A 144,179-nucleotide genomic window follows, 5' to 3' on the forward strand; every position below is an offset into this window, starting at 1 on the left:
AACTTAATTGGGTCTCCTCGAACACAAAAGTGTTCGGCAAAATTGACAGGAACTAAAACGATTGTGACTTGCCATATTACTACCTCTCCTTTCTGCAAAACGATAGAACCCGAGTTGGTAATGAAGGAAAGGACAGGTAAGACGACGGATGTCCCCTAATCTGGCCTTTTATAAGGGGACTATAACGTCAATGGCCTTCTGTTTTTCGGTTCGCTAAAAATGCAATTCCCAATGCACAGATTACTTCGCTCCTCTGCACTTAAGTGCGGATGTCCAGAGTACCCCACTTCTCCCGATCGACCCCAGCTCCCTGTCCAAAGTGTCCCCGTTTCCCCCGATCAACCCCAGCTTCATGTCAGCTACCCTCGAAGCGTAATTGATGACCTTGATTAACGGTCGCTCCCCAAGAAAAGCATGTTTTACATCTGCCCCCTCCCCCTTCTTCATGACGATAACGCCCCTGCTTACAAGAGTTAGCCGACCCCGGAGGGAAATGTAAGATTGTCGATACTTGGGTTAAAGGGAAGGACGAGTCTCTACATAAGGACTCGATTTTGAGTTTGATATAATACACTGTGTATAAAGGTCCAATTTCTCTCCACATACGTCACGAATGAACGCCAAACAGGTTTATGAATTCAATGGTAATGCCCTCCTACATACTCCATAAATAATGACTTCTGACTGTGACCGATGAACTTATCCCCCACCTATATAGGATTGGGGACGGAATTGAGATGTATAAATGTCTTCTCCTGCCAGTCTTTCTAAAACTTATTTTTTACCCATTCAAAGATACAATCACCGGAGGAGAGGAGCTGGACGTGACGCACAGCCTGGCCACAGATCATGAAGCACGTGTGACCGCGACCAAAGATGGAGCCACCGAGCAACGGGACGAGGCACCACTCTCAAACTCGGCAGATTAAGGAATAAAGGGCTGCCTTGAAGCCCTCGATTTGCTGCCCCACTCGTGCCTGAAGTCCCCGTCCCTTTTTTGAGCCCGACTAATGGGCCTGCCTGCTCGTCATCCTTTGCTCCTTTTGGTCCCTTGATGTGCTCAAAGATCTGATCCCACTCCGCCCTCTCTTCCCTTGATTATTCAACAACATCACCCTTTTCGCATAAACTTTTGACTATGGAATAAGGTTTTGCCACGGAAAAAGAAAGACACGCAGGTGCCCAGCATGAGGCACCCCTAAGACAATGAGTTAAGAAACAGGACTGTGATCTAACAGCAGAGGACTGATCGCACCCTGCAACGTGTAAGGATGAATCCGAGCTGGACCTATAGCTCCACCGCCGGTGCTCAACAGCGCCAACAAAAGAAGACGGACTCCGTTAAAAAGACATTGAGACGAAACCCCCCTTCCTGAACTTTCTACTCACCCCCTTGACCAAATTGCTTGTATCAACTCGAACTCCTCCCTCAGCCATTTTGTATTGCTTTCTAAAATGTTTCATCGGTCACCCATGTATCTAGTTTTCCAAAGCACTGATAAGACCCGAAGGTATCAGATTACTCTTACTGTATGTTGATGTCACCGAAGAGAAAGTCTGAACTTGATTCTAAAATGTTTCGAAACCTCTTTTCTTGATTGACTCCGACTAAGTATTATGCCGATCTCTAGACTTGTATGAAGAACCCAACAAATGTAAATTAACATGTATTGCATTCTGCCTATCGCATCGACTATGTAGAAATTGAACTTGCTTATGTAAAAAAGCGGCGACTGTTGAAAATGGCAATGTATGTGTACATAAGCGGCGTTCATTTGTGTTCACTGTACCCCTTGTTGTAAGCAGAACAAATAATTACGAAACACTGACTGTGTTATCCCGCCAGCATAAGACCCATGCACACATGTACACGACAGCTATTTTAGGCACCGTGGCCTCTCTGACCGTTTGCTAAACCCCCGACACCCCTCCCCGCGCGCACTGCTCATGCATCGACCACAAGACCCTCTCCCTCTGCGTGGCCCTTCTCTAAAAGTAGCACTCCTGCTTGACCCACACCCCCCATTTTCCTCCCAAAGAACACCCTTCCCCTCAGCTGACAAACCCCCCCCCCCGGCTGCACTTGACCTATCACCCGGTCCCAAGTCCTAAGACCAAGCCTCGTGGATATACATCCCTCTTTTCCCTGCCCAGCATAACAAAACCCGTGATACACCAACCGAAGTGTCCGACCTTACCACCTGACCAACCTTTGACCTGATCATCCCCTCCTGCCCTCGTGTCCTGTAGGAATGTCCAGCTGAGAGATCACATTCTCTTGTTACATTCAGGAGGGGAGGATGACATCTGAGCGATTGGTATGGGAATAGGCCTGAAGCAGGGATTCCAAGCATGTTTTTCCTACTTCAAAGCGTCTTTAATATAATAAGGAATGTTTGTGAATCGTAAACCTGTGTATAAAAGACGAAGCCTCAGAGAAACTTGGAGAGCACCTCCTGAAGACACTATGCGAGTGTCCGAAATGACAGGCTCTCCTCATGAGAAATAAAACTCTATTCTTGTATTCCTGCTTCCAGCGCCCGTCTCTTTATTTGGTAATCGTTCAAGATGGGAACCAAGAGGCGTCCTGCGCCAGCAGCCTGGGCATCAGGTGTGATATGGGCTGACTTTTCCACAAGCCCACCCTCCATGGTCAACTTGCTACCACACCTTCCCACCCATCTGCCTGCACTCTGTTCTCCATCTGCATGCCCCTGCCACCTCCCTCCTGCTCTCTGTTGTCGGTTTGCTGCCCCTGTCTATGCCTGCCTACCCTTGATAGTAACCTTGCTGCCACTGTCCCTGATCATCCCGCCTGCCTTCTGTTCTTCATCTATGTGCCCCTCCCCCTTCTGTTAGACCGATGTGGTCAGCTTGCCAGCTTGCTGACCTTGTCCACCCCCACCATCCCTATGTTCTCTTTGTGTGCCTGTCCCCTCCCTTCTGCCTTCCATGATCAGTTGTGCTGGCACTACCCATGCTGGCTTGCCCTGCATGTTTACCTTGCTGCCACTGCCCTCCTCCTGCTTGTCCACCATTTTCGATCTCCATTCCCCTGCCCCTTCACCTGTTGTCTGTGGTCAACTTGCTGCCCCTGGCTTTGATGGCCTCCCCTACTGGGCTCCATGCTGCTCCTACCCCTTACCCTTGTCCTCCGTTATCTGTGTGTGTGTGTGTGTGTACCTCTCCCCTCAGTGGTGCATTTTGCTGCCATTGTCACTGCAGCCTGCCCTACCTGGTCAGCTTGCAGCCCCTGCCCCACTCTCTATTGTCCATGAGTGTTTCCCTGCCCCTTCCCTGACCTCTGTAGTCTCTTGAGCTGCCACTGTCCCTGCTGTCTGTCCTGCCTAATCAGCTTGCCGACTCTGCTCCTACTCCTGCCCTTCATTGTCTGAGTGTGTGCTCCTGCCTTCTCTCTCCTGCACTCTGCGGTGCATTGTGCTGCCACTGCCCCTTTCACCTGCTTGTCCTCATTTTAGCTTTCTAATGCGCTAACCATAATAACCCCTTGTTTTATTAATGTCTTAGGTTTTACAGCTTTGATTCAGTCACAATTGTTTTAGGTGTGCCACACTATTGTCATAAATAAAACTGTTAGTGCTCAAGGGTTTTATTAGAATACTGTAGGAAGCTGCAATAGAACACTGGGGAGTGAACTGGCAGACAACTTCTGGTCTTGAAAGTACATGTTTTACTCTGTTTGTCAAACTTTTTACTGACATGGATAAGAAATATTTTTAAGCATTCATAGCAAACGTCCTCATTTCAGTTTGTTATAGTACTAACCATACTTTCTATGACAAAACAGAAGCACTTGGTTTGTTCATTTCTTAAGAAAATACTTTAAGTTTTATAGTTTTGATTCCATCAAGATGGCTTCTGGTGTGCCACACTTTGTCAAAAACACAAATGTTAGTGCCCTGTTTAATAAAGCAGTGTGGAAAGCTACGGGAGTACACTTGGGAGTTAATAGACAGACTGCTACTTGTGTTGATAGCACATGTTTCAGTCTGCATGTTAGAATTCTAACTTGTGACCCTACTATACACAGTGTTGATGTCAATGATGTCAGTGATGTAATTTCAGATTGCAGTGATGTTTTCAGTGAGGTCATCGAACATGAAATGAGTGATGCAATATGGGAGATAATTAGCAGTGCTCGACCCGCTGAAGGACATGCACAGCTTGGGCCCCTGTGGCCATGCCCTGCACCCACCCCCTTGCAGGCAACACACAGTGTAATTTTATGTATGACAGGCCTACAGTTTTGTCAAAGTTTCAAAACACCAAAATGTAAAAAACAGGGGGCCTATTGGCTTTATCAGGAGGTCAGCACATCAACATGTATAGTGCAAACATATTGGCTTTGACAAAAAGTAAGTCACCACTGACTATAATCAAATGTGTGTGTTTTTTTAAATTCACAAATTGGATGTTTAATAATAGTGAATGTCACAACATGTTTTTTAATAAAGCATTTTAAAATAAAAACATTAAACTTGCCTTTGAGTCTTTTTCTAATATTTTTCAGGCCATAAAGTACAGCCATAGAACCAACCACAAGGGGGCCCTGGACTCCAGCTGAAGATAGTACAGCTCCAGCTTAAAGTGCTGTGTTCCCTGCAGTTCTCCAGAACATTAAAACAAATATTTATTGGGCCCCCTGCCCCTTCTAGGGACAGCATTGGGAACACACAAATATGACTTAAAAGTCCTTGCAGGGCATTCTGAGGCCCTTTTTGCCGAAGCAGTAAACTATAAATGAGCACCTCCTGTCGCTAATTTGTTCTTCTTTTCCATTTTTTGAAAAGTTTTGGGTGGGCCAGAGAGCCTTTCCCCTGAATTCTGTTAGAATCTTGATCCTCTGTTCTGTGTGGTTACGGACGTGCTCTTGGAACCGCCCACCTCCCACTTCTCACGCTGCACTCCTGACTGCCGACCTCCGCTCCTGACCTCCGTTTCTGACGCCGCCATCGAGACTCGCTCCTGGTGCCACCATCGAGACCCGCGGGACCCGCGGCAGGGAGGATTCTTGACCGCCGACCATCGCTTGTGATGCCGCCATTGAGACCCGCTCCTGATGCCGCCATTGAGACCTGCGGGACCCGCAGCGGGGAGAGCGAGTGTCTCGTGTCGAGGCCCGTAGAGTGTGGGTTTTTTCACCGCCGCCGGCGAGGGCTGACAACAGGGTGGCAGTCGCTCCATGACCGTGAGCCCGGTAACGGGAGGCACGGGAGGCACGAGTCGCGATCCCTGTGCACATTGGCTGGCAGTAAATGCTTGTGTGGAGTTGGAGGACATTAAAATCCAACCGGCACAAGTGAAGGCAGAAAATTGTGGCTAAAAACCACGAAGGAGGGATAGGACTAAGAATTGAAGTCGTGAAAGGGTAAATGATATGCACTGAACACCCCATGGAAGGTTAATCTAGCAGTGTGCCTGAGCAATTGGAGTAAAAGCAGATTGATAAAGAAAGCAAGTTGTTATCGAGAAGTGGTGGAGGCAAGAGTGTGGGCCGACAGAACAGAGGTAAGTGGAGAGACATTTTATTCCCTCTTATATAATATTAATTAGGGGAATTATAAAGCGCACAGAGTGGTAAGTTGTAGTGTTCCAAAGTGCAGCGTGAACCTGAAGAAAGTGAAGGAAAATTCCATCATAAAACGACGTACTTCGGAAGGAAGGAGCCAAGAGAAGCAGAAGTAATGGCCCCAGGGAAAACTAAATCCTGGAAAGCCCTGAAATGCCTTAAGAAATTAGGAAATAAAAGCATTGGGATGAAGGATACTTCTGACTTACCAAAAGGCTCGAATGACATGAATGTTGATATGGTGACACCCACTGGAAGTAAAACACCAGTGAGGGAGTCTACCCCCTCCTTGGACTCAAGTTTACAGAAAATGTCGACAACTTTCAAGATTGCAGGCGCAAAAGGTGGTTCAGCAGTTTCAAAATCCATCAAAGACTTTATTGGCAAACTTTTTAAATCGAAGGAGATGCCAGATAAGGAGATGAGTGAGATAGTGACACCACAAATTATAGAGGACGATGCAGCTATAAGTGTGGAGTATTTGAACCAGACTAATTTTAATATTGCTGAGATCCCGATGGAAACACGTTTGTCTTCCTCGCCATGGTTATTCCAGTCGCTATTTACTCAGGTCAGGGATGTAGAAGTGGTGGAGGAAGAAAGAGCAAAACAGAGTAAATCCCAGTGTGAGGAAGACTTTGTCCAGAGGGTATTTAGTCTGAATTGGAAGTAAGATTGGAAAACTCCTATGCTGCTCAAACTGATTCATCAGGCCTCCCCCCACACAGCCTCGAGGTGACAGGTTCCTCCAGTTTATCTATGCTCAAAGTTATGCTGATGTTGCAGAAAACCTTGTAGGGCATTCTAGAGGTTTCAGTTTTAAATAATGAAATTCTAAAAACCAGAGTCATCAGTTTAGGAATATAACTGGAGGGTTGACACAGATTAAAAGCCTAATGCCCTCCCTAGTAGGATCAGTAGAAATACAGGACGGTATTAATGCAGATATGGGAATAGAAGTGAAAAGAGTGAGTCGCCCTAAGGAGGACGAACCTTCAGTATATATATATCCCGCTGGCCTATGATTATAAAGAGATATGGGGAAAGGAGGGGCATAAAACCAAATACCCGGTGGCGTAGTAGGGGGAAAAGGCCCCATCTAAAAACCAACAGGAGAAAGGGATCAAAGGTTAAGCAACAAGGTTGTAAGGCCAGAAATAAAGAAGCTATCATTTGCAGATACAGGGGTGAGCACCTGCAGACCTGAGGGACAAAGAAGGGGGGAATCAGGAAAAATTATGGTAAAGAGTTCTGATGGAATCTTGAGGAAACACCTCGGGGAAAAGGAGGACGTTCTGTTAGAAGGGGGTAGGGAGATGTCTGTAGTTGCAGGGCCTAGCAACCCAATTTTGGGGATGAGCCGTAGGAACAGAGGCAAAGAAGAAGTAACTTGCCAAAGGAGGGAAGAAACACCAGATTAAAGATCGCCAGATATGCAGTTAGATAGGCCCCTCGATACTTGGTTATTAGTAGAACCAACAGGACAGCGAAAGGGAGGGAAAAGAGTTAAGAAACTAAACCCCCTAAATCGTTCACAGCTTCCCTCTTTATTCGCAAAATGTCCTAGTTTAAGTTATGTTAGTTCAGAAGATCTAAAGGAAGTGGGGTTCCTGATGACCACCAAAGGGAAAGAAATAACAAAGATCTTACTCCACTCAGCACTAATAAAAGTCGTGATGGAAAAGGCAGAAGCCGAGATGCTAAGGGAAGAAATTAGATTAATAAAAAGAGAGGATGTGCAGATGGATAAAAAAGGGAAACCATTCCTTAGGAACCATGCGCGGTTGGGGAAAATGATTAGTTCGGGACGAGGTATGAAGGGAGCCCTTGAAATCACTATAACCCCTACAAACCCAGGGTGGGATGATGTAGATGTACTAGCCGGGAATAGATATAGAGAATTGGCATATATGGATGGTGAGGAAGACGGGTATCTGAGTAATGTGGATTAGGATCTAGGGTCGTCGCGCAGCCTGGCCATTCTGTCTTGGAATGTCAATGGATATAAAAGAATAATGGTTCTTGAAAGCTTCAAAGATATTCTTAGGTAGACCGATATTGTTTGCCTACAGGAGACTTGGCTGTGCGATGAAACCCCTGTTACGGAAGGCTTTACGCACCATGTAAAACCCACAAGAAAGATATCATTAGGTAGGCCATCAGGCGGGCAGATGACACTAGTTTCAACAAGGATAGCGAGAGACATAAAATCCTTAGAACTTAAAGTGTAACTGGGCGTTAGATAGTAGAGTGTTGACAACAAATAATAATGCAGGTGGGGAAGGTCTATGCATTATAAATGTGTATACACGCAAAGGAAGAATAAATGAGTATAAAGCGGAGTTGGAGCGACTAAAAAAGGACCTGGAGGGTTTACAAGATATATACCTTAGAGATGTGTTATTGTTATTGGGCGAGTTTAATCATAGACTAAACCCCCAAAAAAGAGACTCTTGGCAGCGGGAGCTGCTAAGAGTATTTAATATAGAGTTTGCCAAGTTCCCAAGGTGTGGTAGTTCAACCCAAGACGTGGAGCATGGCAAGATGTTGGGGGCCATGGGCATGCTTTGTGCTAATGGTAGAAAGGAATCGGATCGGCCCGCAAAGCGTACTTTTAAAATAGGGCAGCAAAAGTGCCCCATAGACTATGCATTCATTCAGTCATGGAGTTTCCATTTAATTAAGCACTTTGAAATAGGTAGGGTAGAGGGCAGTGATCACTACCCACTACTGATAGAATTAATTAAAGGTAAATAGGGTACCGCAGAAACAAAAAGCGCTACAAGTAGAGGTTGAATATCCTAAGCGTCTCACAACTAGGATTAGTGAGGAATATATAAAGAAATTGAGTGCACTCCAGTTAACAGTGGGGGTAGAAAGGAGAGGATATATCCTGGTATGAGGATATAATAAAACAGCTGGTAGAATGCCACAGGATAAAAATTAAACGGGGTAATCATGGGACACAAAGTAAGGTTATAGTATTCCCCAATAATAAACCATGGTTTGACTACGATTGCCGGAAGGCAAAGGTCACTATTAGGCGGCATGAAAGATGCCTCAGAGGTAGTTACAATGAGGTATATTCACTTGAACTTAAGAAATTAAGGATAAAATATAAAGCAACTATCAGAGATAAAAAGAGATCCTATAAAGATAAATGCTGGGTGAATTTACTAGAGGCAATAGAAGGCAAAAACGCCAAATGTTTTTGGAAAATGATACAAGAATGTATGGGGAAAGTTGTAGGGACATTGCAGTGCTCCGTTGTGGAAGACAAGTGGGTGGCTTATCTTGAGGAAATCTATGGCAAATGGCCAAGGAGAGGGAAATTAGTATCAAAGAACTGGCCGGTGGTCAGGGAAGATGTGAAAATGTATTTCTCCCCAGGTCATAATAAAAGCATACTATTTGGGTTAAATTTAACATGAGCTGCATGACCAGATAATTTACCAGCAGTCGTCATAAAAATAAATTCAGACTGGTGGGCCGAGTTTTTCTCGAATATGTTCCAGAGGATAGTAAGTACAGGAACTTTGCCAGATAGTTGGAAAGGGCGATTGCCAGGCCAATACATAAAAAAGGCAATGTAAACTCCCCTAAAAGCTATTGTCTAATAAATCTCCTGGACATAGGCAAAAAAGTGTTCTCCAAGGTAATCCTGGGGTTGTTAAAGGAGTGGGCATATGATGAGCAAATAGTACCCCCAGAACAGGGTGGGTTCAAAGAAGGACATTTAACGGTGCACCACTGTTTTGCTCTCTGGTCCATCGCTAGGAAGTCAATGGAACAGAGGGGTAATTTATACTGCTGTTTTGTGGAATTCCGTGCAGCATTTGATCTTGTGGACAGAGAACAGCTGTGGGCAACCCTGGTAGGGTATAAAATACAGGATGACCTTTTGGCCCTGATCCAGGCCTTACACACTGAAAACTGGGCCCAAACAATTTTGGATGGAAGGTTTGTCAGGGAAGATCCAGATTGGAAACGGCTTGAGGCAGGGGTGCATACTTGATCCTTTACTCTTTTCCCTGTTCATAGCCGATTTACCCCGAAAACTAAGTGGGGTTAGAGGGGCTTGCCCGAAACTGGGAGGAAACCATGTATCCTGCTTATTATATGCAGACGACTTGGTGATTATGGACCAGACGGAGATAGGTCTTCAGAGAAAACTAAACATGATTAAAGATTACTGTTTAGTTAAAAAAACTAGTAGTGAACATGGAGAAGACCAAAATTTCATGTTTCGGGAGGAAGAAAACAAAGTTCACATGGTATCTTGGTACAGAACTTCTCGAGAGGGTAAATGATTATAGATATTTAGGAATGTGCTTCACGGATAACCTAAAATGGTATACCCATCTGGAAACCTTAAAAATGAGGGCAGTGGCTTCGCTGAAGGGCCGAAAAAGGTTTAATAGTGTATACGGAGAAATGTCGGACAGGCCGGTTATAAAGGCCTATCTAGCAATGGTCCCTCCACAATTCCTGTATGGGGCAGAAGTACTTTACTTAAGTGGCAAAATCAGCTGGGATAAAGAAGAGGGAAATACTCTAAAAAGCTTGTTCTCATTGCCAAAATTATCTATGGTACAAGCTGCAAGACTAGAGCTGGGAATTACCTCCTGGACCATAACAGCCTGTATGGCCCTAAAACGTTTTGGGGAGCGATTAGGCGCAGAGTACTCCCATAAAATTTCCCAGTGGTGTAAAGCTAAAATTCCCATTAGTGAGCTGTCATGGGCGATAAAGACAAGAGCTTCACTAAGGGAAGCGTATGGAGTGTTAGGTTTAAAGCCTTGCCCGCAGCTAGGGCATCCACTAATAGATAAGAAAGAACTTAGGACATGGGATTTGATACCTCCTGTATACATGATTGGGAGTATCTTTTGCAGAAAACTTCAGTGTCCCACATGATCTTGGCTTGGGAAATGGATCAAATTAACCTTATGTAGATAGGTTACCCAGCTACCACTTAAGACGGGAGGTGTTAAAAGCGCAAATTGGCATAAACCCCTGTTACGCAAACAATGGGGTTAAAAAAATCATGTTAGATTACAATGGGAAATGCACTTGCACTTTGGGTACCCGCTGCGATATTTTACATGTTTTATTTGACTGTATGACATTTTTAGATATACGAAAAGAGTTCTTATGCCCAATATTCAGAAAAGATAGGATTACGAATAGGGTGCAAGCTGTTAACCTTGTAATGGGTTTGATGAACTTAGACATAGCCCGTGACATGGGGAAGTTTATGTGTAAAGTTAAAGTGTTCCTCAAGTGTACAGAGTAATAAACGTATGTGTTCCCTGAAGATAATAGGAGATGGTGTAATTGAAAGATAACAGTACTGTACATATTCTATTGGAAGTATTGGGCGTATGGGGATGAACTGTTGGTTTTAACTATTTTATAATAATATGTCTAACTTCTATTTTTATGGTCATGGGTCAATTTATGTGTGATGAACATGTGCATACTTTTATGGTTGTAACAAAGTAAATAAAGTTTTATTGATTGATTGGGCGGGCCAGTGGCCACCCAGGATACCCACACTTTTTTTATATTTCTAAGTTGGGAGCCGCAGCATGAGCCCCAAGGCCCCATGGTACCTGCAGCTCCCACCCAGCCATACCAGGTGCCGGAGGGAGTTGGCATTTTTTTTTAAGTGGGTGCCCTGGTACCCATCCAGGGCACACCAAAACAACATCTTCAAGATGCTGCGGGCTTCAGGGGAGACACAAAGCCATGTGGGCTCAGAGTCAGCATCTATACTGGGTGCCAGCATTTCATTTTTTAAGTGGGCAGACCGGTGTCTACCTGGGGTACCCACAACAATATGTCCAAGTCATCGGGGGCTGAAGGGGAGCCCAGTGGCCGCTATCACCCTTGACGGCTCCCCAACCAGCTACCTTCCTCGGAGCCAGTTCTATTACTTTGCTCCTGTCCGGACAGGCGCAGCTTTTCAGTACTCACAACCAGACAGGAGCAACATTCTGTTTCTTGCCTTGGAGAGCGCGGGCAGGCAATGCCTGCACTCTTCTGGGCAGGAAATACCCGTGTCCTGGGGGATGGGGTTCCCGAGACACTGCTCTCATCAGGCCCCTGGGATGGGGTTCTGGGGACCAAAGTGGGACACGGGGAAGGGGTGCATGCTCCCTCCCCTAACTAACAATATTGGCCCCATGGGATGGGGTCCAAGGGGTTTCAATGAGATTGGGGGAGAAGGCCACACAACTCCCTCACCTAATTATTTTTATCAGCCCCAAGGATGGTATCCACAAGCATTCTATAGGGCTTGGGGAGGAGGGGTGCACTCTCCCTCCCCATTAAAATATATTTCAAACTACCCCCAGGACCTGGACCACCCCAGGAGGCTCATATTAAAAGAGTGAAGTAGGCAGCTTTCTTTTTATTTTCTGTGCCATGGATTTGCGGATCTGCTGTGTCAATGAAAAAAAATACGTTTGTCCCTCGGGGGAGGGTGGGAGTCTCTCAGACCACCTCACCCAGCTATGTTTTTTAAATATTTTTCCAGGACAGGGCACTGAGTACCTCAGTCTTAAAATATCTGCTGTCACATCTTTGTTGATGTAGTGGCAGCTAATCAGATAATATCTTCTGTGTGCAGTGTGAAAAATACATACCTTTTTTTTTATGTCTCAAAAACTACTGCACTGATGTCCACCAAATCACAAAAAAACACAGTTTCTGGACCAAGATCTAGCTTTCTGACAAATTTTAAGTAATTCAGTTTCAAAATTTCATATGGAAAACTGCATGAGGAAAATGAATATTAGTACCCTCCCTCTTTCTCAGGACACCTTAAAGGATCACCTCAAAATCAAAAATAAGTTTGCAATGGAAACTGGGTCCTAACTATACCTAACCTTGAACAACAGCCACTAGGGTAATGGGTATGTAAATATATATATTGTGTGCGTGTGTGTATGTGTGTGTACATAAATATAAAAAAAACTCCTAAATACAATGCAGGACTCATTATTTTAATGAAATTCTTCCTCCACGTTGAGGGTTTGAAACCAAGGTTGCTCTTCTTGTAAATGTGCAAACATACAACCTTGAACAACACGGTTTTGAGCTTACTTGAACCATGAAAATTAGCAAGTATATTGATAGCTACTGTATTTTCCAAACCACTGCAAAATGGCATCAATATTTAATTATAAACCATCAATACATTCTTGGTTATACTTATAAGAACAATCATAATGTAATGCACATGAATATATGACTATGATACAATTAGGAATACCTGTTTAGGAGGGGGCGTGGCTTCCGCACCGAAGGAATATGTCGGATCCAGCGTGAGCTCTGCAGTGACGCGGGACTTTGGTCAAGATTTGGTGCCTCATCTGCCAGTTTTTCCAACCACGGATCATTGCAATGGCTTAATGAGGGTGCCGTGTGCCTTTTGGCCGAACTTGACGCTCCTGACACCGGTTTTGAACTCCCTTTGCAGCGGCGGTGAGTTTCTCTTCACAAAATCGCGGGCGCCCGCCATTTTGTTTTTGGAGTCGGCGCTCGCGTTTTCTCTCAGCGGCCGATTCCTCTTCATGGAATACCTCGCATTACCATATTTGTGAACCGTTCTTGCTATAAAATGTCTGCTACAAGTTCAATTAGCTTTTTAATGCCCAGCCTGACCAATTGAATTTTCTTTAATGTGCCACACCTAACAAACTGCCAGAATATACTTAATTGCAAAATATGTTATATTCTAATGACTTTTTCTGGCAAGATTATGGCTGCACCATTATCAACCTGGGATTGATGCACCCATTACCAAAAGGAGCTTGGCTGTAAAGTCACTATCACTTCAGAGAGACTAACATCACCCAACACTCCCGCCTTTTTATATTGAGCCACTCATATTTTTCTTTTTATGCCTGTTTCCAGATGTATATGTGCTCTTTTCCTTCCTTCATCTGAAACAATAATTGGGCATTGACTGTCTGACTTCTAACAGTGCTCCCATTACCAATATCTCAATATCTTATGTGGCAGGGAGACAAGTATGCATCTCTAAATGGGGTCCTACATTTGATATACCTTTCCTCAGGTTCTCCTGATTTTACTGCTCAATAGTCTCATTATAAGGTGTGGCACATGTTGGGATCTTTGATATTATAACTTCCTCATCTTCACAGGATCTACTCCTTTTCTAATATATTTTTTCTGAGGCGTACCCATCCAGCGCTGTGCTTTATAAATCGCTCTTTTCAGTGTTCCACAATGGCTAGCGATCTTCATACTGTCAGATCTTCTTCCTCTGGCACTAAACCGAAAAGACATAGAATTGATGTACCTTCTCCTATTCTATCTTCACAAAATCCAGTCTTGGACTATATTAGACAAAGTACGTGACCTTCAACCTTTCATGTCCACTACCTATGAAAAGCTAAAATAGATTGAAGAGAGATGGATTGTCATGGAGGGAAAGGTTTTGGAACTAGAACAGCGAGTAAGCGACTTCCAAGATGTTTCCTCAAGGATTCCAACATTAGAACAAAAAATTCACAAGTTAAAAATGCACACGGAGGATCTTGAAAATCGTAATCGAAGGAATAATCTACGCCTTTATGGACTTCCGGAAAATATTGAAGGCTCTGATATGGTTTCCTTCCTACAGAAGCTTTTGCCTGAACTTTTGGATCGTCAGCCATCTGCAACTCCCCTCAACATACAGAGAGCACATCGTCTTGGTCGTCTCCATACTTCTTCAAATAAACCATGTGGAATCATAATGCTTTTCCTGGAATTTACTGAACTCATGCATGTCCTGAAGGCAGTAAGACTTAAACGCCGGCTCATCTGGTCAGGTCATAATATCTTTATATCCCAGGATGTATCCAACTCAACAAATGCCCGTCATAAAGAATTTCTTGCCCTATGTCCCCAAATAAGACAGCTTAATATTCAATATGGAATACTTCATCCAGGCCTTTGCAAAATCACACATGAAGGACGGTCATGTTCATTTGATGATCCTGACAAACTTAAGCTTTTTCTACATGATCTGTTTACTTCTTTCTTGATCTGTCTTCCTATTTTTTCTTCTTTCTGTCTTTTTCTTAGTTTCCTTCTTTCTTTTTGTATGTCCATTTTGTTTTATGGTACATGTTTTGCCTTTATTTACATATTTTAATCATCACATGTTAAGAATGCTATTTTCTTCTTTCTCCTTGTTATTAATGCAGTTTCTTGTTCCTGTTCCCTCATGTTTCCCCTAATCCAACATCACGGTTAATGTGGTCTCGTGGAATGTACATGGTCTAGGTCATCCTATCAAGCGTCAAAAGGTATTGTCTCATTTAGCTAAACTTAAAACCCAAGTTGCTTTTTTTACAGGAAACCCATTGCAATGATCTAGAGCAGGGGGTACTCATAGTACGGCCCGCGGGCCGCTGGCGGCCCGTCCGGACTTAATTGGCGGCCCGCGGACCCTGCTGCCGTGCATGTCCTTCATGGATAAAGTTGAAAGTTAAACAGAGAAGATGGCCGCAGGCGAATTCGTTGTGAATACGTATTGAATACGTATTCACAACGTTTGCTCCTGCGGCCATCTTCTTTGCTTTTGGTTGCCTTTGATTGGACTGCGCCCTTGTGACGTCACCCTTGGCGCGAAGCACAGGCCCTTTAAAAGTCAGCTGTAACTAGCGCTGTTACAGCTGACTTTTAAAGGACCTGTTAAGGAGCTTCCTGTGTCCGTGGTGACGTCGATGTCCCTCTCTGCAGCAGCCCCTGAGAATCTTCATCGCATTGGAGCAGCCCCGCAGAATCGTCACCTTCGTCGCGTTCCTTGCAGCAGCCCGGGAGAATCTTCACTGAAGTCCTCGCTGCCCCCAGCCATGGAGATCTTCACTACCACCGTAAAGACTTCAGCCTCGATAGGTAAGTGAACCATGGTCATATTGTGTGAGGGGTGGGGCTCATTAGAGGGGCACCTCAAGATACGAGGCCCGTGCATGAAGGAGTGTGTTGTCGAGGGTGGGGGGGGCACTCCTCAGCTTTATTTATTTATTTATTTATGCATTGTTCTATAGCGTGGACTTTACCCGAAGGTGTCAGAGGCCTCACAATAGGAACAGAACTGATACATGAGAACAATTACGTGTGAACAAATTACAAAAGCAAACGTTATATTACATGAGGCAAAAGTGACAATCGTGAGCAAACAAAATACAAAAGGTAGGAAACGGTGCAATACAGGAGGAAAAAGTGACATGTGTGCAGGTTACAAAAGCGTACAAAGTACACATCATGGTATAATACTGCAATAAATGGAGGACTTTCAAACACAAGAACAAAGAACAAACGTTACTTAGGCAATGGTGGCACTTGTGCAAGTATGGAAAGCAAACAAAATGAGAGAGGTAGCAAACAGTGTGTTACAAGAGAAAAGTGGCGTGTGCATGTTAGTGGGGCTCTGGGGGGAGATGCACATTTTGGAAGCATCCTTTGTCCTGTGGCCTGCAGTTTAGCTAGTGGGGGTGGGCGTGGGCGTGGGCTACACCTGAGCTCGGGGGACTGAAAGCAAACGTGCTTAATTTGTGCCAGCACAGCAATGAAGCACGCTGAACAGGGGTCCGAGAAGCAAATCGAAAGTGAGTGGGAGACAAGGGGGGAAGCGAAAGAGATAAGGGGAGAGGCGATGGAAAGGGAGGGGAGGTGACTGGGGAGGGATGGAAAGAGAGGTGAGGGAACGGAATGGAAGTGAAGATGGGGCAGTGAAATGAAGATGGGGCAGGGACGTGAAGATGAGGCAGGGAAGATGGGGCAGGGAAATGAAGATGGGGAAGGGAACCTTAAACTGCAATCCACCTTGGGTGCCCTGATACCTCCAACTCCCGCCGAACCACCTGAACATGTTTCCATGAAGGTGGATTCACCTAAGTGGCAGGGTAGAATGGGTGACATAACTGACATTGACCTCACTTAATTGACATGGATGCAAAAGGGGTGAACACCTGTTTTGCAGTATGTATTGATTTGTTCTTGGGGAAGGACTGGCTTTTGCAGCAGGGACTTACGTTGAAGGTGTTTGACAATTGCAAGGTTCTGTACTTAAAAACACTGTCATTCAGGCCGCCTTACGTCCTTTCCGCATTCCCACAGCCCACGATGTCCCAGACATACTGCCATGATGTGCTCCTCTCCCACCTGCCCTACCCAAAATTCTTTTAATTAAAATGCCCAGTGTAAAAGAAAACTATGTTTCTTTTTTTTAAAGATTTGCATTTCAAATAATACTAGCCAAAAACTGAAAACTTGTTTCAGGGTTTCTGATGGGAAGTTTTTCTTTTGTCAAATTGTATTTAATTAAAAAAATAGAGATGCAGTAGCATTTGCTTCATTCTAGGGGAGGAATAATACGGAGTGGATCACAATAAGGAACTGTAAAAGGGGATTGTTTTATTGTCAAGTTTAGTGCTAAACCAGGCAGCTCTGCCATTTTAGCTGACATCATCTTGCATTCTACCACGCCTAATTTTGGGATCATTTAAACTAAAAGCCCCTTAATGCAGATGAACATATCCCAAACAGGCAGGGATTCGTGAATAGGAGATCATGTAAAAACAGTGCTGTTTTTGAGTATTCCCTCTGGAACTACACTGGTACAGAGGGTGGTAGTGGCATGGTCTGTAAGGAAGCAAACAGACACTTGGACTCTTTCCGCCATCTAGTGCCGTGAGCTGTGAAACAGTGAGCTCCTAGGCAGGTTAATTTAAAAGTGGGTGATACTACCAATGACCTGGAGATTACTGAATCTTCTTAAAAATATTTTTGATAAGACCCATACATGAAACATTATCAATGGCCTTCTTCAACCCACTGCATGACCACCAATGGAAAATGTACTTCTCTGTATGAAATATGTATTCTAAAAATACTTCCTTTAGGATTAGTAAAACAAACAAGGTTTTCAGCTTCAGTAATTCATCTTAAATAGGGCAAGACAAAGACATGTATGCCCTGTCAGTGCCACAGCCGAATAATTCTTTCTCTCCGTTTACCTTTGCATGCCTGGGGCCTATAGACTGACTTATTGAGGTTCCTGCTTGCACTGCCTTGTAAGACATTTAGCTACATTTTCCTTGAACTGTCCCTAGGATACTAAAAAACATGTATAAGTGCATTTATAGTCTGTAAAGAGAAAACTGCAGTGTTGTTTACTCCAGGAGAATGCATCTATGTACAAACATGTAGGAAATGTGCATTATTCATTTCACTTCTAAAAGTTTGCAAGCAAAAGTAATGGACATAAGGTGATGGCATCAAATGGGTGGCCACAGCTTGTGATTCACACTTGGGAATCTTGCACTGCTGTCACTGCTTCCTCTTTGTTCTTTGTGTTTTCTCTTGTTGCTATACCTGTGTTATATGCTTCTGAAGCCAAAGAGATTGACTTTGTGAGGGAGAGGGGTGCAAAAAGGTGGATCACGTGTACAAAGATGGGCAGGTTTCAGGCTCCCACACACAGCGGTGCGTTCAGGTGTCTTTCCCACACAGCTAACCCGCTCCCCTTCCCCCCAACCACTTGGGCCTAGGCTTCATCCTGACCAGCTGTTCAACAACACGACTGGTATCTACAAGTCGTGCGTTAGGAAGGGTGGTAGGAATGCTGGCTGTGAGGATCCTCTCTCTTTCTCCCCACCTGTCTCACATGCCATTGTAATAATGTTAGATCAAAACAGGTACTCACATATGAGAATTGGGAGTGGAGTCACAGACATTACTTGCAGTAATATTAGTGAGCTACTGCTGTGTTACAATATTGAAAACACTGTTACTAGCCATGATTATAAAACGTAAACACATTGAGAATTTAGGCGAGTGCACCTGTGCACTTTCAGTGACTGGGCCAAAGACGGCATCAAGCTCTCAATTCATTGCAATCTTGCCAAGGCTAGACCTTTTGGCTTTGCTAATGCTTGCTTCCTTGTTTGTACTTTCAGCTAGATGGAGATATTTAAGAAGCTGCATTGTTGAATTATATAACGTAATAAGCTGTAACTGGGCAATGAAATGCCAAACAAATACTAACAATTGGGATGTTTTGCTCTTTCTGGCCACACCTGACTCTGCCCACTGGCCCAATCTTCTGGTTATTCCTGACCTCTGATTCTCCGCCTGCTCTACTAACCCCCACCTGAAACCTGTCCCCTCCCCTCGCCCATCCCCTCTCTACAGACCTGACCATTGTATCTGAGCCTTTCAGATTCCTTTCATTTGGCAGGTGCTTCACACCAAATAGCGCTGTCCAGATTAGCTCCTTCCATATGTTTTCTACTCTGTATCCTTGTACTGTGTGCATGCCGGGCCTTTGTTCTACCTCATTCTGACAGGTGCAAATCCTGATGGGTCGTGCCTTTCTTCCATCTGAGGTTGATAAAACTAGTTGGGTAGCAATAAACATCTGTTATTGTGCTTGTATATACGTGTGTGTATGCCATTTATTTGAAATCCCTATTGAGTAACACATTTAATGCATAAACTTCAGGCTTTAGGAAAGCCTCCTGTTTTTTCATGTACAGATATACCCATTACTTTGTATGTTTAAACAAACCATTACTTTGGTGTTGCTCACAGATCTGTTGCGAGAAGTGGTGTTGGTCCATCGGTAGTGACGTGGTGTCTGTCCAGCGGTCATGACGCAGTGTCGGTCAGTCGGTCGTGGGACGTGGTGGTCCATTGGTCATGTCGGTCCATCGGTCATGGGGCGGTGTCGATCCATTGGTCATCCGGTGGAAAATCAGATTCCTGGTCCTTGTTACTTGTTGCAAAGTAACAAACTAGCTGGAGAGCTCCGCAATGGCCTACAGTCCAGTTTCCAAGCCTTGCAAATGACCCAGATCAATACAGAGCGCAGGACCTTCCAGGAAGCATGGGAAGAAGAGTACTTGTTTGTTGAATGTCCAAAAGAAAAAGCCACCTGTTTGCTATGCAAAGAAAAAGTGAATGTCCTTAAGAGGTATAACCTGGAACGGCACTACAAAACGCGGCACTCTGAATACACTGCAAACTTCCCACTGAACTCAAAACTGCGTTCTGCAAAAGTGGCATCGTTGAAGCAAGCTCTTCCATCCCAGCAGAAGATCTTCCATTGCCAGATGAAGGAATCTGAGGCTGTAACCGAAGCGTCTTTCAAAATATGCTACTTGCTTGCCAAACATAAAAAAACATTCTCAGATGCAGAGCTGGTGAAGCAATATTTCCTTTCAGCAGCCAAAATTTTATTTGATAACTACACTAATAAAGCCAGCCTTTTAAAGGAAATTGGTGCATTGCAGCTATCGGATTCCACATGTGCACGCAGAATAGAGGCAATGGGACAAAACGTCCAGGAACAGGTGATCAAAGCAGTGAGAGAGTCACCATTCTTCAGCATTGCCATGGATGAGTCCACAGACATAGGTGATGTGGCCCAGTTATTACTTTGGGTGAGGTATCTGGACCAATCGCTTCATCCCAAAGAAGAGCTCTGGTGCCTTCTACCACTGCAAGGGCACACAAGAGGAGAAGATGTACTGGACAGTATGTGCAACTACTTTAAAACAAATGACATACCACTGAACACTCTTGTCAGCATAACAACGGATGGGGCTCCTACCATGGTAGGCCATGACAGAGGCTTTGTATCTATGCATAAAAAGAAGCTCATAGGACAGACTGTGATAGACTACCACTGCATTATTCACCAGGAAGTGTTGTGTGCAAAATTAAAGCATGGAGAACTGAATAATGTCCTAAGAGGTGCAGTGAAAATTGTTAATTTTATCCGTGCCAAATCTCTGAACCATAGACTTTTTAAAGCAATGCTGCAGGAATCTGAAGAGGAACAAACCGACGTCTTGATGCACACTGACATGCGTTGGCTAAGCAAAGGGAAGGTTCTGGAGCGGTTCATTGCATTGCTTCCTGAAATTGAACTCTTTGTGAACAGTAGAGGCCAATCATTCCCAGAACGGCTTGTTATGTTCCATTTTCTTTCTTTAAAATCTCTTCACACATTTTAATTCTCTCAATTTGACCCTGCAAGGTAAACAACAGCTTGTGTGCTCCCTCATAAATGGTATTTATGCTTTTGAAAGTAAGCTTGTGCTATTCAAGGAACAACTGGATGATAGTGACTTCACCCACTTTCCAAAACTGTTGGCTGTGATGCAGAGGTTTCCAGATGCACAAGAAATTCTGGCAAACCTTGACCCTGGTGCATGTCTTGAGGAAATTTCTGGGGAGATCAAACGACGATTTTCGCAATTCAGAGCCCTCACCCCTCTTTTCAGGCCGGTTGAAAACCCCTGGATGGTGAGTGCACGGAATCTTGATGTTGTTACCCTTATTGGCATGGAAAGGGCTCAATCAGAACTAGAGCTCATTGACATGCAGCACAATTCAGCCCTCGAAGCATCTTTTTTGGGGCAAGCACCAGAAGAATTCTGTAAAATGGTGCCCCCTGACAAGTTTCCTCTTCTTTTAACAGTGGCCCAGAAGGTACTTTGTATCTTTGGGTCAACATATGCTTGCGAATGTTCATTTTCCACAATGGGACTGTTGAAGAGCAAACTTAGAAATAAGCTTACAGACATACATCTGGAGCAGCTCTTAAGGCTTGCCGTTTCCAACTTGGTACCAGATTACAGAAAACGAATTGGTGACATGAAATGTAAAATAAGTTCGTAGTGTTTGTCTTTAACATATCTATTTCTGAAGCCTTTGCTGCACTGGGCATGTGCTGAATATACGGTTGCTGCAAATTGCCATTCAATCCCACTTAAGGTTGCTCTTGTCTGCTAATAAAAAAATACTATAAACATGTGCTGCATGTAGTCTAGTAATGTTTTGAAACGGCAGTGGTCTTTTTTTACCCCCTCTAGCCCGCCCCCAAATGACCCCATCCCCAAATGACCCCGCCCCCACCGATGCGGCCCTCGGCCACAAACCACACTGTAAATTTGTGAGTACCCATGATCTAGAGTCTCTTAAACTCAAATGTCAATGGGTTAATCAAATTTTCTTTTCTCCCGTTACGGATCGTCATGGTGGTGTTGCTATACTATTTCATAAATCAATTAATGAACAAATATTATCATCAGAATGTGATACTTATGGTCGTTGGGTGTTAGTTGCTACTATCATCAACAAAATGCAAATTACTTTATTTAATATTTATGGGCCTGTTAAATCAGATCCGGAATTTTGGCAATCTATAAAAATGAAACTACTAACTGTATCTAATCCTAATGTAGTGGTTGGTGGTGACTTTAATAATTGGTTGGACCCTTTTTCGGATAGAAAATCCAAGTGTAAATTCAAACCAGACAAAACTCACAATTCTTTCCAATCTGCCATTTCATCACGTCCTTTATTTGATTCATGGAAGACATGTAATCCTGATTCCTCAGAATTCACTTTCTTTTCTCCTGTTCACAACACAAGGTCTCGTATTGATTATATTTTAGTCTCCAAGCCATTAATACCTTGTCTTCACTCATCAGAAATTGGTTCTATTTTTATTTCTGACCATGCTCCCGTATCTTCTTCCATCAATGTATCTATCACCTCATGCAAACAATGCCGATGGCGTTTAACAACCACCTTTTATCAGACCGTTCTTTTATATCAGAAGCGACCTCCTTCATTAATGAATTTTTTGTAATGAATAATTCTTTAGACACCTCAATTCATAATAATTGGGATGCTTTTAAAGCATCCTTTAGAGCTTTCACTATTGCATATTCTACAAAGAAAAGAAAATTAATGAATGCCAAATATAAAGACACCCTGACACTAATCAAAACTCTGGAACACAAGTATTTTTCTTCTAAATCCCCATCATCACTACAAGAGCTAATTAAAGCTAAATCAACATTAAATAAAATTGCTTATGTAGATGCCCGTAACATCCTTCTTAAGGTTAAATCAAAATTTCACGGAAGCCAAAACAAAGCAGGGAAAATGTTAGCGAATTAATAAAAAATCAAATCAGAACGTAATACTATTGGCCCTATTCATGCAGAATCAAACGATGAACTCCTCTCATCTGATTCTGATATTATCAATACCTTTCAATCATATTACAATGTCCTATACACAGAAACTACTAATCCCTCTAAAGAAGATTTCGCCTCTCTTCTTCAAAATATTCCTAACTCTACATCTCTCCCAGATATATTTTTGCCATTGGAGAAAGATATTTCTCTTCAAGAAATATTTGAGGCCCTCAAATGCTTGAAGAAAGCAAAAGCTCCAGGCCCAGATGGCTTTTCAGTCGAAATATTTTTAGCCTATTCCTCAATTTTTGCACCTAAATTATTAGAGCTTTTTAATTAATGCATATCCAATTCTAAGGCCTGTGGTTCTTTTTTAGAAGCCCTTATTATTGTTATCCCTAAACCAGATAAAGACCCCTCCTTCTGCAAAAATGTTCATCCTATATCACTAATAAATTATGATTGTAAAATTTTTGCAAAGATTCTGGCCGCCAGTTTGGAAAACGTTATTCCTCTTCTCATCAACCCTGATCAGGCTGGCTTTGTCAAAGGACCTTTAGCCTCTGATAATGCCAGAATGTTTTCTAATATTCTCACTCTTAGTCCAAAATATCCCTCTCCCCTAGCTGCATTATCTCGTGATGCAGAAAAAGCCTTTGACCGCATTAATTGGAATTGCATGTTACACACCCTACAATGGTTTGGCTTTGGACCAAAGTTTATTTCATATATCAAATTATTATACAGATCCAAAAGCATGTGCTTTTGTTAATGGTCTTTTTTCCCCATATTTTACTTTGCAAAGAGGTACACGTCAAGGGTGCCTCCTTTCACCATTACTTTTCTTGTTATGTTTGGAACCCTTTCTTGAACGTATTAGGAATAACCCTCTTATTACTAGTTTTACTTTGAAATCCCACCAAATAAAACTTTCTGCATATGCTGATGATGTTCTTATGTATATGTCCAATCCAGTTACATCCCTTCCCCCATTCTTACATGAAATCTCATCATTTTCTAATGTTTCAGGATATAAACTTAATTTCTCCAAGACCGAGATTTTACCTTTAAACTCTTCATGCTACAGACGTATGTTTGATTCTACTAATTTTACATGGTGTCCGCAAAAAATTAATTATTTGGGCATATGGTTCTCCTCTAATATTCGTGATACTCTATCCCACAATTTTAATGGTCTAGAACTTAAGATTACCAATTTGTTGTCCTCTTGGTCTCCTTTATTTCTATCTTGGTGGGTCAGACTTGATACAATTAAAATGATGATTGTTCCACAGATACTTCTCACATTGTCAATGTTACCATTCAAAATTCCCAATTATTATTTTACACAGATTAATTCTATATGTACTAAGTTTGTTTGGAATAATAAACATGCACGCATCGCCTTATCCAAGCTACGGCGTCCCAAAACTGAGGGAGGTGTCAGATTCCCTGATTTTAAATTATATCACACTCCTTTTTTGATCCTTCAATCCTATGCTATGTCTAAAGATTATCAAGATTTACTTAAACCTTCTTGGGTTACTGTTGAATGTTCATTGCTAAATGATTTTACATTACAGGATATTGCTTTCATAACTAATTGTACTTTTATTTCCAAATATCCAATTTTAAATATTCCAAATGTCTTCAAAAACACTTTTCTTTAAGAATTTTGATAAATATCAATTTTTCCTTGCCTACTTATTATGGTATAATAAACATATCAAATTTCGTCACAAATCATTTTACTACAAGCATTGGAAAGAAAAGGTTATTTTTTATGTGAATTAAATGGTTCTCAATAATATGATTTAACCTTTTCATCAATTGCAAGAGACCTAATTCATACATTCCGCAATATAACATTCTAGCTTCAACACTCCAGAGCTATTTACAGACTTTTACTTTCAACTTCATTCATACCTGATACACCCTTATACCAAGTTTCTTCTGATACTATTCCCAGTGCCTCATTTATATATAAACCTTTATCTACAACTCAATGTACACGGAATAAATCAAATATTGAGCTAGATTGGGAGCAGGGCCTTTCCCAAACACTGTCTATTTCCCAATGGGACAAGTTTTGGCAAAAAACTCTTCAAGACATCCAAAGCTGCAAATATCACACAATCCTTAAATTTTATTTACAATAGAGTTGTTATTACTCCCCTAAATGTACATAAGTTTAACCAATCAGTCTCTTCATCCTGCTGGTCTTGTCTTAATGCTGAAGGTTTTTTAATACATTTACTCTACCATTGTCCTATAGTTTATGCTTTTTGGGAAGCTGTTTGGTCAAAATGCAGATTGATTTTTTCTTATAATATTCCATTTAATATCCATAATGTATTTTTAGGTACTATGTCACCTGATTTTGATCAAACATCCGATAAATAACTTCTATTTGATGTACTTATTGCTGTAGCTTTTAAGGTTATATTAACATGTTGGAAAGACAACTCTAAGTTATCTTTTTTACTCTGGTGGAATTTAATATGTGATAAACATAGAATTGCTTCAGTACCTCACACATCAATTCATTTACAAATTAGATCTGATTTATTATGGCTACCATTTACTTCTTATCTCTTAACGACTTTACCTTCTTCTTAACTTCTCTCTCTATCCAATAGGGTCTCTTTCTTTTCTTTTCTCTCCTTTCCTTCTCTTTATCCTCTTCTTCTCCTATCTCTCTCTATCTTCCTTATCTTATCTTTCCCTCTCTCTTGCTTATAAAAATATTTTTCCTATATTTTATGCCCTCTCATATTTTCACAGGTTCTCAATATACCAATACTAAGTTCAGTTCTGTTTTTTAGTTTATGTTATTTATAAGTTCATTTTTTGGAATGGTAAAAACAAGTGTTATACAAATGTATTAATCTTATATTTTTAACTAACTTATTTTCAGATACTATTAATGTATAATTGCTTACTTGTTTGTGCACCTGAACGGAATATTATATCTGTATTCCTGTGAATTTTATCTATAATAAAAATTATTCAACTAAAAGGAATACCTGATTAGGTTTTCACAATATTGCATGGAGATGAAGAGGTAAAAATCATGTGTCTTCTAGAAAGTATTATAAAGTAGCATAATATCCTTTCTAGCACACTCCAACCTCAATCCATACTACCTAATTCTTGTTAATCCATGTATCCATCCGTCTATCCATGCACCCATCTGTCTGTCTTCATCCATTCATCATCCATCCTACATCAAAATTGTAAGCTTTAAACTTGCATAATATCGACCTCCAGATTGTGACATGAAACATAGATTTTCCACATTCTCTGTAAGCTGAACATTTGGATTTTATTAAAGAGATGGAGGCTAATATTAATCAGAATGAGGCATAGGTATCAAGCCCTTTTCCCGTTTCCAAACGGGACAATTCTCAGAATCGGCCCGTTTGCAAACGGGAAAAGGCCTTTTGGGATGTATCATCCCAAAAGGGCATCGCAAATTAGAAAATCGCAAAAATTGTATTTCTCTATTTTGCAATTGCATTTAATGAATCGCAAATTGAGATTTCTTAAATGCAATGTAGGAAGCACAGAAAAATTGCGATTGGTGGTAATTTGTGATTTCTTTGAAAAATTCACTTTTTTGCATTTTTCAAAGTGCCATGGGGCGCACATACATGCCCTTAGGGCATGTATGTGAGCCTCATGTGCAGATATACATATTTCAGGGGTGCAACAGGGTGTCCTTTTGGCACCCTTGCAATATGAAATTGCATTCTCAATTTGCGATTCTCTAATTGGTAATCGCAAATAAATTGAGAATGTCTCCCCATTCATTCCTATGTACCTTCTAGCCCATGGGAATGAATGGGAAGGTATTCCTTATTTGCGAATCTCAATTTGCAATTTGCACATAAGGAATATGTAGGATTCGCAAAATAATTAGCAAATCCGACATACATTGCATTTTGTGATTCTCTAATTGTGATTCTCTAAAAATCGCAATTTGAGAAACGCAAAAGATTTTTTTGTTACATATGCCTCTAAATCCTATACTGCCACCACTCAGAAGCATCTTAAAAGTTTCTAGAACTTAGAACATTAAAACATTCCAAACATAATAAACCCTCCAGCAACCAGTCCTCTTCCTTCTTTTATGAACTGCGAATTTGGAAGTAAATATGCTTCCTTAGGGTGAAAAAATGATCCTTCTTTGAAAACAAATTCTTCTTCCGATAAACTCCATAGATATTGAATCACTCCAAGGAAATCCAGAAATTATTAAGCTTGTCCTGTAGTGAAAAAATAAATACCATCAGGGACCGGTGAGAAATATCTGGGAGTGATAATATTAGCCTCTGTGTCTTTAATAAAATCCAGAGTTTTAGCCCACCAATGCTGTAGAAAATCAACAATTTATAACATGACCTGGAGGTTGATATTATGCAAGTCTAAAGCTTATCAACCAAACATCTAGCTGTACTCTCAATCGGTTTAAAGTAAAAACATCAGAATCAGAGGACCAGTCAGTCCAATGTAAAATGTCTTGCAGACTACTGTCTACCATACAAGCTTTGGAAGTAGCTGCACCTCTCATTGAGTGTGCACCAAACATACTCACATCAACGCCACATTTCTGCATCATATCTTTCACCAATCTTGCCAAAGTAGGTCATGAAACAACCTTATGAGGATGTCTGAAAGAAATAAGTAATTGATCCACACGAGACGGCTTTAACAACATCATTCTCCGTTCATATTCCTTTGCACATCAAACCGCACACAACTTTTTCCTCTCATCAACGTAAACATAAGAAAATGTTGAAGAGTTTGTATTAGGTCTCTGTCTAAGGTGGAAACATATTCCTTCAGGAGCAAAAGACCTCAAAAGAACATCTGAAACCCTACAGAATGAAAACAAACACAACAACATTGTAAACTCGAAAAATAAATCCCTACGATTCAAATCACCATAATCACTCCATGATTCCAGAAAAATAAGAACCTTCGAGACATCCCAGAGGGCTGAATATCCAGTGCCTGGTGGTTTAGCAATCCTAATGCTTCTTAGCATACTTTTACCCTGATGTCCCGTCCTACTAAAAAACCATTCACCAAAGTGTGACCAACCGAAACAGCTGATCTATTTAATCTAAGTTCATTGACCTCTATGCCAAACCTTTAGCAAATAATTCTGACAAGAAATTTTAAACTTGTACTATATCTGCTGAAACGGCACACCAGCTACTCCATTTTCCCCAGGCCAATTTTTATGTGTTTCTGGTCCCCGGCATCCATGACTCGTCAATGAGTTTTGAAGCTTTTAGAGAAAATCCTGGCTTTTTCAAAACTCTTCAGAAAGTTTCCAAACCCCCAATTGAAGCTGACCTGCTTCTACTAGTCTAGGAACCTTCTCCTGAGAACCTTGCAGCATTCCCTGAAACGGTAACAACACTGGAAGATCTACACTCATTTCCAACAGAATTGGGTACCCCGCTTTTGAGCTCTAAAAGGGAGTGATCACCACCACTGTTTCTTCAATTTGCGAAACAACCCTGTCACTCTGCGGACCAAGGCAACAGGTGGGAATGCATAAGGCTAAAATCCTCTCCAATCTGACAGAAAAGCATCTATCCTGACTGCTTCCGGGTCTGGACTCCAACTGCGAAGTCTCTCCACCTGAGCATTGAGTCTGTTTGCAAACAGATCTACTTGAAATGGCCTCCACAATTGGTCCACGCTCCTGAACACACATTTGTCCAGCATCCAGTCACTGTTGTCATGGAAAATCTTTGAAAACCAATTCTTTGCTGAATTTGAAATTCCTGGAATGTGTTCCGCTTCAACCTACAGACCTCTCTCCATGCAATATCCCAAAAACGTTGCCTTACCTGCTAGAACCTTTAAACGTGGACCTCCCAACCTGTTGATATGTCTCAATGCAGAAACATTGTCCATTTAAAAAAACACGGAACATTTGACAGTCCGCAAAACAGCTGATTGCAAAAGAACCTGCTATTATAAGCAAATTATTTTTCTGTCCAACGACCACCATTTCTTAGCAATCGACAACTTGAACCCCAACTTTCCAAGCCTGCATCTGACTCTACAATCAAGTCTGCACTTTCTCCAAAAATTGCATGCCCGTTCCAAGCATCCATATTCTTCAACCACCAAATGAACTCCTGCCTTGCTTCCTGAGAAAGACAAACCTTCTTTGAGTACCTCAAACCACCCCTCTAATGGCATGCTTTCAATCTCGGTAAGGCCTTATAATGCAAGGGCCCCAGGAAAATAGCCTGAGTATTAGACGATAAAAGACCTATAATATGGGCTAACATTCTCAGAAAAACACAAGTTGAGTTTAGAGTATTCTTTATCTCTTTCCTTCCCCTCTTTGACATCTCTTTCAAAGTCTGCTGACTTGGGACAAATTGCGATTTTTTTCTGTTCACCACAAAGCCCATACTCTCCATCAGTCTCACTGCTATGTTTGTATGGGAGATAGACTGCCTCCTGTCCTGATCCATTATTAAGATGTCTTCCAAATAATTTATCAGGCAAACTCTTTCTCTCAAATAAACCACTACCAGTTGAAGGATCTTTGTAAAACACCCGGTGCAGAGGAGAGACAGAAAGGCAGACACACAAGCTTCCTCAACTTCTTCCACAACTGGAATCTCGAAAACCTCTGATGGTTCTCCCAAATTGGTACTGTTAGATAGGCATCCTTCAGATCCAATTGTGTCATCCAAACCCCTTTTTTGCAACACATCCTTCAACAAATGTATCCCTTCCACCTTGAAATGACAACCCAATCGTTCAACTTTTGCAAATGTATTACTGGATGCACACCCTTGTCTTTCTTCTCTACAAGGCAGATATTGCTCACAAACTGTCCACTCGATCTTCCACCCTTACTACTGCTCCTTCATGATCAATTCCTGAATCTCCAAATCTATCAACTTCATTGATCCCTCGAAAAAACAATCCCTTTTGGAATACAATTTTACACCAGTCTTCCTGCAAATTCTATTAAAAAACCCAGAACAGTCTCTAACACCCAATGATCCCTTGTTATCAACAACCAATTTTGATGAAACAGGGCAAGTCTGCAGCCCAATTTTAAGGGGATAACAGAAAGGCCTTCACTTACAGGGGGAGGCTCTGTGCCTTCTATCCTGATGATTGTATGATCCCTGAGCTCTCTGCCGCAGGGGAAAAAATCCACCTCCACAATAGGATTGCGGACCCTGAAATCTTCTAAATCCTCACATAAAGGAGCCTCTCATGATGCCTTGACCACGGCCGAGGTACTAACTCATTGTTCTCCCGGCCATGCCAAAAACACGCTCCTGAAACACTTTCTTAATCTCTTTTTTAGATTTTTAAAGGGAGTTAGAAGCACCCTCATACCTGGAAAGGTCTATAACAAATGTATCGCCAAATAAAAGACCACTAGCGGAATGGCTCTTTTCTTTCCCTGCTAGGTCTGCTAATTTAGGATCTATTTTCAACAGAAAGTTTTTCCTTCTTTCAACTGATAATGCCGTATTACCTAAAAGGCAAATTGCCCTCTGGACTCACTGACAAAGCTCTTCAACATCAATATGGTTTTTGTACATATAAGCTTTCTCAGCCATTTCAAAAACATTTGCCAATGGGCCCATGCTAACTAAGTGCCTATCTTGGCATGATCTCAAATCCTTATCAAGTCCTTTCCTGAGGTCGCTACCCTCTTTAGCAATAAATGCTATTATTTACATATCAAGCTCAGGTGTCGCCAAAGCTTTTCTATCTACAGAGGGCCTCAGGCACTCTGACCTCAATCTGACGTGCACCTCTTTGAGTATCTCCCTTCTAATCCAATACTCAATATATTGTGCCAAATATTTAGAGGGGGACCATTCAGGAGATAATGAGTGATTAATTAAAAAAAGTTTAAACATTCCCTGACCAAAATGGTTCCAAAATAGAACCATCTTCTATTTTTAGTTTGCCCTCCTTAGGTAAGCTATTCTTCACAGAGCCATAATCCTCAGAGTCAAAATCTAATGCACAACTGAGTTCCACCTCCGCACTAACGGAGATCTCATCACATCTAACCACGTTGGGGTCGATTCACAGAACTAATCTGAGATAAAATCCTAAGCTTACTACTTTTGGTATTCACAGAAGGCATTTAGTAGTAGTAAAGTTAGGACTCCTTACTTTACTACTACTAAACTGAGACAAAATCCTAACTTCACAACTTTCGGTATTCAAAAAAGGCATTTAGTAGTAGTAAAGTTAGGATTCCTAACTTTACAACTGCTAAATGCCTTTTGTGATTGCACTTCTACAGTTACTACAGCCAAAAAGTACCTAAAGCAATCATAAACATCCTCCAGCTTAGAGTCCAGCATCACCCACATTCACTCGCAGGCACGGTACCATCCTACCATTGAAAATAATGGAGGTAGGTACTTATAATAAAAACCCAAAGGAAATAATGGGAAAATAAATTAACAATTTAATTGTTTACATAAATATATGAAATTATCTTAACATTAAAAAATGTAACTTAAAGTACACATAATAATTTTTTTACCGATTTCAATTTAAAAATAAATGTAACTTTATTTTTGGTACAAATAATTTAATTGAACTAAATTAATTTATACAGAAATTGTAGTAACTTTGAACACAATACATACATATCAACATTATATTTTAGGTGGGATTCAATTGAAAAATGTTTACAATAATTTTCATTTAATTTAATTTACTTACATTTATTTAGAAACTATTTTAAAATGTATCTAATGCAGTTGCATTTTTTTAACACATTTCTCTACATTTAAACAACATATATAAAATGTATTAACATTAAAATCTAACATACAAAATCTTTCATTCTTATACTTTACCATGGAGATATCTCAGACCTGATTGCAGAGGTCTCTGCCAAATGTGCAGAACATTAAATCTGGTCTTTAAGTCACTACTAGTAGTAACTTTACAGTCGTATTTTTTTTATTTATATAGCGCAAACTTGTCCTGAAGATATCGGGTATCAAAGCCTTTTACATGAGCATCAGTTTAGTTACAGATGGACACATTCATTTTTGTTAGGCAAGGGAGATTAAGTGATTTGCCCACAATCACAGGATGTTGAGCATCATCGCCGTAAGGCTACATCCTCTCCCTATTTGAGATTTTTTCTTACTCTCTCTCATATTTCAAGCGGAAGGGATATGGAAGTCAAACTTCAGGATACTTTACACTTGTAAATGGTGAATAGCCAAAAATAGTAAAGGTACTCAGAAGTGGTAGAGTAACTTTACATTTGCAGATTAACTCATATAAATGTACCATTGTAAACAGTCTCCTTCCTGCCGGAACATGTGACTAATGCTGATTTGCATATTGTTGAATCACTTCTATAATGGCAAACACAAGTACAAATACAATGCTACACAAGTAAGTTGGCCTAGATTTTGTGAGGACACCCAGGCATGAATACCTTGCCTGCTTGCCATAATGACCCAAGCTGCACCACCCTGTTTCTTGTGCCTGCTCTGTAAAGTAGGTTGTTAACCAGAAGCAAATCCCTGAAGTGTAGGGTTTGTTGCCTGAAAAAAAAAGAATTATTGGCCGTGGCACCCAGCAAATCTTTTACCTACGTGTCAGGGCCAATATTGATTTCCCTGATTGGAATGCAAATACCTGGGACCTTGCATGGTGGTCTTGGGCTAGGAAATCTACTGATGGAAGGGTGGCATCACTGTCAGCTCGATGATTCCTCAGGAACGGTTCAATGCTAAAAAGGGTCCACTTCTCGACACTCCCACCCCTGAGTTCTATAATAGCACAGGCGAATGGGATGATCAAGCGGGGGAAGGGAAAGAAGGGGTCAGCCGGGTGGGTAGATCTGAAAATCAAAATACTGATCATAAGCATGAATAGGATTTCTGTTTCTCTTACAACTATTTATATGAGCGGCTAATACCAGTAAAACAAATAATAGCTCTCTATCCATTATAGATAGGAAAAGAATCAGTATTCCTATAACTAACTCAGCAAGGGTAGGTATTGCACTAAGAAAGGGATAGAGGTACAAAGGGAACATGAATTCTGTATTCCACAGATACAATCACATTTATATGTACCAAAGATCCATACACACCAGCATACATAAAAGGTACCACATCACAGGGGAAGAGCAGAAGGCTGCCTCTTGAACCCTCTGTTAGAGATAAACCAAATAATAGTCATAGAAATACTTCTTTTGATTCCTTTACAATGTATGCATTTATCATTGTCCATAATATACATATGCGCATCCACCTGCTTATCCAAGGTGCCTAAATACTTAAAACATGTGGTATGAATCCTGAAGGAACTTAGGGGATATTCTCAAGAACGTGTGATTACCATTGCCAAATTAACTTAACGCCACTCTTCGAATCGCAGTCTATCACGACAAAATAACACTGTGTTAACGCTGTATTCCCAGGATAACGCACCAAATGACCCCCCAGAAAGTAACGTGACCACGGAAAAATGTGAAACACAAACGCAAAAAAAGATGCGATGTCCCAAATTGCAATACAAAAATCAGCGACAACCACCGACAGGCCTGCAATTCTCACGCTAATGTGGGAAAATGCACTATAAAAGCAACAAAAAAAAACACACCAAAGCTAACTGTGTAGCACCTTGGATGCACCCGGAACAAGTGCAGAGGGCAACCCGAACCCCACAAGCCCCACAAAGGACCAGCCAGGAACCACGTGTAAGTGGAAGGGCAAGCAGAAGAGGAAGAGGAAGACGGGTTCAGTCCGCAGGAAGACCGGATCATCGTCACGGAGGTGATAGAACACTACCAACAACTGTTTGTCACCTCCACTGAGTCATTGGCACCACAAACGGAAATATGGCAGCCCATCGTCAACAATGTTAATGCACTCGGAGTGTCGAGGAGGTCAATGGAGGAGGTCAAGAGGAGCTGGCATGATGTGCAAAGGCAGACCAAACAGAAACTTGCAGCCAACAGGAAGGCAGCAAAGGCGACTGGAGGTGGGAGTCCTGCGCCACAGGAGGAGCTGGATGAGCTGGAGGAAATGGTGGCCACAGTCATCAGTGTGGAGATGGTGCAAGGAGTTGGGGGCCTGGACACAGCTTGAAATGATCTGACCCAACAGCAACAGTGTGAGTAACCACCAGGGACTGGGTGGTCGGAGGGAGATGGGCACAATGGCACACATGCACAATCATGTGTGGCACACTACACACGCACAATGATAGTGGAACATGGCCCTGATACCCTTGGCACACTGCAGCACACATAGAAACACCAAGTAGGCCCACATTCACAATGTGCACAAATGGGTCCCCTCCATATCACCAATGCCACAACCTACCCATGAACATGTGCAGAACCCAGAAAAGCAGCGGCTCCATGAGCCACACTGACAATGTAAGTGACACTGCATGAACGATATCATGGCTGCAGTCAAAATAATTGACATGGTGCGCGAGTCGACATTGCGGGGGCCAATTGTGGAACACATCCATAAAGGAGCAGGTCACACTCTGACACATCCACCTGCATCTACAACCCATGACGTCAATAACACATCTGCGGACAAACAATAATACACAATCTGTCCAAGAGCACAAATGACACAAGTCGCAAACATCCCAGCACCCGAAAAGTACACAAGCCAAAGACATACCGCCTCAAAGGGATAAGGGGAAGCTTAATGAGAGCTGCAGGGGCGTAGGCCTGGGCGGTAATTTCCATTCCGCTCACGGAATTTGGGTAATTTCACATTCCGTGAAGAATGCGAAATGTCCAAAAATTCCGCTATCCGCGGCTTCTCAAACATTTTTGCTTGTTCGTGCTTTCTAAATGCATGTTCACCATATATTTGTCCCAGACCTCACAAACAGCATTCACAAACAGGAAAAAAGCATAGCATACGGGCTGAACAAGCAACTCAGCGTGTTCGCAGAACTTTGAGTGCTCGCAGAGATTTTTTACCATTTCACAGAGCTTGCGTAGCGCGACTACGCAAATTCCGCCCACTACTACAGTGGGGTGACTCTACCACAATGCAGCACACACACATAGCAATCACAGCACATCAACATCGACGACAATGTGGTACAAAGTGCAACACTTACACCACAGGACAGAGGAATCAACTGGTGCCGCTTGTGCGTAGTAACTGGCACTCACATAGGTCGATATTACTCGCAGACGCGCGGACATCTTCCTTCCTCGATACAACGACCACTAGCTCAAACGCAAGGGTAAGCGGATTTGCTTCCCTTTGCCCCCCGATCGCTCATCCGGCGTCGGACTTTCCCAATATTCCTGACTACTGAGACGCTTAGAAGCACCTCCTCTACGCGTCCTTCCTCGCTCACACCCGATCAGGACCGGGTTGGAATTATCACCGGTCCGACGACACAGCTCACATTTACACCCTTCAGCCCTGAAGAGTCACAGGTTTACCCCGGTGTTGACGAAACACGTGTCGGCTGGTTTTTCTTGTGAAACAAATACTTAAATTGAACGAATAAACACCTTACAAGTCAAAGACATTGGAGTTTGATCCTATCCTTTCCATTACATGAATACCAAACTTAACTGTTGAACATTTATGCAGGTTGTGTGCGCTTGACATTGCTTTTATATATACAGAAGATAGAGGTCCCCTCCACCTTCCTTTTCTGAGACAAGGGTTATCTCAGAGCAAGTAGCACCAACCACCAACTTCTCAAGTGACCCACTTACCACTACCCGTAGAGCGCCTAAACATTTCTGAACACTCTCATAACCCCTCGCTGAACCTTACACTCACATCTGGCAATGCATGACACTGTGAGATGATAATACACGAGTACAACCACACATCCGTCACATAGTCGAAATGCACACTGTCTCCCATCAAATAGCCAGCTCCACCAAAACAGTCACAATGGTACATTGTCATGCAGTCTGTATGTAAACATCTACAAAGCGTCAACATACATGGGACACTCTGTTAACCTGCATCTCCCCTTTACATTGCAGAGGGACAATCAACACCTCCTTCAGAGCAGAACACACATCTCATCAGTGATGATGAAGAGGACACCTTGCACATATGCTCAGACACCCTCCAATGGCTAATGGACAGCCTCTGCACCCCACCCCCAGGAGCAGGGCAGCCCAGCTGCCTCGAGGTGACCCCACCCCCTGCACAGACCACACAGCAGGAAGCACACACCACCACAGCTGTCTCCCAGAACCCCCACGTCCAACACATGGAATTCCAGCGCCGTGTGTTGGATTGCCAGGAAGAGATGGTTGATCAGCTGAGGGTGGGTTATGACCTCGTGGCAGTCAAACTCCATGCCATACATGGGTGTCTGAGTCCCATCAGGGTCCACTTACAGTCCCAAACGGACCGATACCCACTGTCTGCACCATGCACTCTGACAATCTCTGGCTGACATCGCTGGGGCCATTACTCGGATACAAGAACTGTCTAGTCAGACATGCACCAGCGATGATGGCACAGAGTTGGCACAGATGCACAGGACACTGGAGACCATGGAGCCGATGCAGGCTGGAAGTATGGCTGCCAAGGCAAAACACCAGCGAGATGTAGCCGGGATCTTCCATGCCTTGCAGTTCCTCATCTTGCCATTGCTGCCACTGAGCCTGTCCCACATGACTGTTGTGGGAACTTCGACACACACATCTCTGACCCGTGATGTGTCAGTGGCACACAGTGATGCAGCACTATCACCTCCGACCCTTGATGTGCCAGTGGCACACAGTGATGCAGCCATAACACCACCACAAACACCTTACACAGGCAAAAATGTATCAGAGGAGTAAGATGTGGATGGTAATGACTCAGCGAGGAAGGAGGTAGTAGCATCCATCCCCACCATATGGTCTGTCCCTTCCTGGTTCAGCCCAATCCATCATGCCCATGAACAACACCTCCCACTGTCCCCTGAAACACTCTGCGACATTCACCTGGACCCCGATATGGACTGCCATATCTGTTCTGGTTACCAATGACACAGCAATCTGGCTAAGGACTGAACTCTTCCTCTTCCAATACACTTTTCATTCACCAACGGACTTTGGTTGGCACACCACTGGGCAACCATGTAATGTGGGCTTGGCATGGCCATGTACTGCTCCAGCTCCGGACTTCCCCAGAATGTGAATTAAACATTCGAAATCACACAGATTTGTTATGTCTATGTTCACTCAAGAATAAAAGTCTGGCTGAATGTAGGGACATTGATTGCACTGAAAGGTACACCCTGGTAAATGATATCAATGCGCATTTTTGACTCTGAGCCACATGGCCAATTAGATGACTGTGAAGGTGTGAACTAGCTGTGGCCTCATTGCACATGAACAACAATCTCGCAATCCCCAACATAGCCCCACATCCACGTATTAAATAGGGCTATGTGTAGAAATTACAAAATCGGTAGCAGGCCAGAAGTGGTGTCCCCCACCACATGTGACAACAAAACGTCTCATCGCATACCTACTCACACATATCTTTATGGACATAGTCTGTTTTGATGGATAACATTGCTCTACATGGCCAGAAGTTGGACACCATACTCATAGTGCTGAAGACACGTAAGTGCACAGGTCTGCCAGCATTATCCCATACATAATGTCTGGCTCACAGAGGTGGAGCTGTCAAAAGGGACCCTGCCCCGTTATACAGGCATCAGTCAGTCCCTCCCTGCGTACGGACAATGCTCATTGAGGCACACAAACTGTCATTCTAATCAACAATCATCACAGTTGAACACTAGTAAAGTTTCGTAGACTTTATTAGCATGTGCGTTTTAGTACGAGCAAGGCAAGGGCCACAACATGCAGAAAAATGCTTAAGACAGGCATCATAGGAACATATCGAGGTGCAAGAAATGGGGAGGCAAATATGAGCACAAATCATTACGGGTGGCAACGGTCTCAGCCCACCTTGCCTTGCTGAACGAGTCATGTGCTGTTTGGCGCATTCTCAGTGCCCCTTGTCAGGGGTCATGCCTCACAGCCCATGGGATCTGCATGGTGCTGTACCATCGGACTGCGCTGACTGTCTGCTCTGCTGACAGTGAGCCGGTGAAAGTGTCCTACACGGTCACATGTCGTACTACATTGCCATGTGTGTACTCTCCCCCAGCAGTATATCTGAATTGGGAATGTTGCTAAACGACGCTGTGCAACTCCACCCTTGGGACTGCATCACCTTGCACAGGTGTGTGTACACATGCGTGGTTCCACGCACATGCATTCTGAGTCCAGGCGAAGGCAGACATGTCCACTGTTGTTGTGGGTTATGTGAACATTCCCCAAGATGCAACAAGGTGTGGGGACCTGCGCTGTGGGTGACAGTCAGATGTGGCTGCAGGAATGTAGTTACTCGTCCTTGAATGGGAGCGCAGCTTCATGGGCGTTCCAAGAGTACGTTGTTGTTGAGTTCAAGAAACACGAGGGAGAGCCAATCCATTAACTGGTCCGGGTAGATGTGATCCTTCCACGCCGTGTCACCAATCCACAATACAGACCAATAGGGGAGCCCCTCGATGTGGTTACTGCACATGAGGAGTTGTGCAATCTCCCATGCACAACTGCCAGCACATACGCCAAAGATCAAGGCATCCCATGCACGGGTATCCCGGTGACACTCCTGTTCGGGGGCGCACAGTCAGGTCATACTCCAATTCAGCTACCGTTGCGTTGGATAGGTATACTTCCATGGGACACTCGAATGTGCATGATCAACAATGGAACCAGGGCTGGACGCATGTGACGTAGGCAAGACGGAGACTCAAACGGAAACTGATTCGCAACACTGCCATTGGCAGTTATCCCAACAGATGCAGCATTTGTGCACGGTACAGTTCCACGTGACAGGGGTTCTGCATGTGCCCGGGATTGCCTGCCATTGCGTTTGTTGGTCTTGTAGCACAGGCAATCCTCAGACCAGCGGCAGTTCTGTGGACGATATGCTACAGCTCTGGGCATTGAGTCGTATGTGTGTGCAACGTTTGAACGTATGGGTTGTTTTTTAACAATGAGTCAAGGGCAGCGCTTGCACGTGTAGCTCGAGCATGGACAAGTGTGTGGGGTATGGACACATTGGTCTTTCATTAGCGCATTTCGTGGTGTGGCAGTAGTCAGAGTCTGGTATGGTATCTCATGCAGGGTGTGCCAGCCGCATTCACGACCAAGGTCGGGGGTTCAATTGTCCTTCCACCTTGTGTATTGAGACAAATGAGCTTCCCTACCTAATTTTAGTCTGACTACTGCTTGCATTTCTTGAATGTAATGTGGCCTTTGCGCTGACATTGATGCCAGGCCTATAATTTGGGGTGCACCAATTGCGAAACACACGCACCAGTTGGAATGTATGAATGAGCCAAGGGCCCAATTGGCCTTGCACTCCTTGTTCAGTCTCTGTCTTTTTCTTTCTTTCTTTCTTTCTTTCTTTCTTTCTTTCTTTCTTTCTTTCTTTCTTTCTTTCTCTCTCTCTCTCTCTCTCTCTCTCTCTCTCTTTCTCTCTCTCTATTTTGATGAGTGCCTGACACACCTTCTTATCTTCGATAATGTCTTGCAGGCTGTGACTCCACCATGACTCTTCAAAATAGTTGTTTGGAGACAAATTTGATTGTGATACTTTGTTTGGACCTTCAATGGTGAATGAATTAATCAGATTTTCTGTACTCACATGTATGTTAATTGTGGTAAAAGCGTGATATCAGGAGAATGCTTTTGTTGATGATTTCGTGATGTTGTTGTGCAATATGTTGATCTTGGGTAGGTGGGGGGTGCCCGTGGTAGGGCCCGGGGGGGCGGTGGTGGCGGTGGGTGTTGTGGCCTTCTTGGGTGTCCCAGTTGCATGATCAGTGGCTCCATGGTATCTGTTGTTCTTCATGTGTGACTCTGGGCTGGGCTCCGTTTTCTGGTGCAGGTTGTAGTCCGACTTTAAACCAGGTCAGAGCCTTCTGTACCTGCCACCTACTTACCTGCCACACTGTTTGGTGCTCCATGGGGACCTGCTTGGGCCACTAGATGCTGGACGCTGCTGGGAGCTGGACGCTGCTGGGAGCTGCCATTGTCCCGCTGACATCGGGGACTACACTCCCCAGTAGCCTTTGCGGCGGTGATGCCGAGAGCGTGCTGTTGGCGCCAGGAGACACATAAGAGGGGGCGCGGGCTACCACTGCGCGGGAACCCGCTGTACCTGCCACCTACTTTCCTGCCACGCTGTTTGTTGCTCCCTGGGGACCTGCTTGGGCCACTAGACGCCGGACGTTGCTGGGAGCTGGACACTGCTGGGAGCCGCCATTGTCCCGCTGCCATCGGGGACTACACTCCCCAGCAGCCTTTGCGGCGGTGATGCCGGGAGCATGCTGTTTGCGCCAGGAGGCGCATAAGAGGGGACGTGGGCTACCGCTGCGTGGGAGCCCACTGTACCTGCCACCTACTTACCTGCCATGCTGTTTGTTGCTTCCTGGGGACCTGATTGGGCCACTAGACGCCGGACGCTGCTGGGAGCTGGACGCTGCTGGGAGCCGCCACTGTCTCGCTGACATCGGGACTACACTACCCAGTTGCCAGGAGGAGACAGGGCTGGGCCACCCCCTTTCCATCAGCATTTCCGTGTCTCCAAAAACTTGGTTAGTGACTCTGAGCTCTAAGTTGCATTGTACTTTTTTTGTTATTTGTATATTCTAACAATTGGGTACATTAGTAACTGTTAATCATGAGCAAGGGCAGTTGCAAGGGGGCAGGGGGGTCAGGGGTGGTAGGAACTCTTGATGCTTTCCTTATAAGGGCAGAATCGGTACTTAATCTTGAGATAGAGCTGACCCAAAGGAGACCTTCGCTAGATCCTTGTCGTGCCTCCGCTGGAGCTTCCCTAACTGGCCCCCTGTTGATACCAGAAACAGTAGAGATAGTAGAAACATCGGATGACCATGTTGAATTGATGCGGCAACCGGCAACTTTATCACCGGCTGCACTATTAGATGATCCATCTTATATAGTCAGGGTCTCTGCTCCTAACCGCCCCTACCCCTCTAAAATTCTGACCCGCCAGCAACGGTTAACTAATGCAAAGGAAGGGGAGGGTATTGTCACCGTTATAGCTAAAAAAATGAAAGCGGGTGGCATGCCAGCTACTACACATCAGGTCAGCAAAGTGCCAAAAACTAGAGGGACTACCCGGGGTAAGAAAGGTTGTGCGCATGAGGTTGCCGTCCCAAGTTCACTCATCCCAATAGGCATTAGTTCACAGGCCTGTTCTAGGCAGGTGCCATGTGACTTGGAAGATCGAACTTTAGCTAAATTCGAAGAAAAACTACTGGCAATGCTTAAACCTATTTCTTCTAAACTCTCTGACATAGATTCCAGATTGAGTTAAATAGAGCATCAGCTTCTTTTTCCTCAACTTACCCCATCTAGTGGAAGACTAGTGTCCCCACTGCCTTGACTGGGTAATTAGCTGTTGTGTCAAACCAGCCTCCAATTGTGGCTGGCGCAGGCTCCACTATTGTTGCTCAAGCTCCCCCAGTAATTACAGGTAGTAAGCATGTTTCACAAACTAATGAGAGGCTGAGGAATGATCCATGTGGGGGTCCAAATAAAGGGTTGGATCAGGGAGACCATTATTATCAAAGAGGAGGCGACCGGCTCAACTTACCTCCTGATGCCACGCCATATACTGTTATTTTGTCAAATGTACCCCCCTTGCAACCTGGAGTGGAGGAACATTGGGTTTCTCTTAGGAATAAGGCTCTCCACCATTTAAATATTTCAACAGGGTTGGGTAGCCGTTTATTCAAAGAATTTAAAATGACCCGTAGGATTGCCTGGATAGGGAATTCCGTTAAAACCAGTAGAGGTGACTGCGTAGTATTGAACTTTGGGTCTCCGCAGTTTGTAAAATTGATTTTAGATAGGGCAGGAACTAGGCACCTAAGTGGGGATGGCATCAGTATTCTACCTTTAGGGTTCTTTTATCGAAATATACCACCAATGGCAACGGGAAGGGTTGAACGAACGGACAAAATACAAGCCCAGGGAATTTACGAGTATATCGTACCTACCTATAACAGATTTGAGACATTCACAAGATAGATTGACTGGGCCCATCAGCTTTAACCAAAAACATCATACATAGTAGGCCAGTTCAAACCGAGGGAACCCTAGCACCAGGCACTTCCAAGAGGGATGGGGTAATACTCACTGAAATATATGAGGGTACAAAGATACTTAGTTGGAATATTGCGGGGCTAAAAAATAAGTCAGATGATGTTAGGTGGAGGGATTTCCTAAGTGAATCTGACATTATTGGGTTACAGGAAACATGGGATACCAATAATCTTTTATGCTTGGATGGCTATACTGTTACTCGACACCAGCGATAGCCTCCACCATGGGGGGGGGGCAAAGGGTGGGTTATTGACCCTAATTTCCTTGGAAATTGCAGGCACTCACACCAAATTGGAAACAGGCTCAACCTATTGTTTGGCAGGTCAGATTGCACTTACCAATGCTCGAACTCTCCTCATTGTTAATTTTTATAACCCTTTTGATAGAGCTTTTATGAATGAACATTTGGTCAGTTTGCAATATTTTCTTGAACTATATAACGAGAAAACACTAATTCCTATTCGGTTATTGTTTTAGGTGATTTTAATGTACATTGTTGTAATGAAAACTGTTATGTTTGGGATAGCCTAGGCCCAGCAGATCAAGGAGAAACACAATTTGAACACTCAACGCAGGGAGTTTCTTTGGAGGAATTGGTGGCAGAAAATGGTCTAATTTATCCAAACATATTTAATGGGGGCATAGCTGTTCCAACTTTTACGGGTAAGGGTATGTGTTCAATTATTGATTATATCTTTATCAGTGCAGCGCTGATCACCAGTGTTAGTGGCTACATTGCAATCTGGTCCACGTTTAGCGACCATAATCAAGTCATTTTGACTTTGGTGGATGCTCTCAAGAAACCTGAGAAAATTAATAGAACTGTGGGTAAATTAGCTATACGGCCCACAGACCAGGCCCTCAGAATTAAATGGTGCCTGGTGGTGCAACATGATTTCCATGCCAATCTGCTGATTAAGGCAGGTTGTGAGATGTCTACTTGTTTGAATGAAAGTGCTGGGGATGAGGATGTTCTTGTGGCTTATACTAAAATGTGTGCCCATATTGCCTCAGATCTCATACGGCCATGTAGGGTGCAGGTAACAATAGGGGAGAGATGGTTTGACCACAATTGCTCAGTAGCCCATCAGAAGCTGCTGGCTGCTTTGAAATTAAATCCCCCGGATAACTCCATTATAGCAGCACTAAGGAAAACTTACAAAGTGGCTCTAACAAACCGGAAAAAGGAGATTAGAAATGATGCTTGGAATGAGTCATTATCTATTGACGTTATCAAAAACAGCGCCAAATTTTGGGAAGTGGTCAATAAACCCTTTTTCCAAGACTCTTTTAATAATCCCCTTGACAGTGGTATCCAGGAGCAGGCCTGGTGTAATCATTTTAAATCAGTGTATGAAGGTGAAGACACCCAATGCCGCGCTAATACCACATTTAAGAATTAGGCGTATACTTTATCTTTTACAGAGCTAGAAGTAACAGAGGCCATAAACTAGATGACGAGCAATAAGGCCCCGGGACCGAACGGCGTTCCAGCCAATCTCTTTAAATCTGATGTAAAGATGTGGTCCAAAATTTTGTATAATGTTTTTAATAAGGCCAGTAAATCGGGACTACCCAGTACGTGGTCTGAGTCAGTAATTGTACCTATTTTCAAAAAGGGAAACAGAGGGGACCCCAGATGTTATCAACCCATTTCCCTTATTGATTCTGCAGTTAAGGTGCTTGGTAGGGTGGTACTTAGTAAACTCACGGGATGGCTAGCCAAAACGAAAACCCTCTCAGATCTGCAATTTTGATTCAGGAAAGGCAGGGGCACAACTGATCAATGCCTCAATTTACACCTCTTGATTGGGAAGTATACAGTTGCCAAAAAGTGTGCACTCTATCTGGCGTTAATGGACCTTTCCTCGGCCTTTGACCGAGTGAACAGGTTCAACTATGGGTTATGCTCCTCAAACTAGGTGTTGACAAACATATTGTGCATTTCCTTGCTGATCTGCATAGGGATTTATCTGCCACCGTGAGATATGACCAAATGGGCAGTCGCACTGTAGGAATACGTATTGCCAATGGTGTTAGGCAGGGGTGCATCTTGGCCCCTTTACTTTTCACCCTTTATATTAATAATCAGGACTCAGTGTTATGTGAAGCATGTAAAGACAACCCACGTGTAGGGGAACGCCTGATCTCGGCACTTCTCTACGCGGATGATTCCGCCCTTTTAGCATGAACGGCGGTAGGGTTGCAACTTCTCTTAAATTCCTTTACTGCCTTTATGAAATCTTTAGACTTCAGTGTCAACTTCTCTAAATCCCACATCATGATAACTGGCTGTAAAGTGAAAGGGGTTAAAAATCTCCATTGCGAGGGGAATGTGCTGTCCAGGGTCCCTACCTTTCCGTACTTAGGCATTATTTTTAATGATCAAGGTACATGGATAACACAAATACAAGCGAAAAGAAATGTCCTGGCCAGATCGACATCAGCTGTCTTGGGCTTTGCACGTAAACTGGGGGCCAGACCAATGCAAGCCATTCTAAAAATATACGGAGCAAAATGCATCTCCCTCACAATGTGCGGCGCAGACATCTGGGGTGTTAGGAATGCGAAGGCAATTCAAGTAGTTGAGAATAAGTTCTTTAGAAACCTCTAATCTGTCCCACAATCCACATCTGGATACATTGTTCATCAGGAGTGTGGAGCTGGTTTTGTGGAGGATTTAATAGCCATTGCACGTCTCTTAAAGTGGTTTTTCACTTGGTTAAACCCTGAATTAGAGTTGAACCGGGAAATTCTAAGAGATTGTCTAGCTCCTGATTATGTGAATCGTATCCCCTGGCTGAGTTATGTCCATAAGCTGACAGTGAAATTGTGCCGACCTGAGATATATAACTCGCCTGAAAAGCTGGTGAAAGGGGATATAAATTGGGTAAAGGATTCATATTTGTCAATGGCTGCTATGGCCAGAGAAGGAAGGGAGTTGGTTAAGCCAACTGTAAGAGCTCACCTATTGTTAAAAACATCTTGTGCAATTGAACCATAACTGAATATTGTCACAAACCCCAATCACCGTTTTTTACTGGTCAGATTCAGGCTGAATCAACTTCATTTCCTCCTCGCTGAACCACCAGGCTGGAAAAGGGTGGAAGATTTGGGGGTATGTTCTTGTGACGATTTTTCTGCCCAGGATACAATGTACTTTATCTTTTTTTGTGAGCACTTTCTTCAAATCCGGAAGCGTTTTATTCTCCCAATTTAAAAAAAAACCCAAAGGTTTCTTGCAAGTCAAGCCAGCCCTCCTTTATTTGCAGCTACTATCGAATGTGTAGGAGACCGTCAGTATAGCTAGCTTTCTCACCGCAGCGGTCAGATTAAAGAGGAAAAATAAGATAAGTGTAACTCTTTCTCATGCACTAGTTTAAATTAACTAAATTTAATGATGTTCCAATTCGGAAATGTGTTTTTTAAGAAATTACTCAAAATTAATTGATTATATGTATTGAATGCACCTAATGTTTGTAAATTTTTTATGTAATTTGTGGCTTTTATAACTCAATTGTATGTAATGTTTAGTATGCTTTTATGGTTTTAATATTAACCGAATAAAGTACTTTTGACTGACTGTGTGTGCAACGTTTGAACGTATGAGTTGTGTTTTAACAATGAGTCAAGGGCAGCGCTTGCAGGTGTAGCTTGAGCATGGACAAGTGTGTGGACACATTGGTCTTTCATTAGCGCAGTTCATGGTGTGGCAGTAGTCAGAGCCTGGTATGGTATCTCACGCAGGGTGTGCCAGCCGCATTCAAAACCAAGGTTGGGGGTTCGTGTGTCCTTCCCCCTTGTGTATTGAGACAAAGGAGCTTCCATACCTAATTTTAGTCTGACAACTGCTTGCATTTCTTGAATGTAATGTGGCCTTCGCGCTGACATTGATGCCAGGCCTTAGATTTGGGGTGCACCAATTGCGAAACACACACACCAGCTGGCATGTATGAATGAGCCAAGGGCCCAATTGGTCTTGCGCTCCTTGTTCAGTCTCTCTCTTTCTCTTTCTTTCTCTCTCTCTCTCTCTCTCTCTCTCTCTCTCCTTTGATGAGTGCCTGACACACCTTCTTATCTTCGATAATGACTTGCAGGCTGTGACTTACAAATTGTCGAGGGATGCCCCGCCATGACTCTTCAAAATAGTTGTTTGGAGACAAATTTGATTATGATATTTTGTTTGGACCTTCAATGGTGAATGAATGAATCAGATTTTCTGTACTCACATGTATGTTAATTGTGGTAAAAGTGCGACATCAGGAGAATGCTTTTGTTCATGATTTTGTGACGTTGATGTGCAATATGTTGATCTTGGGTAGGTGGGGGGTGCCCATGGTAGGGCCCGGGGGCGGGGGCGGTGGTGGCGGTGGGTGTTGCGGCCTTCTTGAGTGTCCATGTTGCATGATCAGTGGCTCCATGGTATCTGTTGTTCTTCATGTATGGCTCTGGACTGTGCTCCCTTTTCAGGTGCAGGTTGTAGTCCGACTTTACACCAGGTCAGAGAAAATGTTAATTTCCTGCTGCTAACACACCTTATCACCTGTTTTGTGATCTTATCGCAGGTCTGGCTGGTCGTTGAGAATGTTGTGACGTGGTTTTGTTGTGGCTTTTTGCAGGGGAACGCCTACTCTGCATCTCATTAGCGATAGTTGCCGGGGTCATCTATGGCAATGTTTTTTGCGGCTGCTATCACAGGTAAACTGGTGATATGGGCTGTTAGCACCTGCTTGTGAATGGGGAGTCACATGTATCGCGACTTTGGCTGTGATAAAGTGCCAATAAATCTGCAATAGCTCCTTGAGAATATGTCCCTTAATGTATTCCAAACATAAAGGAGCTTTAAGCACGATTCTTAGACTTCAATAAATCATGGCCAAGACAAGTAGTCCCGCAGAGTACCAATGCCCCAAAAAGTCAAATAGCAACAAAGTATCCAAGAACAAACGATATCGGGGAGGCCCCTTTCAAGACGGTTGCAAGTGCACCTTACCCTGCACTGACTCGAGCAGGATAGCAGCAGCGCGAGTGTGATGAACAGCGAGTGAATAACCAGCTTTTTCCTCCCCAGAGTCTTCCTTTAAACGGTCTTTCTCTTCTGGTTCAGTTCCCACGTGTCCCAGGCAAATGAGGTCACTTCCGCTTTGCCCCATGGGAGTTGTAGTTTGTGGGTCTTCTGTTGCAACGCGAACCGCGTTGCTGCGCAGACCCACGGCGGAGTCCCCAACAGAAACAGAGACACCGTTCTTTGACCACCACTCCGTCAGCCATGACCAGGCCCTGCCACAATGGGTAAGAAGGGGCGATGACTCACTACCCTCATTAGTGTTTGTTAACGGGCCGGCTTTCTTACGGGGGCTGATTCATGTGTGTAACAATCACTGTGTCCTGCCAGGTCAAAGATGTGTACTGGAAGAGTCAAATGTGCCTCTATTAGTTTTAATCTGGTGTTACTCCCGCCTTTAAAAGAGATGGGGGAACAATTAGTATGATGAATTTGGAGGTCCTCTGATTTACAACGGTTCTTTGGCTCCCCTAAATCCTAAACAACCATCACAGTGATTACCAGCTGTTCATAGTAACTCAAGTTTTCCATCCAGGGCTTTTCTGCTTTCTGAATGAGTTGTCTTATATAAAATAAGTATGCCAAGGCTCAAGTCTATTTCTTGATGTTTTATATGGATTTTGGTATCTTTTCAGTGGTGAGCTCCAACAAGGACAGGCAGAATGGGACCGAGAGGGAGGAATTGTGGAATCTGGTAAAGAGTGCCTCGTGAAAGGAATCTAACAGAAGATTTTCAGGAATATTGGAAGGCATTGAGATGTTTCTTCACATTTGTCACAATTTTGGCTGTTTTTCTCGAGTGGGTTGAGCATGTCAAGCGGCAACCATGAGGCCTGTTGTCGTTCAGAGGGAACATATTTGGCTGGATTGTTCAATCAAACTAATGTTAGCTTAAACTTTTTGGGTCAACTTTTCAATGGAACAGACAGGCTGAAAAACGACAATCTGAAATAAATCCATCAAAATAACCCGTGTTTTCATATTAACCACAACATTTTTATCCATACATTTCACAGGTTTTTTTCGCCCTGTGCTGTATGCACATGCCCAGACCTTGCTCCTGTTCACTGCTTTGTTGCGGATTTATGCTGCGCCTCACAGATGATTCCTGTGTTCCCAATCAAGGGAACATGTCACAGCTATTTTATCAACACTGTTCCTAAAGCTGAATCAAGGCTGATTGATGTATTCTTTATCAATCCTTCTGTAGTAGACGCAAAAGCTAAATAAAGACGGCATGCAATGGGTTCTGAGTAATTACTATTGATTCGAATGAATTCATACATTTTAATACTTCATTTTTTTGATTTCCAGGAGAACCACAGTAAGTGGTGTGATTATTTTGTGAGCACTATTTAAAGATCGAAAATGAGTGTGTTTATTAAGGTATTATACTTCAGAGGCCTGATCGACGGGTAGTGTGGAAAATGATGGCTCTAAAACTGAATGTAAAATGCCCTTTGAGGAAGGATAGAATAGAACAGCTTGGTCGAGCTATATTCTAAAATACTTCTTTGCTTCAAAGTATACCTGCAGTTATTTTAATAAGAGTGCATTGGTATCTAATACTATTGAAATGATCATCTTGACACCTTTAATCTCAACACTTAAACAGCATGATGTGTAACATAAATCAATATATGCACGAGAATCCCCTTTTCCAGTCATACATTGCCTCAGATTGAGTGAGATCCCAGAACGCTGACCTGCTAAACATCCTCATCTCAGTGACTATTGGTAATGTATGAGAATCCACTGAGCACAACGCCATCAAATCCCTTAACTATGATTTCATGAACTGTAGATCTGCAGCCACCAACTGTGCCAGACCTGAAATTCATGTCATGACAGCGAATACCCATACAACTATGCAAAGTGCTGCCAGGCTCAGACTGGATGGCTGTGTAGTCTCTGTGACTGACAGCCACGATGCCACAACAGTGGTGTTCCCAACCCGAAGTGTGATGTGCAATAGCCGGTCAGCAGTCTAGTCTTTGTGTGTCTGGGAAATCTCCCATTTCCCTGTTCTCCAAAGCCTCCAATTTGTACCCTTTAGAATACAACCAGTGCCAAATTTGAGCCAGTGTTTTTTGGTGCTCCTCACCAGAACTTAATTGTCAACACCGACACTTACGACAGTCTGCACTCTTTATTTAAATTAGAGGTAAACACAACAATAGTTGTTTATTAATTCAAATAACATTAAAAATGACGAATATCTGCTGCCCAAACCATTATTGTTGCTTTCGGGTCACGAATATAGTCTGAAAGGTCATACTTGTAGGGTATGTTGATAAGTAGTTGTGTTGATTCTGTCACTAGAGGCAGGTATTCGGGAAACGAGTGGTGCAAGCTGCAGTGGCCTCTTGACAAGAGCCGCGCACTTATTTTTTTTTTTTTTACAAATTAAGAACTGGATACAACGGGTCCTCTTAGCAACCTAAGTGTACTTAGTGTAGTGTACATAGGTCGAATTGTTGCACCTCTGTCCCTATTCCTGATACTCTGTGCTGTCAATGACCTCTGCATCACCGTTATTCATTTTCAGGAAGGACCATTCTTGCAAACTAAGAGGTGGAATAACCATTCATAGAAACAACGTTTCCTCCTCCATTATTGCCAGAGATTATTTCTGATCCTAAATTCGTCCAGTGAAGGCTTCGTTTTCATATAGGAGACTTGTCGACATTTATCATCCTCTAGGGAAATAACACAATTTCTATCAATTTAAATTATACATGTTTCTCTCTCCTCCCACATCCTGTCAATAAACACGATTTTTCTTATTCACATTAAATGAAATAACCCTTCAGATTGACCAGTCTGTGAGCTCACTACCTTTCGCTTAGCAAACAACTTAAAACAGCTTTACACTATACCGATGCACTGCAGAATATCCATACTCAACCTTATAATTTTAAATCAAAATCTGTTCCAATCCCTGGATCTCATAAACATTGATTGATGACTGCCAACTCTTCATCATATACCACGCACAAATTGTAAACCTACAGTGCAAAACTTTGAAAAATAGGAGCTCCTCACCTAATTTCTGAGAAGGTATTTATTTATCTATGTTTGTGTGTAATAACATGTGAAATCGTTTATGTACCTGCTTACAATACTATTAAAGTCTTTGTATTTTTACACAATACCACACATTTAAAACGCAGTCAGTCATCTTGCATTTCAGTGTTGTACATTGCACATTTAGCCTGACTGTCCAAGTATGCATAGCCTGGTTTTGAAGTTGGCAGAGCCAATGGTGAATTCAATTGCAGGTCTGCCTGCTGGCTTTATTCATTCATTCTTCCTCCCAAGGTCTTCTTGCATTTTCCCAGGAGAAGAGCTCGACACCTGCTCGACAGTGTCTACCTTGCATGTCCCTTTAATAACTTGCTCTTTCTTCTACTTGCTGCATTGGCAAAAATAAACAAAAAACGTAGCGCAAAAATGCATAGAATTTAGCATGAGTGCCAGACAGCAAAAGCCGTTGGCATTGCAGATAGAATATATTTGATGTTTGCTACATTCTTGTCTACAGAACGTGTTAGAAGACTTTCATGAACTTTCCTCAATTTCTGTTGTCTTTCATCCCTCCTTCCTCGCCACTGCCTACCTCTAATGACACACTCCTCACATTTTTTTCAGATTTTGACGCCCCTATCAAAGAAATTGGCATTGCCATTGACCCTCGCATGGGATAAACGATAAAAAAACGTATCCACCAACTTGTTCGCTCTATGCCAAGAACGATTGAAAGGAGACGCAAGTGTTACTGCCTCATCTGACTCAGACTTCTAAAGTAGAAAAGAAAAAAATATTGTTCTCCTGGCATTTTGCCTCACAGGCTCGCATCTCATATAAATTGCACATAAAACAGATAAAGCAGCTCTTTACGGTTATACACCTGCAAATCCAACATTCTGAACCTCATGGCCTTAATCACTATAAATTTAAGGAATTTGTCTTCATCTTGTACAAAGGCAATTGCATCAAACCCCAATTCGTATACTGGAATTCATCTGTCTGGCCTTCTCCAAAAAAGCCAAATGGAGTCATTTCTCACCGGTCTCTTAGAACTCCCTGAAATATTCCAGCTCTGAATACAGAAAATGAATATTAACAGATAACCAAATTCTATTGCTGCTAGTTAAACAACTCTATCAAACCCTGCATCCACATTGGCTTAATGTAGCTAATGTCTCTGCTCAAAATGCCATAGTGCCAACATGCCTAAAATCATCATATGGCAATCGCTTTAAAAAAAAAAGCATATTGTTGATCCAATCCTCAATTAAAAATTATCAGTCTACATCAGTAGGACCTCTTTTCGTAAAAATCATTGGAAAACACATGGGGCCATAACATGATGGGCTTTTCTGGCGTAGTGCAGAGCCGAGGGCCTGTTTTATGCACCTGCAGTGAATTCCCTTTTCCTGAAATTTCTCAGAATTAGTGTTTTATTTGCAGACAGCACTGCTCAGAAACAGAAACTGTAAACGATGCCCTCTGTGACGGAGCTGTAATATCTGAAAACAAAGCCCTAATTCAAGGAAATATTAGATTAAATTAATTCACTTCACGCCCTTTAGGCTTAATAAACAAGTACCTGGCTCTGCACTTTGCCAGAAAAGTCCATCATGATATGGCACATGACCATAAACTGAAAACCATACTCATACACTCAATTTACTGTTAATTTACAAAGTTGAATTTAGACATGGCCATAGCACTAAATCCAATAATAATCTGGGACAATTTATAGTGGGTTTATGGGATGGGGCACTCTGTAAAAGGGCCATTTCGTGCTCTTCTGTTGAATGGGAATGTAGGAGAGCTTCATACCTGAAAGAATATCCTGGAAAAGAACCTGGGTCACACTGCTGCAAGTTCTGAGAAGTGGTGGCCAGGGAAATCTAATCCTATTGGTGAAAAGACATCAACAGTAGCAGACTGGTTTTACCCTTTCAAATGCCCCCCATTACCTACTCCCAGAAGAGAGCTGCCTGGAACAGAGGCAGAAAAGAATATCAACCTGCTTGCTGCAGTTGAACATCTGGGACCAGAAAATGGTGCCAAAGAATAGTGGTAGTATTATCTTGCCTGAAGGACCTAGGGAATGGTGGCTGCCACTAAAGCCTGCTTGACAGTTTGGAACATTTCTACTGTAAAAGTGAGAATGGTCCTGGAGCATGGTTCACTGTCACCTGGAAAGAAACAATTGGACTAGCTACAACTGGGTTCACTCTTGCCTCCTCATGTGGAACGTCCTTTATGTGGCTGGGGGTTGCTGAAGGATCTCTGGATAGAGAGTCTTTATTGCTGCTGTAGAGAAAGCCTAAGGACCCATTGAAAGTGGACATTTTGGTGTCAACCTGACCTGGTGCTGTAGTGAGTAGCCTGCACCTGGGAACCATTGACTATGATTTTAGGAACAAGTAGTGAACATTTTGAGATTGTTCCTGTTAGGAATGCAGTGCAAAATCCAGCTGGAAAAAAAAGATTCTTCCTACTCTGACGTTTCCGGGGTGAATTTCGAGGCAAGACAACTCAACAGACGTTAAATCAAACGCCCTCAAGCACTCCTCCCATAAGTAGTCCAAAACTTAAAAATTCCAGTTGTTGCAGATATTCCAATTTCTCTTTATTTAGTCATTATCATCATAAAATCTTTATTCAGTTGACAAAAACAACCATAAAAAACACAATACATATAATATAAAATCATCTCGATAAAGCATTCTCACATAAAAATGCCAATCTTTATTTAGACAACTTTTCATCCACTCTAGCCACATGTTTTACCGAATTCGGCCGTTTCCGACCGGTATTAGGGCTCCTACATCGGGCCCATAATGTTGCAATAAACATGGGCCCTCCACATAAGGCATCCTCATGGGCATGAAGCATACACAATGGCCCCAGGATAACACGTCAGGTCAATCTATAACCACACTATGCGCCAACCTGGAAGGAAAACATTAGACCTGTAACAGCAGGCATTAAAACTCTAGCACATTATGCATATCTGTAGCGGCATAAATCATGTGGTCCAACGCTGTAGCCTTAGGGTGGAAGAACCCTTGGGCATCAGGCTTGAACAGGTTTAGCATGAAAGCAGTATACCTGACCTGTGAGCATAATCTTATGCAGTAGGCATCATTACGACATAACCAACACATGTATGCAGCATATCAGCAGATGTCACCCTGGACCTAAACACATGAGACATGAAGACCTCACCGGTAGCATAAAAGCTTAACATTAGGCCCCCAACCCTCATTGGCATAACTGCGTGAGCATGGGGCAGCTAAACAATACTTTAAGTTTCACATTAGGCCTAAACACACAATATGCTTACAGCATGAAGTGGGCTACATCACATTAGACACCATTAGGGGCATCATGCATTATCACATGCATACATTTATTTATTGAAGTTTTGTATAGCGCTAGCTGGACCCGGAGGTATCAGAGCGCTTCACAGCATGTACAAATTATATGCAAACAATATCAGAACGGAAAATAGGAGCAAAGAAGAAAATACAGACAAAGCATCATTGGTTAAGTAAATCAGCGTCAGAATGATAACAGTACCGCAGCGTGATTCCCGGGGGTGGGAAATCAAAATAAGCCTTCTTCAGACCATTCTAGATTCATCTTAACGGACGAGAGCGCTCTAGGAAGAGGGCTTTTAGAAGTGTCTTGAATTTCGGGAAGGAGGGGGTAAGTCTGATGTGGGGAGGGATGGAGTTCCAAATTTTGGGCGCATTACCCGCAAAGGATTTCGTTCTGGTTTTTTGTTTCCGAGCTTTTAGTGGGATGAGTAGAAGCGTGTTGGAGCTTCTGAGGTTCCTGGACTGACCGGCCCTTTTGAGTTTGGCGGCCAGATATTCCGGTTTGCCTGTGTGCAGGGCTTTATGGGTGAGACAGGCTGTGCGAAAGTTGGCTCGTTGGTCAATAGGAAGCCACTTCAGTTCCCTAAGTGCCGGAGAGATGTGATCAAACTTTTTCGTTCCTGTGACCATTCTTGCTGCTGCATTGAGGGTCGTGGACAGGGAACCTAAGTGAGAACTTGCTGAACCGGTCAAGGTTGCGATTCCATAATCGATTCTGGAAAGCACCAACGCCTGTGTGGCCTGTTTGAGATCTTTGGGAGGTAGGAATGGTTTTATTCTGTACAGGAGCTTCAGGTTTAGGAATGCGGATTTTGCGGCTTTTGAGATGTGTTTTTTCATGTCCAGTTTGGAGTCGAGGGTGATCTCTAAGGATTTCACAGAGCTCGTTGGCGTGAGAGCTCCGTTGAGGGCGTCTAAGGCTTTGAGCCATTCTTCGATTTGCGGGTTTTTGTCTCTGTTTGAGATGAGAAGAACTTCTGTTTTCTCTTGGTTGAGTTTGAGGTGGTTCATTGAGAGCCATTGCTGAACCTCTTTGAGCGTGGCGTTTAGTCTGTGGATGTCTTCAATCGATAAAGTTTCCAGGTAGAGTTGTGTGTCGTCTGCGTAGAGGTGGAAGGGAATGTTAGATTATTTAGAAGTGTGGTAAGGGGTTCCATATAAACGTTGAAGAGTTGAGGAGAGAGAACTGATCCTTGAGGGACTCCTCTACTGACTGGCCCGGAGTCGGACTCGAAGTCGTTGATTTTTATACTTTGTGAGCGGTTGTGAAAGAAGGAGGAGAACCATTTAAGTACCGTGCTTTCGATGCCCGCTCGCTCTTGGAGGGCTTTGAGGAGCAGGGAGTGGTCAACTGTATCGAACGCGGCTGAAAGGTCAAGTAGGATGAGAAGGCTACATTGGTCCGAGTCGAGGGACAAGTGAAGATCGTCTAGGACATTTAAGATTGCGGTTTCGGTGCTGCATCCCTTTCTGAATCCAGATTGGTGAGGGTCAAGTAGATTGATATTCTCTAGGTGTTGGGTTAGCTGAGGGAGAACACATCTTTCGAGAATTTTAGATAGGAGCGGAAGGTTGGACACCGGTCTGAAGTTGTTCATGTCCTCAATGTCCAGACCAGGTTTTTTTATTAACGGCGTGACTTGGCCTACTTTGAGGCAGTCAGGAATGAGTCCCGTACTCAGTGAACTATTGATTATCTTGCACCAGATTGGGGCTAGGGTGAGCTTCATGTCTTTCATCAGGTTCGAGGAGAGCTGGTCTAAGGAGTGGGATGAGGGTTTAGCGGCGGCTATTAGCTTGACATACATCCCATCATGTAGTGCACTGGGCATCACCTTGGGCCTAATCATATTAGTTGGGGCATAAACTGGTGAACATGTGGTATCTTCACAAGACCCAGAGCATGGGCAACATTTTTAAACCTAGTTCCCATCATGCATAGTGAGGCGCCCACTGTAACCTCAAAAACCCTTGCCCCCTATATTGCAGAGTAGTCTCTGGCGTCATTGTCCATGTAGGAGCCCCCAATCAGGAGCTCTGAAGTGAAGACTTGCCCCGAAAACGAGTACACTCAAAATATTACTCTCCCCACACGTGGCAGCTGCCCACTGTCCTGCGGGGCAGCTGTGTTCAGCAATCAGGCCAGGGAGCACGGCCCACGTTGGAGCCCCTCACAGGACTCTAAATATGAAAATGCCCCCAGATGTTGCAAAACTGTTGCAGCGGCCCGCAACGGCAGCACAGCTGTACCCGGGGTCTAGTGCAGGCCCTCCGAGGACGTTGGGGGCCTCAAGCATCGACAGTGTGCCTCAGCTGGCCCCCGACAGTCCCACACGCAGCCCCGCTCACCGGCTGCTCTGGGCTCTGTTTCTTTCCAGTGCAGGCTGGGCGGCAGGAGCGGGGCTCTCCCTTCCACCTGGGAGCCCCTCTGGTCACTTGCGGTGCTTTATCGCAGGGGGAGGCGGGGTAGGCTCCCGCTCTCCTAGGGCTTCTTCAGCCGGCTTCCTCCGGTCCTGTTCTCGTCGCGTGGGGCTCTCCTCAGTGCATGAGAGCTCAGCCAGAGGTGCCTTGCCGGACTTCACCCGGGCCCCCTCCCATGGGACCCCGGGCTTCAATGGGCAGACGCGCGGGGCTCCCCTCAAGGCATGGGAGCCCTGCTGGAGTGTAGACTTCCTCCTTCCGGCTTCCTGTTGCGGAGCTTCCGCCAGCAACCAATCACAGCGCGGCTCCCCTGACGTCACGGGGAAGCCCGTGCGGTGGTACCCGGCTGCATCGGGGATATCGGCGAGTTCCTTCTTGCGGCAATGAGGGGTAGGCTCCCTCCTACATAGAAACACCACGCGGGGTGGGCACCCGCTCACGAATATGGGCAGATGCGGGGTAGGCACCTGCCAGTTTTAATTAGGCAAAAAGCACGGCAATACGCGGGGTGGGCACCCGCTCATTAAATATGCATGAAGCGGGGTAGGCTCCTGCTTTTATTTAAATCAGCATGAGTGCAAAATCACGCGGGGTTGGCTCTCACGGCGCTTTCAAATCACACAGTTCTTCCCGGCCACGCAGCGCTGCTGGATCCCCACTTCTTCTTCTTGGGGAAACTAGAGTAGGCGCTAGGAAGCGTCATAGGCTGGGCCCAATTTCAATATTGCGCTACAGTCACTGGCCTCTACCTCTTCTCTCAGGAGAGGGGTTGCAATACAGTGCTCACTGCAGGTAGGGAGGGTGCAGGAAATCCAAACATAGCTCTTCCCTTCCCCTATCATTCCACATGTAGCGCTCACGAGGTGCAAGGTCCCACCAACAGCCTCAGGGGCCCCAGGGTAGCGCTCCTCACCTCCTGGGGGGTCCAGTTCAGCCCAATATAGCACTTTTCTTCTTCAGGGGCCAGATAGCAGAGCAGCAGGTACTTCTGGGCAAGGTCAGCAGTCAGTGGGCACTCATCAGGACAGGGCGGTAGGTCCTAGAAACCATCCTCCTTTGTAGCCTGGCACTCCTCCTGATACAGCAGCCTTGACTCCGGCAGGGGGCTCTCACTAGCCCTGTGGACAGAAGAGGGGTTACAGTTGGGCACAGGGTCCAGCACACAGGCCCACGTGGCAGTACCTCCTGGCAGCAGGTTCCCTCACATTCATGTCCATGCTCTGACTGAGCACATGGTGGCACAGCCCCCCATCTATACGCCCCTCACCCCACCTACCAGGCAGTGCCAGAAGCTTCTAGAAGCGTCTGGGGAAACTGGTTCTAACTGGCTCAGGGGGAGGAGTAGAGCACCCTGGGTGCCAGGCTCTCCCTCCAAAAGCTGGGATGGCTGGGATCCAACAACTAGACTGCTAACCCACCACAGTCAGGTGGCACCACACACAGCCATGGCATCCGTTTTAAAAGCGACATTTTACCAGGGTACATTCTCATAATGGGGGAAGTACAGGTGCGTACACCATTGCATCACATTTACCATGGCATCTCACACCACACATGGCCTATACATTTCTCTGCCATGGGGAGACATCCTCAAATACGGGGGTGAAAAGTGAAAGATTTCGGGAAAAACTGCCAAGTACACAGGGGACTATTTGTTTTGTGGTGTGTCTGGTAGTCAGTCCTCCCTTCCCTTCTCTTGAAGCACCAAGATCTTCGATGTAAAACTCTTTGGACTTGTACATTAAAAGTGTGTGCCCATAGTTTCCAAGCTAACTAATTTGCAGTTAACAAAATGTATCTGACTTCATGGACTCCTCCTCTGCTACAGCTGCCAGTTTTGCCCTACAGAAGATGTCTGATCTCCAAACAAAATTAGAAGATAAAACCTATAACCAGGCTGAACCGTCAACTTTCATTTGTGTTTTCCACATAGCTAGTCAGCTACATTTGCCATTCTTCAATGGATTTTAGTTTTCATATTTTAATGGGCTTTCTTTGGTTTTGGTATGACATTTAGGGCTAGATGTAGGTAATTCATATTTACCGACTCTTAAATACCGAATTTTACCGATTCGGTATTTAAGAGTCGGTAAATATGAAGGGGGAAGATGTAGGTATTACAGAATCTGTAAATACCGAATCTTTAAGATTCGGTATTTACCGATTCTGTAAATACCGAATCGGTATTGCCCATTGATTCCTATGGGCCTTGAAGCCCATAGGAATCAATGGGCATTACCGATTCTGTAATTACAGAATCAGTAAATACCGATTTTAGCAAGGGTGCAGGGGGTGTTACTTTGACACCCTCTAGCACCCCAAAGACGGGCATGTGAGCCATGTGGCACACAGACATGCCCTAAGGGCATGTCTGTCTGTCACATGGCTAGGGTGTGCATGCACACATGTGCATGCACACCTGGATTCAGTATTTTACCACACAATTGGATTGTGTGGTAAAATACCGAATCTGTAAGGCCTGTGGCACTCTCAGTAGTGCCACCTACATTTGGATATACCGAATCTGTAAAAAATACCGATTCGGTATTTTACAGAATCGGTAAATTTACCGAATCGGTAAATTTACCGATTCTGTAAAAATATGCCCCTACATACCAATTATTACATATCGGTCGGTAACGGCCGAAAATACCGATTTTCGGCCGTTACCGACCGACCTATATCTGGCCCTTGGTCCCTACTTTCTGTGTTTTGTTTCATCTTAGTTTTATTTTTTTTGCTTTTCAATAACTTGGTTTATGAATGTTTAGCCATTTATTTCTGAACTCTGCTATTGTTTTGGTTAGTTCTAGAATATGTAAAACACACAGTGTCTCCGAGGAAGGTTTTGTTACTTGTGTTTAGCTCCAAGCTCTTTTTCGATTGTGGGAGCATGCTTACTTGATTTGGAACACCCATCCTGATCATGTCGCATAATCACATTCATGTAGGCGCATAATATTGAAACATTTAAAGCTTCATCTTTAACACTTTTGGCTGTCACATCACTGAATATCAAATACATTGGGCCCGATTCACAGAGATAACTTAAGACAAAATCCTAAACATACTACCATTTTGGTATTCACAGAAGGCACTTACTCATTTTGGTATTCACAGAAGGCACTTACTCATTTCGGTATTCACAGAAGTTAGGAGTCTTAACTTTAGGACTCCTAAATGCCTTCTGTAAATACCGAAACTCTTAAAATTAGGATTTTTCTCATGTTTAGTAGTAGTAAAGATAGGACTCCTAACTTTACTACTCCTAAACTGAGAGAAATCCTAATTTTAAAACTTTTGGTATTCACAGAAGGCATTTAGGAGTCCTAAAGTTAGGCGTCCTAACTTTACTACTACTAACTGAGAAGAATCCAAATTTTAAGACTTTCGGTATTCACAGAAGGCATTTAGGAGTCCTAAAGTTAGGAGTCCTAACTTTACTACTACTACACTGAGAAAAATCCTAATTTTAAGACTTTCGGTATTCACAGAAGGCATTTAGGAGTCCTAAAGTTAGGACTCCTAACTTCTGTGAATACCAAAATAAGTAAGTGCCTTCTGTGAATACCAAAATGAGTCAGTGCCTTCTGTGAATACCAAAATGGTAGTAAGTTTAGGATTTTGTCTTAAGTTAGTTCTGTGAATCGGGCCCATTGATATTTTGTAAATATCAATACATGTCTCAGACATGCCAGCACATTCTTTCCAAACCAATAATACTCAATACATGTAAAATAGGATATCAAATACACATAATAATCCTTGTGAATCAATCAATCACTTAATTCCGCACAAAACAGCTTAAAAACAGAAAAAAGAAAAATCATAGTACAGGCCTTCCAAAAAATAGAATGCAACGTTAATTAAGACATTTTAAAAAGCAGCATCCTGGCTCAACAAGGATACAAACATTGAGACATCATTTAAATGACTGTTCTGGTTAAAATGTTTTCTGCGTTTAATTGCATATTGAACGATGTTTGCTGCTTTAAAGCAAGCTCTTACAGAGGACAGTGACTGTAAATAAACCAGAGCGTGCTTGTGCAGTCTGCTTTTGATTTATTTGAGGAGCAGTCATAATATATATTTCCTGATATCTTGAAACCATTTGAAAAACATCATAAAGTGCAAGGTGGATTGTTCAGAGAAGTCATCACAGGGGCAAACATCCAGTTAGTGATGCATACCTGATTGGATCTGGGAAAGCAAACATAAAGTTTAACTCCCTGCTAATCATCATACTAGGGGGCATATTAGCAAGGGCACTATCGCTGCTTTAGCAGGACTTTTTCCCGCTAAAGCGACAATCATTTTATCGCCCTATTAGCAAGCTTTCGCTAATAGCAGTTAGCGACAGCTTTTAGGCTATAGTGACCGGTTTGGGGCCCATTTTGCATGTCAGCGATACTTATCGCAAATGACATGCAAAGTGGGCGTACCCAACCTGTTAGCGACTGAAAGCAGTCGCCAACACAGCTATCGCCTATTAGCAAGGCAGGCTTTGCGATTACAAAAGTCGCGCTAAGCGCGATTATCTCCAGAACCTAACGCCTGCTCAGACCATGACTTAACCTGTATATCCAATGGGAGGTGGATATTCAGGTTAATTCCCAATTAGCGTTAATGCCTGAATATCGCTGGATTTCCAGCGATATTCACACATTCAGCCGCTATCGCCGGATATTTTATTGCATTAGAGATAAAGGTTGCTAATGGCATGTTATCTCTACTATAATATCCGGCGATAGACAGCGATAAAAAAAATGCTAACCGCATTTAGCGATAAATATCGCTATTTGTTGCTAATATGCCCCCAGGTTACTTAACACAAAGGACCCCTCAACAATAACATCATTTTTGGAAAACCACTTATTAAGTTAAGCAATATTGCCAGAAATCCAACATAAAAATTAACACAGTCTTAATTGCTTCACTTAAAGACTATTGAAAGGGTCGGGCCAAGAAGTACTGGTCCTATTCTAGATCACAATCCGATGGGTCTTTTTAGCAGCATGTAAGCATAGAGGGGAGTAAGATGTTATTATTGCCAATCAATTTTACAGGAAATTTTCCAGACACATAGCAACCACAGACAACTAAGTAAGGTTAGTTAATTTATCACAAAGCCGAAAATAATTGGACATAAAGACACCTCAAGATGAGAGTGTATAAATACATCAGAATCAGCATGAAGCCAAACCTGCACATCCAGTTGAACAATGCAACATAAACAAAACAATTAATTTAAGATGCCGAATACAGAGGATCAGAAGGCACAAGTCCAGGTTTCCCTGCATCGAAGGTTGATGTATATAAAGCATTGATCTATCCCTACACTAACGCAAACATGACATCCCTACTTAAGCATCTTCAGACAGGAAAGTTAACACCAGAACCTGGGCTGCTATGGGAATTCACAAGGACATAATATCAAGCCCATTATCGCCGCTTTAGCGGCAGTTTCCTGCCGATAAAGCTGCGATAATTTTATCGCCTGTTCTTGATAATATGCCCCTTGTTTTTTCTGTTTCTGGTACTCTGATGTATTTGTCACTTTTAGTTGCTAATTATACCTGCTAATTTAAACATTTTTTTCTACAAAATTCTTTTTCTGTTACTAGTGTATTTGCCACCTTTATTTGGAAACTATTTCAGAAATCTGGGTAAAAGGAAATAAAATGATATTTGCGGTGTAAGTACTGTGGTTCCCCAGCGCACTGAGGATCACAAGAAATGTAACTCAGTGTTGCGGGGGGGGGGCAGGGGAGGAAGGGATGAGGAGTGGAGGGAGGGGGGTGCAGAGTAGGAGGGGAAAAGGTCATAGGATTCTATGTGATAACATCTGGGAGGCGTGTATTGGCAAACACAGGGGGTGGGGGAATCATTCAATCACAGTATGGCACCCCCTGAATCTGCTGCCATCCCTCGGGGGTGTCGTCAGAGCTATAGGTGACCCGGGTAGATGATCCATCCCCTCCTTCTCCTCGGTTTCCCTTCAATCAGTCCATCATTGCAACACACAGCTCTAAGTCTCTTTTCAACATGTTTGTCTGTGCATGCTTTCCGGAGGCTACATTCTTCTGCCACCGCCAATTTCAACAGTTCGGCACTCCGTTTATCCTGTATCTGTAGCATTGGACGTGCCTAATGAATAGCAATACAGTGTCTGGCAAGCACTATGCACAGCTGGGCAAACCTATCACCCATCGTCCCAGCCTATTTTGGGAGTGGAAAGAGACCCAATAGACAATGCCTTATCATCAACTGAGCCTTGACTCCTGATGTCAGGTTTACTACACCCAACACCCCAGTCCAGAAGACCCGCAGCTCAAGCCATGTTCATGTTACATGGATGAAGTCCGTAGGAGTTGCATTGCAGCGGGCACATTCAGCTGACCATGCTGGGTAAACCCAATGGAGTCTTTGCGGTGTCAGGTAAGCCCTGTGTCGATAATACCACTCTACGAGCTTTAACCTAGCACTGCTCGTATTTTCCAGCACCTGTGCTCTAGCACACGTGCACTCACCTTCCCTGAGTAGGACGTCAAGATTACCATCCCAGCTGGCACAGGCGTCTGATATATCAATCTGTCTTGCACTCTTCAGGGCAGCGTACTTTTGGCAAATATACCCTTACTAGAGCATGGATCCAAAATCACTATCAGTGCCCAGGATTTGTTTGGTTCCTCTGGGAACCCCATCCATATTTCACGGGCCGTACACAACATGCTCATGTATTGCAGAAACTGCCCCGACCCCACCCAAAACAGGTCCCCTGCCTCAGCAAGTGTCACAAAATAAATATTTAGGTTTATATTCCCTGCATTCTGACAGCCGCAAGCTACCAACTGCATGACATCCATGGAGGTGTTAATACACAGGAAGGGTCAGAGCCACCATAGGGGTGAATCCGTGTGTAGGGCGCTTGTGACCACCTTTTCCAATACCCATATGACTTAGGTGGCTATAAAGAGAATGCCCACAGGCACTCTGAGACCTGTCACAAGGTGTTTCTGGAGGACGTTTGCTATTATTAGCCCCTCAAGCAGCTTCTTTTCCCAGTTAGGGCCATCAGTGCACCACTGTGCCACATGTTGTAGGAGACCAGCGAGGTAGTACAACTGGAGATCCGGCAGCCCAGTTCACCTTGGCCAGATCTAATTTCAGGACCTCCAGCCATAGTCTGTTACGCTTACCTGCCGAAACCAAGGACACCAACAGTCTATTAAGCTGTCTAACGATGGAGTTCAGCATAATACAAAACTAATTTTGCATGATATAGAGACACCTGGAAAACAGGGCCATTTGACTAAGTGCCACTTTGCCCATGACAGACAGTGGTAATGTGTTCTAGAATGCTATAGAGGTAGTGTGACCGTCCACAACTCGCCCAATATCAACCTTGTACTGCAAACTTTGAGCATGTGTTACCTGTATTCCAAGATAGCAAAATTGGACCAACTCCCAGGGAAATCTAACCTCCAGGAGATCAGTTGGCACACTGTGAGCCAAGGGTAGCCATGGGGAGGAGCGTTGTGGGTCAGATACATACAAAGGAGTGTCATCCACATACATGAACACTATAAAAGTCATGCTTCCAACTCGTATATCCCAGTCTAGGAGCTCAGTTGGCAAGTAAATCAATAACTGCTCCATATCAAGTGCAAAAAGATGTGGGGAAAAGAGCACTCCTGCCTTGTTCTTCTCTGTCTGCGAAATACATCATATAGCACCTGTCCTTTACAGACTCTCGCCTTTGTCTCTGTTTATAATTGGTGCATCTAGGGCAAGTATTTCCAGCCTAGTCCCATCCGCCGCAGCACTTCCCACAGATACTCCCACGGGAGGGCATCAAAGGCTTTCTCAATTTCTAGAGCAACCAATGCTGCCTCTTCCACCGTGTCTCAGGTGGCATGCATGACATGAGAAAGCCACCTTAAGATTATGTGGGTGCCCCTCCCTAGTTAAAGCCACACGACTCACTATGTACTAGATGGGTGATGGTGTGGTCCATGCGCATCATGAGAACTTTTGCGAGCAGTTGGACATCTACATTAGGCATAGATATTGAACGAGCTTAAGAAGCATGTTTATTGAAGCTTCCCACATATGTATGGGCTTGGATACCATTTGATTTTGCCTCCTGGTGGGTTTCCAGGAGCTTAGAAAGGTGTTCAGTGGAGTATGCCTGGCAAAATCCTACTGGAAGAGCATCCTGCCCTGGGCACTTACCTCGAGCCATGTCTCGGAGAGCCTCCTGTATTTTGTCTAATTGTATCTCCTCCTCTAGTCCCTGTGGGCCACCAATAGTCTAACGATTGGAAACAAATGAAGATATGCCTCAGATCATGCATCCCGTCCAACAAGGGGGCAGCATAAAAACTCGGCAGATGGTCTCGCAGAGTCGAATTCATCGCTCCTTATACCATCACCATCCCCCATCCACCTGGGTCAAAGAAAGGATCATCAGAGGCAGTAGTTTGCATTTAAGGAGCCAAACTAACATACAACCAGACTGATTCCCTTCGATTAACGCCAGGAAGCTAGCTTTCTTGCGCTCTATTGGCACTTTGCGTAATTTCACTAACAAATTGTGGGGAAGCCAGTTAAAGACTTAATTTACATTTACAAGGCAAAATGTGCCTCAACTGCTACCTATGGTGCTGGTATTTGGGGCATTGAATACGCACAGGGGATCCAAAGCTGTGAAAACCAGTTTATTGCCTACTTATTGGGGGTATCTAAAACTATATCTTCATACATGTTGCACATAGAAGTTGGCCTCTCTCACATAGTAGACACCATAAGGATTTCCCCAATCCTTCTCTGGCATAAGGTCTGGGTTATCCCAGAAACCTCATTAAACAGGGATTTAATAAAAGACTGCCTCTTGCTAGATGGGATCTCCAAAATCAAATGGCTATGCTATGTGAGAAAAATGTTCAATGAGTTAGGACACCCGGAATTTTTGTAAATCCAACTATGCTGGAGACGGTATCAAGAAGTATGATCAAAAAGTTGGTCTTAGACCACCTTGTCACATCTAGGTGGAACGCAGAAAAATAAAAATATACCATCATTAGATACCAGTAAATTACTTCCCAAGAAGGGTTACAAAGATACCTAACTTTATTGAACAGCCCCTATGCTTGCTCTTTGCTTACCCGTTTTAGGTTAGGCATCTTCTTTCGACTTGTCACCTTTCCCCAATGTAACAACTGGTCCATGACAAAACTGGTTTGCCCCTGTGATGTTATTTCTTATCAAACTAACATTCATTGTGTCCTATTCTGCAAATTTTACCAGGCACCACGGAGGCCGTACCTTTTACCCATTCTAAGGTCATGGGGGATACGAACCTGTAAGCAAGCCTTCTCTAAATTACAACGGCTGGAAGATGAATATGTTATTCATGCACTGAACCATTTTTTTAAACTTGTTGTAAAGTTCCGCCATTCTATGAATTGATTAAATAATTTTTAATGTCTATTTTATGGGCAGTAATATGTACCTTGGCTCGGATTGGCTTAGTACCTCTATTTATTTGCTGTAATAATTGTTTTTAACTTGTGTGCTTTTATGATTTGAATTTTTAAATCGAATAAAGCAAGTTTTGAATTGAATTGCTTCCCTTCCCTGTGTAATCTCTAATGGTAATCCCATTTTACATGACAATCCAGTTGATCCCAAATGCCTGCAACTCATTTATGTGCCTCCGTTTAGTTTTCTACCTCATTTGCCTATCCCACCGACTGTCTCTATAGGTGGGTTAGGCGGGCTTCCCCCTCTCGCAGCTCTTGCTCCAACTTTCTTCTTATTTTGGAGACCTGACTAAGGCTTTCCCCTCTTACAGCTATCTTGTAGGTGCTCCATTTTGTGCAGGGAGCCTCCACAGAATTCCAATTCATGTAGAAATTGCCCTGTACTGTCAGCTGCATGTCTATTTTATATTCCTGGTCCCTTAGGGATTCAGGGTGAAGTCTTCATATGGGAATGCGAGGTCTGTGATCCCCCAGCGCGCAGTCCAACATCAGAGGAGCATGGGCCAAAAGAAAAATGCACCTGAAAGCTCACCACCTGAACATGATTTGATTTGTGTGTTTATATAGCTCTTGAATCAGCCCCAGAGGGGTATCTCAGCGCTTGCAGACTTACAGAGGGAAGCTGTCAGGTAGAGACAGATTTAGAGAAGGGCAGTTTTCAGAACCTTCCCAAATTTCAGATGTCTGGGCACTGCCTTAAAGCGGTGGGAAGTTGGTTCCACAAGGAGGGTGCCAAATAAGAGAAGGCCTTTCCTCCCGTCCTTGCTTTCTTGACCATGGGAATCTTGAGCAGAGATTTCAAGCGATAGAGCGGAGGTACCTTTGGGGAGTGTATTGATGAAGCTTCTCGGCCAAATAGGTTGGTCCATTTCCCCACATAGCCTTGTGTATCAAACAGCAGATCTTAAATTTCACTAGTTTACGCACAGGTAGCCTGTGGAGCTTTGGGAGGAGGGGAAGTGAAGCTGTTCTGTATGGGACGTTCAAGGTTAAACGAGCTGCCATGTTTTGTACTACCTGAAGGCGGTTCAGAGAAGACTTGTTAGTCACAATCAGTAGGGCATTACAGTAGTCTAAGTTGCTCAACACCAGGGTTTGAATGTTATGTTATGTTATGTTGTGGGAGCTTATATAGCGCGCAGCTGCCCCAGCAAAGGGGCGTCCCGGCACTTCCAACAACAGAAAAAACAGAACTGCTTACTACAGCTATTTGAGAGGAAAAAGGTATGTTTTAATAGCTTTCCTGAAATCCAACAGACCCTTCAGTTCACGAATACGGACAGGTATGGAGTTCCACAGTTTGGCTGCCAAATAGCGGAAGGAACGTCCTCCCGCTCTACAGCGCTTCACCCGAAGAACAGTGACCAGATGTTTTCCCAAGAAACGCAGAGCACGGAATGGAATGTATGCGGTCAGTATGTTACATAGCAGGTTGGGTGTGAAAAGTTTTAGGATCTTGAATTCAAGACATAAAGTCTTAAATTGTATCCGTTCCACCATAGGAGCCAGTGAAGTTTCTGGATGGTGTCGGTGACAGAACAAAACCAAAGGAGCCCAAGTAAGGCTCTAGCTGCTGCGTTTTGGATACGCTGCATCCGGATAATCTCAGCTTGATTGCCCCCCAGTAACAGAGAACTGGCATAGTCCAGACGAGAGTGGATAGTCGACTGAACTATCAGCTGATGAGTTGAGGGATCAAAAAATGTCAGAAGAGGTGTAAGACCTCGCAAAGGCCGAAGCAGGTACCAGCCACTTTTTTGGTGTGGATACAGAAGCTAAGTGAGGAGTCCATCCACACCCCCAAATTCTTAACTTCCTTCTTAGGTTCCGGGGCCTTGCCTAAAGCATTCGGCCACCAGTGCTCACCTCACAGGCTTGCATTTTTGCCGACAAGCAGCACTTCAGTCTTGTTTGCATTTAGTTGCAAACAGTTGGAAGTCATTCAATCGGTCACGGCCGTCAGGCCGCTTCTAAATCTGGAAAACAACAAAGGGCTTAGGCTCATAACCAGTCAGGCTGAACCAAATCAACTGTAAATAACAAAACAAGTGCCAGGACTGATAGTTTCTTTACCAAAAAAAACAATTAGGTTGTGGTCTTCATGAATAAAGCATAAACACCTGCTTAGAAATTTGCATCATTTAATGATATAGTACGTTCATTTACTTTATCGCAATTTTTGAAAAAATATTGCTGTGTGAAAAACACCTTTGGACAATACTATGTACAAATATTTACAATCATATGAATACAACAAATTTGGACATATCAACAATTTACACTTACACCACATCCATACCTCTCACATACTTGGCATTCACACTAAAAACAAAGAAAAAATCCCTAGGGGCACCACAGTACATAATGAAAATTCAAAACTGATACATGAGTGTATAACAAAAATGAGAACTGATTGCGTCTACAATTTTTTACTGGTTACACAAAAATTCAACTGTCCGTCAATGACAATCCAAAATGATCACTTCATAGTGCAGGTGACCTGGGATGAGGTCGACGCGTTTCGAACCCACATATTCATTGGGTTCTCATCAGGACCGTAAAGACTCTTAAGTCTTCTACAACTACTCCAAAGCGTGGTGTTGTTGATGTTGGAGTCCTTGTCTGCAAGGTGTGTGCTGGTCTGTTTTCGCAAAGAACAATTTGGCAGCGGCCCAGCTACTAGGAGTCCATGCTTCTCGGTTTCGGGGTCGCCTGAAATGGATTTCTCACAAAGTCACAACCAGCAAAGCGGGACGCGTCCTCCAATGTTCAGTACAATGCTGGAAATCCAGACAAGGACTCCAACATCAACAGCTTCTAAATCTGGAGGCACTCAGGGTAGAACCTTCCGTCAGTGCAACAACCAGCTGGGTGTCGTCCGCATATGAGACCATCGCAAGATCCCACTGCCAGGCGACCGGAGTCAGTGGCTGAACATAAGGGTTAAACAATGTAGGGCTCAGAGCCAAGCCCTGAGGTACCCCCTGCTCAATGGAGCGAACCTGAGATAAAAAAGGGGGAGTAGGAAAACCAATCTTAACAACCTACAACAAATACAACTAATCGCGAACTCACAGAACGGGATCGCAAGGAACACAGGGAAACCTCTAAAATGCCTACTCCTTAACTGTAGGTCGGCAGCAAAATATGCATCAGACATAGCTGATCTCATCATGAACAAAGAAATTGATGTGACAATTCTGACGGAAACGTGGCTATCAGAATCCTCGTCTCCATATATGGACCTACTAGTTCCCCCACAGTATAGTATTGTGAGACTCGATAGGCCAAAAAAGTCAGGGGGGGGGGTCGCCTGCATTTACCGATCTGAAATAGAAGTCAAACTTATTCCATCAGAACCTCTTGAATCCTGTGAACACCTAAATCTCAAGATAAGATCAGAAGATAATCAAAAATACAACCTACATGCACTCTATCACCCTCCAGGTAATAACACTACCTTCATAGACAAGTTAATGGAAATCATCACCACCGACGCCAATTCAGAAACTAATAACATTGTCCTGGGGGACTTTAACTTACACTGGAATGACAAACACGACAAACAGGTCAACGCCCTGAAAGAACTTCTTACAGAGTTAAATCTTAACCAAAAATGCACAGAGCCAACACACGAAAAAGGAGGCACGATAGACTGGAAAATATCAAAAACCAACAATACCTCAATTATATCAATTGAGCCGTGTGACTGGTCAGATCACCATGCCATAACCTTCCTGATAAACAATTTGAAACGGGACAAGACCATACAACCCACCAGACAAAAGAAATGGATGCGAGACATGAAAGATCCGAATATTGCACTACTAGTTGAAAGCTGTGAGAAGAAACTGATCCCACCAAACAACCTGCAGAACGTAGAGGAACTTACTGATCATTACACTAAAACAGTAACGAATATAGTCAACACTACGATGCCACTAAAAATGAAAAGAGTCACAGAGAAGATAAAAAACCCATGGTTCAGTGAAACACTGAATGAAGAAAGGTGGAAACTAAGACTAGCGGAAAGAAAATGGAGACAACGCCCATCATCGCCCGAACTGAAATCACTCAGAAGAATAAGAAGCGAATACAACAAAAAGATACTAAACTCCAAAAAAGAATTTATCAGATCTGAACTAGATAACGCCAAAAACAGACCTCGGAACCTATTCGAGATTCTAAAACAACAATCCAATAAAGGATCACTGAAATATTATCGACGGACACATTATCGACTTACCAAAATATCGTTGACAAATTATCGAGAACAAAAATATCGACTTACTATACTTATTACACAAACTACAAAAATATCGACTAAAAAATATCGAGTACTAACTATATCGAAAACATAAATATCGCTTAAAAAAATATCGAGTACAATTATATCGTTGGACATGAAATTAGCCCTAACACTACAAAAATATCGACTACAAAAATATAGACTACCACAATATCGTAAAAAAAATAATATCGAGTTCATGTTTGCACACTTTTCTTTCTAAAATACCATCTTTATCATCAATAAAAGTCATTTCTCTGTAAAAAAAACTTTTCACATATAATACCTGTTTCTTACATAAAATTACTATTAATCCACATTTAATATACATTCTATTACATGCATTTTATCATTTTCTATTATTCTTTGCATTTAACTAACATTTTCATTACTTATTTTCACATATAAATATATTTCATTTAAACACGAACCTGCTTTAATGCGGGAACAACCACATACCACCATTCTCACATCAACAAACACTCCAATTAACTTAAAAAAATTCAAACTAGCCTATACTATGCTTCCTTACATCCTACAACCAATCAAATCAAAGCACACATAACACATATACTATAAAAGGGCTACATGCATTCTACCATTTGTTGCTGCTACCTATCTGGAAAGTAGATGCCAACACTTTGAAGATTTTGTTGCAGAATAAACATCTTTAAAGATCCAGCTTACTAGCTAATTAATCAAGTAAGTAACACAGCATTTTAGTAGAAAACTACATTAGAAGTGCACTATTTTCCTTACATCTCCTAACTCTTAGACTTATTTTATTTTCATGTCTTCCTACTTTTCTGATAGAAACTACTCCAACACAATTCCTATTACATGGTCATATTTCTTCATGTGCAAAATCAGATAGTAAGTATATAATAATTCTCTGTTACACACCAACTGCTTTGTTTAAACACTAATTTACAAGAGTATTTATTTTTCATTGACATTATATTTACAGATATACAGAAATGGTGCTATTTCTACAGCAAAAACGATAAAACTAACCTAATTACACATGTAAGTATAGATGTGTTTGTTATAAAACGGCCAATTTCATTAATGCACATTTTTAAACAACATATCTTGCTTTTTACATCTTCCCTATAGATCATTTGAAAAATCCAAGATCAACTATAGCAAAACACAAAAATTACCCTTCAGAAAAAAGTAAGTATAATTGTTATTTGCTAAAATGTTGGCACAAAAAACGCTAACTATATTCTTAACACCATGTTATTTATTTTAAATTGCCTCTACAGATATTCAGAAAACATCATACATCTATTCTACATATCATATGAAAACATCCTACACAAAATATACCAATATAGAAGAATCGCCTTGTAAAAAATGTAAGTATATTTATCATTTCTCTAAAACTGCCTAAAATAACACAGTCTATGTTCTTAACAACATCTTATCTATTTTATATTTCCTCTACAGATATTCTGAATACATCATACAGCTATTCTACCTACAACAAAGAAAACGACATATTTAGAAGTTAGTATACGTTTAAATCTGTTACATTTCCAAACGGTTCAGTATTAAAATTATAATATTTTGCTTTTATTTCTTCTATCTACTCTACAGATCATACCTGTACTAAATTGATGAACTCCAGCAATTACTACTATTCTACTATTTAAACAAGTAAGTATATGTAATGTTTACATCAAATGCACTAGTAGACAAAAATGACAACTGCTTTTGAGTAGGAAATACATTTGTTATATATAAACATTAACGTTGTTTTTCTATATTTTCATACCAACAGCAAATAAAGACATACATACAAGAACATCATTCAAAAGACATTTCTGCTTCTGTGACTACTACTTTGATTAACTGTAAGTATAAATGCATCACTAATGATGTTAGCACCACATAAGTAAAAAAATGTGTACTGATTTTGTTTCTTTCTACTCTTTCCTAGAACAAATAAATCAAAATGACTGAAGGTGCAGAATTTGTCATGTCTCAGAAAAATAAATTGCTATTATGCTACATGGGTTATGTGTATAATCAGGAGAGACAAAGTGGTAGAAAGGTTTTTTGGAAGTGTACACAATATTACTCCAACAAATGTTATGGGAGGGCCACTACCAAGGAAACTAATGTGCTATTTACTAGAGAACATAATCATCCCCCAAATGTCACCGAAATTGAAATTAGAGATGCCTTAGAAAGTATTAAAAGTGCTAGCACACAAAGTGACAAACCCACCACCCAAATACTTAAAGAAGAACTGGTAAAAATCCCTAACCATGCTTCAGGGCAACTACCCTCTATTGATTCCCTGAAACGCACAATTGCACGCACCAAACGACTCACTAGCACAACCCAACCCAACCCAACTTGTTTTGAAGAAATTATTATTTCACCCGAAATGGCCATCACACACAATAAAGATAAATTTATTCTTTTTGATAATGAAAGCAGTACAAACAGAATAATTATGTTTGCAACTGCAAGTAATTTACGAAAAATCCAACAGTGTCCCCAATGGATGATGGATGGAACATTTAAACCCTGCCCAAAACCTTTTTACCAACTGTATTCCATCCACGGTTTATACCATCATTCTAACATACCTTTCATTTACTGTTTGCTACCCAACAAACAGCAAACAACCTACACCGAAATTTTAAATGTTCTCAAAACGGAAATCAATAATTATTTTCCCGAAAAAATAATTATTGATTTCGAATTAGCTATGATAAATAGCATTTTGAGAACATTTCCCCACACAGCAATCCAGGGTTGCTATTATCATTTTAATCAGAGTATATGGAGGCATCTCCAAAAATCTACTTTAAGTGTACTATACTCTACAGATAGCACCTTTGCCTATCAAGTTAAAAAGTTAATAGCCCTGGCCTACGTCCCTGTTACAGATGTTGCTGAACATTACAATTTATTAATTGACAGCGCATATTATAAGAGGAATGAGGATAAGCTAACACCATTGCTAGACTATTTTGAAGACACTTGGGTGGGAAGGTTGCACAGATCAGGACATCGACGCCAGCCCAAATTCCAAATCCCTTGGTGGAATGTCTATCTCAGTACTTTAAACCAAGAGGCGAAAACCAACAACAGTGTTGAAGGGTGGCATAATGCTTTCCAAGCAACTACAAACAGAGGCAAACCCACATTCCACAACCTTCTTGAAGCTTTGAAAAAAGAACAAAGCTATCAGGAACTAAGAATGGAACAATCAGTGTCACAAATAGGGCCCAAACTCACTAAACAAACCCAACAAATGTTCCGACTACTTCAAAGTCAAGTCACATTATACCCTACAACTAGAGGTTTAGAATACCTGGCAATAATAGCAAAAAGTCTTCTATAAAAATGTCAAGTAAATATACGAATGTCTTCTTACAATACTAATAAAAATCACATGTCATAAACATATATAATGAATTATAAATAAAACATATTTGTTTGACAAACTTTTAAAAAATATGTAAAAAAATTCGTAACAAATATGCAATGTTTATAATTTTTTATAACATACACATAACATTAGAAATCGACATTTCCCACCCAATCAAAATTGTAAAATAAATACAAAAATTTTTTGGAATTAAGAGACGCAATCAAGGAAAAATCAATCCATACAATCCAATCCAATATCTTACTATTCCAATATGGGAAACCCTCAAAAACCCGAAAATAAATTGTAAAACGTAAAAAAACGCTCCAGGAAATCCCGAAAACAGTAGTGTGTACACGTTAGGATTTAAAGTTATATACACACAATTTTAAAAAAACGGTCACGCATATCAAAGTATCAATCCGATTCGAAACCCTCCAAAAAACCCGAAAAAGGTTTAAAAAGTGTAAAAAACGCTCCAGGCAAACACGAAAAATAGGAGATAAAAGTCAAAATATAAGCATAATAACTTAAACATTTGTTTCTCCGTTAAAAAACACGCTTCCTTCCATGTAGTTTTCATGCGAGGAACCGAAACCTGTAAAATAACATACATAACGAAAGCCACCCACAAATACCCCCTTCACATTAGTAAATATACTAACAATTAACATTAACCATGTAAGAAGACATTTCCGAACAATTAAAATTAGACTTGAAGGAAAAAAAGCACGACACATCTATAACGCAGACTTTTCACCCAAACGCTACTTAAACTAATAATACATACACCAAAAAACACTACAGAGTTTGATTACACCCTCAAACATGACCACTTACTTATAATTAGTATTACAAAATAACCTTACCTCTCTCCAAGCGAAGCAACTCCCAACCGCGAGCTTCTCCAGTCCTGAATGGAGCGCAATAACCTTACGCGGTAAAAAAGTAGTCCCCTTAACCCATTTGTGTAAAAGGATAATAGAATAAACAATGTGAAATAAAAAATATATAATACATACACATGTATAATGTAACAAATTAATACACTATACTCATGACAATTTTCCTTTATTAACAAAAAATAATATATTTAATATTAATTAATATATAATATGTATTATATATTAATAATATAAAATAATTATGTAAAACTTTGAATAAAAGATGTAAATATTTAGTTATTCTGTATATTTATAAGAATAATTTTGTGTATAATTTTTATAAAACATTATAAATGTTTATGGGAATAATTAATAATGATAAATAATATAACTTATTTATTGTTATTAATATAACAAGTAGAACCATTTAGTATATAAAGAATGCCCTGAAAAAAGTCTCTATTTTATCTGTGAATATATATATTTTTGTTAATAATCAATGAATGTTTATGTTTATTAATTAATAATAATAATAATTATTAAAATAATTATTATTTTTATTAATTATTAAAAAAAGATTATATAATTATTTCTAATTATAACAAAATTATATAATTGCTTTACTAATATTTGATAAATACCAGATATTATAATTAAACATATTGTTTCCCTATACAATTATAAACTTTACAACCAAAGCGATTTATATGTTTTATGTAAAAACAACATTGTGTGAAATATACACCAAGAAAACTTTATTTTGGTATTTCAATTTATCCTAAGAAATGTAATAATAGTCATGTTACTTGTTACAAAGAAATATGTATTATATATTTTATTATATTAATATTTAATATTAACATTATTAAATATTAATGTAAGAAATATATAACAAATCATTGTTTAATGTATTTCTATATAAATACTTTAAATTGTAAATGACTGATGGGAATATGTAAAATTTACTGAAAGAATCTAGTAATCCAAATTATTGTTTACATTGACCACATGTATATAAATGTAAAGATGTTATTGTGTGAATAATAAAAGTTTAAAAAAATGTGATGTTATATTTGTTTTTGATTTTATTGTAGTACACAATAAAAAAATTAAAAATTGTTTAATAAACTAATTTGAAAACATCTATGTTGCATAATTTTTTATTATTAAAATACAGTAATGAACAAATGTATACAAATGTGCTGCACACTGACCAATTTTATATGTATTGTTACTACTCCAGTCAATCTAAAATCATAGAAGCTGCAGGACACTAGCAAAAATTATTTTACTATTCCTACTACACTCAAGGTAATACCATAAAATGTGGTGGAGACTAACCAATGTATTTTTATTAATCCAACTCCAGTGTTGGTAATATTACTGATGGTGCTGGACACCAACCAATTAATAATTAGAATTCCAACTCCACTCTAGCTACTGTCTGGAAACATGCTAATACATAAATAGTTTTTATCTAAATAAAGTGTACTAATGTAAAGTTATAATAATATCTATTTTCGTGTGATAAATTTAATGTATCACTGTTAAGTTAAACTATACATCAGCACTCTAAAATACCCAAAACTGTCCCAAAACACTAAAAAGACCCCTTGACCCTAAAGGCCAAAACTGACCCAGAACACTACAAATACCCCTTTATCAACAAACTGAAAACTGACCCTGAACCCTACAAATACCCCTTTACCCACAAACTGAAAACTGACCCTGAACCCTACAAATACCCCTTTACCCACAAACTGAAAACTGACCCTGAACCCTACAAATACCCCTTTACCCACAAACTAAAAACTGACCCAGAACCCTACAAATACTCCTTTACCCACAAACTGAAAACTGACCCTGAACCCTACAAATACCCCTTTACCCACAAACTAAAAACTGACCCTGAACCCTACAAATACTCCTTTCCCAACAAACTGAAAACTGACCCTGAACCCTACAAATACTCCTTTCCCAACAAACTGAAAACTGACCCTGAACTCTACAAATACCCCTTTACCCACAAACTGAAAACTGACCCTGAACCCTACAAATACCCCTTTACCCACAAACTAAAAACTGACCCTGAACCCTACAAATACTCCTTTCCCAACAAACTGAAAACTGACCCTGAACCCTACAAATACTCCTTTCCCAACAAACTGAAAACTGACCCTGAACTCTACAAATACCCCTTTACCCACAAACTGAAAACTGACCCTGAACCCTACAAATACCCCTTTACCCACAAACTAAAAACTGACCCTGAACCCTACAAATACTCCTTTCCCAACAAACTGAAAACTGACCCTGAACCCTACAAATACTCCTTTCCCAACAAACTGAAAACTGACCCTGAACTCTACAAATACCCCTTTACCCACAAACTGAAAACTGACCCAGAACCCTACAAATACCCCTACAACCACAAACTGAAAACTGACCCTGAACTCTACAAATACCCCTTTACCCACAAACTGAAAACTGACCCTGAACCCTACAAATACCCCTACAACCACAAACTGAAAACTGACCCTGAACCCTACAAATACTCCTTCCCCAACAAACTGAAAACTGACCCTGAACCCTACAAATACCCCTACACCCACAAACTGAAAACTGACCCTGAACCCTACAAATACTCCTTTCCCAACAAACTGAAAACTGACCCAGAACCCTACAAATACCCCTTTACCCACAAACTGAAAACTAACCCTGAACACTACAAATACCCCTTTACCCACAAACTGAAAACTGACCCTGAACCCTACAAATAGCCCTTCACCCACAAACTGAAAACTGACCCTGAACCCTACAAATACTCCTTTTCCCACAAACTGAAAACTGACCCTGAACTCTACAAATAGCCCTTTACACAAGAACAGAAAACTGACCCTCAACCTCAAAAATACCCATTTACCCACAAACTTAAAAATTTCCCAAATCCCACTAAATACACCTTCACTCACGACTACCAAAATTACCCTGAAACCTAAACAATTAACCTATAACAAAAAATATGAAACTAAGCCAGAACACTATAAATAATAATGAACACAACATTAAACATAAATATATAAAAAAAACAAATATTTTTCAAAAAACTATTATAAAATATATTATCACATTACCTATAATAATAATTTAGATTAATTAATATTGTTTAATTCCAATTAATTAATTAACATCAACATTAATTAACACATTACATTTAAATGTATACAATTAATGTAATTAAGTCATTATTATAAATTAATTACCAATTATTTTATTTAAATGATATGCAATATATTAATGACATCATTAACTAATTATAATTAATGTGTTAGCAATTAATAAATGTAAATAATATACTAATTCTTAATACAATAAATCACTAATTATTATTAATTAATAACCAATGTATCAATGAAAATCATATACAAAATATTTTTTACAATATTAATTAATAATAATCAATTAATCAATTAATCAATTAAATTATATGCTAATTAATCAATTAAACAATTAACTAATTAATATTAATTAATTACCAATTACAATCTAATTAAAACAATTACCACACATATATTAACTAATTAATTATTATTAAATTACTTCCCACCCTATTCCCCTATAAACCCACAACCCGCTCCTAAACATTAATACAATAAATCACTAATTATTATTAATTAATAACCAATGTATCAATGAAAATCATATACAAAAATGTTTTTAAAATATTAATTATTAATAATCAATTAATCAATTAATCAATTAAATTATATGCTAATTAATCAATTAAACAATTAACTAATTAATATTAATTAATTACCAATTACAATCTAATTAAAACAATTACCACACATATATTAACTAATTAATTATTATTAAATTACTTCCCACCCTATTCCCCTATAAACCCACAACCCGCTCCTAAACATTTGGTACTATTTATTTATATATTATATATATATTATTTTATAAAATCAATATTTTCTAACATTTTCTCGATATTTTTTACTTTCACTATATTTCGATATTTTGTCTAGTCGATATTTTTAAGTCGATATTTTTGTATTCGATATTTTTGGGTCATTTTTCCAGTCGATATTTTTTTCAACGATATTCCTATAGTCGATATTTTGTTAATGTCGATATTTTTCCGTCGATATTTTGTCCATTCGATATTATGTAGTCGATATTATGTCCAGTTACCCCAATAAATTAGCTAAAACCAGTCAAGAAACCACAAAAACGCAAATAAGCTGTGAAGAATTCTCAACATTCTTCACAGAGAAGGCAAACAAGTTGGAAAGAGAGCTCAGGAAAGAGGCTGACAACATTGGCAATACGGACAGACAGAATCCCAATATCACCGTAGAAAACACCCTTGATAGGACAAAAAACAAGGCACAATGGGTTAACTTCAAACTACTGGATCAAAATACCATAGCCAGAACACTATCTGACATCAAACCTAACAACCACTATAGTGATCCACTACCATCAAAATGCGTCAGAGAAATAAACCACATTGTGATTCCCATTTGGACGAAAATAATAAACGCCTTTCTATCACAAGGGATCCTTCCAGACTGCTTAAAAACAGGTCAAGTCGTCCCCATCATCAAGAAACCGACAGCGGACCCAGCAGATCCAAATAACTTTCGCCCAGTGACCAACATCCCTATACTTGCCAAACTCATAGAGAAATGCGTACAAAAGCAACTAAGTCAACACATAGCTAATTTCTCGCTACTAGACGACTGCCAATCAGGATTCAGGACAGGACATAGCACAGAAACAGCGATCCTGCATATTGGTGATGATGCACTACAGGCACTGGACCGTAATCAAACATGTCTACTTATCCTTCTGGACCTATCATCAGCATTCGACACTGTAAATCATGAAAAACTACTGAAACGGCTCCATGACAGGATGGGAATGGCTGGAAATGTGCTAAATGGTTTGAATCATTCCTGCAGAATAGAACGCAAAGATTCCTGGTCAACCAATCACTCTCACCTGCATGCCCTAATTCAATTGGAGTTCCGCAAGGCTCTACATTATCGCCATCACTGTTCAACCTTTACATCGAACCTCTCACTGAAATCCTCCGAAAGTCGAAAATCTCCTACCACATGTACGCGGATGATACCTAGATATATATCAAGATCACATCCAGGGAAGACATCATGAGAATGAATGAGACATTAAAATTGGCATTACGATGGCTAGCTGACAACCATCTAAAACTAAACACACAAAAAACGGAATTCTTACTAATATCCCCACCAAAGATACACACAGAAGTGAAGGGATGGACCAATTTGATCACAGCATTAAATTGCACCCCTACCCTAGTGGGCTCAACGAAATCACTAGGAATCACACCAGATGAGAAATTGAACATGAAATCCCATATCAACACAATGGCAAAAAGCGCCCGCTACCATCTGAACTACATCAGAAAAGTGAAACCATTCATATCCAAAGCAGACCTCAAACTGGCAGTTCAGTCTCTAGTTATTGCGAGGATTGAATATGGATGTACGACGCTAGCGGGGCTACCAAAAACTTCAACAGCACCCCTGAAGGCATGTCTCAATGCAGCGGCAAGACTGATCACTGGATCAAGGAAATTTGACCACATTTCGCCACACTTGAAGGCATTAAATTGGCTACCGTACGAAGCCAGAATCCAGCTAAAAATGGCATGCATAACACACAAGGCGCTCCACCACAATACACCCAGCTACCTTGCTCAGAAAATTAAACTATCTGGAGGGAACAGACCAGCCAGGAGCACAAAGGAGCTAATGTTGAGACCAGCCATCTTCCGGAAGAAGAAAACGTACGACAGAGCTTTCTCAGGAGCAGCACCTAGAATCTGGAATTCACTTCCTTCAAACATTAGAAAGATTGAAAACACTATATCCTTTAAGAGGGAAACTAAGATCTTCCTAATGAGTAAATTCCTTCCATAATCAAAACATGGGAAGTAAGAATGCATGTTCATTGACGGGAATTGAAACAGACTCAGAAAATAAACATTCAGGATCGTTGGATTCAGTTAAACATTATATTGTGCTATGTACTAAACCGTGGTTCTTACTTATGTTGATATACTTTATATTCTTGTAGAAATTTGTTCTGATATTTTCATTTTATGTGCCATATATGTACCTACCTCTTAATGTTGTGAAAGTTGCTACAACTATACAGACTATAACTACCTCATGTAATGTGAAGCGCTCTGATACTCAAGGGTCTTGTTCGGGCTATACAAAACTCTAAATAAATAAATAAATAAATAAATAAGTAGAGACACGGAAGGATCTACCGGTCAGAAAGGATCTGAACCATTCCAGAGCTAGGCCCAAAATTCCTGCCTCCTCCATACGTTGAAGCAGGACATCATGCGAGACCGTGTCGAAGACGGCACTAAGATCTAGCAGGATCAGTGCTGCCGTTTGACCAGAATCGAGAATGGTCCGCAGGTGTTCGGTCATGGCCAGGAGCGCTGTCTCTGTACTATGTTCAGAGCGGAAGCCGTGTTGCGTTGCGTCCAGAATATTATTGGAGTGCAAAAAGTTGGTTAGTATGATGTTAACATGTGCCTCCGCAACCTTCGCCACCCAGGGAAGAAGAGAAATCAGCCTAAAGTTCTCAGGTTTAGTCTGGTCAAGTGTAGGTTTTTGAAGGATGGGGGACACCCAAGCCTGTTTCCACTGTACCGGCACCATAGCTGACTGAAAGGAGAGATTAATTATCTGCTGAAGAGGCGTCAGAAAAAGCGATGAGGACTCTCTGAACTGATCAGGCTTTAGAGGGTCAGCGGGGGAGCCAGATTTAATTTTCGCACTCAGCCTGCTAACTTCTTCATAAGAAATCTCAGGAATAGCCATAAGGCTAGAAGTCAGCCCTGGTCTTAAAAGAGTGTGAGCACGGGAGGAGGTCATAGGAGGAAAGGACCTATACATCGCACGTACTTTCTCCACAAAGAAGGACGCCAGTTCTTCACAATGGAGTCCAGAGGAGATTATAGGCACCAGGGTTTTCCTGGCTCTAAGATCTTTTAGGATTTTAAAAATGCATTTCGCAGGATTAGAGCTAAACTTAATCTCGTTAGCATAATAGGTCACTCGCGTCTTACAGACGGCTCTATGGTACTATTTAAGTTCGGCCAAATAGTATGCTTTTTTCCCTAGGTCATAGTCTTTCCTCCACTCACGCTCTGTTCTTTTACATGACTTCCTCAGTGAAGTCAGAGCGTCATTGTACCAAGGGCTGAACTCCTGACGGCGCCCCTTGATCCAACTCGCCAGAATGAGAGAGTCCAGCACCCGTGTACTCCAGGCGCAAATCATCTCATAGCCTGCCTCGACATTGTTAAAAGGACTCAGGGGGTCCCTCCTAAGAAGTGCATGAAAGTCCTCTAATCTTAATTTCTGCCAGGGCCATTTATAGACGAATCACTGAGCGGTCTTAGCTCATGGCTCTTATATAGGGAAGGTCATTTCCACCAACAAATGGTCAGACCAAGCCACCGGGGTCGGGGTAGCCACAGTTGCTGACTCAATGTTGGAAAAAATAGGATCTAACAGATGGCCCCCCTATGAGTAGGGCTTGCAACCAGTTGGTGAAGCTGAAACGCAGCTAAATCTACAAGCAAGCTACAAATGGTCTTGTTTTGCGCAAGCTCAAAATGCAGATTTAGATCACCGAAAATAGTAAAGTTAGCAGTCCCCACGGCAAGCGTCCTGACTACCTCCAGAAGAGCATTTTTAAAACTGGTGGCTTGCCCCGGTGGCCTGTACACCAGGATCCCAGAAAGGGTCAAATGGGTACCCACGGATATGCTAAAACGTGCACATTCGCAGCCCTCCACACTTTCCTTAATAAAGAGAAAGGAGTAGCAGGATTTAATGATCACCGCAATGCCACCCCCCTAGTCTCTCTGTTTATCTTGCAGATAGAATAGTCCGAAGGTAGAGCGAGAGTAGGCTCAGCTACCATATACTCATTCAGCCTTGTCTCCGTCAGAAAGAACACATCCGTTTTTCATCAATGATGAGGTCGTAAATCTCGGCATGAGGCTTAACCAATGATCTCACATTAAGCTGCAGAATTTTTAACCATCGCTGGGGAGAAGTGGCAGAGGGGATGGGAGAGACAGAGGCGTAGGGAGTGCAAACGTACCTCACGAGCGGCTGATAGGGCCACTCAATGGGTGAAGTGGGGAGATATTGCACCGGTTAATTAGCGAATTCATAGCTAATAAATCTTCCCTAGAATAGGTATGAACTCACGGCAAGTTTCGGCCAGTATTTCTGGCGAGAGGCGTCGTACTTGCGCGGACGGGCGCAGACGGGCTTGCCTTTGGCGCGCCGCAGGCGCACCCGCTGCGCGCTCATGCGCCATAATGCAGTTCAGTAGGAAACAGGGAGTGCAAAACAACTAGACCGCCATCCAAGAAGGCGTCTCTATGCGCGCTACCGGAAGTGAGGGTTTCCGGTCCTCGCTCTCGCTTTGCCCTCCACAACAATCAGCCACAAGGCTGCGGTGGACCGGGGCACTCGAGAAAGCAATCAGCAAATCAGGTAATTAAAATATAGTACAGCAGCTTCTTTTAATATCAATAATCACCGATTAAAAAAGAGTGTTGCACCACACCTATCTACTAATCAGTTTATGCAGAGCTAAGTTGCAATGACCAGCGTAGCAGCAGTTCGAAAGTTCTGCTTTTCAAACAGTGAAAAGGCATGCCTCTCCCGATTAAGTACCGGGTGCTGGGAGCGCAAAACAACTAGACCGCCATCCAAGATGGCGTCTCTACGCGCGCTACCGGAAGTGAGGGTTTCCGGTCCTCGCTCTCGCTTCGCCCTCCACAACAATCAGCCACAAGGCTGTGGTGAACCGGGGCGCTCGAGAAAGCAGTCAGCAAATCAGGTAACTAAAATATATAAGAGCAGATTCTTTTAAAAACAATAATCACGCATTAAAAAAGAGTGTTGCACCACACCTATCTATTAATCAGTTCATGCAGAGCTAAGTTGCAATGACCAGCATAGCAGCAGTTCGAAAGTTCTGCCGTTCAAAACAGAATCAGGGCCTTTTGCAAGGAATCGGGAAGAGAAGGTAAAACTTTTCTCAGTAGGCCAAGCACATGAAAGCATGAGCGTGTGTCTCAAGCTCTTTCATGGTTAAGGTCTGTTCGAGATGTACCCCTAAGTTCTTTGCCGTTGTTTTTGGTGCTGGAGCTGTTCCCACCTCTTTAAGCCACCATTCCGGTGTCCATAATAATGGGGCCTCTCCAAAAAGCATGTTTTCAGTCTTTCCGGCATTCAGCTATAAAAAGTTGTTTCTCATCCATTGTGAGATAGCCAGCATGCCGGAAGAGAAGGAGGCCTGGGCTGTCTGAGAGGTCTTATTGAAGGAGAAGGTGTGTTGGGTGTCATCTGCATAGGATATCTGGATGAACCGGTAGCTCCTCAGTAGTGAGGCCAAGGGGGCTATGTAGATATTAAACACGGTTGAGCTTAAACATGAACCCTGAGGCACTCCCTTGGTCAGTTCTTTCATGTTGGAACTGTATGGCTCCAGATTAATCGTCTGGGAGCGGTTGGTGAGGAAACTAGTCATCCACTGCAATGCCACTCCACCAATCCCGGCTTCCTTCAGTCTCCTGAGCAAAGTCTGGTGGTCAACCATATCGAATGCAGCAGAGAGATCCAATAACACCAGGAGGGTAGTTTGCCTATTATCTACAGCTAACCTGATATTATCAGTAACGGCCAACAGGGCTGTTTCTGTGCTATGTTTTGGCAGGAAGCCCGATTGGGATGGATCAAGGTAGCCAGCGATTTGATATGGTCCGATAGATGTTTATTAACATATTTTTCATTCCGTGCACATTCAGAGGGCAACAAAAACGTGTCCAAGAGGCTTTGTGTGCTAAGTGCATGGGGAATGTAAAAGAAGAATACCCTATTAGTTTGGTGGAGTTTTCATCGTATATGTATACACTGTGGTCTGTTCATAATCTCCCACAGCTTCAAAGCCATATTTGGTTTAGTTCCTTCTGTTGTGGATGTCATCTAGTAGTCCATCCAAGACACAATTGAAATACCACGCCCAGACTATGGACATGCCCACACATGGTAAGAGCAAAAAAGTCGCTGCTATCAGTATTAGGTACATGGATGTTAAGGAGGCACACCTCCACACCGTCTAATATACCATGCAGTAGAACGTAACAACACTTTATGTCTGCCATGTGACTACGTTGCTGAAACGGGAACACAGGTGCATCCCGAATTCAGACTCCCCTGGCGTACAATGAATATGTCAAGTAATAAAGCTGTCCCTTCCAACTTGTTTTGCAATTTTGGCACCACCCTATCCATCATCTGTGTTTCCTGCAGCAACGCAATGTGGACCCTCATCTGCCTCAGGTATGTATGAGACCTCTATCACTTTACAAATGAGTTCAGGCCCCTCACATTCAATTTGAGAGAGTGAGTGGGCCCTCCCTTCAGAAATAATCAGATAGCATGAGTGCAAGGATTCGTCACATTCCCCCTCCATGCCACCTACCACCCGCCACCCCACACACGAGGGCTGGAACAATTACAGATCGCAAAACAATAAACCTTCCTTAATTACCCCACTTCCCAGGAAAACACAACTAAACTTAACACGTCTCTTCCTAACCATAGTGTACCCACCCACCTTTGTATAAAACAACTAATACGTATGACTCTGTTAAGGGGTAGCTAAACCTATAATCCTCGATTTAACCTTGAAAAATATCCCAGGGTAAGGTGCAACCGGGGTACCTACGTATCAGCCTGAGTCACAAACCAACCGTTCTTGTGTTCCTATATAGGCTGAACACTCTCCCCTCACAATACAGTCACGACCACACACAAACCAAAAAGAAACCTAACGGCTGAGCTCAGGTACACACTTTGGCCAGCCCCTTGTACTAAAGGCTCTCCTAGAAGGAATAATGTCTTGCTACACATGCCCCAACAACAACAGAGTCTAAACAGACCTCCACAGAGATGCACACATGTATCAGTTATATAACATTCAATTTCTGTTGGGTGGCCATCATAGGAGAAGGACACCTCATCAACCGCGGCTCCCTCAGCAGACCCATTGCAGGCAGATTTTTATATCTTTATACCGATCTGCTCCTTGGACAGTTAATTGTTTTTTTGATTATTTATGAATCAGGATGTGTGTTTTCACTGAAATATCCATATGTTTTCATTTCAGAATATTGTGTCCCACATTGATCTGTACATCCCAGCCCTGATGAAGGTGTAGCCCCGGCTGGGGCCACACACCGAAACGAGTGTCGGTGTTTTTTCTCTTGGGGATACCTTGACTGATCTTTGTTCCTTCTCCCCGGGAATTTATGTCCATTCTGTAATATATAGATCAGCCAGTTTCTGTAATGTACCTTGATATGTTGTGTGTATGTGGTATGGAATGTATGTCATTTTGGAATGTATGTTGAAATGAAAGGTATGTTTGAGACTGATATGTGGGACTGTTATTATTAATTATGTTTTGAATTTTAAGAAAAAAAAATCTATATTGCTTGATATTTATATTTACTGAAGAATCATATCATGTAATAAAATCTTTATAACCTTATTAATTCTCTTCTTCTTCTTTTCTGTCGTAAGGAGCTTTTTCTGTAATTATTTCATGACCTCTTTTTGAGGCTTTGATTGAAATTGACGGGTAGGCCTTTTTCTGATTGTGTTTTCTGTATTTTTCCCCGCTCACCTGCCCATTATTCTGTGGGGGTCCCCCTTCTATTTAGCCATTGCAGGCAGATACCACTGAGCCAGTTCCAATAGCTGGATCACAGCTGTCTCTGTCTCAGGAATCTGTATATGGTCGACCAAGTCTGAGCCACTTTCAACAGAGGCAGCTGAAGTGACTGATTTCCCCAGCACCCTGGCCTCTCTTTCTTGCCATCGTTGTTCCAAGTCCAATATGCCATACTGGCACACCATCACCCTTGCGCTGGATGTGGAATGCTGTCGCTCTCTGTACCTCTTTCCCGTGACCCAGCATGCAGGGTCCACTCCCGGAAGTTCCCCATGATCTGCACCGGGATGCGGGTCTCCCCACGGATTTCCAACCAGTCCTAGACATCCTCCGGCATGTCAAAAAGTGTGAATGGCCTTCATGTAATTCTTTGAGCTTGCCCATATAAAGTAGCATATACTGAAGGCCAATTGCAATCATCTTTTGCTTGACTCCACTAAAAGTTTGCTGATGCTGTTGAACAGACTGCCTATAGTCTGTGAATATTTGGATAACTTGGTTCTTGAAAGTGGTGCCACTCTTCCGCTGCACTTCCTGCAAATTGGCATCTCGGTCCCTGTAATACAGATTTTTTGCTATAATATTCCTAGGGGCAACTCCTGACGGAGGCAGCAGAGCTAGTGACTTGTGGGCTGGTTCCACTGTAATGAGCTGTGACAGGCTAGCCCTTGAGATCTTTCATCTTATCATTCCTCCATGAACAGTTCCGATACATTGCCTTCGACCCTTTCGGGCACTCCCACAAATCTCAGATTGCACCTACGGGATCAACCCTCTTCATCTTCCGCTCTCCTCTTCAGCTTCTGCAACTAGGCCTTCATGGCCTTCAGTAGTGTCATCTATTTTTGTAAGTTGAACACCTGTTGTTCCGTGACAATGGAGCTTTCTGCAACCTTGCGAACATCATCCCTCAACAAATTGTTACATTCTCTCTGATATACTCAAGTTCTCTTCCCCATTCAGAGAAACAGCATATATCTTGACAAAGATTGCATATCAGAATATCGTCAACACAAATATCATCTGGTAGAATAGTGAGTGCCAAATATTGTTTACAAAAATGTTTTCCCATTGGGTGAAGGTTGTATTTTGTTAACTCCAATGGTACAATGTTTTGTAAATTAAATATTTACATCAGAATATCTTTAAGAAAACAATTGTGAGACCTAGATATTGTGGGCTAAATATAATTTACAAAAATGTTGCTCCATTGGGTGTAGATATTCTATTATGATCTTCAATGGAGCAATATTGCTGTAAATTAGTCAGAAGATATTCAGGTAGCCAATGTAAACAAGGCCTGGAAGGGGGAGGAGATCCTGAGGGTAGTGGATGGGGCTGGGCCGGTTCAGAGCGTACCACAGAAGATTGCAGGATGCAGCAGTGGGAACCTCTGAATCAGAGACCTGCTCTTCTAAAATCAACACTGAAGCAATGGTCAAAGTGGATAGAAAAGTATGATAGCTGTGATTCTGAACATAACCTACAAATGACTCTATCAGAAAAATCCCAGCACTGCTCCCAGTCAGCCTTTAGATGCTGATTAACCTGTTCCACACATTTATGTTTCTTAAAGAAGCAGGCCCCCGGCACATATGGCTTGTTTATTTCTTCTTTAACTGCCTGTTCCTCCTCTCAGCTTCACATTATAGGAAGTGCACTTCTCCTGCCCTGATAGCTATATGCTGTGGTAGTTGTAGCAATCACATTTTTGGGTCTCATAGTGAGGTTTAACAGACTGATTTTCCTGAGGGGCAGATTGTTAATTTGAGCTTGGCCATGTATGTCCATTTTTTTAAAACCCTTTTTTATTGCATTTTGCATGTTCCATACAGCGTATACATCAACCAGTAACTGTTACTCTATTCTTAACATTCATTATGTGTATTATTCTAATCTATACAGTTACTTGACGCATATGGTGTACAGAGATGTGTGTCTGTTCGGGGATAGTGGGTGTCTTATTAGAGTCTCTAGTTCTTTGGTATGACTGATGTACCTTCACAGTCCATATGTGCTTCTGTAGAGGAGAAACCCATATATGCAACTAAACTGGGGAGATATAACTCAGGGAAAGGGTTCAGGGGATGAGGGCATTGATCTTCGCTGGTCCAATAATACCAAGAGGTGATCTCTAATCAGGACAAGTGTAGCGAACTGCTTGGGGCAGTGTGGGGATAGCCTCCCTCGGGAGATTCTGGTGGGGTTTGGGCCTACCTGGACCTGGCACCGCCTGGGTGGCAGTTGCTAGAATCGCAAAACGGGTCTCCACCTTTTTCTGCTTGTGTCGCTTAAATATCCCTAGGGCTCTAGCCTCTCATGTGGAAAGTCTTGTCAGGCCCGTGACTGTCAGTAGTGTAGCATTGTCGGTCGCCCAAAAATCCTGCAGTGTAGGGCAGGTCCATAACATATGGATGAATGTGGTGTCAGGTGCATGGCATCAGGGGTGTCACAGGGAAGAAGCGCTTGATCTGCTCCGGTGTGAGATATGCGCAATGTAGTATGTTAAATTGGATATTTTTAAATCGCTGATTGCGTGACACTTTTTTGCGATTCTTTATTGTGCAGTGCTCGACCGAAGTCCTCCTCCTACTTTAGTCGAAGCTGCATTAGTGACGTACGTGTGAGTTCCGCGACCAATTTGTATATCCAGGTAATAAGGTGTTTCCCCACTCCCATGTTTAAGATCGTGTGCAGTACTGGGTGTATTTTGGGTTCACCATTTGTGAGATACCACGTCTTCCTACAGTCCGCTGTCAGTTGCCTGTGTACTAGGAACTGCACGGTGGGGAGCCCGCTCCCTTCCGTCAAGCCCTCAAACGAGGTCAACTGGCCATCAGTGAACAGGGCGTCCATCTCAGTGAGCGCATGCTCTGTCCACACAGGCAGTTCTCCAGTTGTATAGTGCCCACTTCCTTTAGGGAGGCTGCTAGTGGTAGCAATGGGGAGTACAGAGGTGCAGCCCAAGAGAGGTGATGGATTCGCAACACGCAGAATCTGGCCTACTTCACCAGCAGGGGGTGTGCCGAATTGGGTTTGGCCCCTGGAAGGAGACTCCGGGTTATCTCTGGGATTGTCAGAGTCTCAGTCTCCTCTAGGTGCCGCCCAGCTGTCCAGAGCGACAGCCACTGCAGCTGCACAGCGGGGAAGTAGGTCTCGAAGGACGGGGCACCCAGTCCTCCCCGTCTAGTGGCAGCTGCAATGTCATCAAAGCCACTCTACGGCGACCCTCTCCCCAGATCAGCGAGATCAGTAAGGAATCCAGCTCTCGAAAGAAGGGGCGCAAGGGGATCACCAGGATGTTTACAAAATAGTATAGCAGCCGGAGTGGCCTTATCATTTTAGAGAAAGCTACCATCCCTATTGGGACCAGGGGTAGCGTTCGCCAGAAGTTTATTTGGGTTTTTAAACTTCTCTGGGCCCTTTAATGGTTACCCTCCAGGAGATCACTGGGTGTGTGATAGAGTCTAATCCCCAAATACCTGGAGGCATCCCCTGTCCAGAACAGTGGGGTGCTTCGGGGTGAAGGGGTAGATAGTGGATTTGGCCCAGTTCACTCTTAATCCTGATGCCTTCCCAAACTCATTGAGTGTGGCCCATAGAGAAGTGAGTTCTGATGTGATGTCCCTGAAGTAAATTAGGAGGTCGTCTCCGTAGAGTGACCCGCTGTGCGTATACCCCTCAAGCGGTATTCCCCACAGTTTGCCCTCCCATCGCAGTCTCAGCACCAGCGGCTTCATTGCAAGGGTAAATAATACCACAGAGGGAGGGCATCCCTGGTGTGTTCCGTTCGTTATCGGGATGGGGGTGAGATGTGCCTGCCTATTCCGACTGAGTGGTCAACCCGGTGTACAGCAACTGGATGTATGCCAAGAGTTGGGGCCCTAACCCCACCCACCGCAGAACCTCAAATAAGTACTGCTATGCTAGGGTATCAAACGCCTTTTTGAGGTCTAGTATAAGGCAAGTGGCATGCGGGAATCTTCCCCACACACTTTCCTGGACCTGAAACAGTCTACGTATGTTTTGGGAGGTGTTCCGCCCAGGCACGAGACCGCATTGGTCAGGGTGCACCAGGCGGGCAAGCACCTCTGTAAATCTGTCCGCAAGGATATTTCTGAGTCTTTTGCAGTTTGCAGTCAGCAGGGTGAATACGCGGTACGATGACCTAAGTAGTGGATCCCTGTCTAGTTTAGGAAACGTCATTAGCGTGGATTCTCACATGGACTTGGGGAGCAGTTTTATCTCTAGTGCTGCCTTAAAGACTACGTCTATCTGTGGGACTAGTTGTTGGGAGAACGTAGTGTAGAATTCTATTTGGAAGCCATCACGGCCGGGGGCCTTGTTTTTGGCCAGGTGTTGGATAGCATATTTGATATCTGTTTCTGTGAGTTGTTCGTCAAGGGAGGTCCGGTCCTCATCCGTCAGCTGTGTCAGAGCATCAGCTTCTAGCATTTGGCGGATATTTTCCCCTCTTTCCAGAGTCGGCTCCCTGTATAAGTTCTCCTAGTATCATGGCCGACAGTTTGTGTGCTTGCACATACACATCTCATCAGCTGCGTTTCTCATACTGGTGATTGGTTGTGTTTGTAGGTCCTGTCTAACGAGCCATGCGAGCAAGGTGCCGGCTCGGTTTCTCTCCTTACGGGTTCTCGTGTCGTATGCCCGAAAATGATATCTGCGCAAGTCTGCGCAGGTTTCTGCGTATTTAGTCTTGGCCTCTGCCACTTGTGTAGGGGAGATCCGCTGTGTGTCGGCTTTCTTATACAGTTGTGCTACTTGCTGCTCTGTTACTTGTACCGCCTGCTCTAGTGATTTTTCTACCCCCACGATTTGCCTAATGCATGCTCCCCTCAGGACCACTTTGACAGCGCCCCACTCAAGTGTTCTAGAATATGTGATGCGTGCGTTCTCTGAAAAGTAGTTTTTAATGTTCTCTTTTTGTTCATGTTGGAACACCAGATCCTCCAGGCAATCTCGGGGGAGCTGCCATGTGGGAATCGGGGGCGTGGGTGGGCGCCACCTGAGGGTCCTGACGTGAGCGTCGTGGTCCGATATCACCCTACCTAGGTAGTCTGAATGCTGGATTAAGGGAAGGATCGTCCGAGTGCACATGAAACGGTCTACCCATACTCGCACATTATGGGGAATAGAACCGAAGGAGTAGAGTTTAGTTGTCGAATGTGCGTGACACCAGGCATCCGTCAGTGACCAATGGTTGATCCAGGCTTGAAATCGGGCTGTTTGCACGAAGGCATGTGAAGCTTTGGCAGGGGTGGGATCTATTCAGGGTGAGATCTAAGGAACAGTTATAATCCCCTCCTAACACCCACGGGGAAGATGTGAATTGGGCCAAGCTACTCGACATGGTCTCCCAGAATATTGTCTGTTCTGTGTTGGGGGATATATACTGCCTATTAGTATTGGCTGACCATCTAATAATCCTTCCAAGAATGCAAACCCCCCATGCGGGATCTACCTTCCGGCTGGTCTCTAGCAAGAGGACTCCCGGTCCAAGCCAGACTAAGGCTCCCCTTGCATTCGCTGAATATGTCGTAGCTCAAAAGGTAACCCATCATTTCTTTTGGAGCCTGTCTAGTTCCCCCTTTGCTAGATGTGTCTCTTATAGCCAAATTACCTATGCTTGCTGGCGCTTGATATACGTGTGAATGGCATAGCTCTTTCTAGCCGTGTGGCTGCCCCTGGTATTTAGAGTGAGAAATGTAATATCTCTTGTTGGGGTCATGGTGGTTTTTGGGCCTCACGGCATTGGAAAGAGGTCTTGGCAGCCCCTGTGTGAACCTTCTGGTGTGGATGGTTTCCATCTGGCTGGAGGTGTAGACCTGTGAGTGAGCATCTCTGACTTTTATGGCGGGATGGGAGGGAGGGCAAGGTGAGGTAAGGGGTTGAACTCGAGCATTGTGGGGTTGGAAACTCAAAACAGGGGACCTGCTCCAACGTGCAGCACTAATGTCCTCTCTCGGGCCCCATAGCGTTGCATGTCTAGTGCATGGGGGCACCTTGCGCTGGTGCATGTAGGGTCTTTTACTATCGCAGGACGCAGTATGTGGCATGGTGCTAAAGAGTGCGAGTGGATCTGGAGTCCCTATAGCTACCATCTCTCTGGAGCTTCAGATGAGTGTGTCCGTAGTCTGTGGTTTGACCTTGGGTAGGGTTCCGGAGTTCTTGCCAGAGTTACTGGAGTCGTTAGGATCCTCTCCAGGCATGAAGATGTGTGGAGTGGATTCATGGTTCAATGTGGAAAGATTCGTCCTCAATACCGCTGCTGCTTGTATTGCTTTCCTGCGTTCCCACTATGATCTGTTCCAAGTCCGGTGATTTATGAAGTGACTGCATATCCGAGCGGTTTTGGACTTTCAGGTTGCTGCGCCTCGGGGCTTGAACGTCTTGGTGTTCTAGTGTTCCTTTGTGATGGGTCGAGGTGCAGGTTCAGTTCCATCCAGTTTGTTGCTTTTTGTAGGACTGTGACAAAGATTGTGGTCACTTTGTAAAAAGATTTGAGCCACGCTGGGAACAGCAGTGAATATTGAATGTTCTGGCTCCGGAGTAGTCTCTTTATCCCAAGGAATGATGCTTGTTTTCACTGCACTGCTCTGGGGTAATCTGGGAAGGGCATAACATATTTGTCCTCTACCTTCATGGGGTTACTCTATCTGGCAGGTCGTAACATGGTATCCCTGTCCGTGAAGTGGAGTTGCGTGACGAGCATAGGACGAGGAAGTGAACCCGTAGCTGGGCGGCGTACCGGCACCCTGTCTGCCCTTTCAATGGAGAAATAGGGAGTAAGTTCTTCATGTGGCGTGAAAGATCGGAGCCAGGACTCTATGTATGCAATGGGGTCCTGCCTTCATGCCTTCTAGCAAATTTATTATTCGCAGGTTGCTTCTTCTAGAACGTCCCTCCAAGTCGTCTGCTCTTTCCTCCCGGGTTGAGACTCGGGCTTGAAGGTTTTTTATGGAGTCTTGGTGGGCTTTGACTTGCGGTTGCACCATCGCCAGTGTTTTTTCACGCCTGTCACCTTGTCCACCAACTTCCGGTGGTTATCCCGCAGTAGGCTGAGGTCCCTGGGCAAGATCCCGAAGCGCTCTTTCATAGTGGCGCAAGAGTGCTCTCTTGGTAGGACTCTATCTAGTTTAGCAGACATGGTGGCACTAGAGTCCACGCCCTGCTTTGAGTCTGCTGGAGTCGGGGAGGCCGATCTTGTTTGTTGGGACGCTGGGGGGACCTGGTTGTCTTGAGGAGTCCCATTGTCACAGGTAGTGTAGGAAGCGCTGGGCTGCACGATTGTGAAGCGCTGTGTGCACCCGTACCAGTCCTTTGGCACCTGTCTCCCTCTCTTTATCCCTCTCCGCTTACGTGCTAGGAACTAGGCAGTGAGGGCCCACAGTCCTGTCTCACCAAGTGGTGCACAGCTCTGTATCTTCCCTGGTGAGGCCTTCTGGTTTGCCGATCTACACCTATTCAAGCCACAGCTGCCCTCTTGTTTGTACCGCAGCCCAACACCCCGCTGTCTGTCTCAGGCTCCCACCTCAGTGAGGGGAAGGGTCTGTAGGGCCCTCACAGTTTGCACCTGCACATTTTGCTGCTCTAACTCCTCAATGTTCCCGCCTCCCTGATGTATCGCTGCTGCGGCTCCCCCCGTAGAGCCTCTCTGCCTCCATCACGCCCCACCGATTAGTGAGTGGGCTCCCGGGAGAGAAGATGGGTCCCCCCTTCAGCCCTTCTTGTTGTGGATGCGGGCCTCTTTGTCCTTCGTCTCCGTCCACCCCCGACTCCCAACTGTGAGCCGTGCCAGGAGCGGTATTCTCCTAATCGGCTACCGCCGAGGTGCACCGGTGAAGCTGCCAGGTGTCAGAGGGGCGCTGGTGCCATTGAAAGGGCAGGCCAGTAGGATAAGAGAGGGTAGCGCCGATCCACCGGTTTCTCACTGCTGTCCAGGGTTGCCGCTCCCTCGCTCTGGCTCTCTTCTCGCCGGCCGGGCCCCCGGGTATCTAAACACTGACCAAGGAGGCTCCTGCCTCATCTCTCAGATGTGTCTGTCTTGTCCTCCCCTCACTTACGGTTCCGTGAGACTTCAGTCTGGGAGATCGCGGTATGTTGTGGGTCTCCTGCCTCGCGCTTTCCTCTCCCGCTTCCGTTTTGGCTAAGGGCCTTATGTTGAAGCCGTAGCACCGGGCTTCACCAAGGCCCACTCTGCAGCACTTCTCCTTCGACGTCGCACGCTCTGTGCAGGCCCGCTCCCTGCTTGCTCACCGCTCGTTGATGGGTGTCCGTCCCTGGCGCCCTTTCAAAGTGCTGGCTTAAAGTACAGGACTCACACGACAGGCGCCATTTTGGGATGAGGCGCCCTGTCTCACCGTGGTACAGGAGTGGTCGCCTTGGGCTATTTTCTTCCAAGTTCTCAGTATTTCGCCAGTACCGCCGATGTTCAGGAACTCATCTGAAGTCTGTCTTGCTTCCCTTTGATCCCCACCATTGCAGATGGTTGCCGCTTGTCGGGCCCACACTCGAAGCCTCAGCAGAGTGCGTCCGCCATTGCGGTCAGTTAATCCATGCCCCTCGCCATGTATTTCCATGTTGAAATAAATGAACATATGTGGCTTGACCCACCCAGTAACAAAAAGATGTAACTTAAGGTGTGGGATGGGTTCAAAATGTGACTTTTTAAAATAATTATACCATAAAAGTGTGAGAAGAAGCCAATTGAGGAAAGATATTACCAAGATCAACAGTCTACACAGAGGCTGATTCTATGAAAGGTAAGAGACTGAAAGGGAGAAGAACCGAGCTGATTTTGAAAATCACCATATGAGTCTTTAAATCGAATATTCTCATATTGCTAGAAATCTGTATTTTTACAGGAATGCTGCTGCAAGTTTGTTTGAAAGGCTAATGCAGGAAGGAAAGTAGTTAAAATACATTCCGATTTTTCATAACATCTGAATATCTCCCAAACCTGGCTATAATATTTGGCAGTATCTGGTGTCTTATAAAGGCAGCAATAATATTTTGTGCAAGTAGATTCTTGCCAGAGGTCAATCATTCCAGCAGTTGATGTCTTAAATAGTGACTTAGGCCTCTCTCAAGAGCACAAATCATCCCCTAAATTCTGAGGAAGTGACTACCAAGGGAAAATGAGAAGGCCTTCTGGAATCCCTGTGCTCTGTGTTCAGTCCATAACTGACCAAACCCATTCACCAACAATATGCCTCTCCTCAATTTCAAGTACTGGCAGATCTTCCTAATCTTACAACCCTGCTCCTTTTATTATTCTTGATTACTTTTATTTTGTTGGTCTTACTACTTGGAGGTTCAGTTAAGTTCACCGAAACATGAAATTTGAAACTATTCATACTGTGTTGTATTTGTGTAATCTGGTGAGTGGTCCAATTTTACTCATTTGCAGGCTAACCTAGTAATCTATTTCTATCCAATGAGATGTCATTATGATAAGAAGGATTTGACTTATTGAATACTTGCATGTATCTCTCTGTTTTTCGTATTGCTTGTTTTTATTTCTCCATTTATCAATTTTTGAAGCTCTTTTATTTAGGCAAAATATGACAACGAAACCCAATTTTCAGAGAATAATAAAATACGCCATCTGCACAGGTTTATCCCCTAACCAGGGCCCGCTTTAGCGCTGATGGTGCCCAGTGCAACAATATTTTTTGCCACCTCCAAATTACTTCCTTTTCCACTGATTACCTCACTACTGTGCTCCATCAGTGCCCATCCTCTCTCCATAGCACTGTTCACATCCATTTTATTTGTTTTGTAGTGCTACTCATACCGGTGTAGGGTGTCAGAGCACGTTACATCATACACATATCATACAGACACAATGAATCATATGTGTGTTAATCAGTCAGTAGGAAATGTTACATAAGACAATGAGAATTGCAAGGTGGCGGAATCACACATCATACTAATAAGCAGTTTATTTTAAGAGTGTTTGTTCTGGAGAAGTACTCGCATGATTTAATATGTTCAACAGTGGTTGGAATTGGCTTTACTAATAAAAATGTATTTCTATCCAAACAAATCCTCTTTATCAACATTCTGACAAAGAAAGACAGGGGGAAAACATACACACCAGAGTTATCTTGACATTGTTATTATTGCCTGAAAACAGCTGGGTATGCAAGAAACTTTAAAGAGTGCTTTTAACCTCATAGGTTAATTCCAAACATAGCAACCCACAAACTCAGCTGCAGGTGCAGTCGCACCAGCCTAAAGCAACCCTGGCCCCTAATCTTTCTTCAATGAAAATAATAATTATTGATTTGAAAGTGTGACTAAAACTTTTAATTTCCTCAAATGTTCTTCAAAGTGCTGCTAGATGGTGACACTATGTAACTCGTCAATCTGCCCACTCTTTGCTTAGTTGCTGTAAATGCCTGAAGCCGACACACAATATAGCCTTATAGACCTTTGCTGAGTGCTATACAGGTTGTTAAAGGCCCTGATCCCGAGTTATAGGTGTGAGCCGCAGAGGAGAGCCTATAACTAGGACCTTTAACAACTGGTATAGTAAGAGGCAGACGGGCTATAAGGCTACTAGAACATTCCACCCACCAATGGTAGAATGTTCTCAATTAAAAAGGAAAAAACAGAAGGAAAAAAAACATTGGAATGTTGGAGGAAAAGGCTTATACCATCCATTAGCAGCCCTGAGCCACTTCTTTGTCTTCAACCGAGCTCTCAACATCAATGTTGGAACACGTTTTCATATTCTATATTCACCTAATTGCACAAGTATTTTTTCACAAAACTTTATGAACACTATTAAATCATAGAGCTCACCATTCCCTTTCCCATCAAATGGGCACCACGTATGCCTCCATTATACAGATCAATGTGTCCTTGTGCAGTAAGGGGGGACAATGCGATCCGAATGTAACACAAACTTATTGTGACTTTGTTGGTATGTTCAGACTCTGCAATGGAAACACCCCCTGTGAAAATCATTTTTTCAACCAGCACAGCGTATTTAAGTGCATAAATAAGACCACATGCCATGTTTGTACATTAATAGATGCAACGTGCACCTCAGAAAGTCTACAGAGTCTGATTCTGCAAATAAGATCTGGGTTGAGCCAAGGCGTTAGAGAATTTGTATACCTACCTAAGGAAGCACAAATTGTAAAGAATTGACCCTTGCAATTGCAATGCCTATTTGTTTGAACTTTAAGGGATTCATCTACCTCCTGCATACATTTGGTGTAATGTCAGTAAACTGCAAATGTGATACCTTAGGGTGCAATTATTGCACCACTCTGTGTTTTGGGGGAAAGCATGACACCTTCTTAATTTGTCCCCAGTTCCAACGTGTGTCAAATATGAGCTATCCACTGCTAATATTTTGTGCCAGAATTTGTCTAGCAAACAATGTGTGGGCAAGCACCCACGGGGTCCCTTCAAAACAGGTGTCTTCAAACTGGGGGTGGGGAGGCTTCAGGTGATCCGGGGGATGCTAGGCTATGACCAAAAGAAGTGTTTTGCTTTCACCACAAAAAATGAGCAGCAGTAAGTCGCCCTGTAATTGACAATCACTAACACCTTTTGTCATTTATATGCTGGATGGGAGAAGGTGTCAAAAGGGAAGGGACTCCAAATATTCTTCAAAAGCCCCACCTCTTTTTCTAATAATCTCACTTTAAATACTTTTACACGTTAGTAAGGTCTGCCTGACCAGAATAGTATGTTTGGAAATCATATATTTGACTGTATTTTTAAAATGGTAACAAAACTTAACTGGAATGTTTAAATAAGTCCAGACATATTTAAACATTGCCAGTTTAATATAATAATTGTGAACAACTTTGAGGGTGGCCTGATAATTCTTTTTTTATACTGGGGGGCTTAACATTAAAAAGTTTGAAGACCACTGCATTAGAGGCAGAGTAGTGCTGTTTTCAGTGAAAATGTTATTTGAATGCGGAATATATTGTAGCCCAAAATATCTTCCTAGTATAGTGTCTTTGAAAAAATGTGGAAATAATCACTAATTTGTCCATGCTTAATATGAAAAATCGACACATAACATTATACATAAAGTAAACCAGTTACAAGTAGCGTGTGCCTATTTTACAGAGATTGCTAGAACCATACAAATGTAGTATTCCATTAATACTCTACACATGACCCTACCGTCCATATCTGTAAGCCACCACTATTAAAATCTTCCTGAATTTAGTTCTTATTATCCAAAGAAGATATAATGTGGTGGTTGTCACGCTGATCGAATGGTCGAAGAAGCTGCAAAAATGTCAGTAGGGAGAATATATGAATTATGATCCAAATTGTAAAGGGCTCCTTTTTTCACTATTTTAGGGATGGGCGGAACACGTGGAGTTTCACTCTGCAGAATTACATAAGAACTCCATGAGGCTCTGTGGAGCTACGCCAATGAGCAGAATATATGCAAGTCACGCTGCTCATGCTACAATTTAGTGCTGGTAGCATGCGAAGCACTGAAAAAGTGTGAATGGCTCCATGCCTTGCGCAATAGTGCATGGCCATTCAAGATGAGTTTGCTGCCACTCTAGTAGAAAATCTACCTCAGCAGCAACAAATCTACCCAAGCAGCAGCCCTCTTACCGGGAATGCTCTTGTTAGAAAGTTATGCTAGGGGACTCCAAATCTTGTTCGCACTCACCAGTGCAGATTTTCTGGGGCCTGGCAGGAGAAAATTTACACCACACGGCAATTTGCAGAATTTGGCCGTAACTCCGCATTTAAGGGTAATGCAGAGTGACCAAAATGTTGCCCTTTCAGTGGGTGGAATGAAACATTCCGCCCACCCCTAACTATTATACAACATATAGCAATTTTTAGACCACATTCTAATATTCTTCCCAAAAATCTTACTATTTCTAATTGGGCACAGGAAGTGGTTTCGTTTTCTGGCAAAGTGAGCTAAAGAACGATAATGGATTCAACCCAGATCTGTGACATGGGGTGAGGGTCTGAAAAGTTTCAGCACTCTGTCCATCATCTCCTTGTGTTTGCTTTGTGTGCCCTACGTTGGCAAGGTATGCCCAGACTTGGGTCCCTTGCTCACTTTGCCACTGAATTCAAGCTAGCAAGGCTGACAAGGGGTGCTACCCCGAAAACCGGTCCCAGGATGCTTGTTTCCAGTCCAGGGAAGACCAGACTTGGAAGTTCAGCTGGCCTACACCCATGAGTCACAGGGTCAAGACTGATTTGCATATAGCTTGGCCTGAACTGGGGTGTCGGTGTGAGCTAAAGAACGATGATGTATTCAACCCAGATCTGTGACTGGGGGTGAATGTCTGAAAACTTTCAGTACTCTGTCCATCATCTCCTTGTGTTTGCTTTGTTTTCTTTACCATCTTCTTCCCAGAGGAAGATCTTTTATGTTTAGTAGGCTGTAGGTAGGCCCTTGTTGAATCATGAAGCGTGCGTAAAATATTTATTCCTATGCTTACTCTCCTTACTACTCTAACCGTACTTGGCCCATTAGGATTAGACAGTCTGAAGCGTTTCCATTACCACAGAGGCAATGATCCTTTGAGGAATCTTTCTCTGCCAATAGGAGGGGTGGAAACTAGGGTAACGAAACTGCACGTCAGCTGTCGAATGAGGACCAATAATTGACAGCCAACTCATCGATTTGAGACCAGATTTAGATACACCACTCTTAAAATCATGCTGTAGAAATAAAGAAGAGCAACTGGAAGACCCAATCTCCTAAAGAAGTTAAGTTGATGGGAGAATTATGCAAACCAAAAGGTTTAGACTTAAAAACCATTATGGGGGAGTCCATCAGATTAGAGCTAAAGACACAATAGAAAATGGAAAAATAGAAATGGTTCTCAAAGAAGGTCTCAGTCCATCAGCTACCAATTGTAGCATCGACAAACAGTTCACAGAAAACGATTGATTAGCACAGCATCGGGGTCTCAAGTAGGAAAAATCAGAATGGCTGTTGTCACCCCTCCTTTGGGGTTTCTTCTTTTTTAGAGTTTTGATCAATGTCCAGTGGTGTGGCATCACACCACCATCGAAAGACTATCACATGTCCATCTTCCCATGGTGCCATCAAGGATAATCAAAACATCGAGATAGTTTTCCATGCTAGTCATGAGAAACAAAAATTGTGAGTCAACACAAGCCTAGTATCAAATACAAAGATACAAAGTAGTCTGTCCATAGGTATAGCTGAAATTCTATTCCCACAGGAATATTTCATGGTGCACATTGAAAAACATTCAGGCATGTCAGTGGGAACACATGTACAGAACATAAAAAAACATTTCACTAACGCAAAATGAACCATTGTATTAAATCAGGGGAAAGGTCAACAGTAGAGAAAAAGCATTTCAAGAAGGCCTTTGAGTTAGCATTGCACATTTAAATTTAGTTAAAATATGACGAAAGTGAATCATTTCAAATGAAGAATGTAGACATTTTCAACAATTATTTTTACATGGAAATGGTTAACATTAGAACTACCCTACTACCACAACATTTATCAATATTCATATTCTCATTTTATTCTGCAAAATTAGTTTTTAATATTTCATAAACTGTAAAGTACCTAATATCATATTGCAAAATATCAAGTTTGTACTTTATTGCTACACATTTTTGCACAGACTCTTCTAACTGGGGCATTCTCAGCATCAAGCATGAGAAACACTAGGCTACTTCACTGAGCATCAACATTTTCATCAATATACGTTAATAAGGGACATATGCATTAAAATGTCATTTTTGCAATTTTTTTTTTTTTTGGTGCAAAACATTTATTGAGCACTGTCAGGAGTACACAGCGTCTCGCCAACAACCCGGAGGCCGGCCGCTATCAATGCATATATACAGAACAAAGAATAACAGAAGTGCATGGGTGCGAATACAATCGCGTCAAACAATAGCATCCAAGTGACAAGTGCAGCGTCTACACAGTGAAATCAATGTGTCTCGCGTTTTTAGATATTTTATGTCAACATTAACATGTGCAGTGTCTAGGCGAACCCAGGGGGGGGGGGGCGCATACCGTGTGCTCGAGCGGGCATATCAGGCCGTGGGAGGTATGCAGCTGGCAAAGCCATGAGTCCATAAATGAAGTAATGGCGGGCCTCAGTATCAAAGGTGGTAGGCCGGTAGACACCTGGGCGGTATCGTGGGAGTGAGAGCACACCACTGAGAGCCTAGAAATGGGGAGGAGGGGGAGAGAGAGGGGGGAGGGTGGGGGGACAGGGGGGGGGGAGCAGTAAGCACAACAAGCCAGACAGGGCAGTCCAGGACTTTAAATTCAGGACCAGGAAACAACACCGTAGTGTCCCACCATCCCAACCTCAAGCGCTGTCATCTTCCAGTGGGTCAGTTATCAAATAACATTGTAATGGGGCCCAAATATCAGTAGGCCTAGAAGTAGGTGGCAACAGCTCGGAATAAGTATGCAATTGTTCCTGGCAGTATACCATGTCGCTCATCCAATCCTTAAACTTGGGCGCTCTTCCTCTCCCCCATCTACAGGCCACCCTGCGTTTAGCCAGAAGCATAGCCAGCGCCACAAATTTGCGGTGAGCCGCCTGGAGTGGTGCAACATACCCCAAAAGGGCCAACAATGGGGACGGATCCACCGTCACGTGTATCATTTTGGACAGTGCTTGAAACACCTGGGTCCAGTATCTGCTCACTTTGGCACACCCCCATGCAAGGTGAAGGAAGTCAGCCCCAGGAGCCCCACACCTGTCACACGTGTCTGTAGGCCTCAGCTGAAATCTGTGTAAGCGCGCTGGAGTATGGTACAGTCTGTGTAGGAATTTATAATGAAGTATCCTATAACGGCTATTGGAGGATATGCGCTCGGTCTGTTGCATGCAAAATTCCCATTGTGCATCCGTAAGAGTCAAGGCTAAGTCCTGATCCCATTTGTGCCTAGCGGGCAGAGCAGTGTAGGTCATGTTAGCGCGGACAGATTTATAGAGTGTGGACACCAGCTTATTGGGATTGTCGTGAAGCAGCATGTTCTGTAGGGGAAGAAGCACCGGGGGCTCACAGGGGAAGTCAGGCGTGATGGCCTGCAGCCCGTGCCTGAGCCTGATATAATAAAACAGGTCTAGAGGTGTGGGCTGTATGCCCTCGTATAACTGGTCCTTAGTACGGAAGGTGCCATCCCGATACAAGTCCCCCCATGTAGTGACGGAAACATTTCCCGTAACTCGAGGTGTCCGTCAGGGGTGTGTCCTGGCTCCAACTCTTTTCCTTCTCTTTATTGACCAAGTTGTTAAATTCTTCATGGATACCCCCACTGACGCCCCGTTGTTGGCTGGGATGAGATTCCCCCTCCTCATCTTCGCCGACGACACTTTACTTCTCTCAAGAACACGCAGCGGCCTCCAGCGGGCTCTGGACCGCTTCGAGAAGTACTGTACTATTAACAATCTGGCGGTAAACGTGGGGAAAACGAAGTTTATGGTCTTCACAAAAAACCACTCAGTTCGTAGTTCTGTGAGGTTGAACGGAGTAAACCTCGAGCAAGTAGATTCCATGACCTACTTGGGGGTTACCCTTGACAGCCGTTTGAGATGGAAAGACCAAATTAACATCCAACATCTCAAATTTGCAAGGTTGACTGGCTGTCTTATAAAAGAGCAAAGAGAATCGACCACCAAACGGGTCCTCCCTGCCCTCAGGATCTATGATGCTAAAATCTCCACCGCCATTCTTTATGGCGCGGATCTTTGGGGGTATATGGACCTGCTCAACTTATTCAAAACTCAATGTAAGTTCCTTCGTAACCTAGTAGGTCTTCCTCAGTCGACCCCCTCCATCCCCCTCTGTCTGGACCTAGGGTGCCCCCCGATCAACGAGATGGCTAGATTTAGGTTGGTGGCTTTGTGGAGACGTATATGGACGTCCCCAGACCTGTCTCTTTTTGCACGAGAATTGACAGAAGTCAGGTCCATTACCGGATCCGGGAAAATTCCCTGGTTCTCTGCTGTAAAAACCATCCTCACTGATATGGGCTTAGAAAATCTTTGGTCATCCCCCCAATCCAATGTTTTTCCGTCTAAACACAAGTTTAAATCCCTGTATTGGGCCTCGATTCATTTAAAAAGAGTTGTACTCTCTAGCAATAACAGTCTTACAGGCAGGTTTTTAACATTCAAACTTGACCTATTGCGAGAGTCCTATTGGGATGTAATAACTAGACCGTTAGACAAAAAACTGTTTCATCAATTTAGAGTGGGGTCTCTGCCTCTTAACTCCTTTTCATACAAATGGTCTACTGGGTCTTCAACCGACTGTAAATGTTGTCCAGGTCATAATGAATCAGAGGGACATTTTCTTTTTGCCTGTCCTAGATATGCCGCACCACGCAAGAAATGGTTAAAACCACTGTTTCAAAGTTTGCCATTTAAAACATCTGCGGAAGCAATTTGGGTGCTAAAGACCAACACCTCCGAACTCTTTGTTGTATGTTTGGCAAAATATTTGGGCTGGGCCTGGCTTTTAAGGCTAAAACATATGTTATAGCCCCTGTGATCCACTCTCATTGTTCTGTTAATCGATTGAATATGTATACGTCTTAATCATTGGTTATCAGTTACACCCAATCCGTGTCTTCTGAACACTAAGCAAGTATTGGTTCACTGTTAATCCATCTGAATTGTTATGTTTTTCCAAAAACAACCTGTGTTCTCTTTCAAATACGGGTTCCCTCTTAATTGATATTTAATGCTTGTTATACTTACCTTATTTTTATTTTTATTAGTTGGTTCTAAATGTGCTTAGTTTTTGATTAGTGATGTTTACTTTATTCATTTTTAAACAGTCCTTTTTGCTTAAAATCTTGTCTGACAGATAATTATTGACTTTTATTGTGTCTTTTATGATTTGATAAAAATCGAAATAAAGACTTGAAACCTGAACCTGACATGTATGCTTTTCAGCAATTTTTGAAAGCCAGCTTCCTGCAGGAGCGGGAGCTGTGGGTGGTAGGTCAGTGGCAATAGCGGAGCATATAGGAAGTGTAGGTCAAGCCGCACAGTAATGGAGTTCCATGCCGTGACCGTGCTAGACACCGTGGTAGGAGTCTTGTCTCTGCCTTCAACTTGGGAATAGAGTGCGCCTTCAATGGGAGTCGGGTGGGCCAACCAGTGTTCGGCCGCTAATTGAGGCATATATCTCTGCTGACGCACCCAGAAGTATGCATAGTGGGCCTGAGCAGCCCGATAGTAAAGCTCAAAATCAGGAATACCGAAGCCCCCTTGCGAAAATGGCCGAACTAGGATCTCCCATTTGAGTCTTGGTGTCTTCCCACCCCACACCAGTCGGAGCAACTCCGAGCGAAGTAGCCGAAAGAAATAGGGTCCGGGATGAAACGGAATGTTCATAAAAAGGTACAAAAGCTGAGGGAGTATTACCATCTTAACTAATGAGGCCCGCCCGGCCATGGAAAGGGGGAGTGATATCCATCTGGATATATTGTCACTTATCTTGTCCATCACAGTGCCATAATTAGCACGAATCAGCTCTTCTCTACTCTTCTCCACATGTATACCCAGGTACTTAAAATCCCCTGTACACCAGGCAAGCGGGAACTCTAGCGGAAATTGACTCGTCGAGGCTGTAAGGGGGAAGACACACGACTTACTCCAGTTAATTTGGACTCCCGAAAGGGCACCAAACCGTATAAATTCCCGGAGTATGGGATGTAGGTTGTCGTCATTTTTGCAATTTGTTTATGTGTATTGGTATTGTCTTACAAATGTGTTTTCTTTATTTCAAGTTTTAAAGCACACTTTTATGGTGATTCTACTTTGCCCCTTTGTATCACATGTCGTGTTTAACATGTGCAACATGCACTTTTAACCTTTTGTGTCTTCTGTGCATAAACATGTTGTGTATTATGTTTATTTTTTAAATCATGCTGCATCACCCTTTTATTCTATTTACAGAGAGGAAGTCTGATCATCTGATTGCGACTTGTAGTTCTGTAGGTTAAAGTAAAAAGAAAGCCACCTTCATGACTATCAGTAGGTTAATTTGTTCTGTGATTTCTTAGCATATTCAATCAATCACCTTTGGTAAAGCGCAACACTGTCACCCCAGGGGTATCTGGGTGCTGTGTGTCCATCGAAAAGCCAGGTCTTGAGTCTCTTTCTGATATCTGCCAGCGAGAACTCTGTACTGAGCTGGAATAGAGGATTGTTCCAGGTTTTGAAAGTGACGTAAGGGAAGGAGCGGCCACCGTTGTGATGGATGCAGGGGGGGTCAGGGCAATTGAAGTGGAACGCAGTTGTCTAAAGGGTAAGTGGAAGTTCAGTCAATGGTTGATGTAGGCAGGTCCTGGGTCGTGCAGGCCTTTAAAGGATGTGTGAGGATCTTGAACTGGCATCTCTTCTGGGTGGGAAGCCAGTGGAGATATCTCAAGTGGGAGGCGATGTGGGTTCGCTTGGAGAGGTTCAGAGTGAGTCTGGCTGCAGAGTTCTGTATGGTCTGGAGTCTTCTGAGGAGCTGGGTGGAGATGCCAGTGTAGAGGGCATTGCTGTAGTTGAGGCGGCTGATGACGAGGGTTTGAGTTACGGTCTTTCAGTATCCGGTATACCTCTTTCAGATCAAGTTTAAACAAGATGCACCATGGGTTTGGCTGCTTCTTGAGCAGTAAGTTCTGTAACTTTAATTTACTTTAACATTCTTAACATACTTTAAAAATAATTAATTTTAACATTAAAGAAGTCTACAGGGCAGAAACATGAGTTCCACTAAATACTTGTGTTTGACATTATAGCCTACCAGCCTTTCATAATAATGAAAAACGCTCTGTGTTATAGTCTTAAGTTTTATTTTGCCCTGAGGATCAAACATTTATCAATAAATAACAGGGTATTGCATTGATCTCAGTATACGGTCTGCTCTTCTTTTTATGACGAAGCGCTAACTTGTTTGGATATACTTCACAAGTGAAGACTAGGACCAGGATGTAGAACATAGATTAATGCAGTAATGCCCCTGATTGCTTACTGGGATCCTTCATTACTCTTAATCATAACATCCTTGTACCTTTCATTATTATGACCCAATCCTCCCTCCCCTATCTGCCAGTCTTCTTTATACTAGTTATGATATGAAAATACAGGAAACTATAGGCTTTTTGATGGCGTCTGGGACAGTTCACAGCATTTTCCTGGATGTTGTTCTTTTCTTTGTTTAACTTTGTTTTATTGAATTTTTGGCATTGAAGTGGATACAATACAATTCTCCTGTACTCCCGTATAGGAACATTAATAGGAGACGCAGACTCCAACCCTGTTTTTCTTTTCTTGAGGTAAATCCCCGAATGGTACAAAGATGTTAGGACTAAGAGTAATGAAGATTACTGGAAAGTAATCAGGGACATCCGGTGACAGTAAATACCAATCTCTACTTCTGCACAATGATACACTTTTTGTGATATCCTATAGCCTTGAGGTAGTCAGTAGAACATGGTCCTTCTCTACAAGTAAACAGATCCCGGGTTCATTGGCGTAACATAACTTGAGGGGGGGCAACCTGCAAAGTACATGGAGAGCCGCCCCTCCCTGGCCCACCTCTTACAACTTTTGCTGAGGGCCCCCTGGAGCTTGGGCACCGCTGGGGCTGCGGGGTCTTCTGTTACGACACTGCCCAGGTTTTTGAGTCACTCTAAATAGACTGAGAATAGTTGCTTTCAGTAGAGGTAACATAAGAGCGTAATTATCATTAGATTGCTTCACTGCCTCTGATATGCATGTTCCCTTCTTATTTCCCATAATTATTGTGCTCGTTAAAGCATGGTACTCGTTAGCAAAACTATTTAAAGCTAGAAGAAGCAGCACGGCATCTTGCTGATGAACATGAAGCAAATTATAGCAGCGCAGAAACAGGGTCATGGGACCTGCCAGTAATATTTATATTTAGCTCCGTAGAAAATATTTTGCAAAGAAAGCATTACTAGCTGGCATCACATTGTAAGTGGCAGTGAAACTTTGAAACAAAATTGCTTTTTTTCTGGATAAAAATAAAAGTGGAAGCAATGACGTTCGGTAATTCGCCCACTGAATGTTGTTTCTTCACTGTCATAACATCGCAGAGATTGAATTATATATAATGCCTGCTAGGCGCTTGCTTACATTCAGGTACTATTAACAATACGATTATATACTGTGAGGATGTGCTACTTAGCTCCAGCTCCTTTTGTAGTGCTTTGCACTTTTTGTAGTAGTGAAAATAAATAGTTGCACTGTGTTAATTACACTATATTCACTTCGAATAAAATATGATCATTAGGGGTTGCAATTAATTTGTGTCCGCCTGTCCCATTTTTTTAAAATGCAAAGAAGCGTCGAGAGAGAAGGACACCTGTACACCAGTGCTTAACTTCAAAAAATAAAAAAAAGGAAACAAATAAAAAATAGCGGGGGTCCGAAGATTTTATGTCATAGCTCCCTTGTTTTGATTCCACTTGATTCCTCTTTCTTCCACCACCCTCCACTTCCTGGATTTTTAGCTCTCCTTGCAGGCTCTTTTTCATTTGCCACAGTTTTCATACAGCGGCGAACGCCCATTAGGACAGAGGAGCAATGCCGCCCCTGCTGCCAGTGGACCAAAAGTGCAAAAATCAAACGTTAATAAATGAATGACCATTTTCTGTTTCACCGCTGCCAGCCCGAGCATTGTTTGGGGATGGGGCTGCTGCTGAGTGGAAGCAGGGAAGTGGTGCTCACCTCACCATTTTTTACTGCACAAGCCACTCTGGCCCGCTGTCTTGTGATGGCCAGCATGACGTGCAGTGTAAACCTTTCCACCAAGCTTTCTCGGACAGCTGAGTGGAGAGCAGGCACAGACCCCAGTGCCTTCTAGAGCATTAAGGCAGCCCACTCCAGCCAAAAGGGTGCTGCTCTCATGCTTCTCATATGCAGCATGAGAGCAGCATCAGGAATTGCAAAAGGGGGTTCACTGAGGCTCCGCGAGGTGCCGTTGTGATGACTGCATCCAAGAAGAAAGGAGAAGAACGAAACACGGGTAAGTGCATTTAATAAAAAAAGTGTTGCCCCCCACTGGGTTTGGCTCCTGGTCCACTCAATGCCCCTCCAATGTTGAAAGTAAGTATGGGTGAATTTTGCGGATCTGCAGTCCGCGAATTTGCGCAAAATCGCAAAAAAGTCAGCGAATTCGCGGATTTTCCCACGAAAACGTGGATTTTTTTGTGATTTCCATCTACTCAACTGGAGTACTTTCTACTGGCTAATCAGTAAGTGCTACCTCGTTGGGTAAATGTATAGTTCTTTTCCTACACTGCAGCTGCGTAAAGGGCCAGAAGATTTGTCTCCACTGACCATGTGTGCCTGTAACTTTGCCACCGCGCCAAAAGGCGCCGAGGTCCCTTGAGTGAGCTGTCCATCATAGTTGGGAAAAGGCAGGAAGACGTTTGATACCGCTAGTGTGTGGTGCGGGGCTTCTATGCGTGTCAACATGCCTCTTGTGTATAAAGGGTCAGAGAAAATCAGGGCAGCAGGTGAGGAGAAAGCAGCCTCCTGGTCACAGGAACTACACGGGGATTGCGCTCGAGAAACTCATGGATTCAAAGACCTCCCTTGAGTATTACAGCTAATTTTCGACTGCAGATATGGGGTTAAGGCACACTTGCCCAGCCTCGACCGTGCTCACTAATGTTTTGGGCTGATTAAAGTGTTACTGAATTTGAGCTTCAACTCGGGCACCTGCTTTATTTATATCTGTAAGTGCTTCCTGTTGAGGTTTAATTTTTGTGACGGGAGCCTTGTGCCAGAATGAATCCTGCCCTGCATAGTTATCCACATAGATGCCACCATTTTGTGCAATACCTCTACTCAACTGGAGTACTTTCTACTGGCTAATCAGTAAGTGCTACCTCGTTGGGTAAATGATAGTGCTTTTCTAACACTGCAGCTGCGTAAAGGGCCAGAAGATTTGTCTCCACTGACCATGTGTGCCTGTAACTTGCCACCGAACCAAAATGCGTCGAGGTCCCTTGAGTGAGCTGTCCATCTTAGTTGGGATTGGGAAAGGGCAGGAAGACGTTTGATACCGCTAGTGTGTGGTGCGGGGCTTCTATGCGTGTCAACATGCCTCGTGTATAAAGGGTCAGAGAGCGAGCAGGGCAGCAGGTGAGGAGAAAGCAGCCTCCTGGTCACAGGAACGGGGATTACGCTCGAGAAACTCAGGGATGCAAAGACCTCCCTCGGGTATTACAGATAATTTTCGATGGCAGATATGGGCTTAAAGCACACTTGCCCAGCCTCGACCGTGCTCACTAATGTTATGGGCTGATTAAAACGTTACTAAATTTGAGCTTCAACTCGGGCAGCTGCTTTATTTATATCTGTAAGTGCTTCCTGTTGAGGTTACATTTTTGGCCCACAGGAAGCACTTACAGAGTTAAGGCAGGTGCCTGAGTTGAAGCTAACTTTGTAACCATTTTAGAATGGCGCCAGCAAGCACTCTGGCAGCTTGCCGGTGCTTTCTGGGGTTAAAAAAAAAAATTATGCCCGCTCGCGAATTCGCACATTTTTCGGCAATTTCTCGAGATTCGCGGATCGCGAAATTGCAGAAAATTCGAAAATTTCGCGAGCGGAGCGGATTTTGCGCCCATACTTAGTTGAAAGTCACCGCCCGCCACTGTTTTCATATCTTTTTCTTCCCCACTCTTTTTCCATCTTCTGTGTTTTGCTATGGTTGAACATTTGGTGATGAAAAATAGGCCTGGTCCCCAAAATTGAGTGCCTGTGCCCAAGACATGCAGCCACTAATTGCAGGTCGTAAAAATATTAAGCACACCTGACTTGAAAAGAAGAACAAGGTATATAGGGGTGTTTTGGTTTCAAAATACTCTTCCAAAATTCCCCCAAAAATGTCTGGGGAATACGACGCCATGGATGGCAGGTCTAACACTGATGTTCAGTTCATGTGCACTTAAGGAGCTTTTCACAAAAAAATGTAAAAATACATGCAGAATTTACATTTCCACTAAAATGTACCTTCATGTTTTTTCACAAACATTCCCAGTAGTATGCCTGAAAATCTGCACAAGGCACAGGTTTCCAGATATATTACTGGGAATGTCATGTAACATCATCCAAGGACTCCAATGTCACCTGTGCAAATGCACACTTTTGTTTTGCTTTACTCCATTTTCCTTGTGGAGAAAATCATTTGCCTACACTTCCACAAAATATGGAAATGATCAATTCACCATCCTATCTGGGATAGGAAGTTGTTCTACCCTTTGTCTGGAGTGAATCTCTAAACAATTCCACGAACGGAAAGTGTTAGATCTGAGATTTAGAATACCCACAAAGGTAAATTTGTGAGAGCTCCCAAACTTCCAAGGCATTATATATAAATAGGGCGGTAGGCTATAGACTAAATCAGAAATAGTGAAGATGAAGGGTGATCACCGAAACTGGTCCTAGCATTCTTATTTCTGGTCCAGGGATGACCTGGCTTAGCAGTTCGGGCTGGACAGCTTCCATGGACAACAGGGTCAAGACTAATTCGAATATGGCTGTGTTCAAACTGGAATATTTTTATTGTATGTAAATTGCTTTCAAGATACTTGTTTTATCGAATAAAAGCTTACAACCGAAAACTGGTGTGGCATGGTGATCAAATGAAGAATGGATTAATCCCAGATCTGTGAGTGTTTGAAAAGTTTCAGCTGTCCGTCAATCATCTTGTTGTGTAGCTATGTTTTCCCTAAGTGGCCAGGATGTGCTCAGACATGGGTACCTTGCTCACTGTGCCACTGGAGACAAGCTAGCCTGGGTGATGAAGAATGATAACCCGAAGCCAGTCCTAATATGCTTGTTTCTGGCTCAGGGAGGACCTGGCTTGGCAGTTCAGCTGAACTGTTCCCATGGGGAGTAGGGTGAAGACTGATTTGCATATAGCTGGGGCCAAACTGGGCTGGCATTGTGAGCGAAAGAACAATGGATTAAACCTATCTCTGTGACTTGGGTTGAGTGTTTGAAAAATTGCAGCACTCCGTCCATCATCTTGTTGTGCAGCTATGACTGCTTATTAAGGGTAGTCAAACAAGCAGAGTTTTGTGTGGAAAGTGTCAATCCCACATTTATTTTAAGAGGAATATTTAAATTTGAGGCATTTACCATTGCTAGTTTAAGACGTCTTCAGGAGGCCACGGGGCAGATAGAGGCTACAGGTCGACAACTATGGTGGTGGATGTTGTTGAGCACTGATATCCATCCTACAATGACTCTGCAAACTGGGCTAAATACAACACTTTCTGCTGTGGCCATTCCACTGCCCATCTGTTATATAAAAAGCAAGTACTGTAATCACATAACACACTAAATACTAGACAGATAAAATGGAACATAAATTTAAAAGGTCATAATGCTAGTTATGGTTTTCAGTTAGCATTGTATCCCCTTTTGATTTTCTCTTCCAGCTCTGTCAGCAGCTCCTTGATGTGACAACCTCTGCGATGGCTTCTCTTGGGAACAGGATTCACTGGATAAGATCAAAATGGTGGGTAATGAGTAGTGGCGGACATCTTTAGCAGTTGTAGACCTCCCAGCTGAGTGCAAAAAGGTACAGAGTCAAAGCAATTTAAGCCTCCGGGTCGATTCATCAGCTGTGATGTGACTTAAGCATTTGTGACCTGCCCTGCCTATCGGTCTCCACTTCAGTTACGACAAGGGTCGTGTTTCTGGTGTTGCAGTTACAGCACTAGCTCATGGACCCAGAGAGGCTGCTGGCTGACACAGTATCATTTGTGCTTGCCATCATACACTTCTACGAGAGACTGGAAGACTCCCTTATTACACATGTCACTCCTGGCTTCACTTTCGAGGGCAATCTTCTATCTCTGGATCTTCCTCATGCAGGGAACTTCCTGTAGACTCTCTCATTCATACAGGCCCACGCACTCTCCTTCAATCTCTTAACAGACTGGCAGGCTTCTAGGCAATCGGAAGACCTTCAGATCCTCCAGCAGAAAGTGCCAACCTGTTTGGGATCCAACAAAAAAAACTTGAGGTTTAACAGAAACAGCACAAAAAGATATGACTCACTAAGAAACAACAGTCTATCGGGAAGACCTGGAAAGCATGACATACCAGTTTATGGAGGCTGGGGTTCAGAAGGAGGAGGAGGGCCTTAAGGGGCAAAGGGAGACTTAGGCCAATTAGAATAATAGAATGACAAGGGCAACACTTTCAGTGTAGCATATGAATGTAATCAGCCTTCCCGAAGCAGAAATTAGACACAGACAATAAAGCAGGTTTTATCTAACATCTGTCTCACCTTGAACAACAGAAACTACAGTCCCACCCCTCACCCCCACCATCTAACAAAAGAAAGTGCTCAAAAAAACTAATCAGCTGTCCTGTGCTAATAAGAGCATCATTGAATTTCTAAAAGTAACCTATATTCATCCTCTTCACTTCAGTGTCTAGGTCTAAACCCCAGACCACGCAGCCACAGACATTGCAAGCAGTACACTTCCACTGCCTGGAATCTGTCCTCATACTCACCCTGTGCCATTCTAAACTGTGGGAATCCTGAATATATCCCAAAACTCAGACTCATTGTGATGAAGTAAATCACCAGGAAACTGGGTAACCTCAGGAAGAAGGTTTATTGAACACAGCTGTTGCAGGACCCAAGAAACTGTGAAACATAGAATGTCCAAACTAGTGACACATACACATTCCAGATCCAGATGACATGGAGGGTTATGTCATCAACCCAGATGTCATCAACCCAGATCACCACACTTACACATAGACTACTACTACCATACATACAAAACATACGCAGTGCACACGCACACACACTTGACCTGCACAAAGAATGTCAGTGCAAGGTTCTGGGTTTAACATAACAGTGAAACTTTACATGAGAGGGTTCAGTATACCACAATCTCATGGACACAGACTAAATAGTGGGCTGGTCACACTATGAAATCACAAAACACTGTATGCTGCCTCCATCGCTTTGTTTGAAGCACCGAGGGAATGGACAGTTGTCAACTGTATAATATGAGGACATGCTTGGTTATCCCTTCCAGGTCACAGGACAAGTCCTGTACCTCACATTGTCAACGACAGGCTTAGGTCCAAGAATTCACGCTAAGCTAGCATGACGGCTGTGCCATAATAAAGGTCCAAACACCAGCTTCACATGTAGCCGTGCATTCAGGGCAGCACTACACACCTATTTACCATGCAGCGGACATCCCATCCCCACACCTGGTAAATGCAGAACACTGGTTTATTGGTATTTACGAGGTGCAGGAAACACCACACTCTATTCTAGCTAACTTGCAAATAGGGCTTTTTGTGTTCATTCATTTGTTAGTTAACAGGGCAAAATGTACACTTTGCATATATCACGAGTAACGTGTAAATGGACGCCATACTGCTATCTGGGAGAGTTATGTGAGAAGAAATCTTACCAGAAGTAAAATGTATCAACTTGTCTAATATAGTGTATTGCACGCGCTACCTAGTAATTTATAGACGGTGCCTGCCTGTGTACAGTGCAGCTGTTTGCAATTTCAACATTGCTGTCGATAGCCAAGTAGCATATGTTCTGAGAAATAAACTGTAACACGATGGTGTCTGCGATTTGAGCCCGCCAAACTGTCAGAGAATTCAAGTCTGCTTTACAGATTTGTATCGAATGTGACTAGTTTCTAAAAACAAAGTACTGGTATCATAAATTCTGCATTAAAACCATGCAATGTTTTGAAAATTGACTTTAAATTAAATATGCAGCATGGTCTTTATTTATTATTCAGCAATATTTCATAATTTAGGTACTATGCACATTAAAGGAATTCGGAGACTGCAGACAGTACCTGACCAGCATTAAGTATGAGACTGAAGGAACGTTTGGAAGAGAACAAGAAAGAATTCCAAATCGAGCCTTTAGTAGTTGACTGTAGCATTCAGATACACTTAAAAATATATCATTTAAACACTTTACTTCGATATTATATCGTTGTACAAATGCAAATGTCATGTCTGATAACAGATGATAATTGAGGAACGCTGGAGACTAAAAGGGAGATTAATTTTTCTTCGTGTGCTGGAGGTTCTTCAGAGGCACTGATTGTATTTCATTTCTGGTCTTTTGCGACTACATAGAGTGCTAAGAAGAAATTAACAGGTTTCCCGAATTTAATTTATTACAAAAGATTATAAAGTGACAAAAGTGTACTCTGAAAACATTTAGAAAAACGTATCCTTATACGGGTCAAACAAACTGTCACAATTTGAAACCAGTGTAGAATTTTGCAAAGTAATTTATAGAGTGACATAGCAAGGGCCGGCGGCCTCCTCCTTCCAGCTCTTACTTGACATCTCGGGGCGGCAATAGCCACCCCCACCCCCCTCTTCAATGCAGCCGCCACTGGCGGCCACAGGGCTAGCAATGCTACTGCACTAATAGGAAGGTTTATAAAATTCTGAATTAGAACGGATTGCCTATTTAATATTCATTGGATAGGCCACAAAATGCTCTGACTGTTTACAAGTACAGGGACGGTGGCCTGAAAGGGTCAGCAGACCACCATGTCTGTGATTGCTGTTAAATAAAGAAATAATTTTTTTAAACCGTCCAACTTCCTTAATGGAATCGAGACTACCTTTAAGAAAAGTTTTGCTTTTTAAAAGCTTCTCTGCGACTTGGCAGTGATTCCCTGGCCCCCTGGACCACAGGCTAATAATCACCCAGAAACTTTCGCCCCTCCTTACAAAAGGATAGATGTCCAAAGGGAATACCTTTCTTTTGGAAATCAGCAACAACCCCAACTTGGTAATTGTTAACTTTTCAGTGGTTGGTAACCAGCATTCTGGGTCCAAACCATGTGAATCGATCTTTTTTTTAAACTTGTTTTTATTCAGAATTGTATAAAAAGTTACATTACATGATGTCTCACAAGATCAAGGAGCAGTGAAAAGGAAAAGCAAGGAGTATCATACAATCCAGATTACCAATGCAGTCTCTTACATTAAACAGAGAACACTGTCAGTACTCGCAGCCCAGGAGCAACACTATGAAACACACATCTCCATATTAAAGTACAGTACAATTCCTTTGGAAATGCACCATCCAAGGTCAAACAGAACAATAAACATGGCAGCAACACATCAGCAACAGGTGCTATTGCCCAGAGGAGCCCTGCACAGGGATCACGAGCAGGATACACATAAGCCAAGCCCCCAGGCTTCTAGGGCAGAGAGCTGTCCCACCTGACTAGGGCGTCATCTGGAGGGTAGGCACAGATTATCAGGCAATGGATGGCTCAACCCACCAAAACAGGATTATGATCTATCTAGCCCTAATATCTGGCAGCCACACAGAGCTCCCCATCTCACGTGAGTCCACTGGGAACTAACAGGGGATCACAAACATCAGAGATGCCATGGATATCTCACCCCACATGTACCCCACACTTACAAACTCCATGAATCATAAGTCAAACATTTGAGGGACTAACCTCCAGGGCTAATATGGGCAAGGTGGATCCTGTCGCCTGGGAAAGAGCCAATGCTGCATCTTCTGGCTCCTCATCCAACATCAGCCTCTCCAACATATCCCTAAGCGTCTAGGTCACGTTCCGCATTAGATTTGTGAAATGTAGATAATAAAATTGTGTGATTTTAAAGCAGGCATTACTGACTTCCTCCTGGACCCGCGCAAATGCTCGCCACCACTACTTATCTACAAGGGATAGCAACAGGTCTGCCAATCATCTGTCTCGGATATTAGACACATCAACCATACGGTCCGCCTTCAGGATCTTATATATGTGGGTGGTAAAATCTCTAGAGGAGCCAGAATTGAGTAATAATGTCGAGGTGTGTGATTTCTCTGGTTTATCTGGAAAAGCCACTCATAATTCTCTGGCTGTATGTGACATTTTTGCATATTGCAAAAATTGACCATCTGTTACTTGGTAATACTCCCTCACATCCGAAAAGGAAAGGAAGGTCCCTTTGAGATATAGAGCCCCAGCTGTCAAACACCCCCCAGCATACCACCTCGTAATGTCCATTACATTCTGTATTTGAAGGAAGCTATGGAGCCAGTGGAGGCGGAGAAGCCAAGCGCATGGGGCCCTACGGAAGACCGAGGTGACTGCATATTCCAAGCCCCCGCAACCTGGTGGCCTGTGAACGGGTAACCCATGGGAATCTGTGACCCCATCATGAGACATCTTGGGAGGTCCGTGCCACACTATCAATAAAGCCTTCTCAGTGTTCCGACTCTCAGCACACCACTGCCTGGCATACTGTAGGAACCCTGCGAAATAATTGAAGCTGAGATCTGGAAGGCCCAGGCCACTCAATTCTGTATTCACCTTCAGCACCTCAAACTTTACCCTTCTGTGTTTACCAGTCCATGCCAGGAAAATCAGGAGACTATTGAAGGTGGCAAAAGTAGCTGGTAGGATGTAGCAGAAGGAGTTCTGAAGAGCATATAACCAAGGGGGAAGCAAAATCATCATGCTCAGGCTACACTTCCCATAACAGAGATAGGAAGGTGATTCCAAAGCTGAATAAAGGCGTCTAAGCTAGCAAGAAACACTCCCATGTTAAAGGCATATTGAACCTCAGCGGTTTGAGCAACCTACATGCCCAAATACTAAAAGTGGTTGCATTACCACCGCAAGTCCGTAACAGGGAGAGCTGCAGCATCCTCTCCAACCAGCCTCGCCAGTGGGAAGATAATTGACTTCTGGTGGTTAATGTGCAACCCTGAAACTGCCCAGAACGAGGACAGCACCGCCAAAAGTGCAGGCACTGCCCACTCTGGGTGCATAAAGAAGCATGTCGTCAGCATATAAGCAAACATGAGTGCGGCCGTCCATTGAGATACCCCATTGGCCCATATCCCGTCATAGCCGGATCGCCAGTGGCTCCATTGCCAGGGCAAAGAGGAGCAGAGACAAGGAAAGCTCTGCCTTGTGCCTCTCTCTGTGAGGATGCCTTCAGAGATCACACGTCTGCTGTGAACACGGGCCATCGGTTGGCAACAGAGTTGACGGAGCCAAGATGTAAACTCCTGGTCCAGACCCATCCTCCCCCAAACTTCCAAAGATAATCCCATTGCAGAGTATCAAACCCTTTTTCGGTGTCCAAAGCGACCACTGTCACCTGCATATCAACATCCGCCACTGACTGTAGCCAATCAAAATTCATATATGTCCCTCTGCATGACATGAACCAACACTGATCCACTTGGACCAAATGGTTCACCACACGGCCCCAACCCATCGGTAGTGCTTAAGCCAACATTTTGACGTCTGCTCCCAGCATATACAAAGGGCAGTAGGAGCCAGGACCTAGTAGGTCTTTATCCAGCTTGTGAAGCATGATGATCTGGGCTTCACGCATAGATCGTGGTAGAACACCTGCACACTTAGACTATTGGAGGGTCTCTTACATACGGGGCAGCAGGGAATCCGCAAATGTCTGGAAGAATTCCACCACAAGATTATCTGGTCCCGGGAACCTGCAGTGTGCCACACTCTGAACCGCGTACTGTAGGTTCTCGAGTCGGAATGCCTCTCAAAGTCCATATTTTTGCACCTCAGTAAGGCGTGCAAGTAATATGTCATCTAGAAACACCCCAATCTCAGCAACATCAATAGGCAGGCCCCCCCTTTTACACCGCAGCCAAATGATCACGTAGCAGGAAATTGACACCAGCTTGAATGGTGGCTGTGAGCCCTCTGGAGAGTCTAAACATAAAAATATTCAGGGTGGGTGTTCCTACTTCAGCAACCAGCCAGAGGTCTCCTGGACTTGCGCCCTCCCAATGCAATAACTGGTGATATTCGCGCCTAGTCAGGAAATCCAATCTGTCCCAGATATCCCTCACTCTGCACTGGGCCTGCAATCGGCCCCCTCTGTGTTGTTACGTTGTAGTTCATGGGCCCTGCAGTCCAGCCAATACTTCCTCCACCTCAGTAAATTCCATCTCCAAACGTTGCCTCATGCCTCCAACTCTAGACAGGCACTCCCCATGTGTCATCACTTTCAGCGTGTCGAACTCCAGCCTCTCATTATCAGTGGAAAGCCAATTGGTTTCAAAATACCCAGTGGTTACTGTTTTAAGTTCTTCTCAGACTCTTTGAGGTAAGGGCCTCCGGATGGAGGCGCCATAGAGGGACTCTCAGCCAGACACCCCGCAGCCTCCATTCAATTAGCACTGGGGCATGATCCGATAGGAAACGCCCCAAGGTGTGTGGCTGTACAGCAGCAGCTGCTGTCTCATAGGAGACCAGGAACCGATCAAGACTACGATAAATGGCATGTGCCGTTGTGTAACGTGTTGCCCTGTACTCCAGAGTGTGCCATTCGCCATTCATCAATACAGTGCAGACGGTCCATCTTTGGCCGCAGTGCAGCCGTCATTTTAGGCTTAGTGTGTAGTCATAGAGGGTGTCTATCGAGAGCGCCATCAATCGCCAGCCCACAATTGAGGCACTCCAACAGTAGTTGCTTCTCCAAGTCCAGGTAAAACCCACCATCATCCACATTCGGGGCATAACTGTTCAGCAGGCAAACCTCCACACTATCCAGCGAGCCGTACTAAAACATACCTTCCCTCTATGGCTGCTGTGAAGTCACAGACCCGGTACTTGCGGGGCCACCCAGATTGCCCCTCCCCGAGCATATGTGGGGTAAGTGACATGGAACATTTGGCCTCTCCACTTCCTATGAAGTTTATAAACCTCAGAGCCCGACAGAAGAATTTAAATCGAACCATCTCTTTGTTCCATAGTCCTCCTATGCATACACTTCATCATTGCTGCCACCAGGAACTAAAGCAATACTGAACAGAATCCATACCCACTGAATAGATACGACAAAACAACCCATGCCTACTTATTCATCTTCAACACCAACATGCCCCACCCTTAAAAGCAAACACAATCAACACATGTCTGTCAACCACCCCAACTCAAAAAGGAGAGGGAAGCAGGCAACAAGAAGGAATGTTTAAGAGAACAAAAAGTACTACAAACACCTTGCACTGCTGACCAACCACAAATCAGACTTCTCTCAGTCAAAACAATAAGTAGTGCCTGGGGTAAGGAGGCACATCTGCACCTGTCTCACTGTGACAACACCCAGCAGTACACCACCGCCCCCTAGCCATTTCACTTGTTCTATTCACTCACCCCAACACCATGCATGAGCATTCACCAAACCATTCAAAACACAAACTAATGCATGCAATACCTCTCACAATTACCATAAAAAACACACGGAGGACAAGAGGAAGCAGGAAAAAGAAAAGAAAGAAGGGGTAAAGAGAGGAAAGATAATAGAAAACGAGGGCAGGAGATGTGGAGAGGAGTAGACTAGGTCTGTCCGCCTGTTCAGAAGATCACAATTGTCACCCGGGGTACACTCATCAGTTTCACAAGTACATAGCACACATGTGTGACTAGAAACATGGAGGCCCCCACCCAACCCGCAGTCCAGCTAATTGAGTGTACCATTCTCACGGCAGCACAGAGAAGGACCCCCGTGCAACAGAGCATGGCACTGAGAGAGTCATTTTAGGAGAGACCGTTTCTTGGATCAAATCCTTCCTGGGTCTGTTGCGTCCTCCACCACATCCACACCACTAGCGTCCGACCCAGAGTCAATCACAGCCTCCGCTAATGCCATAGCTTCCCTGCATTCCAACCTCTGCTGCTCCACATCCAGGGTACCATCATGCCAAACCACAACCCTTGACCTAGATCAATGTTATGCTCTGGGCACTAGGCCCACATACTGTAGGAAGGACGACTCAGACACTTGAATATGGTACTGGGAACTAGCCACAAGCACGTGCACTCGGGCTCTTTTATTCGCAAGGTCACCTGACTGGTGACATCTGTGTTAGATGGGTGAGGGGGTATGTGTGTGGGCCAGCCCTCGAGGGAGTGGCTGGCAGAAACACTAGACTGTGTCCAGCAGGACTCATCATTCCCTCCTCTTTTTATTAAAATGACAGACAACAAATAAGAGTCCAACCTATGGAAAGGAATGAGAAAACAACTAAAAATAACTGAAGTCTCACAGTTCAGAGATGTAGTTCGCAGGACAATGGTGGACAGGTGCAGCTGGGAGCACCCGGGCATCTTGGCACATGTCCATACTTCAACCAGGCATATCTGGACACAAACACAGAGCTGAGGAAGTCCGGACCTTTCAGCTTGGCGTGAGTTGAGTGATAGTCCACCTATGTGATGTTCGTCGGTCCAGTGTACTCTTGCTGTGAGGCAATTACTGTCTTATAGTTCAAAATAGGTGCATCAGGAGCGTAGGTGGAGTCCATTGTAAAACACCGGATGATGATGTTGCTTGATCCCTTTGACGACAGTCTTGGCATTCTGTGACCGGTTGAAGTCTTGGTTGTATGACCTGGCATCCTCCTGGAATCCATTGGTGGGGCAACGTAAAGTCCATCTCTCACGCTTGGGGAGGCCCCTTGGATAAGTTGCCACAGGACTGCATATGGGCTCTGACTTCTGAGCCACTGCCTAGTCACTCGTGCAAACTTCAGGGGTGGATGTGTCCTGGTCAGACCATGCTCTTGCTACCAGGATCAGGATGTACGCCAGGTAAACACATGGGGCCAGATGTAGGTAATTCCCATTTACCGATTCTAAAATACCGAATTTTACCGCTTCGGTATTTCAGAATCGGTAAATGGGATGTAGATAAAGATTCGGTACATTTTACCGAATCGGTAATATTCGGTATTACCGATTCGGTAAATATCAAATCGGTATTTACCGATTCGGTAATTCCCATTCATTCCTATGGGCCTGAGCCCATAGGCATGAATGGGAATTGCCGATTTGGTAAATACCGAATCTGTAAATACCGATTCGGTATTTACCGAATCGGTAATAGGGGGACCATTTACAAGGGTGGCAGGGTGTCACATTGACACCCTGTTGCACCCCTGAATAGTGCATGGGTGGACATGTGGCAGACATACATACCCTAAGGGCATGTATGTCTGCCACGTGGCACTTTAAAAAAAGCAAATAATTGCTTTTTTAAAGGTATCGGTATTTACCACCAACTTGTAGTTCGTGGTAAATAACGAATCCTTAAATGACAAATGCACTCACTTGAGTGCTCCCTACATTAAGGATTCGTTAATTTACCGAATCTGTTTTTCAAGAATTCGGTAATTTACCGATTCCTTAAATTACCGATTCGGTAAATTACTAAATCCTTAAATATGGCCCCTACATCTCAGATGCCTAATACCGGTCGTAACGGCCGAAATTCGGTAATTTCGGCCGTTACGGATCGGTATTGGGCTACCTACATCTGGCCCATGGTCACTGTGTCTTCAGCTCGTCCCACTGTATAGCAATGATGCAGGACGCGTCGTGGTACTTGATGCTCCAGGGATGGTAGTGATGCACATGATAAATGATGGAGTGGCTGCCATGAGAAGACTTGTACAACAGGTGGTGATGACTGGCAGTGAGTAGGGGTGACTGGCGAACCTTTGCAGTCATGATACTCGTCGGACACTTAGTGCAGCTCGTCTTATTTAGCATGTGTGTAAACAAACAGGGATGCACTTTCCTTTAAGCAGCTGGCGACAGGTGGCTGGACGGTCACTGTGAAGAATGACGTCACTGCACCCCAGTGGTTGTCGCATATTAGAAGGTGCATTTAGGTGATGGTACAAGTACTCATTCTGGTCCCCTTTTGTTGACTACTCCTGCGCACCTGTTGTCGACTGCTTTCCTGGGATAGGACTGTCACCGTCCTATATCTCTCCACTCCTGGTCTTCTCTGAAATGTGGCGAAAACACCACGCAATGCAGGTCACTTCTACACCTGCTCTGAAATGTGGCGAAAGGCCACACAATGCATGTTCCTTCTTTACTAGCGCTGAAATGTGATGAAAGGCCACACAATGCAGGTCACTTCTACACCTCCTCCGGAATGGGGCGAAAGGCCACGCACTGCATGTTCCATCTATACATGCACTGAAATGTGGCGCAAGGCCACGTAATACAGGTCGCTTCTACACCTGCTCTGAGATGTGACGAAAAACCACACAATGTCCACAGGGACCTCCTGCTCACTCCTTCATGTTGTTTGGACTTCGCATCTTCTCCCGTCACAGACCACTCACCAGTCCAGTCCTGTCAAATAGGACTGGGCTTCTTTTCAGGTGTGTCAGCCATTTCAGGGACGGCAGTGGAGATAGGTGTACTTGATGGATCCCTTCTGTAGTGCCTTCCATACCCTTCTTCTCCTTGATGAAGTCTTCCAGCGGCAACTTTAGGATCGCTGTGGGAGGTAAGTCTCTCCCTTCTCTTTTTACAGTTGGGGCAGCCTGCCACTAGGAGTATGGGGATCTCCTCACGACTGTAATGGACCGATGCACACCACAGTCTTAAGGCAGTGTTGGAGGCACTCTCTGAATGGTCTCTGGCCCACTGCTGAGCAATGTTGGTGCAGGTAGGGTGACTACGATCTCTCGCATTCTTGCATTTGGGCCACATGGGGCACCTCTCTCCTATGGGATCTCCTTGGTGCTTTGCCAATGGCAGGTAATCTCCATTCGCCTACTTCTTCGCTCGAGGGCATTGCTCTGCACCTTGAGATTGCGCCGTCACCCCGTTCGATCCTGCCTTGGTTTCTCCATGCTTGGCAGGGTTGTTAATTCCTTGTGAAGTTTTCATTGATGGCCCCATGGTGGCCTTTCAGAACTAGAATGGATGGCTGGCTGGCACAGACTCCTTCATGCAGTCATTCATTGTCAATGGGCGCCAGTGAGTATTCACTCAGTCTTTCACATACATTGCACATGGTTGCCACTTCCCTCTTGTGCTTTCTGCCACTGATTACAGAGAGGTGCTCCTCCATCTCTGTGGAGCAGTAGCCTCCCCGCTTATCTTTGGGGAGTACTAGCGGTGCAAATGCATAGTCTCTTCCAGGGTGCTGTCTGCTGGCACTCTGCCTGTATCGTCACTATTGCTGTGGCTTGCAACCAGGGCCCAAGCACTATTTTGCTTCTTTGCTAAGGCAGCTGGCGGGCACACATTCCTTCATGTAGCCATTCACGGTCTATGCGCACCAGTTAGTAATAATACATTTCTTTATTCGGTATTTCACAATGAAAACCATAAAAGGATACAATTTACATATTTACACAGAAATGCAGATTATGTAATGAGTTCCAAAGAAATTCATACAAGAACAATATACAATAGAAAAAAAGGGAAAATGTTAGAATAATGAATTTCGTCAGTGTTAAATTTCCCAAGTCTGTTTTACAGATTTTTCCTATGATTCATAATGCATTCTAAAAAATTAAGAATTATATAACAAACATCTTCAGAGTCTAACATTTGCAATCGGAGGAATGCTGGCCGACATCGTCTAAGGCCCCAGCACCTCAATGTAGGGAGTAGCCATGTTTTTCTGTGTGGGTGATAGAATTTACAAAACATGATCACATGTATATTAGTCTGGATAGATTTCCCATCGCAGGGACATGGGGGCAAACTTCGGTCCCAACCACTATTCAGAGGGAAAGCAACCAGTCTGAAGAAGGTATCCAATCTGAATCTAATCATCAGCATTCTTTCATATGTTGTAAACTGCAAGGTTAGATACGGTTGGATACCGTAAGTTATCTGCACCAGATTCGCATGGATAACTGAGGGTTTTGATGACTCAGATGCCAATCTCAATGTCTCTAGATGAAGAAGAGCTTGTTGCTTTAGGGCTTTCTTCGACAGGTCAGCTATAGACTCTGGCTGGAGATAGTACTTCTCAAGGCCAAGATCTTTGAACATTTTTCTAATGTAGCAGAGCCACTTTACTTTTGAGGACTGGTCAAGAGACATTGTGTCAGCCACAATTGACTGGGTTAGCGCATTTTTAACAGATGTCCAAATGCGCCGCCACAGCATCAGTGGTTGAATCTTGACTAGATCCTCTAAGTAGGGGATTCCTAGTTCCATATGAGAGGCATAAGTTGACGTGCCTCTCGGGGTAGCTAAAAGAAATCTTAAAAAGGTGTTTTCTGCTACCTGGAGGGCTCTGGTATCCGTATGCCCCAACACTCCCGCTCCATACAGAGCAATGGCCAGGCACTTAGCGTTGTAAATTTTCAATAACTCTACTGGTGCCCTCCTCCCCAACCTCTGAGAGAAGCTCATTAGGGCCGCTATCGATCTTTTAAACAAGTGGCATCTTGCCTCTACTGCTGGTTTCCATGTCAATCTATCGTCTATCATGATCCCAAGGTATGGGTACTGGGCGGTGATCTCAAGTTTTTGGTTATCGAGATATATCTCTTTTACACCTTTTTTCCCAGTCCCTGAGATCATGACAAACGTTTTTTTGACGTTCACTTTTAAGTCTAAGCCGCCCATAAAGGTTGTATATCTGTTCAAGGAGCTCTGGAGTTCGCGCGGGGTTCGCGCGAGGATGACGGCATCATCCGCATAGAGCAGAGCGGGAATCAGGTGCTGTTTTACACGTGGGAGGTCCTGGGCCCCCCTCAGCATACCCGCCTCCAAACCATTGGTATAGAGTGAGAAGAGGAAGGGGGCAGGACGCATCCCTGCCTGACTCCACGCTCTACTCCAAAGGGTGCCGTCAACTCGCCGTTCCTACCAAAGCGAAGTCTTGCCGAGGCTCCAGAGTAGAGCTCCCTCAGAAAATCTAGTAGGGGAGAATCCACTCCCATTTGACTTAAGACCGTCCACAGCTTTGAGTGCGAAACGCAATCAAAGGCTGCGGACAGGTCCACGTAGACCATATAGACCATATTCTTCTTAGCCTGTATATATTTACCCATTATCAAGCTAAGATTGAGGGCCTGCTCTACCGTTCCGAACCCCTCTCGGAAACCAAACTGAAGGTCGGAAATAATGCCTCTTTCCTCACCCCACTGCTGAAGTCGCTCTAGGATTACTCTCCCTACAACCTTGCCAAGCGAGTCCAGCAATGAAATGGGGCGATAGCATTTCACGTCCTGGCAGTCCCCTTTTTTAAAAATTGGTACCATGATTGACCTAGTCCAAGAGTCTAACACTCCCTCATTTGCAGCAGCAGTGCACACTCTTGTGAGAATGGGCGCCCATAGGGCCAGGTTGTATTTAAAAAGGTCTACTGGGACACCATCTGGGCCTGGAGCTTTCCCAGACTTACTTATTTCCAGGGCCAGTAATAGGTCAGATATATCAAAGGACAGCGGAATTGGGTATTGTACCTTTATAGGAGTATTCGTCGATCCACCTATGCTCGAATCATCTTTAAAAATATTTGTGAAGTGGGCCACCCAAGTTTTCTCGTCTATGGCCACCTCTATCCTTGGGGTATTGTTTTCTGTAAAATAAGGGGATCTAACCGTTCGCCAAAAGGCCTCGCTATTTTTTGAGAGAGCACTCATATGCAGATCTTCCCAGAGTTTCTCTTTCAGTTCTTTATATCTTAACTTACATTCCCCAATATATTGGCATCTAAGGATTTGGATCTGGCCCACATCTCTAGGTTTGTTGTGTAAGGCAGATTTTAGTTTGGAAAGGGCTCTAGTACAACTGTGGTTAAACCACCCTCTCTTGTTACAGTGTTTAGGTATTGGTTTCGCCGTAAGCAGTCCCTTAATTATCTCTAAAATTTGTTTAAAATTGTTTAAGACTTCTTTGTGATTTACCGAGAGATCCAGACATTTGATTATATTAGGATAGGCCCGCTCCACCAGATTTTTTGTGATTTCATTTGGGTTAATTTTTTCCCATTTTATTGCGTAGCCATTCTTTTTTCCTAGGTCCAACTTATTTTGTGCTAGTGTATTTGCTATTTCAGTGTTTTGGGGCTTGTTCTCGCTTAAATGGAGGTCCATCCTCAATGCAGAATGATCGCTCAATGGATTAGCAATGACCTGGAAGGCTTTCGCTATATCTAGCAATCCAGGAGAGAGGAAAATATAGTCAACGGTCGTTTGATGACCTCTACCCACATAGGTCGGAAAAAAAGAATTTTTATCCAGACTTGGACAGTTAGCGATTACAAGATCCAAGTCGGAGAGCAAGTTGTTCATTGCATTCCCCAACTTGGTGTGGACAAAGTGGGCTAATGGAGCCTCAAATTCATCCACAATCCCACAACATTGTGAATTCGCCAAAGGACATGGATGGAGATTGAAATCCCCTCCCCATAAGAGATGAATTGCCCCAGGTCGATCCTTCCACAAATAAGAGTGTCTTAGTCTCTCCTGAATATTGCAGACAAGGGTCAAAAATTGGTCTTCCTCTAGATTGTTGTAAGTATTTACTAGAAGGATAGACTCCTTGTTTTCAAAGGACAGAGAGAGAATTTGGCAGTTAGGGTCGGTATGGATAATGGACACTTTTAGATGGTTGAGTGTATTTGCAATATACGTTATTAACCCACCTTTGGGTCTGCCTATTGCGCTGCGCACAGCTGGAGAAAAATAAGTTTTGTATCCCAGAAGGTGGAGCTCTGTTATGGACCAAGTCTCTTGAAGGCAAATTATTTTCCCTTGTTCAAGAAAGTTCAAGGCCGTCCCATCCTCAATCTTTGGGCGTAGACCCGCCACGTTCCAAAAAAAGAGGGGTATAGTCGATGTATCGGCTTTTAGCGTTGCTGGTTCTAGGGTCGATGTATCGGCTTTTAGTGTTGCTAGTTCTAGGGTCAACAAGGGAATTTTTGTTTTAGGGGGCCGGTATGGTGATTTATAATTAATATATTCAGCGTCCGTTGATGGTCAATCGACCATTTCAAGTGCGCTGAATCTATTAGTCAACGGAATGTTATACCAAGGGTCCCAACGGGGCTGTTCTCTATGTACCCTACTCTGGTGATGTGGACCCCATTCTTCCCAGTTTCTTCCCTGATATCGTGGTCCCACTAAGTGCCACGAATTATCGTACTCACGGTGGCGGGGACCCCCATATTGTCTAGTATCATAGAATGTAACCTGACGAGGGGGTGGTGCAACCCAAGGGGAGCCAAGATCCTCAAAAAAGTTATTAGGTTGTCTTACGGGGTAAAAGAAAGAGAGTGGTTTAATGCCAATTCCTCCGTTTACGTTTGTTTGATCCCAGGAGCAGATGTAATCTGCTACCCGGGGATCTTCAAAAGTGATCACAATACAGTCCCCTGGGATCGTTTTTCTACCTTTGCCCACCCATGGTGTCCTGCGTACTGAAGAAATCCTTCCATGCCAGTTTGGCGGCATGGGGCGGTTCGTCTGTAACCAATGTTGTGCCTTGTTTTTCAAGGACCAACTCGGTTCCGCATTATGGGCCGCTAACTCGGGAACGCCAGTCATAACCGCTACATAAGGTGAAGCGTCTGGTGGCAGATCAACAGGGATTCTAGCCTCTCCGGGACCTCTAGGAACGTGTCTTTTGGCTGTTTGGGCCGGAGGATTGGATGCCGGAGTTTTAGATGTTACTTTATTTTTTGCCGCTGGCTGTGATAAAGATATTAGTGGCAAGGCATTTCCCTGTGTCAATGTAGTGGCTACGTTGTTGATAAGATTTGGTGTACTCATAATGGACGTTGATGTAGGGGTTGCACTAGAGATAGATACTATAGGTCTTGGAGCCTGCAGTGTGTTCTTTTGAAGAGTGACAGGTTTCGAGGTAACACTTGCAGGTTTCGCGGGAGGTTGCTTAGTATGATTGATTTCCCCTCTTTTTTGCGCCCCAGCCGGTTGATTGTAGTGTGAGAGATTAACAAGCTTGGACATCTGACTCTCTAACTTTGCTAGCTTTTGTTCCACTGGCTGTAGAAATAACTTAAAGAGGTCAGCGATCTTATTTAGAAGGAATGAGTTATCGCTGCCTGTTAATCCCTTATCTGTAGTTAGAAGAATTGATGAGTCCGTAATCACGGGGGTAGGTAATTCCTGGTCAATATGGTGAATTAGGGCAGGAACTATTTGTTGCTCTGGTCTTGGGGGAGAAAGCTGTAGAATCCTCGGGGAGTGTTCCGGCATAGTGAGGGTAGGGGTATGGGGTTTCTGATCGTTCTTTCTTTTGCTAATTGCACCCTCCCTCCTTCCCCTTGCTTGAATTCTCTCCAGAGATGACGTTTGTGGGGGGGTTTGAGGTAATAACTCGGGAGTTTTTTCTAAGTCAGAGCTCAATTGTGAGACTGCGAGCTCAGACACCGACAAGTCCACATTATTGGGCAGGCTACGTCTCCCCTCACCATGCACCCTCAATCCTTCTTTGTTATTACCTCGAGCAGGTGTTCTGGCATCTGCCAGATTGCCCATGGAGGATCTTTTTGCAAATGCTAAGTCTAAGGAAACCCTTTCCTCTATCAATGAAATGCTTTGATCAATAAAAGTATTAGCCTTAGTAATAAAATCGTCCATAGGGCCTAGCAATTTACCCACGCTCCCCGGGGCCCTGGTTTTCTTTCCTCTAGTCACCACCATATTAAACTAAAATGGGACAGACAGGGAGTGAAAATTATAATATTTTAAAAAGGGAATGGCCCAGTCCAGTCTCTCCTGTCCTCGAACGGCCTCAAACGGCCCGCCCTTTGCCCGGCTGTGTCCCCAGCGCGGGAGTGGGAGGGTTAAAATAGGAGCTGGGGGCGGGGAAGAGACACCAGGTGCGCTAGGTGGTGATGCGCAAAGCACCCTGGGTCTCGCAGTCCCTGCCCCGACAGCTACGACGATGTCCGCCTCAGGGTCCTCGGAAATCAGGCTCCAGGTGAGGGCAGGTCTTAAAAACGAAGCAGCAAGTGTCCAGGCACCTTCAAAAATGCCACCAGCAAAAGTTTCCCCAGTTCTCGGCTACGAGCGGCACCCGCGGAGCGGGGGGCCGCGAGCCGTTTAGTACCGGAGAGGAGCTGGGGGCGGGGAAGAGACACCAGGTGCGCTGGGTGGTGATGCGCAAAGCACCCTGGGTCTCGCAGTCCCTGCCCCGACAGCTACGACGATGTCCGCCTCAGGGTCCTCGGAAATCAGGCTCCAGGTGAGGGCAGGTCTTAAAAACGAAGCAGCAAGTCTCCAGGCACCTTCTAAAATGCCACCAGCAAAAGTTTCCCCAGTTCTCGGCTACGAGCGGCGCCCGCGGAGCGGGGGCCGCGAGCCGTTTAGTACCGGAGAGGAGCTGGGGGCGGGGAAGAGACACCAGGTGCGCTGGGTGGTGATGCGCAAAGCACCCTGGGTCTCGCAGTCCCTGCCCCGACAGCTACGACGATGTCCGCCTCAGGGTCCTCGGAAATCAGGCTCCAGGTGAGGGCAGGTCTTAAAAACGAAGCAGCAAGTGTCCAGGCACCTTCTAAAATGCCACCAGCAAAAGTTTCCCCAGTTCTCGGCTACGAACGGCTCCCGCGGAGCGGGGGCCACGAGCCGTTTAGTACTGGAGAGGAGCTGGGGGCGGGGAAGAGACACCAGGTGCGCTGGGTGGTGATGCGCAAAGCACCCTGGGTCTCGCAGTCCCTGCCCCGACAGCTACGACGATGTGCGCCTCAGGGTCCTCGGAAATCAGGCTCCAGGTGAGGGCAGGTCTTAAAAACGAAGCAGCAAGTGTCCAGGCACCTTCTAAAATGCCCCCAGCAAAAGTTTCCCCAGTTCTCGGCTACGAGCGGCACAGTGAGTTGTCCAGTGACGTAGACTCATAATACGGGTTTTCTTCAAGCGAAACCCTCGGTGCATTTCCTTTGTGCATCGGTCGCAGGCTCAGTTAGTACAAGCTCAGTGTGTCTTGTGCATTGAACATGGTGGCTTCTCCTCTCCCACTCTCCTTTTAATGTGGTGACTCCAGTCTGTGGCAGAATTTATTTGAGCAATGGGTGTAATTGCAGCTTCAGGCACCCACTCTAGGAATTCTCCTTTGTAACTTCCCGTCACTCGCTTTGACCATGCCACCAGTAATTTTTCTCTGCTACCTTTCATGCAGTCTTGCATTTGCCATGCCTTCTTAGTAGTGTCTTTGGGCACCATTGAAGGTGCTGGGCCTTATGCAAGTCTTGCTTTCTTATGCTGGAAGAGGGCATAGTGTTCCTCTTGCTCCACTCTAGTGCAGCTGTGCATTGTCTGTGTGCCCGAGTCAGATTTGGAAGTGGAACTACCATTTCTTTTACTGGCGTTACAGCTCGTGTTTAGGTCTGTCTGCAGGGTGGCTGGTATTACTGGGTATCCGCTATTCCCTGAGTCTTTGGGTTATTTTTCTCTGCAGTGGCATCACTGGACACTAGATGGCACTGCTGGTGCACTCACCATGCGAGTTGCTTCAGGAAAGTTCGTAATGTTGCGAGCAGAATCAGGGCCTCAGTTAGTGCCTGACGGCTGCAGGGCTTGCAGTGTGAGAGGAGGGAAAAGATCAACTGCTGGCAGGTAGGGACACACATTGTGGGTTTGACTTCAAAACTGCGCTTTTAGGAGCAGATTTATGTCAGACTTGCGCCACGTTTACGCCGCTGTTGCGTCACGCAACGGCGCGGAAACGTGGCGCATCCCTGCGGCCTATTTACAACGTGACGCATCTAGGCAGATGCGTCACGTTGTAAAGCCCTGCGCCACATGAAACCTGCGTTAGGTTTCATGTGGGCGTTCTGTCGCAGGGTGGGCGTTCCCTCGTAGGAAAGCCCCGTAAAACTGACGCAGTGAAATCTACAAGATTTCACTGAGTCAGTTTTACGACGCTGCTGGGTCAAATCCTTACGCCTGCTTGAAGCAGGCGTAAGGAGTGACGCACCACGTTATGTATGGGTGGCCTCTGTACATTGCAGGAGTTGCGTCGCACTTGCGACGCTACTCCAGCAATGCGCCGCCCGTACACCACAAGATGCGTCACGTATCTGCCCTTCCTTGCACCATGGTGCGCCGCATTGTAAATGCGGCGCATCTGTGGTGCCGCAAGGAGGGAATTGCGTGACGCATCAGTTCTGGCGCATCGCTGCTGATTTGCAGAGATGCGCCAGAACTCATAAATCTGCCCCTTAGTTTTTGTTTGAGCGCTGCAGCTCTTGCATGCGGATTGTCCTGGTGAAAAAACAGGGGGGCAAATTTACAAGCCCCTTACACAAGATTTTCGCCGCCGTTGCGTCACTTATGTGACGCAGCGGCGGCACAAAGCCAGCGCCATGCTGCGGGCTATTTACAATGGGACGCATCTAGGGAGATGCATCACGTTGTAAAGCCCTGCGCCGCATGTGGGTGTTCCTGCACAGGGGGGAGGGGCGTTCCAACGCAGGAACACCTCTGAAAAGTGGCTGAGTGAAATCTACAAGATATCACTCAGTCACTTTTCCGGCCATGCTGCGTCAAAACCCTGCGCCTGCTTGAAGCAGGAGTAAGGATTGACACAGCATGTTAGGGATAAGGGCACCCCGAGCCTTGCTGGAGATGCAGCTCCAACAATGCGCCGCCTTTCCTCGGGGGATGCGACATGCATCTGCCCATCCGTGCGCCACGGTGCGCCGTGCGCCGCATTGTAAATGCAGCGCATTAGCGGTGGCGCATGGGTGGGCAGATGCGTCGCAACTCTTCTGGTGCATCCCTGCTGATTAGCAGAGATGCGCCAGTAGTAGTAAATCTGCTCCAGGGCCTGTTGTCCAGGAGTCGTTGAGGTAAGATGGTGCAGAGTCTTTTTTCAGGTCAGGCTGAGTTTGTGTGGGCAGTTTATTTTCCCTCGGCGGTGCCGGTTTCTTTATTTATGTAATTCTCTTTTCACTTTCTGAGGCTTGGCACGGTGCGATGGACTATCGCTAGGTGGCGCTGTTGTAACCGTGCTCACACGGTCACCAATGCTGACAGGGTGGACTGATTAACTTGCCCTGTCTGCTGGTGGGGACGAGTCATGCCGCTGCATTCCCGTTGGCCTCTCCCCGCCTTATACCGATTTCTTCAAGTCCGGGAGCTGGTTCAGGCTGCTCTCCTTTCACCGTCGGGTGGGGCATGAGCAGGCAGCCGGGGCTTCTCTCATGATGCTTTTCGGTTAGATGCATTTGTCACCATGTTCACAGTAATTGTGTGGCAGGTAGGGTAGAATTTCAAACTCAACACAGTAACTGTGTGGTAAAACACACAGAAACCATGCTTATTCAGCACACCAACTAATGCAGGCAATATATCATGACGAGCATTGATCACAGCAAATGCCTTCATGTGACAAGTAACATGTGAGGACATCCCTTCTTGGCGCTGCACTCCAAACTGCTACGTGTATTACCCAGTTTTTGCCCAAAATGCCATCAAATTTAGTACTGCAGAAATAGTTTTTTTCACATTGGCTACCTTATCCTTATTTCCTTTCACCTACAAGGCAAAGAAGCATTGGTGTAGCCAGTAGATCTAGTGCTCGCTGCCAGATATTTTTGGCTTTGTCATATTTTTTGTAAAACTTTATTTACTGGACCCTTGCCATTACTAAAAAGAAAATATTTTTAACGCAAAATCATTTTTGGCACTCCATGAGGTCATCAGTGATGTCACTGACCATGTCATGAGTGATGTAATATGTGAGGTCATAAGCAGTGCATTGAGGGGTGTAAGTTACATTTACCTGAGTAAAATCTAAGCCAAATTATAATGTACCTGTAATTTTTGTTTTTTTCAAATGTCTTTTTAATTCGGTTTCCTAACTATAACATCCATGTAACCTTTGTTTTTTCAGTGAATTTCTATTTTTTTTTTTATTCGGTATTTCCTAACTGTAACCTTTAACCTTTGAGGGTGAGTGTGTGAGCATGGACATCAATTCAACAAAATGCCTGGGGTACCAGAAGTAACACTATATGTCATTTATTAGACCTGACATCATTGGCGTGAGTCTCCCTTCCATTTTGTCAGATTGCCTCCTCTGTTTTTGATATGTTTTTGCTGGTTATATGCTTTGGGCACTGTGCCACTGCTATTCAGTGCCACAGTGCAAGTGCTCCCTGTGTTAAATTGATATACTAATTAGTGACTCCATGGTTGAGTTATTTGATTTACTTGTCAGACCCTAGTACAGTGCACCATGTGTGCCCGGGGCTTGTAAATCAAATGCTGCTGGTGGGCTTGCAGCACTGATTGTGCCACCCCCAGAAGCAGCTTGTAAAGTGTGTCTCAGGCCTGCCATTGCAGAGCCTATGTGCAGTCTAGTACTGCCATGTCGACTTGGCAAGTGCACCCACTTGCCAGTCCCTAAACCTTCCCTTTTCTTCATATCAGACACCCCTAAGATAGGCCCAAGGGCAGGGTGCATTGTAAGTATAAGGTAGGACATGCCCTGGTGTGTGTAGCATGTCCTAATAGTGAACTACAGCCATTTTCGTTTTTCACTATTGCAAGGCTACCTGTTCTCCATAGGCCAGAATGGGCAATTAGATTATTACATCCTATAATCCTAACTGACTCAGGGAACAGGGTAGAAATTTGAGTTTAGTATGCCTGAACTCAGAATGATAAAATACATCTTTTAGTGAAGTTAATTTTAACATTGTGTTTGAAAATACCACTTTTAGAAAGCAGGTATTTTCTTGTCTAACTATCCAAGCCTGCCTCTGCTAGGTTGTGTATTCCTTGTCTGGAGTTTGAGTGGGTTCCAGGAGATTCCAGGAGACAGATTGAGTCAGCCCAGTGGTGAATGGGGAGATCTGCATCTAGATGGGAGGGAGGAGTTGCACCTGGGACCTGAATAGGGCTGGGCCTTCCCTCCACAATGCTGGTTCCACCCCCTTGGGTGCGGCTGATGTGTCTGCCCTGCACTGTGAAAGAAGAGAAGGAATCATGTCAACAAAGTGCTCCAGGGCTGTGCTTTCCCGCAACAATGCTGGCTCCACCTCCTGTGGGGCGTCTGATGTTTCTGCCCTGCACTGTGAAAGGAAAGAAGGAGTCATGTAAACAGAGTGCTCCAGAACTGGTTTGGACTGGGCAAGGCCCCTCTGCCTTCAGAGAACAAAGATAAAAGCAGTATAAAATTTGGGACCCAGACCCAAGAACTTTAGATCACTACCAGGAACAAGACAAACCTTTTGCCAAGGAGAAGAACCAAGGAAACTGCAGGAGTTTGGACTGCCCCTCTGCTAGTGTGCTGTTTGATGGGTTGGCCTGCAGTGGTTTCTTTATTGCCAAAGAAAAGGAGAAGGAACTTTTTAAGAACTTTCATCATCTTGCAGAATATTACTCCAAGGGCTTGAACTTGTGCTTGCCTCCTGCTGAAGTCTCAGGTTACAAAATACTTCACCACCAGCTCCCCTCTGAATTCCCTTGCTGGGAATTCTATCTGCAGAAGCCTACGTGTCGCTGGGAGCTGGAAGCGCGAAGCAACGAGAAGTGTGCCGCCGCCGCAGCTGTAGTCGTCGCATCCCCGGAGAAGCGTGCCACCACCGCATCTCCCCGGTAGCGTGTTTTTGTCGAAGCTGTCTGCTGTCACATCATCAGAGAAGCGTAACGCCATCGAGAGGGTCGCCAGTCCGGGCTCCAAAGTACAGAGTTGTCGCAAGGCTGCCAGGGCGTGTATGCATCGTCTTCGTATCGTCGCATCAAGGACGCCATCTTCTTGCATCACACCAGGATTGTCGCACTGCATCGAGGTGCCATCTTGCGCATCGCAACCGGGCCGCAGGCCGAGAACCTATGCATCACCCCTGCACCGGTAAGGATCACGACGCATCCCCTACTCTGCGCAAGCATTGAGGTGCAACGCATCATCTCCCCCGGAGCATGGAACCAACACATCTCCCACTCTGCAAGCCTTTTGTTTATTTTGCGTTACGCATCCAGGTACTGTAGTGAGAACTGTGTCGGATTTATCACCAACTTGACCTAAGCAACTTCTACCATCTTTAAGTCAATCTTAAGTAGAGTATTGTGGATTTTTTTTGTTTGTGGTCTTGTGTTAAGTCTATATAAAGCATACTTATTTTTATAAAACCTGTGTGGTATCCATCTGTAGTGTTTTCACTGTATTACTGTGTATATTCACAAATACTTAACACACTGCCTCTGAGATAAGCCTGTCTGCACGTGCCATGCTACCGAAGGGGTGAGCAGGGGTTATCTAGGAGTGTAATCCCTTTATCCTGACTTAGAAGCAAGGGTCCCTATTTGGACAAAGGTGTATACCATTCCAACTAGAGACCCCCAGATCCAACATCATTCAACCTTCACTTTCACTCACAGGCACTTATAAATACACACACATCCACAAATACAAATACTTGCTCTCACAAACACACTTTAACCTGCAAGCACACAAACAGCATGCATTTAAAATCATTTATGTACTTATCTCAGCTGCAAGGAAACATCATTTTCCATTTAATTGTACTTCATATTTTTCAACACTAATAGTGAATTATGTAAGATTAGTCACTATTAGTGTAATAAAAATGTAAAGAAAACAAGAAGAGTGGACCCCCAAACAACGTCTATAAGTAGGAGCAGCACCTTTGTTCCTTGTACTGTTTTTACTACCTCTGATGTCAGGGGTCACAAAGGCAGTGCCAGGAGTCGCAAGGGGCAAGCCACGGATGCAACTGCAACTCCTGCTGACCCCTAAATGACTTTGTTGTGTGTGAATGAGTGTATGAGTATCTCAGTGGGTATGTGAGGGGTGCATGAGTGCTTGAGTGGGTCTGTGAGCGGGCATGTGGGTCTCTGAGTGAGTCTGTGCATGAGACAGAGTAGGTAAGTGAGTGGGTAAGAGAAAGTATGAGTGATTCTGTAAATGGGTGCATGAGTATCTGACTGGATTGGTGAGTGGGTGCACATGTCGGAGTTTGTTTGTGAATGGGTGGGTGTGAGTGTGTCTGTGTTGTTCTGTGAGTGGGTGCATGATTACCTGAGTAGGTTTTGCTCATTTTCTGCCATTTGTTTTGGTCACTTCTAACCTTTATTTGCCAGCTTTCTGCTCATTGCTGACCTTTATTTTTACTCTTCCTGCTTATTTCTGACCTCTATTTTGCCTCTTTCTGCTGTTTTCTGACCTGTATTTTGCCTCTTTCTGACAGTTTTTTTGCCTCTTTTTGCTCATTTGGGGCCTTTGTATTTTATCTTTATGCTTGTTTCTAACCTTTATTTTGCCTCTTTTTGCTGATTTATGACCTCTATGTTCCTCTTTCTGCTAGCTTCTGATCTTGTATCTCTTTCTGCTTTAATCCGACCTTTAGTTTGCCGCTTTATGCTAGCTTCTATTATGCCTCCTTCTGCTTGCTTCCGTCCTTTATTTTGCTTCTTTCTTCTAATTTCTGACCTTCATTATGCCTTTTTCTGCTAGTTTCTGACCTCTTTCTCCTCATTTCTGACTTTTATTTTGCCTCTTTCTGCTCCTTTCTGCTGGTATCTGATCTTTATTTTGCTTCTTTCTAAACGCTATTTTGCCTCTTACTGTTCATTTCTGATCTTTATTTTGTCTCTCTTTGCTCATTGCTGGTCTTTATTTTGCCTCTTTCTGATCCTTTCTGACCCTTATTTTCCCTTTTTGCTGCTGGTTTCTGACCTCTAGTTTGCCTCTTTCTGCTTGTTTCTCACCTTTGTTTTCCCTATTTCTGCCAGTTTCTGACCTCTATTCTGCCTCTGTCTGCTCATTTTTCACCTTTATCTTGCTTTTCCACTCATTGTTGACCTTGATCCTGCCTCTTTCTACTCACTTGTGACCTTTATTCTCCCTCCTTCTGACCACCGTTATTTTGCCTCTTTCTGCATGTTTCTGACCTTTAGTCTGCCTCTTTCTGCTCATTTCTGACCTTTATTATGCCTCTTTCTGCTCCTTTCTGACCCTTGTTCTGTCTCTTGTTGCTCATTTCTAAGCTCTATTTGGCCTCTTTCTGCTAGTTTCTGACCTCTATGTTGTGTTTTTTACATGTTATGCATTTCTCTTTAATGTTGTTACTCACCTCACGCCTTTGCACAATCATTGTATTGTACGTATGTTGAACGTGGTAATGTTTTCATTCAACATGTTGGTTCCATTCTTCAATTGTTTCCCCTTGGCAACTGGCCTTCTTGACTACGGTTTGCTGAGGAGACGGATTGACGATGGTGTGCTCCGTTGGTGTCTTCATTCTTCAATAAAGCTTTGAAATCATCTTGGACTACGTGCACCATTACGCAACAATTTTGGCGACAAGTAATAATTGAAGAAACCGACATCAAGAACCCACAGATTTGCTACAGAAAGCTTTCTTACGGTTTCAGAAGATTTCAACTTTATTATTTCCCAACGCCCAGTTTCCTGTTTGATGACTTTGTGGCTTACTACGGTCTACATGGATCTGTTTTGGATGGTTTAATTTTAGCGCATCCTGGATTTTACCTTCTTCATGCTCTTGGTCGTTTGCTGTTAGATGCGTCCTTTGAATCGGATGCCGTCACAGCAGTACATGAGCGGTCAGCGTGAACCATCCCTTCCTCTTCAGAACGCCTACACTGTCGTCACTGGGCTTAAGCGTCTGCTTACGTATGCGATGCGGTTCTGTGACATGCAGCGATATCTTGCGCGACGTAATTGTGTTTCTGCTGGCATTACGTTGCAATGAGGTCACGCGAAGAGCAATTACGTAACGCCATCTTGGATTTCCCTTCATTGAGTCCGCTGTTTGTTTTTCGCGATTTATGAACACATCATTACCGGTACTGTGAAACTTTGTTATTTTAAATGTATTTCTTAATTTCTTATTTTCTTCTTGTGGGCATTACAACCTTTTTTGCTTTCTACCTATTTGGACTTAAAGTCTTGGCTTTTGTGCAGGGTGCGGATTCTGTTTACCTTCACCATGGCAACACGGAGCTTTACACTCCAGCCTCCTCAACATTTCTGGCCCACAGAAAACAGCCCTTGCATGAAGTTGATTGAATGGAAGGCGTACTTTTAAAACTTCATTAAAGCTATTGATGAAAAAAATAAGATGTCAGATTAAAGGAAATTTTTTTTTTGCATTCTGTTGGTGCAGGTGGGCTAAAGGCTTACAAATAAATGCAAAAAGGAGTTATTAGTGGTGATACTAATGTATTTAATGCTATTTTAAAAGATTTCGATAATCATTTTGGCGCCTCAATCCTATATGTGGTGGAGTTGTGAGAACATACCAATTTGGATACCTTAGTGGTGGGCCAGAATACATTCTTAAGGTCCCTAATTGGCCTCCCCCAATCCACTCCATTAGTACCTCCTTTTCTGGATTTGGGATGCCACTCAATAAGGGATGTGGCACACTACAGGCTTTTAGCATATTGGAGGCGGCTTTGGGGGACTCCTGAGCTTGTACATTATGCCCAGGCCCTCTTAGAAGTGAGGGATTTGGATGTTAACCAAACAATTGTGTGGTTTAGTTCTGTTAAAAATGTATTATGTGAGTTAGGGATGAGCTGTTTGTGGACCACCCCAGCCGGAAGTGTATTTCCTAGTAAACCTGTGCTAAAGGCAGCCTATTGGAACTTGATTAACATGAAACGATTTGGATCTTGTTCCAGCCGCACTCTGTCTAAAGCTTTTCTCAAAATAAAACACGAGCCCAAGTTTGAGGAGTATTGGGACCTAATCACTTCAACACGAGACAGGAAATTATTCCATCAATTTAGGGTGGGATCTTTGCCCACACATACTTTCACCTCTAAATGGAGCAACACAAATACCAGCGTTTGTCCCTTCTGTCCAGATATGATTGAAACGTTGGGTCATATTCTTTTTGTTTGTCAAGCCTACACCAAACCCAGACACACTTGGCTGAAACCTGTATGCTCTAGTCTGGGCACTAGGGGCCAGATGTAGGTAATCCAAATTTACCGATTCTAAAATACCGAATTTTACCGATTCGGTATTTTAGAATCGGTAAATGGTATGTAGATAAAAATTCGGTAAATAATACCGAATTGGTAAAAATCGGAATCGGACATTCGGTATTTACCGAATCGGTATTTACCGAATCAGTATTTACCGAATCGGTATTTTCCATTCATTCCTATGGGCCTTTTGGCCCATAGGAATGAATGGGAAATACCGATTCGGTAAATACAGAATCGGTAAATACCGATTCGGTAAATACCGAATCGGAAAGCAAACAAAAGTGAATCTTAAGTAGGCAGCCAATCAGGTGCCACCACCCTCCCCCTCCCTACGAGGAAGTGGCTACACAGGCAGCTGCAACTAATTAGAAGCTTCTGGAGAGGCAGTTGGAGCAGAGAGTCCCTGAGCAGCAGAAAAAGTTTTGTGCACTTTTAAATCTGAAAAATGGCAAGCAGCAAAGACAAAGAGCAGCCTGAGAGGAGGAGGAAACTGAAATTCAGCAGCATGGAGCTGCAGGTCCTTGTTGAGGAGGTGGTGAAGGTGCACCAAAAACTGTTTGGCAGGCAGTCCCTCACTGTGGCAGAATCTGCCAAACGGAAACTCTGGCTGGACATACTTAACAAAGTAAATGCAGTTGGAGTGACTACCAGAGACACAGAGGACCTGAAAAAGATGTTCTACGACCTCAGGAGCCAAACAAAAAAAAATTGGCTGAACACCACAAGCAGGCAACCAAAACTGGTGGAGGGGAGAACCCAGCACCCCCCCTTTACTGATCCGAAGGAGATGGTGGCCTCAACCATAGAACCAGACAGCGTCTGCGGACTGGGAGAAGTAGACAGCTCAGCCAGAGCTCCAAGCAGAAAAGGTAAGATGCATGCACAACATTCCCCCACACCATCATCCTTACCTGTACCCTTTGTGTCTAAGTGAACCCCAGTCCAGTACTGTTAGCACTATACAGGAGCAATGCATCATGGGAAATGTAGTCAGGAAATGTAAGACCATGTCATACAGCACAGCAACCAGCAAGTTCGGGAAATGATTGCAGACAGAAAGCGAAAGTGAAAAAGATTTAATTGTAGTGTGTGTGAGACAGTAGCGGTTAGCTAATGTACGCTCATATGTCCACAGGTGACACATCTCGCAGGCGTTCCCAGGAGACTGAAGGCACGGCACCAGAGAGGGATGAGAGTCAGGAGCCAGGTCCAAGTGCACAGAATGTATCACAGGACACAGGTGCACCCAGTAGCCATCCTCCTTCACAAGACACAGAAAATGCTCCAGAGTTGCAGGCGTCCCCAGAACGATCACAATCCCATCTGTTGCTGTCATCCCCAGAAATGCCAGCATCACTGCATGAAAAAGTAAAGTAAAGTAAAGTCCACATTTGTAAAGCGCACAATCACCCGTAAGGGTCTCTAGGCGCTGGGGGGCCGTCGGGGAGATTAAGCAAGCTATTGCCCAGAGTCACATGGTGCTGGGCTAACCTGCCGCCGGAGCCGGGGATCGAACCGTGGTCCCCAGATTACAGCGTCAGTCGCCCTGGCCGCGGCGCCACACCTCTCCCACACAAACAACACCTGCATCACAACCAAGCAGGAGGCTTGTTGTTGCCCCACTATTGGTAATGGAGTCAGCAGCAGGTGACATGGAGGGGAAAGACACACACACCTTGCGTGTGGATGGTAGCTCTGCCATACTGCAGTCCAGTGCAGAGGTGGGCCATACTGGTGCAAGACACCGCAGAGTCCAAGAAAGCAGTGCAGCTGGATGTATCGAGGGTTCAAGTATGTTTCATGGCCTGGAGGGGAGCATGGTAAAAATCCAGAGGATGCAGGGAAAAGCCATAATGTCTTGCCAATGCCAAATGAGGAACCTGAACAACAACATGGGAGACATAGGAAAGGGCATCAGGGAACTAGTAGATGTCAACAAAGAAATGGCTGCAGGGATGCGAGAAATGTCACAATCGGTGCAGCTTCTGTGCACCAAACTAGACACTGAATTTGCATCAAGGCGCAAGGAAAGGCAGCGTGCGCATCAACAAAATAAAGCCATCAACGGCCTGGCCACAGCCACATCCCTGCTATGCAAGAGAAGCATAAACATGCAGGAGGGACTAACCCAAATCAGTAATGAGGTCACTAGGGGCATGGCCAGGATGACCAGTGCTCTTGAGGCGCTGTTAAATGCATAAACAGCACACACTGCTGCTCTAGATGTGCCAGAGAGTGAAGAGAGCACAAGTAGGATCAGCATGGCAAGCTCCCTTGTCGTAGAGACAAGGAGGAGCAGCAGACGCCATGCTGAGGCTACAGATCAAACGCAAAGTGAGCACAGTGAGCACCAGACAACTGCCACTGGTAAGTGTGGACGCAAATGATTATTTTAGTTAATGGGGAAGTGACCCAGGACTCACATCATGGAATGTTAATAATTTGTGTTGCACATTTGTGCTTTAGTAACCTACGTAGTGACACAATTAAACTACGTCGGGTCCATACTACACCTGTCTGTGTCTCTTTACTTACTTAAAAAAATTTGCGTGTGATCTCTTCCCGTCTGTGTCTGCCATCAGTTGGTGTGGCAACTCCAACTGTGTGTGGTTCAGGCACTGGTTGCTCGTCATCATGGTCCTCACAATCAGAGATGTCAACTTCAGTGCCCTTCTTAACCGCAAGGTTGTGCAACATTGCACAGGCTGCAATCATCTTGCAGCAGGTGACTGGTGTGTACTGGCGGGCCCCTCCACTTTTATGTAGGCAGCGAAACCTGCTCTTCCACAGACCAAAGGTGCGCTCCACAATGTTTCTGGTCGATTTGTGTGCCCTGTTGTATCTGTCTGGCTGGGTGTTGAAGGGTTGAGGTAGGGTGTGAGGATGAAGGACCGGAGGGCATATGCACTGTCCCCTATTTGTAACAAGAAAAAACATTACTCACATGCACACAAACACATCCATCTGCAATACGTATCAAGGGAGTTTCACACAGTGTGTTACCTAGCAAGTATCCTTTGCCGAATTCCCCCGCTGTCAGGCGTGCATAGATCCCACTGTTTTGGAAGATGTAAGAGTCGTGGGTACTCCCGGGAAATTTGGCTACTATGTCAGTGATCATGTACTTGGAATCACAGATCACCTGTGCATTTATGGTGTGGGTGGACTTCCGGTTCCTATAAATGTACTCTGTGGCAGCAGGCGGATATATGGGTATGTGGGTACCATCAATACAGCCAATGATGTTGGGGAAATGCGCCATCTGATAAAAGTCTGTCTTTGTCCTCAGCAGTTCTGCATGCGTTGCAGGGAAGCTGATGTAGTAATGCATTCTCTGCAACATGGCGTCTAGGAATTTCTTAAAGAAACAGGACAGACAGCTCTGGGACACCCCACCTACCGCAGCAACCACACTCTGGTAACTCCCAGATGCAAGCAGGTGTAGGCTGCACAGCACCTGCACATGGGGTGGGATGGCGTGCGCCCTTGGGGTTGGATGGTCCAACAATAGGTGGAGGTCCCTGGTAAGGTCCAGGATAGTTTGGGGGTCTAGCCTGTACCTTTGTAGGATCTCTGGCTCAGTTAGCTGGAATAGGGTGATCCTCTGCCTATACACCTGCTCCTCCCTCCTCCAGACCCTCTCTCCTTCTGCCTGTAGCCGTAGCCTCCTCGCAATCACATAGAAGGCCGCCTTTCTAGTGAAACTGTTGCATTTTAGGACCTTTTTTATAGCCTGCACCTGGTTACCTCCTGATTTCAATCCATGGTAAATACCGATTCTTAAATACCGAATTTCATGCAAATTCGGTATTTTAGAGGTTACCTACATCTCAATAGTAATTTTTACCATTTCTTAATTTCCGAATCGGTAAATTTACAGATTCGGTAAATTTACAGATTCGGAAACTTTACCGATACGGTAAATTTACCGATTCGGTAAATGTACTGATTCGGAAACTTTACCGATTCGGTAAATTTACCGATTCGGTAAATTTACCAATTCGGATGTTTTTGGGTCCCTACATCTCAAAGGCCAAATACAGGTCGGTAAAGGCCGAAATTTGGTATTTTCGGCCTTTACCGACCGGTATTTGGTTACCTACATCTGGCCCTAGGTCCAGTAGTGAGGCCTTCAGAATTTTAAAAACCTCTGTGGAAGGCCCGATTGTGGTCACTACAGCAAAGTTCCTGGGCTAGGTGTGGGTGATTAGATGGAATAATACAAGATGTTTGTAACTGTCTATGTTGTTTCATACCCCCGTATTTCTACTATAGCACTATGCACCATGGTTCCACTCCCCCATACATATAAATTTGAATGTTAACGTCATTTTTTTAAATTAGTTTCTCAAATTATGGGTTTGGTTTAAACTCTTTTCAATCTATTTATGGTTTTACGTAGGACATCCAGGGTGTTAGCTTTACACTTATTCAATTAATAAGTCTCCTGCTTTGGAATTATGTGGTATTGTTTATCCGGCCTCCATGTTTATGTTGTTTTAACTTTTGTGATTTTTTTAACAAATCGAAATAAAGTTTATAAACTGAAACTGAATAATCATTTTGCTCCTAAGGTTTGCATAGGCATTACTAGATACAAGTTCTTCCATAGGAAACAAGATCTTAATGAATCTATTGATAAATATGTTTCTGCCCTCAGGCGTCTCGCTGATGAATGCAAATTCGACCATTTGCAAGATCAATTTATTAGAGACCAGGTTGTCATGCACACCAGGGATCCAGCAATTCAAGATCGCTTATGGATCAACAGTGATGTAGAATTAAAGGACATTTTAGCAATTGTAAGGAAGGCGGAACTATCATGTCGTAGTGCAAAAGTACTTAGGAGTGACTCTAAGACCGAGTCTGAAGTTACCATTAGTAAAATAAAGAATAGGACCATTGACAAGACCAGGAGAGGTAGTCCTAAAAGAAATGAATCCATTAAAAAGTGATACCTTTAGATGCTACCGCTGTGATAGCAGTTCACATTTAGCGTCTAGCAAATTTTGTCCTGCGTTGAAACAAAAATGTTCCAACTGCAACATTGTAGGGCATTTTGCTAAAGTGTGTAAAAGAAAGAAGAATGTTAAAGTGAAATGCGTTGATGATAAAATTAGTTCTAGTGATGAAGAACAGTGGATCAAAAAACTATCTTCTCACATTATTACAAGTAATGAAAATTCCTATACCAGTGATTATGACTCAAAGTAACTCTCTTTTTTAAATATCATCGACAAAAGGATTGATAACAAAAAGAAGCCCTTATGTTTAATTTCTTTGGGTGGAGTCAATGTTCTGATGTATGTGCATTCAGGATCACCATAAACTATTATTGATGAGGAGACTAGGGTGAACAAATTTGCTAACAAGTTAGGACAGGAATTACTTCCAGCTGATATTCACCCATAAGGTTTCCCAGGTGAGAAGATTGCCATGGTCGGTTTCTGCTCTTTATTGTTCAGATTTAAAGAAAGAGAGTCATTTGGAAAGCTAAATGTGTCTAAAAAGGTCCAGCAGTACTGGGTTGGAAGGATCAGGGTAAACTTGATATAATTCTCAACCCAAATAGCACTGATCCTGTCATGTTACTAGATGATAATACAAACCTGTGTAAGGAAATTTTAGATACATTTCCAAAAGTATTCTGCAAGGAAATAGGCAGAATCAATGACTTTTAAACACAGTATTATATTGAAACCTGATGTGTGTCCCAAGGTCC

The 144,179-nt window shown here is 43.7% G+C and overlaps 1 protein-coding gene across 1 annotated transcript; it reads left to right on the forward strand.

Annotated features, from left to right (window-relative positions):
* The first annotated feature begins 19,332 nt into the window (after nt 1-19,332).
* On the forward strand, nt 19,333-21,301 carry LOC144828128 (general transcription factor II-I repeat domain-containing protein 2B-like). Its single transcript, XM_078686245.1, has 2 exons — nt 19,333-20,560; nt 20,658-21,301. The coding sequence occupies exons 1-2, from the start codon at nt 19,333-19,335 to the stop codon at nt 21,299-21,301; spliced, it is 1,872 nt and encodes a 623-aa protein (XP_078542371.1).
* The last annotated feature ends 122,878 nt before the right edge of the window (nt 21,302-144,179 follow it).

The sequence above is a fragment of the Lissotriton helveticus genome, chromosome 4_1 (genome assembly GCF_964261635.1).
Source record: "Lissotriton helveticus chromosome 4_1, aLisHel1.1, whole genome shotgun sequence".
NCBI lineage: Eukaryota > Metazoa > Chordata > Amphibia > Caudata > Salamandridae > Lissotriton > Lissotriton helveticus.

Bases quoted from the DNA above. Each gene is read 5' to 3' on its own strand.
- LOC144828128 (XM_078686245.1), top strand. From the start codon at position 19,333: ATGGGGCGGTGTCGATCCATTGGTCATCCGGTGGAAAATCAGATTCCT. The intron at 20,561-20,657 runs GTAGAGGCCAAT...TGACCCTGCAAG, and splicing joins AATTGAACTCTTTGTGAACA to GTAAACAACAGCTTGTGTGC.